The 144,179-nt window shown below is 37.7% G+C and overlaps 3 protein-coding genes and 1 long non-coding RNA gene across 8 annotated transcripts in view; 2 read left to right on the top strand and 2 right to left on the bottom strand.

The window, feature by feature from the left end:
• Window positions 1-23,508: 23,508 nt before the first annotated feature.
• On the top strand, window positions 23,509-45,882 carry spartb (spartin b). Of its 3 annotated transcripts, none has more exons than XM_083547970.1 (8): window positions 23,509-23,667; window positions 25,967-26,710; window positions 34,293-34,490; window positions 39,771-39,912; window positions 40,749-40,943; window positions 41,031-41,189; window positions 41,963-42,053; window positions 44,487-45,882. In XM_083547970.1, the coding sequence occupies exons 2-8, from the start codon at window positions 25,970-25,972 to the stop codon at window positions 44,701-44,703; spliced, it is 1,743 nt and encodes a 580-aa protein (XP_083404096.1). In that variant the 5' UTR covers window positions 23,509-23,667; window positions 25,967-25,969; the 3' UTR covers window positions 44,704-45,882. The 3 variants fall into 3 exon arrangements, with proteins under 3 accessions (XP_083404096.1, XP_083404098.1, XP_083404097.1); XM_083547972.1 differs by lacking the exon at window positions 44,487-45,882 and adding an exon at window positions 42,259-42,399; XM_083547971.1 differs by lacking the exon at window positions 23,509-23,667 and adding an exon at window positions 25,708-25,836.
• Window positions 45,883-52,385: 6,503 nt separating this feature from the next.
• dclk1b (doublecortin-like kinase 1b) lies at window positions 52,386-115,550 on the top strand. Of its 3 annotated transcripts, XM_083547905.1 has the most exons (17): window positions 52,386-52,654; window positions 54,715-55,076; window positions 58,959-59,305; window positions 81,581-81,680; window positions 82,347-82,463; window positions 96,450-96,544; window positions 98,876-98,963; window positions 101,790-101,959; window positions 102,585-102,704; window positions 103,006-103,152; window positions 105,064-105,197; window positions 105,321-105,398; window positions 106,130-106,226; window positions 108,473-108,553; window positions 108,649-108,762; window positions 112,251-112,324; window positions 114,352-115,550. In XM_083547905.1, exons 2-17 carry the CDS (start codon window positions 54,731-54,733, stop codon window positions 114,407-114,409), a joined length of 2,166 nt encoding a protein of 721 aa, XP_083404031.1. In that variant the 5' UTR covers window positions 52,386-52,654; window positions 54,715-54,730; the 3' UTR covers window positions 114,410-115,550. The 3 variants fall into 3 exon arrangements, with proteins under 3 accessions (XP_083404031.1, XP_083404030.1, XP_083404032.1); XM_083547904.1 differs by lacking the exon at window positions 112,251-112,324 and having other exon boundaries at window positions 52,387-52,654; XM_083547906.1 differs by lacking the exons at window positions 52,386-52,654; window positions 54,715-55,076; window positions 58,959-59,305; ... (1 more) ...; window positions 82,347-82,463; window positions 112,251-112,324 and adding an exon at window positions 94,621-94,687.
• On the bottom strand, window positions 111,101-115,694 carry LOC310729765. Its single transcript, XR_014534666.1, has 2 exons — window positions 113,565-115,694; window positions 111,101-113,463 (listed from the first exon to the last, which is right to left on the bottom strand). It is a non-coding gene; the product is annotated as an uncharacterized lncRNA (long non-coding RNA).
• A 9,648-nt stretch (window positions 115,695-125,342) lies between these two features.
• Window positions 125,343-144,179, bottom strand: part of nbeab (neurobeachin b) — a 444,946-nt gene continuing 426,109 nt past the window's right edge. Inside the window, exons 50-57 of the mRNA XM_083547720.1 lie at window positions 143,748-143,940; window positions 140,881-140,952; window positions 140,157-140,312; window positions 138,022-138,192; window positions 131,920-132,021; window positions 127,835-128,031; window positions 127,456-127,607; window positions 125,343-126,591 (exon numbers count right to left, since the gene is read on the bottom strand). Coding sequence (XP_083403846.1) covers window positions 126,501-126,591; window positions 127,456-127,607; window positions 127,835-128,031; window positions 131,920-132,021; window positions 138,022-138,192; window positions 140,157-140,312; window positions 140,881-140,952; window positions 143,748-143,940 — 1,134 coding nt within the window. The 3' untranslated portion in view covers window positions 125,343-126,500. The remainder of the gene's footprint in view (window positions 126,592-127,455; window positions 127,608-127,834; window positions 128,032-131,919; window positions 132,022-138,021; window positions 138,193-140,156; window positions 140,313-140,880; window positions 140,953-143,747; window positions 143,941-144,179) is intronic.

Raw genomic sequence — 144,179 nt, 5'->3', positions numbered from 1 at the left:
GATGGATGGATTGACAGATATACAGATGATAATGATGGATGGAAAGATGAACGGATACCAGCCAGCCAGCCAGCCAGCCAGCCAGCCAGACAGCCAGATAGACAGACAGATAGATAGATAGATAGATAGATAGATAGATAGATAGATAGATAGATAGATAGATAGATAGATAGATAGATAGATAGATAGATAGACAGACAGACAGACAGACAGACAGACAGACAGACAGACAGACAGACAGATAGATAGATAGATAGATAGATAGATAGATAGATAGATAGATAGATAGATTTTAATTACCTGTGTGCATCATTTATAACTTAGACTTGTTAAAGTCTTGTGTCTTTGTTCCTATGAGATTAGTTTCTGTTTCTGTTTCTAGCGAAATAAGTGGGTTTTCTTTTTTTCTCATAAATGTGTATGTGCAAAATGCCTGGACACGAGGTCTCAGTTGCCTACAAGGAACAAAGAACAACGGTTGTGAGCATGATAAGAGGTTGAAAAACTTGGTTCGGGTTTAGGGTGAGATGAGACTGGGAGTGAGTGTGTGTAGGAGTGAGTGTGTATGTATGTATATATATATATATATGTGTGTGTGTGTGTGTGTGTGTGTGTGTGTGTGTGTGACAAGCTCTGTATATTATCAGCTGGAGAGAAGAAAAGCACCTCCTTGTAATAGACTCTATCTGTGTGTGTAACTGAGATGATTTCTGCAGAGTACAGAATAAACTTTACTCATTCACGAATCCTCTCTGTTCATTCATTTTATAAGTAGAGACTTAAATTTCCATGACAGACAGACAGACAGACAGACAGACAGACAGACAGACAGACAGACAGACAGACAGACAGACAGACAGACAGACAGACAGATAGATAGATAGATAGATAGATAGATAGATAGATAGATAGATAGATAGATAGATAGATAGATAGATAGATAGATAGAAATTGTTGTATGAAAGGAAGGACAGATGGTTGGATAAATTTTAGACATACAGACAGTCATACAAACAGACACAGATATATAGGTATATGACGTAATAGATAACTTTTTTTATCTACAGCGGATCATCCGTATTCATTATCCGCATGTTTGATTTGGCACATGTTTTTACGCTGGATGCCCTTCCAACGCAACCCTTCCCATTTATCCGCGCTTGGGACCAGCACTAAGAGTGCACTGGCTTGTGCAACCCTAATGGCTGGGGTTGGTTCCCTGACCGGGGATTAAACCCGGGCCGCAGCTGTGAGAGCGCTGAATCCTAACCACTAGACCTTATTTGATGTAATAGATAAGATGAATAAATATGGATGGATAAATGGATGGATGAATGGATGGATGAATGGATGGATGGATGGATGGATGGATGGATGGATGGATGGATGCAAGGATGGCAGAGAAACAGACAGACAGATAGAAGCCTAGATATGCACCAGGGTTTTAATTCTCATGCCACACTGCATACTCTGCATCACTGCTGTAAGCGATTGAGACATTTACGTGCCAATGAACAGAAGGCTCCGTGTTCAAATTCCACAACTGCACAAACCCCTCCACCTTCATCTTGATGTTCTTTTACCTCATTTGTAAATCATGTCCACACCCATGACTCAATAAAAAAAAAAAAAAAAAGAATTCAGGGTGTTTATCTGAATTAGTACCAATGGCTTTTTTGCTTCTGAAAGGCCAGAGATGTTTTCCAGCTGTGATGGTGATGAGTTTTATTATCTGTGAATCATCAAAAGCATATGAGTTTTTTTAATCTGGTGTTTATCAGTAGCTCTGAAAATACGAACTGGTCATGATGTACGTTCTGATGTTCTAGATGCGGAGGAGGGAAGCTTTAGGATGTGTTACAGGCTTGAATTAATATATACATAACACAGTCAACATCTGCATGTCATAATCAACTTTCACTGTTATTCTACATGTCGTGTTTTCTAAAATTGGCAGGAATAAAGCACAATTATTGTAGAATTAATGCATTCAGTATGATATCTATAATTATTGACACACAATTTGACATCAAATGCATTACATGTTTTTATTAGTTTTTTTAGCTACCATCTTGCCATTCAGAGAACAAGATCAGGATGCCAGGTCTGTCATTATGTTCCATGAATTCTTGTTCAGAGAATCCCCCAACCTCAATTTGATTTTACTTGTGCATGATATTTTTTTTTTAAAGAATTTAACTTAGTCTATTTCCTAAAGTTTAAACAAACAATGACTGATATGCTATTTATTAAAAATTATAATTATATTATTAAAGATTAAATATTAACAAAAATAGTTACAGAATAAACAGTTACCTTGTGCAGAATAAACGCCAACAAATCTTCACTGTAGGATTGTTGGATTGACCACAGTTAATACCAGTTCCCCCAGTGGGCAAAGAAAATCTCCAGTACTTCATGGGGAAAAAAGTACTTTAAACACATTTTAAAACCTAAGTTAAAATATATTGTTTATTTATTGGTAATAGTTCAATGAAGGGTGATGATATTAAAGATGAAGCGTGAAAATATTTTTGGAGATTGCTGCACCAAAAAACCCAACCCCTTCTAGCTTATTAACTGTGCAGAACGGGTCAGAACAAAGCCCAGGCAAGATTCGAAATGTGCGAATGCTTTGTTAGATATGTGGAATTTATGATCTCTGCATCCAATTAGGATGTTTATAACAGAACATTTGAAATAATAACATATTTCACAGAGAATATGGTATGAGAGGCTTCTTATTGAAATTGTACAGCCACGATTTTCAGGATTAGTTCAAGATTCTTTACTTTGTTTTGCCTCAAAACTAAAAGCTGATAAAAATCATAAGGATGATGATACCAGAGGATCTGTTACTTATTTAAATTATTATAAATGTTTTTTCCATGACTAAATGTATCTGAAATGGAATAGAAAAATTATTCAGCTCCGTATGTTTCATTTGTTCGATTGAACAGCAACGCAACTGCTCTTTAATATGTGTGTGTGAGAGTGAGAGAAAGATTGTGAAGCACATCTGGATGGAATTATTTAGGTCTTGGCAGCTGTTTCTATGCCATGTGGCATCCTGATGTCTACTGTACACATTGGTGAGAGAACAACGGATGTGGTCAGACAAAGCACCTAACAGCTAGCAAGAGTTTGAGTTCTTAACATCAGGAGAATGATTAAAGTAATAGTTTGGACAAAAACACTGAATTTAACTGTTTATTGTGTTAAAATTTACAATTGTAAAAATTTTTGAGTTTTCAACATTTCAAATGTTTATGTGATTCCATATTCCAGTGTTTTTTAATGAAATAGACATAAAGATATTGAAGCACTACATTCAGTTGGTGCTCCATATCCTCAGGATATACAGTGTCTGTCAAAAAACAGAAAAAATAGTCTTTTATTGTTTTTGAGACACTTTTTTTTTATATGCAACCAACTAAGTAAAAGGCAAAAGTATCCAGGAGGAAAGTTCTAGGAAGAAATAATTCCAATTTGGTCAATTTAACAGAAGAACTTATGTAAGATGGAGAACATGGGAGAAGATGTTAGCAGACTGCCTCACCCCCACAGTCAAACATGGAGATAGAAGCCTAATGGTTTGGGGTTGTTTTGGAGCAGAGGAAAGTGAAAGGAAAACTGAACCATCATGGCTTCTATTCTATAATTCAACACCATGCAATTCCATCTGGACTGAATCCAATTTGAACCGACTTCATCATACAACAATACAATAAACCAAAATGTCTGTCCAAGGTCTGTAAGCATTATTTAGAGATTTGTCTGGAGTGATATCTATCATGGAATGGCCTGCCGAGTCACAGTACCTGAATACTATTGAACTGCTCTGGGATGAACTCTATCACATTTCACCCAAATGAGGCTGGGTTCCCCCTTTAAATCTGGTTCCTTTCCAGGTTTTTTTCTCATGACATCTAATGGAGTTTTTCCTTGCCACAGTCTCCACGGCTGCTCATCAGGGATAAATGCACATCATTCACTTTAACTGTTAATTTCTGTAAAGCTGCTTTGAGACAATGTCTGTTGTGAAAAGCGCTATAGAAATAAACTTGACTTGACATGACTTGACAAGGCCAGAAAGGAATCTCCAACTAGTGAATAACAACTTTGGCAGGTTTTACAAGAGGCATGGTAAAGAATTTCATCGAACTTTTGGAGAAATGAACTGTCCAGGTGCCAAGATTGTGTAAAGCTGTTATTTATGCTAAGGGAGGATTTTTTAATGGGAAAATATAAATGAAAGGAACAAGAATGTTTCTCTCAAAATGATAAAAAGTAGACACAATCAGGTGGCACACCAATCACATGGAGAAGGGATCATAAAAGCAAGTCATATGGAAATGCAAACAAATACATGTTGTGTTTGTAAAAAAGACTCTGTTCTCAGGTCATATGACTTCATTTGAGGGGAATCTGTGATGATTTTGATAGGTGACATAGCAACTAAATTGGTAGTTATAAGTAATCTATTTTATGCAATATTTATTTCCTGTGTAATCCTTCTAAAGGTAGTTCATCATTATTGCTTTTTTTTTCCTTTCAGTGTCCTGCACAAATCCGTTGTTGAATCAGTCAGGTGTGAGTTGAGCCAAAGGAAAGGGCTGTAGATGTAATGCTGTAAAAATGCCATGTGTTCCGAGACAGTTGAAGAAAAAATACACACTGAATGTCATACACAAAAAGTTTTAGACTATTTTATATAATTATCGTTTCATTTATTCATCGTTGGCTATGTGATCTGTGTGGTGATTTTTTGTTATTTTTACACACATGGGAAAACTTTGCTAACATTTTTTCTCTTTGGTGTATCTCTAAAAAAAATGAATGAAATAGCAAGTGTGTTTGATTGTTTTGCTCTCATTATCACTCTTCAAACAATGTAATAGGTTCTGACAGTGCCCTCAGGCATGCGGTTTGCACCATGCTAAACTAGCAATCCCTTATTTGGTAGAAACAACAGCGACTTGGTTCCTGTACTACATTTAAAATCCATCAGACACCCAACTTATCTTAAATAATGGGTCTTATTCTGACTGTCATTTAGGCTGTGAAGTTTTTTGGCTGAACTATTCGTTTAAGACACAATATCATTCACTTAGAGCAGGGTTCTCTAATAAATCCTATGGGTAATAATCTAACTGAAAGAACGGTGTGTTTGTGTGGATTCATGGGCGAAGTTAATTGAAATGAACATGGAGTTGGAGTTTACAGCTTAAATGAAAAAATGACCCAAGAACACATTAAGCAGATCTCCTCAAAGTTAAATGAACCACAGCTCAGATCATGCTCCATTTTAGACTCGGTGTGTTTAAAAGAAAGCGACATTAGCTGGATTACAGCATTTGGAAGAGAAACAGAAACAGGCAGAGCTAAGAGACTCGACTCTGGGTAAAGTTTGGACAGCGTTATGCTGGAACCTCAAGCTTGGAAACAGAAACAGGCAGTGAGTTTTAGGAACAACGAGTCAATGATGATTGGTAGCAGCTGTGTTGAAAAGAGTAACGCAGGCAAAAACATCTTCACACGTTCATAATTAGTGGTTACGAGTCTCTGTAATTGTTTCAAGGGGTCAAAATGCTTTTTTTAATTTATGTTTTAAATCATTATTTCAGTGAAATATCCCAATGTAATATAACCCAATGCTGAACAGATATACCAAGATGAAATAAAAAAAAGATCATTTCAGACCAAATACTAGAAAGGTGTTTTAATACTTGCCATATTTACTTTACAGCACAGTGAAATTCTTTCTTCACATACCCCAGCGATGTTTGGAAGCTGGGGTCAGAGCACAGCCATGATACAGTGCCCCTGGAGCACAGTGAGTTAAGAGCCTTGCTCAAGGGCCCCAAGAGTGGCAGCTTGGAGATTCCAGGGCTTAAACCCCCAACCTTCTAATCAGTAACCCACTCTTCTACATTTTGAGCTATAAGTGTACAGAAAACAACATTTGCAGATTTTGTATGTCCATTACATTATATGTGCTTCATTGTTTTCTTTTGGAAAGAAAGGATTTCTTTTAAAGACATTTAGAAGGAATCAGTGAGTAAAAACTCATAACCGAGTCGTCTAAAAGAAAGTGGGAAAGATGACTCACACGCCGACTGTGTCAATATAACGTGTCATGATCTCACATCGCTACTTAAATATGTCCAAACATGAATTGCTGACTTAAAGGACCTCGTTCTGTAACCAAAGGAAAACTTTATATTTTTCTTGGACATAGCATTTTCCACACTGAACCCTCATACTGCAGAATGGAGCTGCTGTAGATCCAGGAGATGTGCAACCACTCCTAAAATCTTACAAAACTTACACTGATCATGAGCTCGACTCAATATTAGACTTTACTTAGGTTACATTTGGGTTTTATGCTAAATTGATGCTACGGTCAGGTGGTTGATATGATATTTCAGCTGGTTGCTGGGGTGCTGATGGTTGTTATATCATGCCACGTGGTTGCTAGGTGGTTGCTGTGGTATCCCAGGTAGTGGCTATTATATTTCCAAGGGGTTGGTATGATATTCCAAGTGGTTGCCTGGTAGTTGCAATGGAATCGCATCTCTCTGATAGCAAGTTGATTGGTTACCATCATGTTCCAGGTGGTTGCTAGGGTGCTAGTGTGTGGAGCAGTGCAGTTACCATTCAGAAGCCTTTTGTCTTTATGTCTGATTAAACACATTCTCTAATTGATTGAAGTCCATATTTTGGAATGACAAAATTAAAATTTTGATCTTTCCACATCCACCAGCTTACCGTTCTTAAATGTAATGGTTCTTTGTAAAAATTGTAGAATTTAGTTTTAATAGAATAAAATTAAAAAGAAGAACATGAATGTTGTCTCAGTTGAAGCAACTCAAAAAAGAAAAACTCTGACACCACCCATATTTATGGCCATGATCATAAAGCAAGGAGAGAATTCTCTCACACCCAGGAGCAATTTAGCACCGCAAATCCATCTCCCTGAGGAAACTCTTATGGAGACTTTAGAACTTCACACAGATAACAACCCAAGCTTTTTCCTGTATCCACATATATTTATACTGTACTGTACTGTACTAATCCGAATAAATGTAAAAATGCCGTTTTCGTCTAACGCTCCACAAACGCAACTTCGTTTTCAATCGTTTTCCAAAAGTGGCCCATCCACACTCAAACGTCTAAACGTCCCTGTACTGCGCGTGAGCTAAATGTAAGATGCTTCGACCTGTGTATTTTCCACCTGGCGTTTTTTTTCTTCACGTTTCGGCTCTTCGAAATGTTGCGGCAATGACAAGAAATGCTTAAAAAAATATATATTTTTGTAAAAATGTCGTGTTAAAACTCATCCATTTTGGAGAGCGTTTTTTAAAAGCTTTGTTTTTGTTGGCAAAACAGAAGTGGACAGAAGCCAAAACGGAGAAAAATATAGGTGTTTTCAAACAAAAACTTATTAGTGTGAAATTAGTTGTATATGCACTGTTTTTTTCCCAATAATAGTCTACGTGTGTTAATATTTTTTATATTTGATATTTTCCTAAAGTGCAAATAAATCACTTTAGAAGCACCTTATATAGCCTATAAAAGGTAACTTTTGAGTTATCCAACATGGAGTGATTACTTTTATCAGTGCAAACCACTATCCGATTTTCTTCCTCCATGAAGGAAAAAAATTTAGATTATAAAGTGAATTTTAAGTCAAGTAAAGAAACGTATACTTTAGATATTATTCACAATAAAGTACAGTATTAAAGTTTGAAATGAGCTTTTCTTGTCTGGAGAACAATAGAGTATCGGCATGACAGAATTGTGTAACCTCTCAAGGGAGCCGTATCAACAGTTATACAGTAGGAGCATTCATTCTTAATAAATTTCTGAAATATTTGATACATGTCTTATAATAGATTAGGAAAAACCAAGAATGGCAACCTGTATAAATAAAAGAAGTAAAAAACAAAGTCGCCATGGTTTTAATACTAAAATGAAAATATGTTATTTTTGCTTTGCTATCAGTATCCAACACTGAATTAAGCAAACAGAAATATTGCAGAATCCACTCTGACTGTCCTTCACAGCCTTGTACAGAATGCAGTTTTTGGATAATTGTTTTTAAGAATTACACTTTTAATAGCTAAAATTCAGTGTTTTCTTCTATTTATCTTGCATGTTTACTGAGACGTAAACCAAAACTCTGTGCTCAGTTTTTTTCTGAAGTTAAAAACCCAATCCAACTGTATAAAATGAAGTAAACATCCAATGAATGGTCTCTTTTTTGGATCTCAGCATGTCTGATTGACATATCATCATGGACGACCCACTAATCGTCCATTCAGTCACTGCTTACAACCATGGACGACCAACTGTCCTTTTTCTCACATGTTCAAAATGTGACACGTTCTTGTCTGTTCTTTTTCTACAACATCAGAAGGATTCAACTATTTTTTATCCACACAGGCTGCCCAGGTGATTGTTCAGTCTCTTGTCTTTTTGAGACTTGACTAATGCAACTCTCTGCTGGCAGGTCTACTTTTGAATGCAATTTGTCCTCTGAAAATGATCCAAAAACCAGTGTTGTGACTTGTTTTCAACCTGCCTAAGATCGCCCACATCACCCCAATGCTCCGCTCCCTCCACTGGCTTCCGGTAGCTGCATGCATCAGATTTAAAACACTGATGATTGGATACAAAGCCAAAAATGGACCAGCACCCTCTTACCTCGAAGCTATGATCACACTGCACCACACTCCTTTAGATCTTCTAGCACTCCTTGACTGTTCCCACCATGTCTCAGGGTAAAATGTAAGTATTAATTGAGACTCTTTTCTGTTCTGGCACGGAGGTGGTGGAAAGGAATTCCCCTAGATGTCCGAACAGCTGCCTATCTTCAAACGATGGATGAGACCTACCTCTTCCTGAAACACTGGAACTAGCACTTATTTTCCCTGTTTGTCTTATGTCTTTATGTAAAGAAAAAAAAAGTTGATTGATAAAGACTTAAAGCACTTTTGTGCGTAATGTAGACGTAAATGGCTGTTTAGACTTACGATTTAATTAATTTATTAATTATTTATTTTTAATTTTTTGCTCGTGTGCACAGGTGATTTTTTGTGATTGCTAAACACTTGGTAAAAACTTTTATCAAGCCAATTTTTTTTCTTGCACATTTTCTGACTAAATAATAAAACACTTTTATGCATAATGTCTATGCATAACGCAAAATATACGTTAAGAACATTAAAACCAAGTTAATAGAAAGTATTGCATTTTGCTCCTATTCTTGATCCTGACTTGGCCAACAATGAATTATTGTGACCTGAAGCAACCTCAAGCCCTGTATTTGGACTGGATTCTACTTCACTTCTCAGTCACTACTGTTGAAAAACCTGCCAGAGAACCCTAAATACATGTAAATATTAATGTAGCATTGTGTAAATCTCTGCATTGTAATGTGCGTAATGCTGCCTGTAATAACAGCTTTTCGATTTATACATGTAAGTCAAACATGCCCATTCTCTCAACATCTTTATATATTATTTTCTTCAGAAAAACTAAACACACTTTGTCCTTGCTTTGATAGATGAATATTTGATCTCTGAAACCTGGCAAAACAACACCAGAGGTGTGTTAGTTTAAGCATGTATAAACATGCAGCCTCGAACTGAACAGGGTCTTGCTCTCAGAATTATTTTTCCATTTGCTTTTAACTATGTAGTACTTTCAATAATAGATATTGTTCAAAAGCACCATTACAGGCATGTACATGTGGAACAAGTCCCCAATGAACAAGCCAAAGGCAAAAGAAAATAGTCTTTAGGTTTATAACAGCATTGTACAGCAAAGTGCATGTATGAGTCTATTTGGGTAATATAAGTATCCAGCAGGGAATATCTCGATGCTGCTTATTTCTGCAGTTGTTGTGTTTGTTTAAATGGGCCAGGGAAGTTTCTGTATGAATCTAGTTGGTGTTGTTTCTTAAAATATTATTAAATGATTTATTTAAACCACTGATCCGATAACCAGAATAAAGCCTTTACTAAAGATAAAGCTAGTGCATCTTCATCAGCAGGCCTTTTATTTATTTATTTATTTATTTATTTATTTATTTATTTATTTATTTATTTACTGACTCATGAGCTCAATATCTGTTCGAAACCTTTCTCAATATTTTACTTGCATTCTGCTGATTGTTTATCCCAATCATCACAATCACAATTTATAGTATGACTGCATATTTTGTACTTTAATATTTTGAAATAGGCCATGTTTTAATTTCACTTCACTGCTAGTTGCATATTTACTCTCTCTCATATATATATATATATATATATATATATATATATATATATATATATATATATATATATATATATATATATAAAGACAAATGTTAATAACATGAACATGTGAGAACCAGAATAGTTTTTTTCACACAGTGCCTGAAATGTAAAAGAAAATGTAACACTGAAAACCCTTAACACTTTCCAATCGTTTTTTTTTTCCAATCATTTCTTAAATTTTCATTTTTGTTAACACGCTATAATATAAACTATTAAATGAATTTGCTGTTTGTGTATAATTATCAAATTGAACTGTCTTGCAGTGCAGTCCATTGAGGACCTGATAACAAGCTCATAAAATGGAGCCTGGATTAATAGAGCAAGTAGAGATTTTATTTAAACTGTGTTTATGTGACCGATGAATTGTGGGTAAAACCATTATCCATGATCGTAGACACTGAATTGTAGATTCCCCTACCAACCGATGTTTAAAAGATACTATACTTTATTATTCCTGCGATTTGCACTACCATGTTAACTTATACTTCATTGTTTACATTGCATTATACATGAACTGGGTGAACTGGGATGTTTGAATGCTGTCATCCCCCCACACTCATGTGTTCACTCTGGTTTAATGACAGAGATGTGACAAGCCATCCTTTATCCCAGAGCTCCCTCATGTTTGTGCGACCTTTTGGCTCTCCATTTTAGTTATGCTTCCATAGCTAATCTTACTAGAGCCCCTGCTTACTTACAATGTCAAAAATTTATCAAACATGGGAAAACATCATCTCTTTATCTCTTTGTCAAATTAAAAATGTTTGACCACTGTTCCTGTCCCCTCTTTTCTCTTCAGATTTGCCAAATTTATCTCGACACGCTACCTCTGGATGGAGTTCTCTTTAATTTGAAGACACAGTGTGCAGCTGGGGATGGTTTTACATCAACAGCCTAAAGATCCATTAGGTTACTGGGCAGCTTAAGAACTTTAAGAATGGATTTAAACTGTAATTAATATCTACAGTCTGCAACAATGACTCAGGACCACAGTTTGCATGAGCAGTTCTGCATTTAAGTGCTCTTCACTGAACACCTCCACAATGATGGAACCCTTATGAATGAACATAAAGTGTTGAGGATGATGATGGGTTCCCGTTTGACTCTGGTTCCTCTCAATGTTTCTTCCTCATGCCAACTCAGAAAGTTTTTCCATGCCACAGTCACCACTGGTTTGCATTAGGGATACACTAATAAATTTGATAAACTTTTAGCCACGTAAACATTTTATGAAACATTATAACTGATTGATCTCTTTAAAGCTGCTCTGAGAGAAATTTCATTGTTAAAAGTGCTACATAAATAAACATTTAAATTGAATTGAAGTTAATGGTCACCAGGTCATTTGCATTGGTCTTATCTTTAACCAGTACTTCATACCTGAACATTTTCTAGCATATACATGAGTATGTATTTATTACATATATTGAATCTAATATTCACTGATCTCATTAAAGTCAATATTTTGTCATTTTGGGCATTTTTTTTCTTTTTGCCCAAGAGTGCATGTTTTCTTATAGTGAATTGTTATGACTATTCTGAAAGCTGGAAACTTTCTTTTATTCCTTTAAGCATTAACTGTACTTTAAATGATTAATGGCTTTTCAGGTCACCCAGGTTGAATCATCTGTATTACTTTTTTGGACGTCAACTCCCAAATATATTAATAGTTGTGACTAGCCCCGAGGATGTGAACATTAATCAGGAGTCTTGAGTCAAAGTCTTTCCTCTCTCTCTTACAATTTCACACGTTCAATCTTTATTTAAATGATTGATGGATTTTCCAGATCAGCGAGATTTAATTAACCGAATCGATGCTTCCATGTCAACTGCGTCGATGTCAAAATGTATGAATGTTTGACCAGCCTTGAGGAGGTGAGGGCCATGGTAATATTTTGATCTACTGTCTCACAGATGGTCTGTTCATACATTTATTCTTCTCAAAATAGCCTAATAAGGATCTTGATAAGGCTAGGGATCTGCTCTATGCACTTGGTGTGACTATCCAAACAAAGCCCAGAATACACTGTCAAAGAATCAGGTATGCTGTATGGACAAAATCATTGGGACAACTGTCTTTTCTAGCTATATGATGGTTTCACCCCAAACCTATGTTACCACAAAATTAAAAGCAATTGAATAAGATGTCCTGGGATGCCGTAGCATTAAATTTACTTACAAAACAAAGTTACAAAACTTTCTTTTGAACTACGAGACCCAAACCTTTTCCAGCTATAATCCTGTACACAACGCCAGCTTCGTGAAGATATGCTTTGCCTGGTTTGGATTAGAAGATCTTGAGTGGTCTGCTATAGAGCATATATATACATATATACATCACTATTTCTAATGCTAAATGAGATCAAATTTACACAAGCACACTCCAAAATCTGGTGAAACATCTTCCCAGAAGAGTGGTGGTTATTATAACAGCAAATGAGGACTAAATGATGGGATTTAAAAAAGCACATACTGATCCTATAGCCAGGTGTCCTCACAATTTTTGTCCATATAGTGCCCATCTGCCCCGACTTTATTTACAATGTCTTTATTTCCTCAGCTTGTTGACTGGTGCCTCCAAGCGGCAGTCAAAATCAGTTTCTCTGAGCTACACGTTCGAGCTTGTCATAAAAGTCTTCACCTGCACGTCCTGGCCTGGAAGAAGCTCAGTAATGCGTTCGAATTGAATGTCTACATTATCAACACTAAGCCAAGCATGCCTTAGAAAGAGCTTTTAAAGTCAAACCGCAGTCTGTGATTCATGAACCCAAGCATTTGACTGGTAGCCATGATTTCCCTTCAACAATGCTTAGCTGTAGGGGTTCATCTCAGGTGCTTTCTTTCTTTATTTTAATACTATGGATGCGGAAAGAGTTTTGAATTCAGTGCGACCTTGATTCACCCTGATGCTAATTGTTCAGGGTGTTGTAATTTTCATGGATTCAGAACACACAGAATCGCTCCAGCACGCATGGATCTTATCTTTGCAAGACAGTGCAAACGTTTACTCTCGACCAGCATTTCAACAGCAGCATGCATACGCTCTAACGGCTTGCAAAAAAACAAAAATGGCCGTTTAGCACTAATCAGCAATTATTCTGTGGTAAATAGTAAAAAGTATGGTTGAGGTCAGAGCTCTTCAGTAGGCCACTCGAGATCTTCCACTCCAAACAACGTGAACTATATCTTCATTTTTGTGCACATGGTCATTGTCATGCTGGAACGGTTTTGCATCTCTTAGTTCAAGTAAAAGTCAATTTAATGCTACTGAATCCAAAGACTTCCAATACATTTGTGCCTCCATATTTGAGGTAATTGTTTGGGAAAGAACCACATAAAACTGGAAAAGTCAGGTGTCCCAATACATTTTGTCCGACTTTTTGTGTATATGTAAGTACACATGTTAAAATGTACATTTTTATCAACCTTGTGTTCGAGTGCTAACAGTGACAACTGTGAAGTTTGCAAAATAATTAATGAACAAATAAAAAAAAAGATCAATTAAAGAAATCTTGTGTGTGTACTGTGATTTTATCTGTATCTTGATTATCTGAAATAAAAGGCACTAAAAATGAAAATAATTATATAATAACCTGTGTAAAACACAGAAAAAATATTTAAATCATTTCTTTTTTAGCTTGCACTTTTTATGTATACATTGTTTGTTTAACAATAATACTCATTATAGCAATACTTATAATCATTTTTATTATTGTCATTCTTGTTTCAAAAATCTATTATTCATTCATTCATTCATTCATTTTCTCCCGCTTATCCGTAATCCGGGTCGCGGGGGCAGCAGTCTAAGCAGGCCCCCGCCTTCGACTGCTGCCCAATCCTCACAGCACCGTCCCTTACGGTCCCTCCTGCAGGTGGTGAGCCCACGGGAAGCAAAAATCTATTAGTATGATCAAAACTTTGAAAAGGGAAGACTCGTCTTGCATGTCTTGCATTTGCTGTGTGAAGTTTATTTGGCTGACCACTGTGTCTACTGCCCTCAACCTTTTTTTTCTTGCTTCTCTAAAATAGCTTGAACAGCACATCACAGCTCTCTTTTCTTATTATGGGAGATACGGTGCCGATGCAGTATAGATACCTTGTGTCTTATTGCTGAGCTCAGTCTTGCCATGTACTTGTGACATTAAACAACAACCTTCTTCAACAACCAACACAGCTTTTATTTCTAATGACTGGGTTTCAACCCAGTCATTGATATAAAATTTATAGTCATGCACACCTGCAGAGAGAGAGAGAGAGGTGTGTGTGTGTGTGTGTGTGTGTGTGTGTGTGTGTGTGTGTGTGTGCGGTTTGTTGTACAATTAATTACCCTTTAGTGGAAAATCATGTTCAATCAACATCACAAGCAGGAGGAATAACATCAAAGAAAATTTAAATTTCATTACACAGTATTGATAATATAACACAGATAAAAAAAAAACAATACATAAGTAGATTTGTATACAACTTGTACATGTGAAATAATGTTTGTATTTTAAATAACTTTCTGTAATTATATCTGTGCAATGATTTAACTACTGAGAGTGTGGACATCTTCAAACATGTGGCTGGATAAATCGTTGTCTGAATGTAATCCTCAGCTATGTCAGCTCGGCATAGAGAAGATGTGAAGGGCTGTTTTTAGTCGTTTAGTCAAACATTGCCCCCCACATTGTCAATTTCTATCCCTTCCTCATTGATCTGTGCAACACGCCACGACACAAAGACTTTTGACTTTTAAATATATCCCCAGTTATTTGTAATGATATTTTATTGACATAATTCTAGCAATAGTTAATTTTAAAAAGGAGACAGAGAATAGGTTGTTTTCTGTTGTTACACCACACCCTGACTGCAGGAACCGACAAGCGTTCAGGGGTTTGGACCGTTGCTTAATGGCCTGATAATCCTGATAGTTGTACAAGTTAGAACCTTTTCACAAGCTTATCAGCTTATCTTTTATTTATTACTGGATTCAAAGCATCAGCATTCCAAGTCCCTGGTCACACCTTTTTAAATGGTTCATACCTTTTTAAACCAAATAACCTTATTATAATTTCCCTGTCAGAAAGTAGTTCCAAGGAGAATTTTTTTAAGAAGCTGAGACTCAATTGTTATAAAAAAATAATTTAATAAATAAAAAAACGTTGAATAGTGATACTTCCCGTGGGCTCACCACCTGCAGGAGGGACCGTAAGGGACAGTGCTGTGAGGATTGGGCAGCAGTCGAAGGCGGGGGCCTGCTTAGACTGCTGCCCCCATGACCCAAATTACGGATAAGCGGGGGAAAATGAATGAATGAATGAATAGTGATATAGGGCAGCGGTGGACGAAATACACAAACCATGTACTGGAGGAAAAGTTGAGATAGACCAAAATATTACTCCAGTAACATTACACTTTTACTTGAGTAAAAGTAGATAACATTTTGCCTTTGAATGTGTTTGATTATCCAAAGTACTATGATTTATTATAGCTATAATTTTCTTGTCATTTTTGTTGATAATGTGAAAAGACTCTATTAATGAGTCAAACACTGATTGATCAGGAGTCTGGAGTTTCTTCCAACATTTTTTCCTCTCTAAATGTTCTGCTGTTGTACTGATGCTGAACTGTATGTCAGTGATAAGTAGATAAACCAAGCGGCAATCAAAACAAGTTCAAAACACAGCGTGCGTTCTGCCCTGATTCTAAAATTGCTGCGTGCTTGTCCAGTTAAGTTTTTATCGACTCATAAATAAAAAAGCTGATTTTGCAAAATGTAGTTTGTAATGTAGATGTAGAAGCTTAAGTAAAGTCTCCCCAACTACAAATACTTCAGCAAAGTATGCGTAAAAAGCATTTTTAATACATTAACAGATTATGTTTACTTTGCTACTGTTCATCACTGGTATAAGGGTATACAGTCATAAGTGAAATTTTAATGTAAGTAATAAAATTATGATTAATAATTCAGGCAAACACACAACTTTTTGGCAATGTTTTGCGGTGCAGTCTTTGGCCTAGAAAAGAACTTCAGCAGAGTATCTGTGGTGATGAGCTGTTTTTCCCCCAAAGACTCTGGGAACCTTGTTCAGATACATGGCAATACGGATATAAAATCCCATCTGCTTTTTTCCAAGAAGCTGGACAGGGTTAAATCTTCTAGCCAAGACAACATATAAAACATATGTCCATGTGAGCACAAAGAAATGTATAAATGAGCACAGAATCAATCTTCTGATGTGGCCATCCAAGTCGTCTGACTTACCGAAAACCTCAGTAAAAACCTGTGGTGTGAACTGAAAAGAAGAGTGGATGAGGAACTAAAGTCCCTGAGGATCTGGAGAAAGTCTGTACTGAGGACTGTCTCAAAAGTCTCCCTCTGTATTCAACAACCATGTCAAGCTTTACAGGAGAGGACTCTGTCTGTCTCAGTGCTGTCATGTTGGAAAAGGAAGTTTGCACACAAATATTAAATGAAAAGTTGGCAATAATTGTGTATTGTTTAATTTAGTTCATTTAAATGCTTAAAAAAAAAAAAAAAAGAAACGAACCTAAGACACATTTTAGCATAGCCTTTTTATTTATCTTTAAGTGCGCCAATAATGATGGTACTTACTTTATTTATTTATTTATTTATTTATTTATTTATTTATTTATTTATTTATTTATTTATTTATATTTTTTTAATGATGGAGCTTTCAATGGCAGTGTCTGTCTCTCTGTCTATTATTATTTTTCTTTAAAAATGTAACATTATTCATAATATATACATATATTATGTTGTATTATGTATGCACACACACACACACACACACACACACACACACACACACACACACACACACACACACACATCCATTTAGGATTTCCTACTTAGTCAACTATTTTATCCACCCACGCTGTGGTTAATCATAGTTCATTCATGATTTAGCAAAGGAGGGCAATTACCTTTTCACATAGTGCCAGACAGGTTTGAACATCTTTTAAATGAAATCATAATTTAAGGACTAAATTGTGTATTTACTTGTGTTATCTTTGTGTAATTAAAAAAATTTGCTTGATGATCTGAATTATTTAAATGTGACAAATATGAAAAAAAACCCAGCACTGTATCCTCCATCGTCTCTATTCTCTCTAATCTCGATCTTTTATCATCTTTATTCATTTTTATTTACTCATTTCTCTACTAAGCCTACTATTATATCCACCCATCCCCCTGTTGTATTTTTTATTTCCCTCCATTTTTTTCTCCATCCATCTATTTATCCAGTGTATCTATATACTGCATGCATCCATTTTTTTTCATTAGCATCAATCCATCCATCCATTGCTTCAAATTTGTTACCCAATGCTCTACTGTCTTCTGGATTTGATTAGAATTCCTACAAATTATTTCTCACATTTCACCCTGTGCATTAAACTAAAGCCTCAGGATATGATGTCATTTCACTGTAGTGAACCATATGCTGAATTTATGATGGTGTATAAGAGCTTCATGTTTGAACCATGACCCCTTCAGGGCATGTCGAAACATCAACTTCTTCCATATGTTGTCCCATAGTAAATGTAATGCATGTGCTAAAGGACTTGAGATATTTTGTTTGGCGTATGACTGGCAGCTTGCGTAACTAATGGCGAACACAAGTCCCTTCACATGGGTGAACTTTTACACACAGCAGATGCAGACGTGGAGAGCGGCGTCACGTAATTTGTTTTGGGGCACTTCCGAAGTCTTACCTATTGAACGGATTCCACTGCAGTCTCAGGTTTCTCTAGCGGATTTACAAAAAAACTTGACCCAAATATTATAAGATTGTTTATGGGCAAAGAGCCGTGTTCATAAACAGGGCATCTGAGTTTTGAAATTTGAGCCAGTTATACTCTGCAGTGAGCCTTATAAATTAAGTTCACCGCCAAACTCAGGGTACTGCTTGATTTAATACAGCACTGTGTGACTGCTTCTCATTAAGCAATGCCTTTAATCTCAATAAATAGCTTATAAATGATATAAACTCAGAAGAGGGAAAAATATATTTTATTGTGTATTGAAACCACATTATGACCATATGAGTTTTATGTATCTGAATGTAACAGCATTTTACTTAAGAAAGTCTAAGTACAGTGAAAATCCCAATATAGTAACTGAAAAAGATAAATAGATGGATGGATGAATAATAGATAGACAATGGCTGGACAGACAGACAGACAGACAGACAGACAGACAGACAGACAGACAGACAGACAGACAGACAGACAGACAGACAGACAGACAGACAGACAGACAGACAGACAGATAGACAGATAGATAGATAGATAGATAGATAGATAGATAGATAGATAGATAGATAGATAGATAGATAGATAGATAGATAGATAGATAGATAGATAGATAGATAGATAGATAGACTGGAATAAAATGTAATTAGGGCCATGTTACAACACGTATGAACAAAACTATATAAAAATGTAAAACAAGTATAGAGTCCGAGTTCATTGTAGGTTACAATAACTTTGCTTTATTACATCAACCTTCTTCATCTTCTTCTTCCGGCTGCTCTTATTAGGGGTCACCACAGCGGATCATCTGTATCCATACCTCCCCTGTCCTCTACATCTGCCCCTTTCACACCAACTACCTGCATGTCTTTTCCTTTACCACATCCATAAACCTCCTCCTTGGTCTTCCTCTTTTCCTCCTTCCTGGTGGCTCCATCCTCAGCATTCTCCTACTGATATACCCCATGTCCCTCCTCTGCACATGTCCAAACCATCTCAATCTCGCCTTCCTCACCTTGTCTCCAAAACATCCTACATGTGCTGTCCCTCTACCCTTAGCCAATAACAGCATTCCCAGCATTTCATTTGTTTTATTTCTTGAATAAAATGTGGACGTTTGGAGATTTATTTGAAAAATTACACTAAAGATTGGTGACGTTAGTGAAGAATTGGTGAAACATTGTGTTTAGATAGTGTATGTACACTATGCATAGTCTATAATATAATCCTCTAGTATATTATTTAGCATATGACAATATTCTGCATGTATCAAAAGGTGGTATCAAAAGGTTTAGAGACTAGCTCTTTTTAAATGAAAGTACTTAATTTATTTACGTTTACACACTATCACCCGTAAAATATTCCCCTTGTACAGCAGTACAGTGCTCTCAGTGTTCCTGCCACTTCTGGAATGTGTCCTAGTCTTCTTTTCGAAGCATGTCAAGCACCTTCTGCGATTCGGGCTGGATCTCCGCAATGGTGTGAGAATGGTGACCTTTGAGCTGGATCTTAATCTTTGGAAAGAGGGCAAAGTCTGCAGGAGCAAATCTGGTGAGTAGGGTGGGTGCAGAGGGGAGATCATGTGGAATGTTTTCTGACGATCATCATGCACAAGTTACTGAAAGACATTTTCTGAGGTTGAGTTATTTAAAGTCTTTTTGATCTCTTTTCATCTTCCAGTGATGCTCTTGAGGGCGTGTGCCACTCTAATCACAGACTCATTACAGCATCGCCGTTCGTCAAACGTATCTGTGGCAGATTTGCTCACTTTCGTGCAGATTTTTATGTTTGTTCTTTGTTCTAACTTTGCTGTGGCAGACATGGTAATGCACATGGTCATAACAGCACCAGTTAGCACCGTTAGTTTTAAACCTTGTTGATACCACCTCGTGTAATATACCTAATGGACAACATTAGCAAGAACCCTCGATGAACACTTTACCAAACATCAGCGCTCCTTTAGAAAAAGACTAATTCAGCTATGGAAGTTGCTTGTTCCAATAGTGAGCACATTTCAAAACACTGCTTTGATCCTATTTTAGGATTAAGCTCATTGAGTCATATCTGTACTCGACCCAACATCCGCTATTCATAACCATATGCACTGCCAATCAGAGGCACATAAAAGGGGTATGCACAATATGTAGGGGGGAACATGGGGGAAAACATTGAATGTAAAGAAGTATTTTTTTTTTGTATTTACCCCCTCCTTGTGTATGTGTGTGTGTGTGTGTGTGTGTGTGTGTGTGTGTGATTTGGGGGGGGGGGGGGGGGGGGGGGCTTGGCTGGGGTCAGTTTCACCCCTGCAGCCACTTTAATGCCAATGTACAGTACACATGTATAGAGTCTTGGTTATGCAAAACCCTTTCAGGCATTCAAGCATTTTGCTGTAGAATCAATGTGTTACAAAAGGAAAAAAAAATCTATCTATCTATCTATCTATCTATCTATCTATCTATCTATCTATCTATCTATCTATCTATCTATCTATCTATCTATCTATCTATCTATCTATCTATCACAATATACATACATATACTACTTGTCTATCTATCTATCTATCTATCTATCTATCTATCTATCTATCTATCTATCTATCTATCTATCTATCTATCTATCTATCTATCTATCTATCTATCTATCTATCTATCTATCTAAATCTGCACAGTGACCCTGCTCTAATACTGGCTAAGACTTCATATGAAAAGATTGCAGGGGCTTTTCTCATTTTTCCACATTTCTGTAGAAAACATGCGATATTGTACAAAAACAACACCACCAGTTCAACATCATCTATATTGAGGGTTTCTCAGTGAAGCCTCAGACTTTGAGACACTGGGGTTGAATTTAAATCGTTCAAGGCTACAGCGCCATCTGTTGGCTGATTTGCAAAACACACGCATGCACAGAAACTGATCGTCCATAAAATTAAATAATAAAATCCTGACTTTTTATTTGTGTAGCTAATAATCTGACATAATTGTTCTATGTTCACAGTTTCTCACAAGTCATTACCCACAATGCCTTTCCTGATGACAGTGTTGCAGAAGGATTTACGGTGCATTTAAACTAATGCTTGTGACTCATAAATCACATAACTAGAAACTTAATAATGGACAAGCGACCTCAACTTATTCCTCGTTTAAAAGCCAGGAGGATTCAGCAGGTTTTGGAGCAGCACTTTGCTAGATAAGCTTCTACAACTAACTAGCTGATGAAACTAATATTTATACCTGTGAGTCCAAAACACTAATCGGATTTCTCAGTACAATGAAACACTAACAGCAAAGTCTGATTATATTTTTTGTTTCTTAATTCATTTTTAACTATTAAAAACAATTGTGAACCTGCAATAATGAAAACAATGGCAAATAGTATTGCTAGCCCTCTGACAACTAACTGTAAAGGATTTGCTAACAAATATTCCAGTTTTAGCTTTTCATTACAAATAAATCTAATACAGTAAGGAGTTTCAGGCGTGACACCACCAGACTGCAAAAACGATCATGTTTCCTTCATCACAGCAGCAGAAATGACTCAGACGACTGAGAATAAGAAACAACTTCATTTCACTAATTTTTTAGCGCCATATGTTTTTGCGCATTAAAGTGTCACTGTATGATTTAAGGTTTCGTTAGTCCAATCAAGTGTTGGAGTTTTTGTTGTTCTCAGTTCTAGATATGGACTTCCATCTTCTCTGCTTCTCTTGACTTGGATAATCTGCTTTTTATGACTCGGATGGGTTTAAAAAGCAGAAACCAGACTGCGTGCAGTGGTTTTATTATGCACAGTGTCTGGTTAACATATGCAGGTGTAGTTTACAAAATGAACACGTCAAGTCAAGTTCATTTGTATTGCGATTTTTACAACGGGGCATTGTCTCAAAGCAGCTTTACAGAATTTAGGAGTTAAGGTTAACGAAGTGTATTTATCCCTAATGAGCAGCCATTGGTATTTCACGATCATCACTGGCTAAATGTTAAGTTTTGAATCGCCCACAAACTACTGCTACACAATAATAAGAAACTAATAAAGAGTAATATTTTGTATATACAATTCTCCCATACTGACCACTGGATGTTCAACATGGCATCTCATTGCAAAGACTCTTTAAGGATTTGAAAATTAGAATGATTGCTTTCCACAAAGATGGCAATGCTATGAGAACATCAGTAACACCCTGAAACTAAGTTACAGTACAGTGGCCAGGGCCTTAGAGAGGTTTTCCAAGACAGTTCCACTCGGAACAGGCCTCCAAGGCTCGATCAAAGAAGTTGAGTCCTTGTGATGTGCGTCAGGTGCAGAAGCTGCTTTATAAAACAGATGCATGAGTGCTGCAGCATTGCTTTAGAGGTTGCAGAAGGTCCACTTGTCAGGCCGTACGCCGCACACTGCAACAAGTCGCTTTGCAGGCCGTCATCCAAGAAGGAGCCTCTTTTGAAACTGGCACACAAGAAAACCCACAAATGGTTTGCTGGAGAGAACCTGTACAATCCTACATTGTCCCTTAAGAACATATAATAAAATGTTTGCTGAAATGTGAGGGGTGCACTCACTTTTGTAATGTATATAATAAATAGCCACAGGGCTCATAGGACTCAAAACAATAGGAAACTAATAAGGGCCACAGGGACACGATGGTGACATCTAGTGGACAAGACATAGTAACGCAAGAAAACAAAACAGGATCCATCGAAAACCAGACAACTTAATGTTTAGAGTTTTTAGTACAAACTCTAAACATTAAGTTTAAAAAAACTAAACATTATTTTTTTCTGTTGATCAAAATATACTGCATATTTCACAGGTATAATCTTGCACTTGAATACACCAGTAGTGGGCCTTGCCTTTCACACCTAAATAATAGATTATTTGGATTAATTTAATGCATATTCATTGAAATAAATTATTAAAATTTTAGTGATTTGAATAGTGCTTAGGCCTGCAGAGAAAGCCATGCTAGCCCTGATGGCCAGCCACTGGTTTACTGAACCGGTTTCATTGAACATGGGTTGGTTACAATGTGAGGTTTGTGTAAACTGCCTGGGGGAAAGCTATTCTTGTGTGTTGTCTTTTGCATCATAGGTTGCAAATATTCTTATTTTGTTGAGCTTAATTATTATAATTACTATTATTATTATTATAATTCGTACTATTAATTATTATTATTGTTATTATCATTGTCATTAATATTTAAATAACAATTATTAATAATGCATTCTCCTTTTTCTCTTCTCCTGTTTATTATCATCACTATAACTACATCATTATTGCTATTATTACAATTGCAACGAATCTGTGCCGTCAGTTCAATTCCTGCTCTCTGATTGGCTACAGCTAATCGGAACACAATTAATGCGGAAGTGACTTTACGTTTCGATCTACAACCCATAAAAAGTCCATAAGTCTCTCAGTGGATGGTTTGTAGATTTGTGATTGTGTGGAGCACGGTGACGTAAAAGGCAGCAACGGTGAAGTTTGGACTCAGAAGCTGTCAAACCCACAGAAGAGCGGAAACGACGTGACTTTTATTAAGCTGCGGAGCTTCTTTTTGTACAACAGGTTGTTTATTTTGGGGGTAAGTTCTTGATTAAAGATATTTGCTCATAAAGGATATATGTCGAATCAATTAGGTGTAATATACTAGGAGGCTAACCAAAATAGGGTTGGTTGCATTGTTTACTGCGCAAGCTGCTAAACTTGATTTCACATTCACGTTAAATTTCTCAACATAAACGAGTCTTCGACCAGTTCCAGGATTTAAAAACGTCCCAAAATAATCAGCATGTAGGTCTTTAGGTCCTGGATATTAAAATTACTTTACATTGCTCACTTTTGGCGTTATTTACACGAATTTACCACTCTTATCCGGGAATTAATGTGTACTCCTATCTTGTTTTGTTAACTAGCCAGCTTTTGCAGTCTTTCTGAGCCACAATATGTCGCAAAAACTGCTCTGAACAAATTGTTTTTTTTACCTAACCGTTTTCCGTCAACTTCCGCGATAGTAGTTGCGGTCTTTTCGAGAATAGCCAATCACAGCGAAGGTAGTGGATCGGTTTAGCCAATCAGCGCGCTGGGGGTGGGATTTTTGTCTGAATACGGGTACAAAAGCGCCTTATCATAACATTCCACTGGAATAACCGTGGCTTAAATTATGTAGTCTTCAACATTTATGACAATAAGCATGAAATTTAATAATTAAAAAATGTGTACAAGTGTCTGCTGTTTCCTACATTATCAGTTGTTTATGTTCCTGTTGATCAAAATATTTTACTGGTTTCACCTGAATAGTTTTTACCCCAAAACATCTCAGCATCAGTTCATTGTATACGTCACTGAATGTAAAATTGTTAAACCAGTTGTCATCATCTGTCATCTAACATTTCTATTTAACTTTTATTTTTTGTAAATGTGTTGAATTGTGCAGATGAATCTTGAATGTCACTAATGAAGGCGAGTGAACGGCATCAGATCAACCAATAATCAACCAGTTCTCTAAAACAGGTCAAAGGTGAATCTCGTGAACCTTCAATTAGAGTGTGAATACACACGGAGCAAAATACAGAATTATACATTCTAAAAATGGATGAACAAATAAGAAACGAACGAACACTTGTACAGTAGAAGTGTGAATCCTGTTTGGTGTTTTGCGATCAACTTAAATCTAATATCCAATCAAATAAATGAATTTGTGCTGCTGAAATTCATTAACACCAAACAGAAGGAAGTAAAATTTTGTGCATTTTTAATCACTGTAATCCAAACCGTAGTTTATATCAAGAAATCCTGAAACTGTGCATCATACTGAGAACGCGACTAAACATTTTGATGATCGTGTTTATAAACAATGACGAAGGGACTTTTCATTCTGATGGGAATGTGATGTATATTGACACAAATATTTAATTTTGAGAGATGAACTAAGGATTTTGAGAAAAGTTCAGGCTTTTGCAAGAAATCCAATGTGCTGTTTGTATAAATTGTTTTGAGATATACGCTTTACTGGTCTGCAAATATTAAGGATGATTTCAAAAAAATGCTCAGAAGCAACTGAGAAAAACTGTAATCTCTTAAAAGTAAGTGTTTGTGTCAACATCTAATCAGAGTTCCTTTGTCATTGTTCACAAACATGATCGTCAAAATCTTACAATGATTGAAAATGCACAAAGTTAAATTTCTTCTGTTTGGCATCTATGAATTTGAAACAAGTACAAATGTATTTATTCGATTGGATATTTGATTTATATTGATTGCAAAAGACCGGATAGGATTCATACTTTTACTGTGCTGTATTAGTGTCCATTCGTTTCTTCGGTTGTTCATCCGTTTTCAGAAGTTGTTCTGTTTTGCTTTGATGCCAAATTCAGGTTCACAAGATTCACCTTTGACCTGATTTAGAGAACCAGGTGATCATTGGTTGGAGTGAAACAGCAGACACTTGTACACAATCGATTAAATTAATGTATTAAAGCAGCGAGAAATGTTTTTATGATGTGCACAAATGACCAAATGATGTGGAGGTTAAACAAATTGTTTGAGAATTTCATTTCTGATCAAAAATTTCTTCAGAAAAACTGAAGGATTTCCTATTTCTTTTAGGAAAAAAAAAAAGATTAGCCAAACGCATACACGGGTCAAATTCAGCAAGGCCCGAGACACTTGTATGACCGAGACCATGAACCTGTGTCTATGAGAGATTTGTGATTTTAAACCTCCAGTGTGAAGAAGATTCTCAGTGGTTAAGGCAATATCATTTATTAATTTTTTTTTTTTTATTTAGCTCAGGCTCTGTGGAAATTTCAACCCATGAAATGTATGCTGAACCATTCTGTAGTCTGGTTTTATGTATTTACATTAAACGTTTTAAATCCCAGGGCATGGAGAAAGAGAAGCAGGATCGCTTTGACCGAGCCAGACTGCAGGTGATTAAGGACGGCTACGAGCGGGCGTTCGAGTGCATTAACAAGGCTCTCTCTGAGGACGAGGCGGGACACAAGGCCCAGGCGTTGGAGCTTTATCGCCAGGGACGCCAGCACCTTCTCAGAGCGCTTAGCGTGCCGACGCAAGGAGACGAGTGCGTGGGCGCTCAATGGGATTCGGCACGACAAATGCAGCAGAAGATGCAGGAGACTCTGAACAACATCGCGTCTCGGTTAGCGATCCTGGAGAACAGCCTGGTTCCTTCAGCTACGCCTTCTCTTCCGAGCAGACCAGGGAATGAGGCGTCTTCTCAGAACCTGTACCCTACACTACCTACCAGACCACCACCACCCAAAGTGCTGCTCTCCAACAGCCAGGCTGCAGGGAGCGAACAACCTCCCGCGTACTCGCCGCAAGCTGCGGATGGACACGTCAGTATCTCATATGGGACGGCTTCAGGAGAGCTTTCTTTAGTCGGGGATGAGTACTACAGCCAAACACCCAGCTCCAGCACCTCACCACAGATCACATGGGAAGACGGAGAGGAGATGTTTTTCCTGCCGAACGGCGTCCAAATCTTCTTCGTCACTCCCGATGGAAATGTGAGCGCACCCTCATACCCAGGATACCTGCGTATCGTGAAATTCACCAGCGACTGTCCGGAGGAGATGCCCACCAGACCACCTGCCTTTCTGCAGGTAGAGTGATCATAGTATAGTACTAATAAAAACATTAGCTGTCATACAGCTCATCTGGAGCACAAAGGGAATACAGGGGGCAATTGAGGGGTTTGAACCGATAAATGTATAATGGGAATGCTAATATTTATAACAATAATACAGTATAAGGTGTAAATGTGAAGATAAACCTAAAGGTAAAATTTAGATTTTTACAATTTATCCAGTTTTCTTTCACATACACATTCATACAGCGTACGACATGTAGTAAAATGCTTGTTACGACTGTGAAGCTTGTAAATAGAAATAGGATATAAAAAATACAATGATTAAAAAATGAAAAGTATAATAAAAGTGTAAAATTTTAAAATTAGGGATAAAGAAATAACTCTCTCTATCTCTCTCTACTTAACACCTTTAGTATAAATTGGAATGCTGACTGCACCCCAGGCCTTCTCACCTACATCAGTACCTGACTTTTGTAGCATCCTTGTGATCAACACAAATATCCGTAACACACTCCAAAATCTAGTGGAACATCTTCCCAGAAGAGTGGAGGGAATTATAAGAGCAAATGGGGACTAAATGTGGAACGCAATGCTCAAAAAACACATACCGCACTTATGACAAGGTGACCCAATACGTTTGGCAATATTGTGTGTTCTATATAAATATCTAAAACAATAAGGAATAGGGTGTTTATATGACATAGATATTGACCGTAGTCCAGATATAAAGTGTCAGTGCGATTGTCACTAAAGGCAACATGAGAGTGTAGTAATTTGTGCAGCAGTAGGCAGAAAGAGGTATCATGGGAAACACTGTGTACAGTATGGAGAAATTAATCTACTATAATATGTTAAGTTGACTGAGTTAGATGTATAGATAATCATTTATAACCTCTGTTACGCACTGCGAATATAACACTATAAAAATAGAATTAGTTTTGAGAGTCAAGAAGCTTTTGTCATTTTAACCATATATAGCTGACGCAGTACACAGCGAAATGAGACCATATTCCTCCAGATCCCTGGTGCTACTTTTTAACATTAAGCTACATAACAGAAAACACAGAGCTATGGACTAGTAAGTGTCCTCGCCACATAAAGTGCATCGTGTGCAACCTGGTGCAAAAACAGTGCAAGACAGACTGAGAGCTTGAGGGAAGAAAATGTTGCAGAGTCTGGATGCGGCGGCCTGAATGCTTCGGAACCGCTTTCCTGATGGCAGGAGGGTGAAGTGTGGTGCAAATGCCTGTGATGGAGGGGAGAGAGACTCTGAAGTCAACAACCATCTCTTGAGTTTTGTCAACGTTTAGAGCAGACCTGGGCAAACTACGGCCCGCGGGCCACATCCGGCCCTTTGTACGTCCCTGTCTGGCCCGCATGAGGCCAATCATAAATTACAGGGATGCACCGAAAAATTTTGAAATACCTAAATACGAAATACCTAAATCACCAAAACAACACGGCAGAAACACAATTGTAATGACGCAATAAAAAAGCGCAGCAGCACACGGTTATCTGGATAAGAGCCAACATGTCTGCGGTGTGCGGATAGTGATTTGCAGAACATGCAATGCTGTAACGCGTTTCTCCAAGTCGGGTTTAATTTATCACCTGAAATCCAAACATCCCGATTGCCTTCTAAATATGAGAAGAACGCGGCGCAGAAAAGTAAAGTCAATCCGAGCATGCGCACTCCGTCTGTAGAGGATGTTTTTGAAAAGGCAAGAAAGTTTCCAGTGATGATGCCAAGGCAAAAGGCATAACAAAAAATTATGGATTTCATTGCCTTTTGAATTTAATTTTCATTTCGGTGCATCCCTAAAATATTATCGTTGGTGTGGCCCTCTGACACAATTCTGGTTTCTCATATGGCCCCTTGTAAAAATTAATTGCCCACCCCTGGTTTAGAGACAGGTGGTCGGCTCTACACCAGGCTGTTAACTGGTGCACCTCCACTTTGTATGCTGACTCATCGTCCTTGCTGATGAGACCCACCACGGTCGTGTCATCAGCGAACTTGATGATGTTATTCGAACTGTGCTTTGCTACGCAGTAGTAAGTCAGCAGAGTGAACAGCAGTGGACTGAGCACACAGCCCTGAGGGACTCCGGTGCTCAGTGTGGTGGTGCTGGAGATGCTGTCTCCCAGTCAGGAAGTCCAGGATCCAGTTACAGAGGGAGGTGTTCAGACCCAGTAGGCTCAGCTTCTCAATCAGTTGCTGATAGATGATTGTGTTAAATTCTGAGCTGAAGTCTATGAACAGGTGTCTCAATGCAAACAAATGCCAAAAAGGAGTATGCATTAGAGGGCAGGATTTTTTATTTTATTTTTTTTTTTTTTATCTACAAAAAATGTAAACGTCTGGATCCTGATTCATGCAACAAAATGTAATTTAAAAACGAACAGATTGACCCTTTTGGCAAAAGCAAAGGCCATGAACATTGTTAGACAATGTTTGTGCAACATTGAATCACTTGCTAAAGTAGTTATTTATCTGTAGCACCATTACAACAGCTCTTTGATTTGAGAGGACAGTTTTTCTTCATTTCCCCTTCTGAAAACGCGTTCCTAGGGCGAAAATAAAATCGCACCTAGCAAATCATGAAATAAGCCCAGGACCTCATATACATTTATTCAGATTTAAACACTTTTTCAACTGCTCAAAAATATTGGAATGTGTGATTAAATGGTTTTATATTTTTTTGCCCAGGTGTGGCTTGTTTGTTTAATAGTCCAAACATTTAATAGTTGAAAAGGGAAAACCAACATAAAGACCAGAGAGATGCATATGGGAGAAAAGTAAGTCAATTTGCAGGTCAAAAAACGAGAGAGGAAGCGAGTTATTGCGCAAGAATGGGGAAATTAAGGAGAAGAACCCATGAAGGAAAAATAAATCTTAAAATCTTTGTGACGTCACCAAAAGCCTCCAAAGGGACAGGGGTGAAGATTTCACAATTAACTTATTCAATCAAAACTTTGAGACCAGGAATATAGAGGCCATAAAAGCTGCCAATCAAAAGTTCACAAAAGTTCTGGATGAACAGGCCAAAGTGTGGAGAAAGAAAGGATCTGGTCATGATCCAAAAGTTACGAGCTCATCAGTCAAGCAAAGTGGACGTGGCTGCTTTTGGAATGAATTTATGTTCGATAATTGAACACAGGAGCAGTAGAACGTCCTCCGTCTTCTATATTATGAAGAATGCATCCAATTTGATTGGGAGGAAATGAATCATACAGTGTTTTCCCAAAACACAAGGCAAACATAAGAAGGGAGGGGGAGAGTGGAAGGTTCTAGACTGTCCAAGTCAATCACCAGATTTTAACCATATTTAGCATTTAGTTTAGCTCCTGCTGAGAAGAATGGAGAAAAGAAAAAGATTATGGACTTTGAGTATAGTGTAGTTTGGATGTTTATGGTAGACACTAAAGCGTGTCCTGGAGCCGTTATCTCCTCGAACGATAACAGAAGGCCTCATGTGCTAATGCACTTTCTTGGATTGCAGACATCCAGACCGACCAGTTCCGCCTACACCACCCTTTCCCTCGCTTTCACAAACACCGCTTACATAATCAGTCCTGCCACTGTCCATTTGCCCCTGAACGATCACATGAGCATGCGTTCACTGTTCATTATCTTTCAGCATGTCCTGGAATGACCTCTGGGTTAGGAAAAGTCATTCTGGAAGAGATAAAGACGAGCGCGTGCCTTTCGGATGAGTGTACGAGCGGTTTAGATATGAATCCATTGCCACATGGACGAAAAACGAAATCAGTTTTGTTGTTTTCATTAGTGGAGACGAATCGCACAAGAGACGCGGCTGAAACAATTCAAATACTTTCCAGATGAAATTTGTAACAGACTGGGGAGAAAAAAAATTATTTCATAATCGGTTGTTATTCGTCTTCAGTATCTCTGAGTGCTTTAGAAACACTCTACATTTTTGGGTTTTACTTTTATTTAATTTTTTTATTTTTTATACAGTTTGATTGTTTGCACCAAATCACAATCTCCCGATTTGTATTCTAGAAATAAGCTTGTTTTAACATTTCTTTAGTTATACGTTATATGTCTAGTGGTTAAGATGCAGCGCTCCCACCGCTGCGACCCGGGTTCGATTCCCGGTCAGGGAACCATCCCCAGCCTCTCTTAGTGCCGGTCCCAAGCCCGGATAAATTGGGGAGGGTTGCGTTAGGAAGGGCATCCAGCGTAAAACATGTGCCAAATCAAACGTGCGGAGGATCCGCTGTGGCGACCCCTAACGGGAGAAACCGAAAAGAAATCCATATGTTGGGTCAAAAGTATTGGGACACATCCTTTTTTAATTCGTTTGAGATAGTAATCCTAAACAGTGCCCTTACATTATAAACAGGCTTGGTGTTGCTCAACGATCTGTGTCTCATTTCCTAAAGTGTGTGAGTGCTGAGTGCCATCAAGATCAAATGTATGCTTAGAAGAACTTTCTCCTGAACAGGACGTGTGAAAGCAGTATTGGGTTTTAGGTCATCTCATTTAAAGTGCAGTCTCTAATGCAACATCCTGTATTTTTTATTTATTATAGTCATGTGATGGTGTGATATGGACACTCTCTCTGTTGCTGCACAGAGGGGAGGATTTTGTTTGTGCCTCATGCTTGAGCTCGGGGGAGAACCACATAGAGATATTTTTGTTTGTGTTTTTGTCTCAAGTTTATTTCAATTACTCTTTAATGTAGTCAAAAAGGCATTTTTGGAAACGCATGCCAATGCAACTGCTCACAAAGCCATCTCTGTGAAGATCTGGTTTACATGGGTTGAAGTTTAAGAGCTCCTTCTACAGAGCTCTGACCTCCTCAGTCATATTAAACACCTTTGGAACTGCACCCTCAGGCTTCCGCACCTCACCTACATCAGTACCTGACCTCATTAACACCCTCATGGCAGAATAAATCTCACACAAATCTCCACAAGCACACTCCAAAATCTGTGGAAGGTGGAAGGTATTATAAAAGATACAGACTAATTGCGGAACGGGATCAAAAAACACATACCAATCAAAGTCAATTCAGATTTTATTTGTCACATACACATTAATACAGAGTACGACATGTAAAATGCTTTATTATTTATTTATTGATTTTTTTACGACTCTGTCCAACATGTAAAAAATGCAAATAGAATGTAAATATAAAAGTAAAATAAATACAATTATATTAGAAGTATAACTAAAAAGTATGAAAATTATTTATTTATATATATATATATATATATATATACACACACACACACACACCCAGGGGGAAAAAATAAATAAATAATAGTTATAGTATACAGTGAGAAAAATAAGTATTTGAACACCCTGCTATTTTGCAAGTTCTCCCACTTAGAAATCATGGAGGGGTCTGAAATTGTCATCGTAGGTCCATGTCCACTGTGAGAGACATAATCTAAAAAAAAAAAAAATCCAGAAATCACAATATATAATTTTTAAACTATTTATTTGTATGATACAGCTGCAAATAAGTATTTGAACACCTGTCTATCAGCTAGAATTCTGACCCTCAAAGACCTGTTAGTCCGCCTTTAAAATGTCCACCTCCACTACATTTATTATCCTAAATTAGATGCACCTGTTTGTGGTCGTTAGCTGCATAAAGACACCTGTCCACCCCATACAATCAGTAAGAATCCAACCACTAACATGGCCAAGACCAAAGAGCTGTCCAAAGACACTAGAGACAAAATTGTACACATCCAAAAGGCTGGAAAGGGCTACAGGGAAATTGCCAAGCAGCTTGGTGAAAAAAGGTCCACTGTTGGAGCATTCATTAGAAAATGGAAGAAGCTAAACATGACTGTCAATCTCCCTCGGACTGGGGCTTCATGCAAGATCTCACCTCGTGGGGTCTCAATGATCCTAAGGAAGGTGAGAAATCAGCCCAGAACTACACGGGAGGAGCTGGTCAATGACCTGAAAAGAGCTGGGACCACCGTTTCCAAGGTTACTGTTGGTAATACACTAAGACGTCATAGTTTGAAATCATGCATGGCACGGAAGGTTCCCCTGCTTAAACCAGCACATGTCCAGGCACGTCTTAAGTTTGCCAATGACCATTTGGATGATCCAGAGGAGTCATGGGAGAAAGTCATGTGGTCAGATGAGACCAAAATAGAACTTTTGGGTCATAATTCCACTAAACGTGTTTGGAGGAAGAAGAAGGATGAGTAGCTTCCCAAGAACACCATTACTACTGTGAAGCATGGGGGTGGTAGCATCATGCTTTGGGGGTGTTTTTCTGCACATGGGACAGGGCGACTGCACTGTATTAAGGAGAGGATGACCGGGGCCATGTATTGCGAGATTATGGGGAACAACCTCCTTCCCTCAGTTAGAGCATTGAAGATGGGTCGAGGCTGGGTCTTCCAACATGACAACGACCCGAAGCACACAGCCAGGATAACCAAGGAGTGGCTCTGTAAGAAGCATATCAAGGTTCTGGCATGGCCTAGCCAGTCTCCAGACCTAAACCCAATAGAGAATCTTTGGAGGGAGCTCAAACTCCGTGTTTCTCAGCGACAGGCCAGAAACCTGACTGATCTGGAGAAGATCTGTGTGGAGGAGTGGGCCAAAATCCCTCCTGCAGTGTGTGCAAACCTGGTGAAAACCTACAGGAAACGTTTGACCTCTGTAATTGCAAACAAAGGCTCCTGTACCAAATATTAACATTGACTTTCTCAGGTGTTCAAATACTTATTTGCAGCTGTATCATACAAATAAATAGTTAAAAAATCATACATTGTGATTTCTGGATTTATTTTTTTAGATTATGTCTCTCACAGTGGACATGCACCTACGATGACAATTTCAGACCCCTCCATGATTTCTAAGTGGGAGAACTTGCAAAATAGCAGAGTGTTCAAATACTTATTTTCCTCACTGTATATTAGTAATGTGTGTATGAGAGATAGACAGACATCTATATATATATATATATATATATATATATATATACACAAAAAGGGATGGATATGTGTGCGACAGATTTTGACAGAAGTACAGATTAGAGTAATCCAGTGAGATCGACATTAAAGTGTCCATGTGCTGGTATAAAAGTGACACAGTGCTGTGCCAGTTAAACTGACATTCAATAGTGTAAAACAAATCTGCAGCGAAGGAAAAGTGAAACGGAGAGAGAAGTCCAGGTACAAGGTGCTAGGTGTTTCCTGGTTTAGACTCCTAATGGCCTTCGGGTCGTTTCCCTGATCGTGCATGGGTGATATCCCAATATAATATGAATATTGTGATCAATTTTGTCACAATACACTTTTCTGAGATATTCTTGCTATCGCAAAATCCTTTTAGAAGTTTATTTTTAGTTGTTTGGCTAAAAACTTGATTTATTTATTTTGTATTTTTTTTGGGGGGGACATCTTTCTTTTTACTGTTTATTTTCTATGCTTTAAAATTATCACTAAATTCAGTTTTAAATCGGACACACCTGCTTTGCTGGCAGTGTAGTGAATCAAAGTATTTAGTATTTACACTGCACATATAGTAAATCTGTAGTAAGTCCTTGTATACGAGTAGATGACTGACAGGTGTTTTGCGCTGATTTCAGGTGTGTGACTGGCTTTACCCTCTCATGACCACTGACTCTCCAGTCCTGCTGTGTAACACAGGAGTTTACATGTTCCCTGATTTGATGGCTCCTTCTCCAGGCTACTACGTGGGCGTGGTGCTATCATCTGAGCTGCCCCAGGCAGAACGCAACCTGTTCCAGGAACTCCTGTCCCAACTGACCGACTTGAGAGTCCAGGTGAGATTTTACCAGTTCATGGTTTGCTGAAACGTGCACCCATAATCTGCACAGGTTTCTATTAACGTAAATCTACTAATCGAACAAAACGCACATACCTTTTTTTTTTTTTTTTTTCTTTTTCTTCTGAATCTGAAAGTTTTTTTTAAGCATTTCTATGCCTGTTTGTCGTATAAAGCTGCCAACATTGATGAATTTTCAGCTCGCTCTCACGTGAAAAAGCTTTTCCGCCTTCTTAGCTAAATAAGTGGTCCAAGAATAACACGTATGGATATGTGTATGCGTGTGTGGGTTTTTTTTTATTTAATTTTTTTTTTATACTGTTTGTGTGATTGGTAAAGCTGAAGGAAAATTTTCACTCTGTGGACAATAAAGTTAAACTAACTTTCATTTTGTGTCGCCTTTTGCTGCATCCCAGTTCACCTGCATTTGCCATGTACGTAATTTTAGCATTTGGCAGATGTCTTCATCCAGGGCGACTTCTACAACTGAGCACTTGATGTTTAAGAGCCTTGCTCAAGGGCCCAGCAGTGACATCTTAAACATCCGAATTTCAACCAGTGAGCCACTGCTTAAAAATGTCAGAACTGTGATTTATCACGACACTTCTAACGAACAAGATCGCTGTCTCAGCAAATGAACTGATTCACAACACGGAATTTGATTTCAAGCTGTTGAATGTCATACACTGTAACACATAACGCATTAATTGTATTTTGTAACAGTAAACTGTTGTAAAGACAGCTCCCACTTAATTCTCTTTTCACAATACGACTTGCTAAAGTTACGGTATTTACGAGACAGCAAAGTTTATGAACGATTTATATATGGTATCCTAGATGTATTACATCAACATGCTATCCATAATGTTCCTTGTTCAGACTTCATACCAACATGATCCTAATGCATCCGTGGGCCTGATTAACGCATCGCTTCTCCTCTCCACAGATTTCAGGCGTATTTGAGAGATTAAGAGATTTATTTAAACAGGTACCAGGATAAAGTTTGGAATATTGTGAATTGCAAGTGCCTTTGTATTTTCTGCCAAACCGAATTATGAAAATATTTCTTACAAATTCTTACAAATACGTTTCCAGTCGTCTTCCAGTGATGTTGTTCTGCTCTTGAAGTGTACGTGACCCCTCGAACGACTCATTGTAGCATGCCAAAAACATTTTGCCCATGTTGTTTTGGATTTTGTTTTCCCCTAATAAGTTTTTCGCACCACTATAGGTCTTAAATCTTCTTCTTCTTCTTCTTCTTTCGGCTGCTCCCATTAGGGGTCGCCACAGCGGATCATCCGTCTCCATACCACCCTGTCCTCTATATCTGCCTCTTTTACACCAACTACCTGCATGTCTTCCCTCACCACATCCATGAACCTCCTCCTTGGCCTTCCTCTTTTCCTTCTACCTGGTGGCTCCATCTTCAGCATTTTTCTACCAATTTAATTCATGTCCCTTCTCTGCACATGTCCAAACCATCTCAATCTCGCCTCCCTCACCTTGTCACCAAAACATCCTACATGTGCTGTCCCTCTAATAAACTCATTTCTAATCTTGTCCATCCTCGTCACTCCCAACGAAAACCTCAACATCTTCAGCTCTGCTACCTCCAGCTCCACCTCCTGTCTTTTACTCAATGCCACTGTCTCTAATCCATACAACATCGCAGGTCTCACCACAGTCCTTTAAACTTTCCCTTTCATTCTTGCAGATACTCTTCTATCACAAATTACTCCTGTCACTCTTCTCCACCCACTCCACCCTGCCTGCACTCTTTTCTTTACTTCCCTAACACACTCTCCATTACTTTGCACTGTTGACCCCAGGTACCTGAACTCCTCCACCTTCTCCACCTCTTCTCCCTGCAACCGCATCACTCCACTGCCCTCCCTCTCATTCACACACACATGTACTCTGTCTTACTCCTACTGACTTTCATTCCCCTTCTCTCCAACGCATATCTCCACCTCTCCAGGCTCTTCTCAACCTGCTCTCTACTCTCACCACAAATCACAATATCATCTGCAAACATCATAGTCCAGGAAGACTCCTGTCTGACCTCGTCCGTCAACCTGTCAATCACCACTGCAAACAGGAAAGGGCTCAGGGCCGATCCTTGATGCAGTCCAACCTTCACCCTGAACCAGTCTGTCGTACCTACTGCACACTTTACTGCCGTCACACTGTCCTCATACATGTCCTGCACCACCCTCACATACTTCTCTGACACACCTGACTTCCTCATACAATACCACAACTCCTCTCTCGGTACCCTGTCGTACGCTTTCTCTAAATCCACAAATACACAATGCAGCTCCTTCTGTCCTTCTCTATACTTCTCCATCAACATCCTCAAAGCAAATAAGGCATCTGTGGTGCTCTTCCTCGGCATGAAACCATACTGTTGCTCACAGATGGTCACCTCTTCTCTCAGCCTGGCTTCCACTACTCTTTCCCATAACTTCATGGTGTGACTGATCAACTTAATTCCCCTGTAGTTACTGCAGGTCTGCACATCTCCCTTATGCTTAAAGATCGGTACCAGCACACTCCTTCTCCATTCCTCAGGCATCCTCTCCCCTTCCAGAATCCTGTTAAACAATCTGGTTAAAAACTCCACTGCCATCTCTCCTAAACATCTCCACGCTTCTACCGGTATGTCATCTGGTCCAACCGACTTTCCATTCTTCATCCTCTTAATCGCTGCTCTCACTTCCTCCTTACTAATCCTATCTACATCCTGCTTCACCAACTCCACATCCTCCAACCTTCTCTCTCTCTGATTTTCCTCATTCATCAGCTGCTCAAAATACTCCCTCCATCTTCTCAACACACTCTCCTCACTAGTCAACACATTTTCCTCTCCATCCTTTATTGCTCTAACTTGCAGTACATCCTTCCCAGCTCGGTCCCTCTGCTTGGCCAATCGGTATAAATCCTTTTCTCCTTCCCTAGTGTCCAACCTCTTATACAGTTCCTCATATGCCTTTTCCTTGGCTTTCGCCACATCCCTTTTAACCTGCTGCCGCATCTCCTTGTACTCCTGCCTACTTTTCTCATCACTCTGTCGATCCCACTTCTGTTTTGCCAACCTCTTTCCCCTAATGCTCTCCTGCACTTCCTCATTCCACCACCACGTCTCCTTGTCTTTCTTTCTATTTCCAGATGTCACACCAAGTACTTTTCTAGCTGCCTCCCTCATCACTCCTGCAGTAGTTGCCCAATCATCCGGCACCTCTTTACCACCACCAAGCCCCTGTCTGACCTCTTCCCTGAACCTCACACTACACTCTTCCTCCTTCAGTTTCCACCATCTTATTCTTCTTTCAAACCTTACTTTCCTCCTCTTCTTCTTCGCCTCCAAAACCATCCTACAGACCACCATCCGATGCTGTTTAGCTACACTGTCCCCCGCCAACACCTTAGTCTCCAATCTCCTTCAGGTTGCATCTCCTACACAGAAGATAATCCACCTGTGTGCACCTTCCTCCACTCTTATACGTCACCCTATGATCCTCCTTCTTCTTAAAATACGTGTTCACCACTGCCATTTCCATCCTTTTAGCAAAATCTACCACCATCTGCCCTTCCACATTCCTCTCCTTAAAACCATACCTACCCATCACCTCTGTTCCCTTCACCTACATGCCCATTAAAGTCTGCCCCAATCACCAATCGTTCTTTCCTAGGTACACCATCTACCACTTCATCTAATTCACTCCAGAATCTTTCTTTCTCCTCCATCTCACAGCCAACTTGTGGAGCATAGGCACTGATGACATTTATCATCCCTTCAACTTCCACCTTCACGATCATCACCCTATCAGAAACTCTCTTCACCTCCACTACACTCTTACTGTACGCTTCCTTCAGAATCACCCCTACACCATTTCTCTTCCCATCCACACCATGATAAAACAGTTTAAACCCACCTCCAATGTTCCTGGCCTTACTCCCTTTTCACTTGGTCTCCTGAACACACAACACATCTACCTTTCTCCTCTCCATCATATCAGCTATCTCTCTCCCTTTACCCGTCATAGTACCAACATTTAAAGTACCAACCCGAACCTCTACTCTCCTACACTGCTCCTTTTCCTGCCGTCTCTGTAGATGCCTTCCTCCTCCCCTTCTCCTCCTTCAGCCAACAGTAGCCCAATTTCCACCGGTACCCTGTCGGCTAACGATACCTGTGGCGGTCGTTGTTAACCCGGGCCTCGACCGATCCGGTATGAAATTCTCATTTGTGATCCGCATATTTGATTTGGCACATGTTTTACGCTGGATGCCCTTCCTAACGCAACCCTCCCCATTTACCCGGGCTTGGGACCGGCACTAAGAGTACACTGGCTTGTGCCCCCCTAATGGCTGGGTTCACTATAGGTCTTAAATAAACCCTATTAAATAAATAGGGTTTATTTCTTACGTAGTACATGTTCACCTGCATTTTTGTGACAATTTTTTTTTGCCACATCACACCATGGCGTCTCTATTTACAAGCTAAGAAATTCCATTTTGATTGTATCACAAGGTTTGGGTTAAAAACTGTAAGGCACTTGACACTTCATTAAATTCCAATTGCAATACGTTTTTGCTTTCTGTAGCTTGTGTTAGTGAAGGGTAGAGCTGGTGCTGCTTTAGTCTTCCTGCTAGACATTATGACAACAAACAAAGGCGGAAAGTTAAAATAATCCGGCTGCCATTAATACTTTAATACCTTGGCATGAACGCCAGTTTCTTTTTTTGTTTTTCTACTCACGTCATCAGTCCGGCCTAAAAATAGAGCCAAAGTTCAACAGTGACTCAATGCTACGATTCATCAGTTTTGTCACCGAGCATAAACAAACTTTCCAAACTCATTGTCTCCAACCTGCCGCCTCATAAATTTTTGAGAACAAATGTTTTGGAAAAACCACGTACCGGATTCATCGTGCGGCAGAGTTCGGTGCAGAGCATCACTGCCGGTTTTGAAAGTGGGTGCCGGTACAATCCCTCGCTTTGTTTGAAAATAACAGTGCGTTGTGTGAAGTCGTGCATCTGCTGACTGACTGCACAAAGCACCGCGATCAGAGGAGCACAAAGCGCCCAAACAGTCGTTTGATGAAAATACATAACGTGGAAAATTAGCATTGCAGAGTTGTACTCAGTGCACAGATTCACTTTTTTCCCCAAGCAGTTTTTTGTTACCTTTCGCTTTTAGTGACCGCACTGGAGTGGTGCTGCGATGTGCATAATGTCATGTTGTAACCGTTTCCTACCTTCATGTGTGTCCAAGCCGTCTGAGGAAGCAGCAGATATTATTGACCTGCCTCAGAAGGTGCCCATAGAGCCAGCAAGGCCTGAAGAGGTGCCCTCTACTGACGAGGAGAAGTTACTTCCAGAGTGGAGCGAGAAAGTGGCTCATGGGATTCTTACAGGTAGGATCTGAGGACATGCATTTAGGTCTGTATCGATATTTTTGTCACACTATATTATGAGGTGGGATCAGAAAATTTCTAGACGAGCTCTGTTCACAAGAAAGTACTTCATTTATCTACGCTACCCACCATCACCATCAAAATAGTCCCCTTGAACAGTGATACAGAGCTAACAGTGTTCCTGCCACTTCTGAAATGTGTCCTGGAAGTCTTCCTTTCAAAACGTGTCCGACACCTTCTGCAATTCGCAACTGATCTCCGCAATGGTGTCAAAACGGGGACCTTTTGAGGCGGAAACTTCATCTTCGGGATGAGGGTGAATTCCACAGGAGCCAAATCCTCCGAAGATTATTTTTGCGCAAGTTGGCGAACGGTTTTATTTTCAGCATCGCCGTATGTCAAACGCATGCCATGTCAAACATCTCTGTGGCAGATTTGTCCAGTTTCATGCAGATATTTGCTCTTTAGCATAGCATAATTTAAAAACCAAGATTTACAGTCTCACTCTTTTCGACTTACGACTGATCGACTTTCAAACACTTTTACGGTCCTTATCTATTTCATTATTTATTTTGGGGGGCTACCTGTATATACATATGTGGCAGCGGGTGAGTGGACAAGCACCGGTTCACGAGTGGAGGGCGGAGCATGCTACGTTTTCCTGTCACGTGAAACTTTTAAACATTTTATAGTAAGATCGTAAAATCGTAAGTTGGGCCATCGTAACTCGGGAAATATTTGTAATACAAACAAACTCTAGTTGGACCATTTTGAATGAGACTATATATTGTAGTGTATAATCTGCTATAGTTGTGATTGTTGTAATACTCTCGCAGGAGCTTCCTGGCTGAGCTGGGGATTAACCAAGGGAGCAGAATACACAGGGAAGGCCATCCAAAAAGGAGCATCCAAGCTGAGGGAACACATCACGCCTGATGACCAGCCCACCCAAGTCAGCCCTACGGTCACCAAAAGCCTCCACGTAGCCAAGCAAGCCACAGGAGGAGCTGTGAAAGTCAGCCAGTTTCTGGGTAAAGCATCTACCAACACTGATCATCCAAGATGTCTTATTAGTAGTAGTTTTATTTTTTACACCTTCTGAACACTTCCTGTTGTAGTGGATGGGCTGTGCACCATTGCTGGTCATGTGGGCAGAGAGCTAGCCCCTCATGTAAAAAAACACGGAGGTAAACTCATCCCAGAATCCATGAAGAAAGACAAGGACGGGCGATCCAATATTGATGGGGCCATGGTGATAGCTGCAAGTGGAGTTCAAGGTAATATTGAATAAAAATTTTGCATGTGGTCGACTTTATTTTCCAAAACTTGATCATATTTTAATATTGTAATCTGTTATATTTTTGTTTTTTTTGTAAACCTTTTTTACACATATAAAGAGTGCAATACATAGGAAAAGGTCCAATAAAACGTTTGCATATAAAAGTGTGTGTGTGTGTGTGTGTGGTTTGTGAACACCTGGTCATAAGATTGGTATGTGCTTTTTAAAAAATCGCATTCCACATTTAGTCCCCATTAATTCCACTCTTCTGTGAAGATGTTGCACTAGATTTTGGAGGGTCTTTAATGAGATGTGTGTGAAATTCATTCAGACACAAGGGTGACAAAGTCCAGGAACAGATGTCCCAAAAGTGTTAATAAAACAATAATGTGGAGGTCAGAGCTCTATTGCAGGCCACTCAAGATCTTCCACTTCAGCTATATGTAAACTATATCTTCATGAAGCTGGCTTTGTGAACAGGGGCATTGTCATGATGTAACAGGTTTGGGTCACATAGTTAGAGTAAAGAGAAAGCTTTTATGCTACTTGATCCAAAGACATCATATACATTTGTGTGGAAAAAGCACATGAATCTTATGGTCAGGTGTCCACAAACTTAAAACATACACTATAGTGCACTATAATGTGTTGTAATGCAAAGCAGAGTGTGTTCTTTTTTTCTGAAAAGTCAGGGGGTAATCAATTTCTGGACTAAAATGTACAGACTAATTGACAATTAAGGCGCATCTCATTATATTTTTTTCTGTTCAGGATTTGCCACGATGTGGACCGGCCTGGAAACCGCGGCCAAGAACATCGCGAAGAGTGTCGCCACCGAGACCGTCACCACCGTCAAGCACAAGTGAGTAAGAAAGCATTCGGGAAAGTACAGTTTTTTTAATATTATTATTGATTTCCTGAAAATAGAATCATACATTTTAACTGAATACGATCTCCTAATACTAATCTAATACGCACTTTGTTAATCTGTTGTTGTTTTAACGCTGCCTCTACCTACACAGACTCATTCACTTTCCTATACATCTCTTTCCTCTATTTGTTTACAGATTCAGGGGGCTAGAGAAAATATCAGACTCCCAAAACGAGAAAAAGTCGCTCTAACCGTATCCCGCTTGATAATTAATAACAATATAAAGCACTGCTATGGCTAATTGTGGTTGTGAGTGATATCATGTGCTTCTAATAACAGTATTGGTGATGGGATCTGACCCCTTTTCTAGCTGAACACTTCTCTTTAATTCCCATTTATTTGCAGTTACTAATTCAGTAATATTACTTTTTTATTGAATATTATAACTTTCTTTTCGGCTTCTCCCGTTAGGGGTCGCCACAGCGGATCCTCCGCACGTTTGATTTGGCACGTTTTATGCTGGATGCCCTTCCTAATGCAACCCTCCCCAATTTATCCGGGGCTTGGGACCGGCACTAAGAGTGGCTGGGGATGGTTCCCTGACCGGGAATCGAACCCGGGTCGCAGCGGTGGGAGCACTGCATCTTAACCACTAGACCACCAGGGGACCATACTTTTTTATTGAATATTGCTTTCTGAAAATGAACAGTTGCCGATTTCTCAAATTTTCCACCTGTGCTCATCCGTGCCTACTACATGCTGTATAGTGAAAGCTCAGACAGATGCCATTGCAATTTGAGTAAATTTTAGTGAAAAACTTCCAACAAATCCATGACAAACCATAATTTCCAGACTATTAAGCGCAAATATAAGCTGCACCCACTGAATTTGACAAAGATTTTTTATTTTGAACATAAATAAGCCGCACCTGTCTATAAGCCGCAGGTCTACACTGAAACTAATGAACTTTACACAGGCTTTAATGAAAGACAGTGTCTGTTACACGGCTTGTATCTAAACAGTAGCCTACTAAGAAAGTCATTGTTCACCGTCTTTCTCCTTCCTTTCACAACTATTTCTCTCGAGAGTTTTTCTTTTGGCATCGTCGTGCGTTTAAAAATCACCATCGGTGAAGCTTTTCTCCCGATGCCGTGCAGCTCAGAACACAGGTGAAGTGTTTTTTCATGCCCGGTTGTTTTCAGCGTGACAAATGATTCGCATTTCCTGTAGACAGTCCGAGTGAGCGGCAGGTCAAACGTCAGAGGAACATCATCAATATTTATGATGTGGTGCGGCCCGATTCAGTGGGAGCGCATCTGATTTAATATAAAGAGTTTCATTGGTTCATCTGAACCCGTACGGCAATTTCATTAGTCTAATATTTTGGTGCTCAGTTTTTTGGCTTGAAGTTTGTGAAACCGGGAAAAACCCAGGAAAAATCCATAAATTAGCCTCTACGGTTGTTCAAGCCGGGGGTTCAAAGCGTGAAGAAAAAAGTAGCGGCTTATAGTCCGGAAAATACGGTAATCAAAATAGCAAATTCCAAGTCGGGCAAAGAGTCAGAAGCTCAGAAAGCCATATGCACAGGGTAATAAAGGACCAAGAAACCATAAACATCAAACGCAATAAGAAAGCTTAGTAAAGAATATTTGAGTGATTCTTGAATAACAAATGCAATACTAGTGATTGAGTATTTTTTTTTCTGAATAGGGCTTGGCCATGTGACAGTGTTAGATTAATTTCTATATAATTAAGATCATCCAAGTATTAATTTAAAATTGTTTTAAAAAAAATAAATATGTATTACTGTAATTACATATATCATAGAACCACAATACAGTATTTTTGTACATCATGCTCTCCCTTATATAAGCATGTTACAAACTATTTTCAAAGCTTATTTTTATGGCACACAGTATTCTTTAGTATTCTATAGATATACTGATCATTTCAGCTCCATCGAAGAGGAAAAGAACAGAAATTCTCTGTCCCCTAGTAATCCCAGTGGTAATAAACAGTCAGGTATGCAGAAGAGGGCAGATAGCACTTTTCTTCTTTGAAAAAAGCCTTGGTTTAAAAAGTTGTTGTGGCTAAGTATATATAACTATTACAATAATAACAATACTCAAAACAGAGATTTCACGAATTTGATCCGTTTGTCTATGAATACCAACAAACAAATCTTTCTTTTTTTTTTTTGTACTCCACACACTACATAAACAATCATAAGTGTTATTTAATTGCATTTCTATTACGTTTATGCTTCGCTCACTTACGATGCTATTGAGCCACTGCATGTGTATATATAAATATATAAGACTAAATGCTTTACACTATATGCTTTAAACCTGCGCTCCTTTCTATCCTTTCTATTAAAATTCCCCACATTTCCTTCTTTTAACTAATGTGGATTATGTGGTGAAGGTATGGGGCTGAAGCAGGGCAGGCCACCGACCACGCGGTCAACTCCGCCATCAACGTGGGAGTCACGGCGTTCAACATCGACAACCTGGGCGTCAAGGCCATGGTGAAAAAGACAGGGAAAGAAACGGCACACGCCATTCTGAAAGACTACAGAGTGCAAGACGGAGAGGAACAAGAGGAGAAGAAACAAGAGGAAAAGCCCAAAGAGAAGAAATAGTCTTCTGTATTTGAATGGACAAGCCTCACAGTTCATGGTTAATGGTTCAAGGTCTGTTTGACATGGAAAAGGTGTTCGGATGTGTCATTATTGTAAATCAGCCATGGTGGAACTAATGCTGACCTGCTTTGTTTTATTTAAAAAAAAATAACCTTGGTTCTTTAATCTAGGTTAATAATGGTTCTCACCGTTTCATTATTTACCAACATGCTGCCTGTATATTGTAGTTTGGGTCTATTTTTATACTGATAAACTCCTCTTTTTGAGATTTCAACCGATTTAAAGGTCTCCATGGTTGCCTTATTCTCGACAAAGCTGTGAAAGTGTAGAATTCAGAGAATGTTTTTTTTTTTTGTTTTTTTTTTGTTTTTTCTTTAGCCTTTATTTGTCTGGCCTGAAAAATCTGAACACAAAAGCAGTAAGGTTTCATTCTTCATGCTTTTTCCTGGACATAGCTGGAAACCAAAGTTTAACGATAAATCTTTATTTATAAAGCACATTCAATTAAACATTCGTTCAATTTTATGCCCATCTAAACGCTATGTTTATTAGAAGAACTTTCCAGCCCTTTTGCACTAGTACTATCAAGAGAAAGTACTGAAAAGACTGTTTGTAGCTGCTATAATGGGGTGATAACAGGAAATAACTTGCTTCATGGACGTTCTACGCCATTAATCGCCAATGCAAATCGATAAAAATGAAGTCCTTTTTAGAGAAATTTTACAGTGTCGATTGAGTGTGTTAATTTTCTATAAAAACACAACCTATCGTGTTGCTAATTACAAATTTATATTGCAATTATCATAATAGTGACAATAAGGACATTACATGAGCATTGCATTCTTTAAATGCAGATGGAAAAAATGTCGATTTGTGCTTTTTGATCCCCTGCTGGTTTTGTAAATGTGTACCCTCTTTTTTTTTTTTTTTTTTTTTATTGTAGGTTTATTTTTAATTATATAATCAATTATTATATATAAATTAATGTGTATTTGATTAAGTAAAATAAGTATTCGATCCCCTACCAACCAGCAACAGTTCTGACTCCCACACACCCAAATTAGTCCTGTCCCTTTAAGAAAGAACTTCTAATATCAACCTCTTCCATTTAAACCTCTCCACTACCATGGACAAGACCAAAGAGCTGTCAAATGATCAATTCAAATCATAGCATAAAAAGGAATAGTAAAAATGTATATAAAATAAATATATATATAACAACAACAAAAGGTTGTAGATCTGTCAAATACAAATTCATTGAGGGACTGAAATTGATAAATGATTAATTATAATATATATAATAATATATATATAAATTTCTCTGTTAAAATAAACATCATTCTAGAGCAGGGGTCACCAACCCTTTTGAAACTGAGAGCTACTTCTTGGGTACCGATTAATGTGAAGGGCTACCAGTTTGATATACACAGTTTTCAGTTTGATCTTATTATTAGTATTTATCTTATTATATGTTATCAATAATTAATGATATTTATCTATGTGAAGACACTGATCATGTTAATGATTTCTCATAATAAGTACCAACAACGATTTAACAAAGTAGGAAACAGCTATTTTTAGAAAAGGCCCGTGGGCTTCTCATGTGGTCCTTGCGGGCTACCTGGTGCCCAGGCACCATGTTGGTGTCCCCTATTCTAGACTTTTCATTTTATTGAACTTTGTGTTTCATGTCGACATGCTGCACTAGATAATGGATTTCTATATTTAAATGCTCTGAGCAGATCAAATAAAATCTCTCTTTTTAAGCTTTAACTCTGTTTCCAAGCACTTTACACGTTTTTAGGGAGGAATTCTAGCTAGTATTAGTAGGAGAAAGAATATTGTTTTATTTTTTCTTTATATCTTTTAATGCTTCCTTTTGACCTAAAGCTGATATTTGAATGATACATTTCTATGCAGTTAGTCCAGTGTCAGAAAATTGAATGTGCGTTGATCGTGTATCTTTTTGATCTTGTTATTTTTCATTCCAGTCAAACTAATAAGAATGAAATTGAGGGTGATTTGATTAACCTGCAGGTGAACTTGAGCTACTTATGTGTATATTGATATTTAAACACACAATTTTCTTTTAACAAATAAGTTTATAGCTGTACTGTTCAGTGTAAAGGTCTATTTGTAAAATAAATAAATAAATAAATATTTTACGATTAGTGCACATAAACAATGAGTAATTGATCAAAATATATAATGTGGGAGTCTGTTACAGGACAACAGTCCTAATCTAAAGCCCATGACCTCCATCCTTTTTTCTTTTTCAATTCAGTTTAATGCAGTTTCATTTGTTTAGCACTTTTAACAATAGACCTTTTTTTCCCCCCAAATCATATAATGTGAATATGACATTTTAGAATTAGTAGTCTTAAAACAGTCCCTATAATTGTATCTCAAAAACATGGAGCCAGTTGCGACTATGGCAAGGAAAAGGTCCCTGAGATGGTATGAGGCAGAAACCTTGAGAGGAAACAGACGTAGAAGGGAACCCATCCTCATCCTCAACACAGACTGTCCATTCGTTATAGTTCTGTCATTGTTCAGCTGTTCACTGATGGACCCTTAAATGCAAAACTGTTCAATTTGCTACAGTGAATTTTATATACAGTATATATCTATATAAACTTTGCATAGCTGCTAATGGCAATGGAAAATCGTGTGTGTGTGTGTGTGTGTGTGTGTGTGTGTGTGTGTGTGTGTGTGTGTGTGTGTGTGTGTCCTGCTAAGTGCATTCCTACTGTGTATGCATAAGGTTTAACTGCTGATAAATAATGGTTATATTGGATTATCTAACACAATAAACTGCTACTCAAACAAGCTTTGTTGTTGCGCATGTTTATTATTATTATTATTTCTAATATAATTTGCACTGCATTACTGCACAAACTACAATTAATGTCTTTATTTATTACCTATTTATTTCTTTTTCTGATATATGCACACTATGACCGAGCCTTTTGTAACTCAGGGACAAAGGAAAGGCAGAAAACATAAGACGTAAGACCAGAGCAGTTAGTCTGTCTTTCAGTAGCCTATCTCGGATCGTTCCAGTTTTTGTAGCGCCATCTACCGGCAACTATTATGATTACATTTAAAATCTGTATTAATCCACTGCTGAGCACTTTGCTGACTAACTTTAAATGTGTTACATTTTAGGTAAATGTAAAATTGGGGGTGAGAATACATTTTACACTCCTGGCCAAACATAAAATGTGAACATATGGAGCTTTAAATGGTTGTAGCAACGAATCATTTGTAAGGAAATCTAGTGAAAGGAAATCTGGTGGTCTAGTGGTTAAGATGCAGCGCTCCCACCGCTGCAACCCGGGTTCGATTCCCGGTCAGGGAACCATCCCCAGCCACTCTTAGTGCCGGTCCCAAGCCCGGATAAATTGGGGAGGGTTGCGTTAGGAAGGGCATCCAGCGTAAAACATGTGCCAAATCAAACGTGCGGAGGATCCGCTGTGGCGACCCCTAACGGGAGAAGCCGAAAAGAAAGTTTTAAATGACTAGGTAAAGTAAATATATTCTCGGGTATACTGTGCAAATATCCAAAAATGAGTCCCAAATGGATATTGAGTAAAATGAATATTAGGCATTTAATAGCTTCAGCAACAAGTCATTGGTCAGAAGAATGTGCCAGGATGAAACAAAAACGTTTGCATCGGATAATTGGGATGGGATGGGATGGTATGGGATGGTTTTGATAAATGGTATGGAATGGTGTTGTATGGTCTGGTGTATTTACTATGGTATGGAATGGTATAGTTGGTATGGTATGATATGGTACAGTTTGGAATAGTTGCTATGGTATGGGACAGTTGGTATACAATAAGGTATTGTATAGGATAGTTGGTATAGTATGGAATGGTACAATATGGTATGGGGTAGTATGGTAAAAGTGGCATAGTTGGAATGGGATGGTATAGTATGGTACAGTATAGGATAGTTGGTATGGTATGGTATGGTATGGTATGGCATAGTTGGTATATTATGGTACAGTATGGGATAGTATAGTCAAGAGTCAAGAAGCTTTTTATTGTCATTTCAATCATTTATATCTGACACAGTACACAGGGAAATAAGACAACGTTTGTGCAGAACCCTGGTGCTACATAAAACAACATAGAGCTACATAACAGAACACAAAGCTAAGGACTAAAGTAAAGTGTCGTCACCACAGAAAGTACATTGTGTGAAGCTGAGTGCAAACAGTGCAGACAAAAGACAGACAACACAAGACAATGTAGGACAGATACACAAAACACAAATAGCGCAGGCCAATTAACCTGTTATACAGTGCAAAAGAGAACTGAGTGTATTTGTAAACATAAACACAATGTTGTGTAAAGAGCAGCAGTCGAAAGGCATAAAACATCATGTAAACTGTAAAATATGATTAAATATAAATATATGGGTGGTGGAATGAATTGAGATGAAAAATGAGTGTGTGTAGAGTTTAGTTCAGTAACACACAGATTTGTGTGTGTGTGTGTGTGTGTGTGTGTGTGTGTGTGTGTGTGTGTGTGTGTGTGTGTGTGTGTGTTTGTACAGTTCAGTTCTGTGTCTTGAGGAACCTGATGGCTTAAGGGGAAAAACTTTAGCATAGTCTGGATGTGAGGCCTGAATGCTTTAGAGCCTCTTTCCTAATGAAAGAAGAGAGTAAAGAGTGTGTGTGAGGGGTGTGTGGGGGCTACCTACAATGCTGTTGGCTTTGCGGATGCAACCTGTGGCGTGTGGTGTATGGGATAGTTGATATGGGATTGGATGCTAGTATAGTACGGTACATTATACAATAGTTGGTATGGGATGCTATAGTATAGTATGATATGGTATGGTACAGTATGGCATAGTATAGTACAGTACAGCATGGGACAGTTGGTATGTGATGGTATGGTACAGTACAGTATGGGACAGTGTAGTACGGTACAGTATGGCATGGTTTGGATAGGATGGTATGGTACAGTATAGCAAAATATAGTATGGTACAGTATTGGATTGGTTGTATGGGATGGTACAGTATAATATAGTAAAGTATGGTATAGTTGGTATAGGAAAGTATAGTACAGTACAGCATGGCATAAATGGTATGGGATAGTATGGTATGGTACAGTATAAGACAGTATAGTATGGTAGTGTATGGCATGATTGGGATGGGATGGTATATTATGGGATAGTATAGTATGGTACATTATAGGATAGTTGTGGTATGATAGGTATGGTATGGTATGGTATGGTATGGTATGGTATAGAAGAGTATAATACAGGACAGTATTAGATAGTTGTTATGGTATTGTACAGTATGGGGCGTATGGTATGGTATGGTATGGTATGGTATGGTATGGTATGGTATGGGAAAGTTGGTATGAATGTTTTACCCTTTGATTATTTGAATGTTTAAGGCTTGAAGAGAAACTTGTAGTAGCTTTTTACATTTAGCTTAGATGTTGGCACATAACAGTTTTACGTGTTCTTTGTTTCTTTCATTTACATTTTTCTGACTAACATTTTTGTTTGACAGCCGTATTGTGGTTCTTTGTTACCACAAAGTTGAAGGCAAATAGTCATATAGAGTTTCTTTGAATGCACTAATAGTACATTTTTCCTTCAATGAAAACTAAAAGACCCAAACCTGTTTCAGCATGACAGTGCTCCTGTTTACAAAGCCAGCTCCATGAAGATATGCTTTACATGAGTAAGAAGTCATATGCTCAGGTGTCCACAAACTTGTATACTGTAACATTACAGTTGTTTTTCTCTATGAGGAAACTAAGAGAAGTAATATACGAGAACTAATACGGTATAAGCGAACAAATATACTCTTACAATTCAAGATCTATTTCATGCTGGTATAAATACGCCTTTAGAGATTCTTATACCGGGTTGGGCAAAGATGCACCAACATGTATTTTAAAATAAAATAGCAAATATCTTAAGTGTATCAATGTAACTACAAAATACAGCAGCCACACCATGTATCAAAATAATCTACTGCATTTTTATATTTAAAAAAATACAAAACAATACTTTTACAAGGGAGCATGACATTTCTTTGCAAACCTTCTATCAATTGGTCTATTAGATCTGTTCCTTCACCATTATACACAGACTCTGCTGATTAAGTAAACGATGTTTGATAGCAACAAATTGATTCACGCAATAAATCTGGCATATGTAACATTTAACAGAACAAATATTCACATACATAATCCCTGTGATTTCCCAGTTGAAGGTTAGTTTTAAAGTAACTTACAGTTTAATGTTGAACAGTTTGCGAATGACTCATAATTGTATCCTAATTTAGTTACTTGGTGTTTGGTAAAGAAGAGCTGCTTTACATCAGAAACACTGACTCAATGACAAACAAGTCACTCATAAGAAGACGACTAATGCCACCTGTGTTTATAGCAACTAGTTCTAATCAAATAATCATTTGATTGTTAATCATTAATATAATAATATATTGTGTGTCAGGCAGTCGTTTATGCGATGGTGTGCAAAATCATGATCCTACTAAACAGCTACTTCAATTAGGGGACAATATTTGGCAATCAAATATTTATTTATCGATCATTTGACACCTATTAAAAGCTGACAGCTGGCACGCTTCTTACCTTCACCACCTTGTTCCAGATGGATTTCTGTTCTGATCTCATCAAGTCTGGATGAAAATACTGAGTAGGCACCAATCAGAGGATGCATTTTTATGATGTCATCATGTAGATTTCTTACAAAGTATTTTACAGTATTATAAAATGACAAAAATATAAATCAAGTATTTTGATTAAAAATATAAAGCCATTTTCATCATCTTCTACTTTTTTCGTCTGCTCCCATTAGGGGTCGCCACAGCGGATCACCCGTCTCCATCCCCCCCTGTCCTCTACATCTGCCTCTTTCACACCAACTACCTGCATGTCTTCCCTCACCACATCCATGAACCTCCTCCTTGGTCTTCCTGTTTTCCTCCTTCCTGGTGGCTCCATCCTCAGCATTCTCCTACCGATATACCCCATGTCCCTCCTCTGCACATGTCCAAACCATCTCAATCTCGCCTCCCTCACCTTGTCTCCAAAACGTCCTACATGCGCTGTTCCTCTAATAAACTCATTTCTAATCCTGTTCATCGTCGTCACTCCCAACGAAAACCTCTTCATCTCCAGCTCCACCTCTTGTCTTTTATTCAATGCCACTGTCTCTAAAATAAAGCCATTCTCATCAACCCTATCAAATACAAAATCCTATTTTATATTTAGAATATGTATTTGAAATACATGTATCATAAATACTGCTCATCCCTGTTCTTATATTCTGTATATACCTCAAAATTTATATCACATTCACTGATCATATTCAGTGCCGAGTGCAAAGTTACATATATTGTATACTCCATAGATGTTTAAGCTGCTTCACCACTCCAGGTTTCCTGACTTTAATCCTGTGCATGAATTAATGTGTGTATTAATAACGTGTATGAGTGTGTGTGTGTGTGTGTGTGTGTGTGTGTGTGTGTGTGTGTGTGTGTGTGTGTGTGTGTGTGTGTGCGCGTAAGTGAGAGAAAGAAAAAGTCTGGCATCCCACCTCCCGCCTATATTCCTGTATAATGGCCAGATTTCCCCTGGGATAGGGATGGACCCAGAGTTTGATAAATTGCCTAAATCACAGCCAAAACGAAATGAGACACACCCTCTGCAGCCCTTCCTCCTCCATCATGTCTTTCATATCCCCTCCTCCTCTTTCTTCTCTCTCCCACCCTTTCTCCTCTTTCTCGCCATCCTCCTCTCTCTCGCCATCCTCCTCTCTCTCGCTGTCTCTTTCTTCCCCCATCCTCCTCTCTCTTTTTTCTTCTCCTCGTCTGTGTGTGTGAAAAGAGCTAAAGCTTGGGGCACAAAGAGATCTACATACAGACAGGATACACACACGCACAAATAGGTGCAAGGTAAGTAGAGAATGGCATTTCATTGTTGGAAGCTCAGTGCTGTTAGACATGCTGTGTTTTAACGTACATACTGTATATCTTATTTGAATTGGGTTTGATCCAATAACTGCAGGGTGCTGTGTGTGTGTGTGTGTGTGTGTGTGTGTGTGTGTGTGTGTGTGTGTGTGTGTGTGTGTGTGTCTCTCTGAGTCTGAAGCTTCATGCATTGAAAGGATGTGCAGGATCTCTAGCATCTGTGCTGATGATTTCAGGAATGATTTAAAATTCATTCTGGAGTTCATTCAGCAGTAAGGATTAACACCAACCATCACAGCTCAGGGACCTGTGGTTATTAATAAAAGGAACAGAAAAGAATAGCGTGTAAGCGTTCCACATCTTCAGATTAAAATAATGAGAGCATCCAACTATATCTGGTGTGAAATGTAAAAGCACACACACACACACACACCCACACACAAAAATAAAAATTTATAATATATATATATATATATATATATATATATATATATATATATATATATATATATATATATATATATATATATATATATACAGTGAGGAAAATAAGTATTTGAACACCCTGCTATTTTGCAAGTTCTCCCACTTAGAAATCATGGAGGGGTCTGAAATTGTCATCGTAGGTGCATGTCCACTGTGAGAGACATAATCTTAAAAAAAAAAAATCCAGAAATTACAATGTAATGATAAACTACAGGAAACGTTTGACCTCTGTAATTGCAAACAAAGGCTACTGTACCAAATATTAACATTGACTTTCTCAGGTGTTCAAATACTTATTTGCAGCTGTATCATACAAATAAATAGTTAAAAAAATCATACATAGTGTTTTCTGGATTTATTTTTTTTTAGATTATGTCTCTCACAGTGGACATGCACCTACAATGACAATTTCAGACCCCTCCATGATTTCTTGCAAAATAGCAGAGTGTTCAAATACTTATTTGCAGCTGTATCATACAAATAAATAGTTAAAAAAATCATACATTGTGATTTCTGGATTTTTTTTTTTAGATTATGTCTCTCACAGTGGACATGCACCTACGATGACAATTTCAGACCCCTCCATGATTTCTAAGTGGGAGAACTTGCAAAATAGCAGGGTGTTCAAATACTTATTTTCCTCACTGTATATACACATATCTTTCTGTTTTATTCATATATTATATATGAATACTTATTCATATAAATATTTTATTTGTGTGTGTGTGTGTGTGTGTGTGTGTGTGTGTGTGTGTGTGTGTGTGTGTGTGTGTTCTTTTACATTTCACAACAGATATAGTTATTACATGATATAGTATTTTTACATTTAGATTTTCTTCATGTAGTGTGGTTTTTTTTTTTTTTTTTTTTGCTTCTTTTGCTTTTTTCGCCAGGTTGAATTTTTTTCCAGGTGTATTTTGTATGATTTGTTTTTTTGTGTTAGGTTTAAGTGTTAGGTTTTTCCACAGTTTTTCAACTTTTTCATGTTCTTGTTTGACCGTAATGCATGTGTTTTGTTATTATCCTGTGATTATTTATTTATTTGTTTATTTGATTCATTTATTCATTGGTGTAATGTTTATATCAATTATTTATTTCCACATGTATTTTTCTTTTATTGAATTTTTACTATAACTTTTTGCCAGTCAATAAATTTGATAACATTATGAAGATATTTAATACTTGTGCACTTTTAATTTCCACAATTTTTTTTTCATGATTTTATCACGATTACTTTTTACATTACATTTTTTATTAATTCTCAATTGATATAACTTCTTTACACATATTTTAATTCGTTTACTGGTTAACGTTTGCATGTTAGATTTTCTTTCGCCAATTCGTTCATTTTTGCTTTGATCTTTCGTCACATTGACAACAGCGACACATCCAGTGTCATGTCTGTTTACTTGAATTGTGCAGTTTAAAGAAAATAGAGTATACTTTCATTAATCACATATGACTTAGCTGTACACATGTTAGCAAGGACAGCTGTCATAATATAATAATAATATTATGACATGATAATCACTAATGCTGCTCATGGATACAATCTGCAGAACCGTGGCTCCGAACATGGAGCTTGAGCACTTTGACGGGCGTGACAGAGGTCAGAGGTCGAGGCGAGGGCTGCCCCCGAGCCCAGCTCACAGTGCCCACTGCAGCCTGGGCCGCGCTCGCACGCTTCAAGCTCTCAGCTCAGAGAAAAAAGCCAAGAAAGTGCGTTTCTTTCGCAACGGTGACCATCACTTCAAAGGCATCGTTTACGCCATATCCCGGGATCGCTTCAGGTCGTTTGATGCCTTGCTGGCTGACCTCACACGCTCCTTGTGCAACAGCCTCAACCTTCCACATGGTGTTCGATCCTTATACACCATTGATGGCTCGGCTAAGATCACCAGCATGGAGCAGCTGGAGGAAGGTGAGCATGTTGGGGAAAAAGTTCTTGAAATTCTAAATTTGACTTTGTTAGTGATTCGTTCATTTTCTTCTAAATGTGCATGAGCAAAGCACTGCAAAATCTCTGAAGGGTTATATACAAAAAAAAAATAATTGAGTTCTGATTCTCATTAGTCCAAATCATTTGATCTTTTATCATGTGACTTCCATAGACGTTATGCAGTGCATTACACAGTAAACAGAATTGAGCAGTTCATTATAAGTCCTCTGGAGTCGTTCGTTCTTTTATCATGTGACTCCTATATGTTGTTACATATACATATATAAATTATTGGAACTATATATATATATATATATATATATATATATATATATATATATATATATATATATATATATATATATATATATATATATATATAATGTTGGAGGGGTGTTCCTTATTTTATTTCACTAAAATGATCTGATTTGCCCATCACTAGTGCTTTCTGGTGTAGGAGTGTCCAAATCGATGTAGGCATGTCCAGCTGATAAAACTTATACAAATACGGAGACTTGGTGCAGAGATTACCAATAGGAGTGAAGATAGTAAAGCACATGTGATCCAGCTGCTAGTTACTGCACCATGCTAGTTACTTCACCATGTTAGTGACTCCATCATGCTAGTTACTCCACCATGCTAGTGACTCCACCATGCTAGTTACTTTACCATGCTAGTGACTCCACCATGCTAGTGATTTCATCATGCTTGTTACTCCACCATGCTAGTGACTCCATCATGCTAGTTACTCCACCATGCTAGTGACTCCATCATGCTAGTTACTCCACCATGCTAGTTACTCTATTATGGTAGTTACTCCTAGAAGTAACAATACATTATAACTTTCTTTTCGGCTTCTCCCGTTAGGGGTCGCCACAGCGGATCCTCCGCACGTTTGATTTGGCACATGTTTTACGCTGGATGCCCTTCCTAACGCAACCCTCCCCAATTTATCCGGGCTTGGGACCGGCACTAAGAGTGGCTGGGGATGGTTTCCTGACCGGGAATCGAACCCGGGTCGCAGCCGTGGGAGCGCTGCATCTTAACCACTAGACCACCAGGGGACCAGAAGTAACAATACATTATACTGGCCACTTTATAGTCCAGCAACAGATGTCTTGCAGCAAATACAAAAATCTAATCAGAGTTGTATAGCTGAACTGCATACTAAAAAGTTCTGAAAAATGTATTCTAAAAGGTGCAGCAGTGTGCTTTAGTATTTTTGTCTCTTCAGGTCCTTATGTGTACACGTTTAAGCAATTTCACACTGTGGACTGAGTTTCTACCCAGTTTCATGTTTACACATCAGTGATAAGCAAATAAAAGCCAGTCAATTCATTCTGTCAACTTGACATGTCGTGAGTGACAGTGACCAATGGTGACTCCCTCTGGATATGTCCAGATCACTGTCGGCATGTCCAATTGGGAAAAGTTTATGCAAATATCTGGTCCCCTGATATATTGTCTAATCTGTAATGCTAGTTGCTCCACCTGCAGTTAAAAGTTGCCAGTAGTGGTAACGCCTACTAGAGACTTTATAGTATGGCGAGTGGTAACAACATGCAGCTGTGTGTTGTAGAAATGTGTGAATGTAGAAAAACATCAGGGTCTATATTTGCATTGCATTATGGGTCTTTAAGTCCAACATATGAAAAAAACAATGGAATCTTATTTGCTTGAAATTTTGTGAACGCCTATTAATTATGTAATATATTTCTATCAATAGAAATCAAATACATTCAGGGTGGAGTTTCCGGCCAGGTATTTCCTTCACGTATATACAGATCTATATTGTACATTGCAATAATGTATATTGCACTCGTGATTAAACTAATCATGCTTTGTTGTGAGCAAATGCACTTAGTGTTAGTCTAAATGGATGCTATATGCCACTAACCGGATCCACTTATAATGTGCCATCAATATTTGATGGTATTTTACATCCTTCCAGAGCTACTTCCATATGCACAGCTGAAATCCGTGTGCTAAATCCGAATGCCTGTCCCAAAGTGCAAATACTGAATAAGGAATGAGCTGCTTTGCATATCACTGGAGGATTTTGCAGTGAAATATTTAGGCCAGGCATCCATTCATGTCCAGACCCACAGCACTTTTATAGTCAAGGTGAATGTGAAAACGAGAGACATGCCGGCATTTCTCGTCTCACCAGAACAATTATCCTTGACTGAATGATTTAGAGGCATGTAGGTTATTACTTATATTATGAACTGGAACAAAACACCACAGATTGTCGCTTACCTTATGCTCAGTCTTCTTAGTACTATTGCACTGAGTTCTAAATTCTCGCTGCAAATTAATTTTCTATACCAGTTATTCTTGAAAGTAGTTCCAGCTCATATTAATTATATTGGTCACATATACTTGAACATGAAGGACAGATTTTTCACACATAATTGAAAACATTTATTGATGTCTGGTGTTTCTGCATAAGGAGTTGGTAGCTTAGTGGTTAAGGAATTAGACTTTGGCTCCGAAGGTGATAAGTTTAAATCCCACTCATACCAAGCTGCTACTTCTGGGACCCTTAGTAAGGCCCTTAAGCCCTTAAGTTATTGTTAATTTGATATGTTCAGATTGTCATTGTATGGAAGGAGTCTCCAGTGCCAGGATTTTGCCAGAGGTAAAGCTAAAACATGTGCAGCCACTGGAACATCTTCAGGACACATAACAGTGTGGTTTCTTGAAGTTTAGTTTTTTCTTTGTTTGTGTTAACTTCAGTGAAGGTTCCATATCAGTGAATGCAACTATAAATAAATACAAATACAATGCATTGTTATTTTACATTAAAATATCATGGTTTTCCACATAACATCCACTTGCTGTTAATTATTTTCCTTTAAGAGCACATCCCAAATGTTTGGTGAAGCTTCCAGCATTCTTTTCCATTGCCCTCCATTAAAACCAAATAGAGCTAATCACTGTGGATAAATCTGATGAGAGCATCAACCAAGAACCATGCACCATTGAAAACAAAATACATTCAAATGTGTCTAAAAGTGTATTACCTCTGTTTTTTCATTAATTTAGAATTAATTGATCCGTATCCCACACACCTGTTTATTCTAGCATTCTAGAACATTCTTCAGTGTCTGTTTTGAAGAACATATCGAGAGACACAGGCATGTTCTTTGTTTCCATGCAAAAAAAAAAAAAAATGTCAATTTACTTTGAGCAAACACTTATATAATTGAAGAAATGTTCAACCAAATTTTAGTTAGAAAATATTTTCTTATCATGAATAACAGCTTTACAGTCTTCGGCAGTTTGTTTCTCTAAACACTCAGCTGAAATGCCATGCCTCTTGTGAAAGTTGCTAAAGGGGTACTTTGCTAGTTGCAGATTTCTTCCTGAGCTTGCAATCCAGTTCATCCAAGACCAGTTCAAAAGTTAGTTGCAGTCTTTGGGAAAGCCTACAGAGCTTGGATATGTGCCTTTGGACATTTGTTATATGGTGACAGTGGAAATTGCATTGAGTTGAAGTATGAAATGGAGAAGATACATTTGGTATGGTTTGGGGGGGATAGAGAGATCTTTGACAATTTCTATAAAAAAAAAAACCCTACCCAAGAGTGTAGACTAAAAGTAGTAACAGTTCATTTGTTTCTCTAAACTTAGATCATTTTTAGTTCAAAACTTGACATTTTTAATATTAATAAAAACTCAAGCATTAATCCACAAAAAATCTCACAGTTTTTTTGGTCATAAATCATTAATAATTTAATTTGTATAGCGCTTTTAACAATATCCATTGCCACAAAGCAGCTTCACATGTATATTTAGATTAGAGATATTCATTTTAAATTCATAAATAAACCTTTTCATGTTGCTACCTGTGTTTTACAGGTGAAAGCTACGTATGTGTATCAATAGAACCTTTTAAGAAGCTGGACTACACCAAGAATGTCAATCCTAACTGGTCAGTCAATGTTAAGGCGGGCGCATCTTCTCGGATGCCCACCTCACTGGCCAGTGCAAAATCCAGCTCATTGGATGCCAAGGAGAGCAAAGACTTTATCCGGCCCAAGCTGGTGACCATCATCAGAAGTGGTGTGAAGCCTCGCAAAGCTGTTCGCATTCTCCTGAACAAGAAGACTGTACACACCTTCGAGCAGGTTCTCAGCGACGTTACGGACGCCATCAAGCTTGACACAGGAGCCGTCAAGAGGCTTTATACAGTTGATGGCAAAATGGTAGGTAATCCTGTGGCGTTTAATTACATCTGCTGCATTCGGGTTGTTTATACTGTATATCATATTTTAAATGATGACCCACTTCTGCAGTCCAGTAGTATTTTATTAACTTCAGTTTATTTTATTTTAAGTCTGAGAGATTGCATATCTCATCGACAGACTAGCTTGCTATTTAATACGTTTCCAGATCATTTTGTTAATGAATTTCTCTTTATCATCTATGTTGGTCTTCAGTCGACAATTTTCTATTCCTGGTTATTATTATTATTATTATTATTATTATTATTATTATTATTATTATTATTATTATTATTATTAAAAATCCATTTAAAATTGTTGATTCTAAAAAGTACTGATAACTTTTCTTACATAATTATTGAAAATCTTTGGACTTGTCAAATCTAAATGGGCTCATTGTAAAAAACTTTTAAAGTTGTAGCATTAGTACAGAGCTGGCAGACTGTGCATTTCACATCTGGGCTTTCAGTGGCATCATGTCTCAACTAATCCACATCTGAATACCTTTAGAGATAGCAAAAGTACACACATCCTTCACTCAAGCAGGAAGTATAAATACTCATATTTTAAAAGACTCTGGTAAAAGTTGAAGAACTGACAACTTTAACTTGATTGAAAAAGTGTAAAGAAGTTTGGGCTTCACCATAAAGAACACAAGCAGAGAAAGATGATGATGATCAGGAATGTCTCTGTTCTCAGTCATGTTTGCATCACTGACTGCCTCTGTCTTATCCATGTTAACACTATACATCTTGTTGCCATCTTCCTTTGCTGTTGTTAGCTTCGTAAGCTAACCTATGTCTGTGGTGTGAGAGAGGTAGGAAATTATAAACCAGTGGTAGATTAAAAACAAAAAAAGATGCACAATGTAAAGAAATGGGTTGATGGGCTGAAAATGGTGCACAATAAAAAGAAAAAATATTGATTTTATTGACCAAATAGATTAAAACTACAGTAATGAATCTGGTTTGAAAATGTAAGAAGTAAAAAATACAGATATTTTTGTCAAAAATGTAATGAGTGACAGTAAAAAATCAGTATAATGTCAGTAAAATAAATAGTGAAGTAAAATACTGATACCAGAAAAATCAACTTAAATACGTTAACAAAGTATTTTGTACTTTATTACTTCCTATCTCTGAATACCCTCATTATGATTCCACAACTATAGAAAACAACAATATTATAGAGAAACGTAGTAGAACAGAGTGCTGCGTCACAGACAGGAATCTCATACAGTAAGAATGAATTAATGCTATTACTAAGGCTAATACAATGAACACAATCCAATAAGTTCTTCTTTCACTGCAGCCACAGCTGCACCACCTGCATACATCATCTCTAGCAGAAGCATTGATATTAACCTTATAAAATGACCGGACGTTGTGCATTTCTGTGCATTTTATCTGTGAGTTACGGCAAATTGTGTGGCTTTGTGCAAATTTTAAAGGAAAGAAAACTCTAAAGTATAAATCGTTCATAAAAATGCTCAATAACTGTTTTAAACTATTTTGGTTGAACTTTCCTTAGGATGTCCAGCTTTTCTTAAAAAGTTTCTGTGATTCTTTGACCAAATCAATTTCTTCTCCTCTGTCAGCCATTGTGGAATAAAAAAACAGCTAGTTAATCGACACGAGAAAATTTGAGCTTGTGCAGTTTGCTACAGATTCGGGTTGCGATCTCTGACTAGCGTGCTCTCTGACCATGCAATCAAAGTACATGAAAATGCTGATGTTATCATACGCCTTTTACGCCTCGGAGTCAATAAGTTGCAATAGGTCCCTGGTGGTCTAGTGGTTAGGATGCCGCGCTCTCACCGCTGCGGCCCGGGTTCGATCCCTGGTCAGAAAACCAACCCCAGCCACTCTTAGTGCTGGTCCCAAGCCCGGATAAATGGGGAGGGTTGTGCTAGGAAGGGCATCCAGCGTAAAAAACATGTGCCAAATCAAGCATGCGGATGATCCGCTGTGGTGACCACTAATGGGAGAAGCCGAAAGAAAGTTTAAGGTTCCCTGGTGGTCTAGTGGTTAGGATGCGGCGCTCTCACCGCTGGAGCCCGGGTTCGATCCCTGGTCAAGGAACCAACCCCTGCTATTAAGGTTGCACAAGCCTTAGTGCCGGTCCCAAGCCCGGATAAATGGGGAGGGTTGCCTTAGGAAGGGCATCCAGCGTAGAAACATGTGCCAAATCAAATATGCGGATGGTCTGCTGTGGCGACCCCTAATGGGAGAAGTAAAAGAAAGTTTAGTCAATTAATTGCAATCTGATGGGTAAAGCAACAGCTTCAAGCTACATGGATTGTAACCAATTGGATGCCTGCAGTGATCACAGTGATGGTACAAGACAAGATAGATACCTTTGACTCTGGGAACACGTGATGTGGTGGCTGAAATCTGATAGGAAAGAACTCTAACCAAATTTGTGCTCCTAAACACAGTGCCCCTAAGAAAAACACTATGAAATGAAGATTATACTGGAAATAATTTATTGCATATTCATGGACAATAGTATATTAAAATGTAAGTCTGATAGAGTTTAGGCCTTCAAAAAAGGCCTTGCTGGCCCCAATGGCCAACCACTGGAGTACAGGATTATAGCAGCAGTTCCTAGGCAGAAACGGTGAAACTGTCTATGAAATAAAGGGTACAAAGTCATTTGTATGCTTGAAGGACTATGCATATAACAATAGTATTAATAAAAAAAATACTAAATAGAAAACCCCATCATTGGGTATTTTTTTCTAGTATATATGTTAGTAGGCTTGTTTTATAAAAAAAAAAAAAAAAAAAAAAAATATGTATATATATATATATATATATATATATATGTATATATATATATATATATATATATATATATATATATATATATATACATTTTGCTCTATTCAGTGTTTGAATGCACTCCGAAATTATAAAATCGGCAACTACTACTCTGTACACTCTTGTGATTTACTAACACATCAGTGTAGATGTGGGATTTTTTTGTTACTTTATTACATGCATGCATGTAGCAAAAAGAGTAAAAACATATTGTCCATTTCAGCAGTCTAGTCTTGTTTAAAAGAACTCGACAGGACGTCCTCTCACCTTCATCCTCCTGCAGTGCATTTAATTTCGTGACCTGGTTTCTCAGAGGTGAATCTGCTTGTGCGTCATCAGCAGTCCAAACGGGTCACGATGTTCCCCTCAAACATTGCCGTACAGGACTGGGCTGGTGTCCTCACTTCCTCCTGTTCTCCTCAAAGTGTCCTGCTTTTTCGGTCCACATGGGAGATCTTCTACACAGCCCTATTTAGCAGTAGAGGTTTACTTCTTTGTGTGAAATGCATTTTTGAAGAACTTTAGTGCAATATGTTTGGGCAGAAGATTCAACAGAAAAAAATAATTTGTGCATTTAGAGTGACTGTTTTTCAAACAAGTGTTGAGCAATAGAGAGAGAGATGAAGAGAGGCAAAGAGGTCAGCCAGAAGACGGCAGGCAAATTGAAAACTCTGACAGGCAGACTGACCTTTTCTCCACAGGAGCAGTATCTTCTATCACCACAGGCTCTGCAGCTCATCACACACATCCTCTCAGATCCTCGAATCAACACCCTCCACACAGCTCTCACTTCCTCATATTTGTTTAGACTAATAGAGATTTTCTCAGCAGATGTGACTCCAATCGGCTTTTCTATATTTCAGGCTTTGTGATTTGAGAATTACTGGACAGGTTTTGATGAAGTACTTAAGAAATGAAGAAAGAATGAGAGAGTGGTGAGTATGTAGGATTTGACAAATAATGCTTACTAGGACCCTGATTTTTTTTTTTCCAGAAACAATGTTTTAGTCTTTACAGAAATTGAGCAAAAGAATGACACGTTATATGTTTTCAGGTTTTATAGTGATTTCCATGAAATTAATCAGCTCCTGTTATTACATATATCACCTATACACTGATAGTCAGGGTTTTAGCACTTTTGTACGTCGCTCTGGATAAGGGCGTCTGCTAAATGCCGCAAATGTACAGTGAGTAAAATAAGTATTTGAACACCCCGCTATTTTGCAAGTTCTCTTACTTAGAAATCAGGGAGGGGTCTGAAATTGTCATCGTAGGTGCATGTCCACTGTGAGAGACATAATCTAAAAAAAAAATCCAGAAATCACAATATATGATTTTTTAACTATTTATTTGTATGATACAGCTGCAAATAAGTATTTGATCACCTGAGAAAGTCAATGTTAATATTTGGTACAGTAACCTTTTTACAGAGGTCAAACATTTCCTGTAGATTTTCACCAGGTTTGCACACACAGCAGGAGAGATTTTGGCCCACTCCTCCACACAGATCTTCTCTAGATCAGTCAGGTTTCTGGCCTGTCACTGAGAAACACGGAGTTTGAGCTCCCTCCAAAGATTCTCTATTGGGTTTAGGTCTGGAGACTGGCTAGGCCACGCCAGAACCTTGATATGCTTCTTACAGAGCCACTCCTTGGTTATCCTGGCTGTGTGCTTCGGGTCATTGTCATGTTGGAAGACCCAGCCTCGACCCATCTTCAATGCTCTAACTGAGGGAAGGAGGTTGTTCCCCAAAATCTCACAATACATGGCCCCGGTCATCCTCTCCTTAATACAGTGCAGTCGCCCTGTCCCATGTGCAGAAAAACACCCCCAAAGCATGATGCTACCACCCTCATGCTTCACAGTAAACACGTTTAGTGGAATTATGACCCAAAAGTTCTATTTTGGTCTCATTTGACCACATGACTTTCTCCCATGACTCCTCTGGATCATCCAAATGGTCACTGGCAAACTTAAGACGTGCCTGGACATGTGCTGGTTTAAGCAGGGGAACCTTCCGTGCCATGCATGATTTCAAACCATGACGTCTTAGTCTATTACCAACAGTAACTTTGGAAACGGTGGTCCCAGCTCTTTCCAGGTCATTGACCAGCTCCTCCCGTGTAGTTCTGGGCTGATTTCTCACCTTTCTTAGGATCATTGAGACCCCACGAGGTGAGATCTTGCATGGAGCCCCAGTCCGAGGGAGATTGACAGTTATGTTTAGCATCTTCCATTTTCTAATGATTGCTCCAACAGTGGACCTTTTTTCACCAAGCTGCTTGGCAATTTCCCCGTAGCCCTTTCCAGCCTTGTGGAGTTGTACAATTTTGTCTTTAGTGTCTTTGGACAGCTCTTTGGTCTTAGCCATGTTAGTAGTTGGATTCTTACTGATTGTATGGGGTGGACAGGTGTCTTTATGCAGCTAACGACCTCAAACAGGTGCATCTAATTTAGGATAATAAATGTAGTGGAGGTGGACATTTTAAAGGCAGACTAACAGGTCTTTGAGGGTCAGAATTCTAGCTGATAGACAGGTGTTCAAATACTTATTTGCTGCTGTATCATACAAATAAATAGTTTAAAAATCAGATTGTGATTTCTGGATTTTTTTTTAGATTATGTCTCTCACAGTGGACATGCACCTACGATGACAATTTCAGACCACTCCATGATTTCTAAGTGGGAGAACTTGCAAAATAGCAGGGTGTTCAAATACTTATTTTCCTCACTGTAAATGTAAATGTAGTGTAGTGGCTTTTGGGTAGAGTCTCTTGATTACTGATATGTCTGAATGTTAGGGATAAAATTCAATCTCCAGCACCACCAATTAATATTTAATTGATTTGAATTGAAATCGCAGAATCTATAAATCTTTATATACAGTATATACATGCATACACGTGTAACACAAATTTATTTTAACGACACTAATTTTATTATCGTGCAATTAATGCAGCACGCTTTTCTGTTTCACCTTTTTAATTAAAAATATAAATTAATTAATTAATAAATAAATATAAAAGAGATGAAATTAAAACCTTCAATGCAACACATGTATTCACAACGTCCTCTCTTTACTTTAAAATTTTTTGTAATCAATAAATATTTGTTTTACTGATGCGGAAAGTCTCAATTTAAGCTCCAAAATCCGCCATGATGGGCACATCTGGCAATTAAAATCGTCCGTGTGGAAACATAGCAAACCTTTCGTTTAGTGACCTGATGATTTATGTAATTTAAAACACCATAATTACTTAAGTATATTTTGTTTTTATGCTCTATGTTCAGTTTGGTTTCATTAATAATATTCATACATTTGAATAAAGCGTCTATATTTGCCCATGCACATGATTAGACTATTAAAAACTTGTAAAGTATTAATTTAAGGTACATTTAGAACAGATACAAATGTGCAACAAATTAAGCGATTAATTTTGATTAAATATTTTTATTAATTGACAGCCCTAAGATATATATCCTGGTATCCTATCTGAAAAGAAAAGCTTTGCATTGAGCCATCTGCAGTAAAAACCTCAAAATTTTGCTTCTCCTTATCTCCTTCAAGTCCATTTCTGGTCATCTTCTCTTCATTCAGCACTCATTCTCCAGGTGATATATGTTTAGGTTTATATGATCCACATGATTTATGTTACATTTCATATATATATATATATATATATATATATATATATATATATATATATATATATATATATATATATATATATATATATATATATATATAGTGTGAAATATAACATGCTCTTTCACCACCCAAAATACACTATATAGACAAAAATATTAGGACACCTGACTCTTCCAGCCATTTGTTTATGACTGTTCTGTTAATGTCCTCTGCTAGCTAGGATTACAATTATTATCATTCAGGACATACTGGTGATTCAGAGACAGAATTGTAGTCAGGCAACCTAGAAATGATAAGAGAAAAATGATCTTAACATGTAAAACACGCCCCTTTTTAACCTTCATTGGCATACTGTATGAATAGCTTCTATATGGTTCTTTTTTTTTTTTTTTTAAACCTATCTCTCAGTTTCTATGACAATGAGGTTACAGGAGTTGGTTGCTAGGAAACAGGAGGTACTGCAGAGGGGGTGTAGTGAATGATCGTATCACATGACTGCCTCTCAAAGGTGTAAAAAAAAATTATCTGGTTCACGTTGTGTATGATTAGCGCATGCTCAGAGCATTATTTTACTTTTTTTTTAATTCTAAATATTTTAATTCATGTAAATGAGTGGATGCCATAGTCTTAATGTATATATATATATATATATATATATATATATATATATATATATATATATATATATATATATTTAATAACATTGGAGCAGGACACCTTTACATCATTGCATTTGTATAGCCATTTTGTGACACCAAAGCCAACATTTGCAGTCTCAGGATGTTTTCACTGATGTAGGTTAGAGTTTAAATCATCACAATGAAAGTCTTACATGAGGAATTCTGAAACCTGAATTATCTATTCACCAGTGTCTTCAGAAGGAGTTTACATACAGTAGACTTTTAAGGTAAAACAGATGAGAAACAAGAACATTTCTAGCAACCAGACATTTAGTGCGTTTTACAACCTCACAAAAATATTTTTTATTAATTAGGTAAAAAATATGGTCAAATGATATGCAGGATTTAAACCAGGAATGTAAGTAATTATTAATAAATCATAGTATTAGGTTAGGATTGAAAATGTAGGGGGAATAATTATTACATTAAATAAGTAATTAATTAATTAATATTGTAGCTCATTGTGAGAAACAATTATTATTATTATTATAAAATTATTATTAGTAGAAGTAGTAGGAGTAGGAGTAGGAGTAGTAGTATTGTTATAAAAATGTAAATTACAGGTAGTCCTCTACTTACGATTAAGACAAACCCATCATAAGAAAGAAATATCGGAAATTGAAGATAGTGCTATGACTGTGACAGTGACAGCCTGTTTATAATTTTAATTTTCTGCTCTTAATTTATGGCTTTTCTTCTCCTTTTTTCACTACTAGCAAGAAACTTACTGTGCCTGTTGCACAAATTACTCATCGTAAGATCAAAAAATCGTAAGTCAAACCATCGTAAATCGTGGTATTTATCTAATACAAATGCGAATTGAATTAATAATATACAACAGATACTGCTTAATAATCTGTACAGTTTATAACATTAAAAAGGTTAATTTTTCAAAAACTATCACACTGCATGTCTTGTAATGCAAATGCACACAATAGTGGGAGTGAAAGTGTTAGTGGAAGCTGGCAAACAATCCAATCTAATTACCTGTCCATTGGATTACCAATCCACTTCAATGGTCACCTTGAAAACCTGAAACAGGCGATGGTTGTCTGAATATTATTATTCACATTATTTTCCCCATGTGCCTCTGGTTATTCAAACAATTTAGTATTCATTCATATATTAGGATCACTGCATCATCTGTACTTTCTGAAAATGAGCAGTCAAAGAAGAAACAGATTCAAGGCGGAAAATGTCCATTTTATTTATATCCACAAAAACCTATTAAGAAAAAGAAATGTATATGAAACTTAATAAGACCAGGTCATTGCAGATAATTTAATCTCTTACACTATGACAAAATATCTCCAGGAGTGCAACAACAAAACTGTGGCAAAGACGCACATCTTCAAGAATTATCAAAAACAACTTGTCAACTAATTTCCTTTTTTTTATTGTTTCCTTTTCTTTTCAGTTTTTTCCCTCCCTCATTGTTTTTGCAAGCTCATCATTGTGTATCTGTCATTCAACTCTGTTGTTCCTTTAGACATTGATGAAGCCCCAAATGATGTAAGAAGTCCATTAATGATAAATAGCTGTTTCTAGGCATTAGTGTGATGACATGATGAACATGATGACTGTGCATTCTGATCTTAATGGTTAAGAGCTTGTGATGGATAAGTTCACAGTACTTAAATATATTTTCTACATAACTTTGCAAGAATCTAAAAGAGATGTTTGACTTTTTGGCTATGTGGTTTTTATCACCTATTTTGCAAGTGACAAACTATGAATACGAGGTGGTATCAAAGTTTCGAGACTAGGTCTGTTTCCAATAAAGTATTTTATTTATCTACATTTACACACTTTCAAAATAGTCCCCTTGCACAGCAATACATCGCTCCCAGCCTTCCTGACACTTCTGGAATGTGTCCTGTAAGTTGTCTTTTTGTAGCTTGTCAAGCACCTGCTGCGATGTGTGCTGGATCTCCTCAATGGTGTCAAAATGGTGACATTTGAGCTGGATCTTCATCTTTGGAAAAAGGGCGAAGTCTGCAGGAGTCAAATCTGGCGAGTAGGGTGGGTGCGGAAGTTAAATCGTGTTGTTTCTGGCTAGAAACTCACAGGTGAGGAGAGTTCGGTAAAAGAGTGCACAAACGGTCAGAATAGCAGATGTCGTAACACACGTGGTCAGAATAGCACAAGTTGCACAGCTCCTGATGTACACAGGACAATGTCTTTTAGCAAACTGACTTATTAGGGTTGGTGCTTCCTTTGATTGTGTGTGCAGCCTTGTGCTTATATATTGTGTGAAAGAATGTTGTAACCTTCAGTCAGAAAAGGCCCGAAATCTGGGGATGGTAGCTCATTGGTTAAGGCATTGGTCTCTGGATCAGAAGGTCATAATTTCAAATCCCAGCACCATTAAGCACCTATTAAACAAGGCCCTTAACCCCTTAACTGCTCAGTTTTAAGTCACTCTGGATAAGGGCTTCTGCCAAATGTTATAAATGCAAATTTTATGTAGTGTGTGTAAAAACAGAATGTGAGTAACTCTCATACAATTTTCCAGAGATTACTCAAAGCTGCACTGACTAACACAGGGCTTGGATTAAACCAGCAGCCTAAGTATATACAGTAGTAAGAGTGTGTGTGTGTGTGTGTGTGTGTGTGTGTGTGTGTGTGTGTGTGTTTTAGAGCTTGCGAATGAGCTTGGCTCAATGAAAGCTTTGCCTGAGGCACTTAATGCTTACTGCAAGAGTTTCAGAAGAGTAAGTGGACGCTGTCGAATCTGTGTAATGACTCAGTGGCCCGTGAAGGGACCAAATGTTTGTGAAGCCAAGCTCCTGGCTCTGGCTCTTGTACACAGTAGGTTTGTTTACGACCCTGGACATTTTCATGAATGATTCTATCCATTTCCTTTTAACCAGGGACAGATGCTGCAGCTGCTGCATCCAGATTGCACTGTTAATTTAATACAGAGCCAGTATCCATGTCTAAATAAAGTTTTAAACTTCATGTGGTTAGAGCTTACCAGTCAATAAAACAGTTGAGATCCAGTTATTCCAAGATCAAGTATATCTTAAACGCGCGTGAGGCTTGGTCCAGTCTATTATTAGAGGATGATCACACATCATACCAAAAAGATATTGGTAAATACTTGCAATATTTTCATAGATTCTCTTCTTTTTTTTTTTTTTTTTTTAATTATGAAATATCCCAAGCAAAAGCACAGTTACACTGAATATTGATGTAGATTTGAGGCTGCATGGAGAGTCCTGTTATTATAACATCTTGCCAAATGTTTGCATATTATTCACCAGTGCTGGAAATAGATCAGATAACACATTCGTGCCATTTTTTGACATCTTATCCAGAGCAACTTAGTTATTTAATTAATGCAGCTGAGCAATTGAAGGGTACAGGCTTTCCTTAAGGGCCTAGCAGTAGCAGCTTGGAACCCATGACCTTCTGATCAGAAGTTTAACAGCTTATCCACTGAGCTACCAATTTTCCACTACCATGTAATAGTAGATCCCACACCCTCTTTGTAGCATTTTGGCTAGTTGGTTAGTTAGCTTACAATAATTCAAACATTCTTAGTAAAGGTGCTTTTGGTCAAATTGGCACCTTCATCTTCGGTTTCATCTTCATCTGAGTTTTCCAAATCGGAAGATTGTTGTCTGAAAAATAGCACACAATCATGTTGCTAAAACTATTCGATTCGATTTATTTGCAATTTGTTACTTAAAAGATTATCCCTAATTAACGAGTCAGTGGCAGCGGTGGCAAAGAAAAACACCCTGAGAATGGTGATGAGGAAGAAACCTTGAGAGGAACCAGACTCAGAAGGGAACTCATCCTCATCTTAATGCCATCTTTGTTAAGGTTTTCAAGTGTTTCATTATTGACACACGAATGCAAAAATGTTCATGGCCACAGTAGCAAACTGTTTATACAAATTAAAATCCATCTTGAGATGAATCCTCCACAGTGAACTTTAGGCTGTTTGAACATGAATTGCTGTTCATGATGTTACTGCTTTTGCTTTTTATAGTAGTTCATAGTTCCATGTTAAGTCATGTTTCCATTTCCTTCAGCTTCAAAAACTTAAAAGAAAAACTATATAGGTAAATATTGCAATTTGACTACTTCAAAAAACCCTTCCGGTAGGTTGCATAAGTCATGTCTTTTTCATAAGGGGGCACCATCTTTTCAGATTCAATTCATGTTGCTGAAAAAAAAAAATCTCTGCAGATTGATACAAGATGTTATGAAATGTGTGTGTGAGAGAGAGAGATGAATGAGCCATAGCCTTCAGTTGTGGTACCTCATCTGCTCTTTCTCAAAGTCAGTTGAATATATGTCTGAGGGAGGGTGTGCAGCACTGGTTTTGCTAATTTGTATTTCTAGCCTTGCTAAAGGCCATCGTTAACTGTATTATAAGATTTACTAGAGTACAAAACATTGAAACGCTGTTGTGGTTGTATATTTCAGCTTGTGTACTGAGATATTAGGTTTTGCAGAAATACTAAATGTACAGACATCCATGAGTTCTGTAAATGTGTAGATGTATAAATTGCAGTATTTCATTAGTTAAGACATATGGCCCCAAAACATTAAGCTTCCACCCCTATATTTAACTGTGAGGGTGAGGCAGTCGGGTAACGTCTTCTTTATTCTCAGTCTTGCAGTTCTGCTTTTTAGAGCCACAAATGTCAAAATTGGACTCCTGTGTCCACAAAACTTTGAGCTATTCACTGTCTGATTATTGTGTCGTTTTGCCTTTTACCAAGTTTATTGTATAGAAACAAAAGGAACGTGTGTCTCAAAAACCATTGATTTTTTTTTTCAATACTGCCTAATGCAAATTTTGCATGAAAAAGCAGAATAAAGCAAAACAAATAAAATTTGAATTCGATTTTTATTATTTTTTTAATAACGCAAAATAAAATGCTTTTGACTTTATTATTTATTCCATTTTATTTTATATAAAATAGTCTCCTTATTGTCTTGATTACCCTTTCAATTTGTTGCACTTATCTATACTATATATGAACACATCCTGAGTGTTTTATTGAATAGCCAGTCCATATATTTCTGTATATGGGAATCATTTATGAATATTCTACAGTATGAACTTTATTGAAACTGTTACTTAAATCAGGATTAACAACATGAACAAAATGCTCCATGTATATTCAGGTTCGGCTCCATAACCATGATGTGTGTGTGTGGTGTGTAGACGGTGTAGATCGATGCTTCAGGGGACAGCATTGACAAACCGAGTCTGTGTCTCTGATTTGGCAGTGAGCTCAATTCAATAGTCTTATCATCATCTTTGTTTTAATACCAGTATGCCTTATATAGCTAGGCTATAATAATCAAATATGTTATGAACACCTAATTCAAGATTTGCATGTTATAATAACCCCCACTCTTCTGCGAAGATGTTTAACTACATTTTGGAGTGTGTTTGTGGAGGTTTGTGTTCATTCAGACTTAAAGGTTTTAGTAAAGTCAGGTAGTGATGTAGGTGAGGTGAGGAGACCTGGGGTGCAGTCGGTGTTCCAATTAACCCCAAAGGTGTTCAACAGGGGTATAGAGCGCTGTAGCAGGAGATCTTCCACTCCAGCCTTTTAAAGCATATCTTCATTGAGCTGGTTTTGTGCACAGGGGCATTGTCATGCTGGGTTTTCTAGTTCAAGTGAAGGGAACATTTAATTCCAGCACATCCTATACTATCCTATATATATGTGTACCTCCAAATTTGTAGCAACAGTTTGGGGAAGAAGGAGAAGTCACAATACTTTTGCTCATAGACAGTAAAAAGTAAATATAAATACATATTTTCATAGATTTACATCATAGGTTTGGAAAATGTCATATTACAGCGTTATGCTTTTTAATTTATGCTTTTTAACAGTTACTAAACCAGAGATAAGCTGCAATACACACTCCCAGCCCAGGAACACGGCACTTCCTGATCTAGTCATGAAATGTATTCTATTGATTCGTGTTTATAGACACGAATTTCCCTCTTTCTTCGTGTCAATGAGGACGACTTTCTGCGTAATGTATTTGAATAGAAAGTCTTTTTAGTGCCGCCACCAAAATTTTCTTTTTGCCACTGGAAGACGCTGTATTGTTTTTTTCACGAATGTTATTGTTTTTTTAATCTTTAAACACCGTTACTCCACATTTAGGCAGGAGATTTTATCCTTGAATTTATTGCTTTATATTTGTTAAGCTAAAAAAAAAATACAGAGAATTTCCTGAATAACACAAACATTTATTACAGTATAACCCTTACCCTATATTTCCTGCCTTATTCTTTAATTAAAATAAAAAAGAAAGATTACCTTTGCCATTTCTGTCAGCATTACCCATGAGCCTCTGCCTCTGTTGCTAAGGAGATGGAGCCAGACGGAGGAAGTTGTGCTGCCACGAAAAAAGAGGGAAATTCGTGCGAATAGATAAATCATTAGATTAAAGTTCGTGACTTTATCAGGATATGCCGTGAGACTGTGTCCACCCTTTCTCTATAGTTGTAATAACATTAGACTTCAGTACAAAACTGAAGGAACAAACTTCTGGTAAACAAACATCTGATCAGTGGCGTTTCTAAAAACAGGAAAGCATGCTCTATATTTAAAGATGTGCACAAAAATAAAGCAGAACACATTTTCTCAGTGAAAGTGCTTGCTATGAATAATTTTTCATATAAAATAAAGATTTCAAAATGTACCAGGAGTCTAAACACAGGAGAATTAGCGTTTTGGGCCAGCTTGTATCTTTTTTCTTTAGTCAAGTTCTGGCCTAGTTTCTACTGTTTGATTTATTTATTTTATTTTTGTTGTGGGTGTGAAAAGGGACTCAGTCTGGAAGCATTTTGAGTAGATTTATTTGGGCTTGTGATTAGCTTTAATAAAAATGTTCATTTGTTCTTTGGTTTCGAATCCCTTATTTTCAATTTTTTTCAATTCTCTATTTTACTTCCTTTTGGAAAATGTTGAATTTGGTGTACAAATGTCACCCAATCATTTTTAAAGATTCATATTTAGATGTAAAATCTCCTTTTTTATCAGACGTGCCTTGCCAACGAGTTTATTTCTATTCTGACCGCCTACTTTAGGGCATATTTAATCCTACGTTACCTGGAATGCAACAAATACTTCAACAACAATAAGTTACTTCATGGCCAACTAAACTCTGGTAAATAATATTTCCTGGAAGTGTAATTAGATCCAGAAGACTCCCAGGATGGTTTTGTATTCATGCTTCAGTGCTTTTGCATTTGAAATGATTTGAGCTGAAAGACAGAAAGCGACACTGCAGGATCTCCCCGTGATCTCTGCTGCCTTTCTGCTGCTCATCAGTGCAATTAGGAGATGCATTTCAGACGCCCAGAAATCTGTCAGTATTCATCATTACTGAACACTGAGCAACTGGAAAAAAACAGCAATTTTTTTCTATAAGTACACATGCTTAAAGAACTTGAAAAAATAGGCACAATTTGTTTGTAAGTATACAAGCAGTCCATGTTTTAACCCCTTTTTTTATTATCAACTTGGACTTGTTCATTTGTACCTGTGTCTCATGTCTGTCTGTTTTAATTCATTGTTTGTGGTCAGTTTGTGTTTTCAGCTTCATGGTTGGGAAAAATACCCAAATAAATCCAAATCTCTCCAAAGAATCTTGCTTTTTTGCATTCAGGCTCACTCTTAGAGTGTCTTTTTTTTTCTTTTTGCATTAAGACTCAGCTAGTCCTGTTCTGAAATATATCACTGTTAAAACAACATGGTCTAAACTTTACATATTTTAACATCCGAGTATCCCAGGGCCCACCAGAGCATAAGGGGAGCATGAGGGGGCACCAACTCACCATTGTACAATTACTAAAAATTGTTGTTTTGCACATTCAAGTAAATATTGTAGTAAAATAGAGTTTATACTGTACAGTATGTACACTATATATATATATATTTATTTTTATTTTTATTTTTATTTTTTTTTAAATGGTGAAAGTGTGCACTGTATATGAAAAGACAATTAACATTGTGTGAGACTCGTGTCTGCTATTTGCATTAATGCATTATCAAGTAGCCCATGAATCAGAATACTTTATTGACCCTATAGGGAAATCGTTTGGTTGCAGATGCTCACAGTAACATTTAAGTAAAAATTCTTAACCCTAAATTCTTGACAAAGAAACAGGAGGCGAAGCTGAAGATGCTGTGATTTTCATTAAGAGTGACTAAGATGGACAGGATAAGAAATAAGTTTATTACCGGGACAGAGCAGATAGGACGTTTTGGAGACAAGGTGAGGAAGGACATGGGGTATATCAGTAGAAGAATGCTGAGGATGGAGCAGCCAGGAAGAAGGAAAAGAGGAAGACCAAGGTGAAGGTTTATGGATGTGTATGAAGGAAGACTTACAGGTGGTTGGTCAAAAAAGAGGATGATATAGAGGACAGGGTGGTATAGAGACGGATGATCCACTGTGGTGACCCCTAATGGGAGAAACCAAAACAAGACAAACTTATAGAAATTTAAAAGAAAGAGATCCAAAATCTTATATATTTAGAAGCCATTCATATACTGTTCAAGGCAATTTCTATCCTCAGAAGAAGCTCAGCTCTGTTTTTAGATTGCATTTCTATTTTATTCTATCTCACTTGTATATCACCTTTTAGGGACGTGTCAAAAAGATTGTATATAATAAGCTTTTTGGAAGACAATATAGAAAAATAGAGCTTATGTAGGATAATTCTAACATTTATAGTATACTTTTTTAACTTCTCTTTAAGTACATGGTTCGAAATAGAGCTTGAAGATGAATCATTACTGACACCTTGTGGATGAAACTAAAATCAAAATAAGCTCAAAATAAGAGTTTAGTATTTTCTTTTTCAATTAAATTATTGACTCAATTTATTTTAACTAACTCAATCTCTTGGATTTCCAGCTACTGAAGACTGTGGTAAATGTTTAACCACAGCAAATTGCCAACAATGAACAAAAACATGCTTTTTAGCTACTATTTTTTGGGGGTAATTAGACAATAAAAAGTTGTTCATCTGTGACTGAGAGAAAGAATTGGCACTGGAGACTCCTTCCTGTATAAATAGGACGGACAGACAGACAGACAGACAGACAGACAGACAGACAGACAGACAGACAGACAGACAGACAGACAGACAGACAGACAGATAGATAGATAGATAGATAGATAGATAGATAGATAGATAGATAGATAGATAGATAGATAGATAGATAGATAGATAGATAGATAGACACACACACACAAATATGCTATTGATGCAGAAACAAGAATGTAAAAGAATTAGGGTATTTCTATAAACCTGGGATTTTGGGATTCAGTTTAATTCAAAATTATTTTAATACTATAAGGCAATTAAAGACAGTAGTGCAGTATTTATTTATTATAATTATTATTATTATTATTATTATTATTATTATTATTATTATTATTATTATTATTTATTATTTATTTTTTATTTTTTATTTAAATCCCAATAGTTAGTAAAATTCTATTGAATTTGTTGACTTGACTGATTTTTTGGTTCTGATAAAAAATAAAAAAAATAAAAAAAATAAGAGAAAAATACTTTAAACCACAAGATGGCACTACCTTAGTACATTCTTGCCCCATATTCACATCAAGGCAGCTCACAGTTTGTACAGGAACATATGCGAGCTGTGCTCAGTGCAGCAGTACTGATCACTGGTGTTATATTTGCCAGGGATTTCTGACACTTCGCTACTGTATGTGGATTGACATTTTTTTTTAAGAGTGGAAGAGGTTCAAGAGGCTGGTTTGTTACACTGCTTTGTATTTGGGTTTCTGCCACAGTGTGCATCTGCAGTGCACCGTTTTGGGCCATTTGCTCTGATCTACTTTACTGATTGCTGACAGAGATGTGCACAGGACACTTTTTAATTCAGCAGTACTACTTTTGTTTGCATCCTGTGAACTTTAGTTAGTTACACTTTATGGGCAAATGTAATGGGACACCCAATGTTTTCAGCCAAATGTCATTCTTCTCCAAACAAAGTTGGAGCACACAATTGTATAGAATAGGATGTGGCAGCATTACATTTTTCCTTCTTTAAACTAGAAGACCCGAGCCTGTTCCTGCATGACACTGCCGCTGTACACAAAGCCAGCTCCATGAAGACATGCATGGGTTGGAGTGGAAGATCTCCTGTTTTAGAGCTCCGACCTCAAACCTATTGAACTCCTTACCTACATCAATACTTGGCTTTGTGGCTAAATGAACACAAATTTCTACAACCACACTCCAAAATCGAATGAAACATCTTCCCAGAAGAATGGAGGCTATTATAAAAGCAAATGGTGTATAAATGTCGAATAGGATGCCAAATAATACATACATGTTTTGTGGTCAGGTGTCCTCAAACTTTTCTCAAAATGTAATTCAACAATCATGAGTTCTCAGAGTTCTAAAGCGGACATGAACGAATGATGGAAAACAAACACAAAGTGAGCTTCTCATTACTTTAATGATCTTGGTCTTTCTTTTGCCCACACGCTTCACTGCATTTTAAACAATCCTGTGGAAACTTCATCCTGATGCATACACAATGTCTACACTCTGGTTTGGAGTTCATGACAAATTCCACATCAGGGTCGTGATGCACCTTCACACCATCTTTGTCTCGGATAACAATCGTGCTGAGGGAAAATATTATGGGATGTTCACGAGTCTTGCAAGGTTCTTTTTTTAGTTTGAAAGTACAAAATCAAAAGATTAAACATCAAAACCTTTGCAATATTTACATCTTGAAAAGATCTATTAATCATTTCTTTTGTCAGTGCTCCAACTTTTTACTTTAAATGTACAAAAAAATCAAAGAGCTGGTCCAGATTTCACACACACACTGCATTGTCGTTTTATGTTATATCATTACGCAATTCCCATCCTGTGATTTCACACATTATTTCTCAGCGAGACTCAGCCATAATAAGCGTGCTTGAACCGAGCTAACCTTCTGCTGAATCATTCTGAAAAAGGTCAGCGATGACGCCACGGCTGCCTCTCTACAGTACCACAACCTGCCGAAGTGTACAATGTGTGCTATTTACTATTCCAACTCACACATTAAATCTGGTGGTGTTAATGTCACCATTTCTGCTGCAAATAATCTTCTTGCTGGTGTAGTGAGCCATCAACAAACTGTATCTACCGTATTTTCCGGACTATAAGCCGCTATTTTTCCCCCACACTTTAAACTCCGCGGCTTAAACAACGAAGCGGCTAATTATGGATTTTTCCTTTGTTTTTTCCGATTTCACAAACTTCAAAACAAAAAACTGAACCCCATAACATTAGACCAATGAAATTACAGAACGGGTTTAAGGTGAACCAATGAAACGCTTTATATTAAATCAGATGCGCTCCCACTGAATCGGGCCGCACCACATCATAAATATGGATGCGGTTCCTCTGACGTTTGACCTGCCGCTCACTCGGACCGTCTACAGGAAATGTGAATCATTCGTCACGCTGAAAACAACCGGGCATGAAAAAACACACTTCACCTGTGTTCTGAGCTGCACGGCATCGGGAGAAAAGCTTCACCGATGGTGATTTTTAAACGCACGACGATGCCAAAAGATAAACTCCCGAGAGAAATTGTTGTGAAAGGAAGGAGGAAGACGGTGAACAATGACTTTCTTGGTAGGCTACTGTTTAGATACAAGCCGTGTAACAGACACTGTCTTTCATTAGAGCCTGTGTAAAGTTTTAGTTTTACACATTAGTTTCAGCTTATTTATGTTCAAAATAAAAATCTTCAAATTCAGTGGGTGCGGCTTATATTTGGGTGCGCTTAATAGTTTGGAAATTATGGTGTGTGTGTGTATATATATATATATATATATATATATATACATATATACATACAGTGAGGAAAATAAGTATTTGAACACCCTACTATTTTGCAAGTTCTCCCACTGAAATTGTCATCGTAGGTGCATGTCCACTGTGAGAGACATAATCTAAAAAAATAAATCCCGAAATCACAATATATGATTTTTAAACTATTTATTGGTATGATACAGCTGCAAATAAGTATTTGAACACCTGAGAAAGTCAATGTTAATATTTGGTACAGTAGCCTTTTTACAGAGGTCAAACATTTCCTGTAGATTTTCACCAGGTTTGCACACACTGCAGGAGGGATTTTGGCCCACTCCTCCACACAGATCTTCTCTAGATCAGTCAGGTTTCTGGCCTGTCGCTGAGAAACACGGAGTTTGAGCTCCCTCCAAAGATTCTCTATTGGGTTTAGGTCTGGAGACTGGCTAGACCACGCTAGAACCTTGATATGCTTCCCACAGAGCCACTCCTTGGTTATCCTGGCTGTGTGCTTCGGGTCATTGTCATGTTGGAAGACCCAGCCTTCGACCCATCTTCAATGCTCTAACTGAGAGAAGGAGGTTGCACCCCCAAAGCATGATGCTACCACCCCCATGCTTCACAGTAGGGATGGTGTTCTTGGGAAGGTACTCATCATTCTTCTTCCTCCAAACACGTTTAGTGGAATTCTGACCCAAAAGTTCTATTTTGGTCTCATCTGACCACATGACTTTCTCCCATGACTCCTCTGGATCATCCAAATGGTCATTGGCAAACTTAAGACGTGCCTGGACATGTGCTGGTTTAAGCAGGGGAACCTTCCGTGCCATGCATGATTTCAAACCATGACGTCTTAGTGTATTACCAACAGTAACCTTGGAAACGGTGGTCCCAGCTCTTTTCAGGTCATTGACCAGCTCCTCCCGTGTAGTTCTGGGCTGATTTCTCACCTTCCTTAGGACCATTGAGACCCCACGAGGTGAGATCTTGCATGGAGCCCCAGTCCGAGGGAGATTGACAGTTATGTTTAGCTTCTTCCATTTTCTAATGATTGCTCCAACAGTGGACCTTTTTTCACCAAGCTGCTTGGCAATTTCCCCGTAGCCCTTTCCAGCCTTGTGGAGGTGTACAATTTTGTCTCTAGTGTCTTTGGACAGCTCTTTGGTCTTAGCCATGTTAGTAGTTGGATTCTTACTGATTGTATGGGGTGGACAGGTGTCTTTATGCAGCTAACGACCTCAAACAGGTGCATCTAATTTTGGATAATAAATGTAGTGGAGGTGGACATTTTAAAGGCAGACTAACAGGTCTCTGATAGACAGGTGTTCAAATACTTATTTGCAGCTGTATCATACAAATAAGAAGTTTAAAAATCATACATTGTGATTTCTGGATTTTTTTTTAGATTATGTCTCTCACAGTGGACATGCACCTACGATGAAAATTTCAGACCCCTCCATGATTTCTAAGTGGGAGAACTTGCAAAAGAGCAGCGTGTTCAAATACTTATTTTCCTCACTGTGTATATATATATATAATAGAAAGAATACTCAATAAAAAATTATTGTGGAATGAATGTTCTTGAGAATGATGGATAATATCATCGTTTTTTTGCAGGGTCTTAAAAAGTCTAAAATTTTTAAATCTACATTTTTTGCCTTAAAAAGTCAAAATTGCAGTTCATATGCTCAGCACTATAAAATGTTTTGTTCGTTTTCATAGCGGTACAACTGAGACCAGCCAATCAGCTTTCTGTTACTGGTGCGAATGTCTCAGATTGTACCACAAACAAGGCTTGAAAAAAAAAATTCTTTAGTGCTCAGTTAAGGCCAGTTGCTAACACCGTGTTTGTGTGTGTTTTTGATGCTGTAAATTTCATTTATAATTATTTTAAAAAGACCCTGAAACTCTTAAATGTTGTTTTGTATCCAGATTAAGTTGCTTTATTCTGCAGCCCTGTTGAATTCTTAAAGTCAATATTAGATTTTAGATTAGATTAGATTCGATTCAACCTTACTGTCATAACACATGTACAAGTACAAGGCAACGAAATGCAGTTTGGGTCTAACCAGAGTGCAACAGCAGCAAGTGCAGGATATAAACAGTGTTTACATGATTTACATAAATGAAATAAAATGGTATTATAGGACTATAAACAGTAATTTACAGATGTGTATGTACCATGAACATTATATATATATATATATATATATATATATATATATATATATATATATATATATATATATATATATAAATAATGGTAAGTTAGGCAATGGTGAGCAGCAATGCAAAAGAAGAGCAAGTGTGCAAATGAACATAGTTTTGTGTAGACACTCCATTAGCGCAATAACGAAGTGTGAGGTGTGTGTGTGTGTGTGTGTCGGATGGGTGTAGCAGTGTATGTAGGGCAGTAGGATCAGCGAGGGGCAGAGTTCAATAAAGAAACAGCACCAAGGCCTTCAGCGGTGCCCTACCCGTGTCAATCCACCTCTTAATACCATCATTATGACTCCACGGCTAAAGAATCCATCAATATTATGCAGAAATGCAGTGTAACAGAGTGCTGCATCACAGACAGGAATCTCAATCAGTGATTATGAGTGCCATTGCTAAAGCACAATTCAACAAATCTCCATTCACTGGAGCCACAGCTGCACTGCCCACATACATCATCACCAGCAGAAGCATGGATATCAACCTCATAAAATGAGGTACCTTGCGATTTTTCCTGGGGATTTAAAATGAGGGCAAATTGGTTTTCTGCAATTTCTACATGACAGAAAATGTAAAATTATTAATAGTCCATTAAAAAAAGCTTAAGAAGTGTTTTATAACCAAATGTCCAGCAACTTCTTGAAAAAAACTGCTATTAAATCCACACAAATATATTCGATCTTGTGCACTTTGCAGCAGATGTGGTTTTAATAGCTCTGACTAGTGCATGCTCCGACCATCTAATCAAAGAATGTGAAAATGCTGACATGTTTAGATGCCTTCTTGGGGGCCTTGGAATAAGCAGGTTTGTCGTGGTTCCATGTCCAACTATGTCCACATCTGTGTTGAATTGAACATGGAGGAAAAGATATGCGAAGCAACCAGTTAGCTCTCTGAATTAGCTGATTCTGCGGGTTTCTTTAACCAAAAGGACATTTGAAGGTTCCTCAGAGGAAGCACATGATATAAATTATTTATTCCAAATATTTTTAAAAATGTTAGCCATTTTTCATTACTTAATTTTTGTCATCTTTTTAGGTGGCGTGTCTGCAGGACTTCTTCGGCGAAGACGACATATTCATCGCCTGTGGCCCTGAAAAGTTTCGTTACCAGGATGACTTCCTGCTGGATGAAAGTGGTAAGACTCCCGATTTTCCTCTTTTAATACCATCAACAAAGTGATTTTGAGGTTTCATAAGCCAACAAAACAATAGTGTTCTTGCAGGAATTTCATTCATGTGACATGTGGATGGGTGTGGAAGTCAAGACAAGAAATCAAGAAGCTTTAATTGTCATTTCAACCAAACTGTATATAGCTGATGCAGTACACAGTGAAATGAGACATTTCTCCAGAACCCTGGTGCTACATAAACCAGAGCTACCTAACAGAAAAACAGAGCTAAGGACTAAAGTAAGTTGTCCTCTCCACATAAAGTGCATCGTGTGCCACCTGGTGCAAAGACAAGACAAGACAACACGAGACAGTTATACAGTACAGTGTGCAAAAGAGAACTGTATACAGTAGTGTACTTGCAAATAAACACAAAATGTAAACACAAAAGGTTGTGCAAAACAGCAAGTCAAATGGATGTGCGAAAAACAGCATGTAAACAGTTATGTAGTTATAATAAAATAATAAATTATTATGGGTAGTGCTGAAAACATGGATGAGTGAAATAAAATGAGTGTGTGTTTGAGTTCAGATTTGTAGCAGCAACTACTTAGAAAATTTGGATGGGTTTCACAAAGCAATCTCTCTCTCTCTCTCTCTCTCTCTCTCTCTCCCTCCCTCTCTCTCTCTCAGAATGCAGGATGACAAAATCACAGTCTTACGGTCGGCTCTCATCGTTGCAGGGTCGCTGCTCTCCTCACAGTGGAGGTGCCTCATACAGGAGCAAATCTCCTGTCTCCAACAGCTCAGGTAGGAAGCACCAGTTTTTCAGGTTGCCAGAGCTGCGATATGAAATCAGCCTTCTGGGATAACAAACTGCTCAATAGTAAAACTCACTCACAGCTTATCATTGAAATGTTATATCATAATTATTTAGTTATGTAGTTGAGTTCATTAAAACAGTGTAAAGAAAAGAAACAAATTCTAAAAACACAAAACATCAGTGACTGGGAAAAGTTTCAGCTTTTAGCTGTAGTTTTCACGTCACTGGAGAGTCTATATTCTCTAGTTATGGTTAACAAGAAGATTGTGTTTAGTAAGAATTATTGGATAGCATTGTTTTTTGGTTTTTTCAACAATTAAACAAAATGTTTAATATCTTGATTTCACTATATAGACAAAAGTATTTGGACACCGGACTTTTCCAGCCATAGGTGTTTTTCCCCCCAAGCTGTTACCCCGAAGTTAGAGGCACACAATTACCTAGTCTTTTGATGTGGCGACATGAAATTTTGAACATGACAATGTCCCTGTACAATAGCCAGCTTCATGAAGACATGCATTCCATGTGTAAGAGTGGAAGATCTTGAGTGGCCTGCTATAGAGCTCTGACCTCAATCCTATTGAACACTTTTGGCATGAATGTGAAAGCTGACTGCACCCCATGCCTTCTCACCTCACCTACATAATCACAAGACTTTACTAAAGCCATTAGGTCTGAATGAGCACAAATCTCCACAAGCAATTGTGACAATTAGAAATAGGATGTTTAAAAAGCACATATGTAACTCATAGTCAGGTGTTCACAAACTTTGCTCCCTTTTGTAGTATATTCCTCGCTACATTTTAATGTAATCATGTCTGATATTGAGCATGCTATCTTATGTGCAAAGAATCAGATTTTCATCATGTCTAATCTCTTCTGTTGAAGTGCGTCATCAGACAACACTGATTGATTTGCTTTTAAATAGATCATACAGTTTTGAACAAACAACAAACCTGCGGAGTCCATTCTAGCTCAAGTGCACGTTGTCATTAAAATAAAGAAAAGGACACGGCAAATATAAAAAAACGTACATATGTACATACAGTGGGTACGGAAAGTATTCAGACCCCCTTAAATTTTTCACTCTTTTTTATTTTGCAGCCATTTGCTAAAATCATTTAAGTTCATTTCTTTTTCTCATTAATGTACACATAGCACCCTATATTGACAGAAAAACACAGAATTGTTGACACTGTTGCAGATTTATTAAAAAAGAAAAACTAAAATATCACATGGTCCTAAGTATTCAGACCCTTTGCTCAGTATTTAGTAGAAGCCCCCTTTTGATCTAATATAGCCATGAGTCTTTTTGGGAAAGATGCAACAAGTCTTTCACACCTGGATTCAGGGATCCTCTGCCATTCCTCCTTGCAGATCCTCTCCAGTTCTGTCAGGTTGGACGGTAAACGTTGATGGACAGCCATTTTTAGGTCTCTCCAGAGATGCTCAATTGGGTTTAAGTCATTGCTCTGGCTGGGCCATTCAAGAACAGTCACGGAGTTGTTGTGAAGCCACTCCATCGTTATTTTAGCTGTGTGCTTAGGGTCATTGTCTTGTTGGAAGATAAACCTTCAGCCCAGTCTGAGGTCCAAAGCACTCTGGAGAAGGTTTTCGTCCAGGATATCCCTGTGCTTGGCCGCATTCATCTTTCCCTTGATTGCAACCAGTCGTCCTGTCCCTGCAGCTGAAAAACACCCCCACAGCGTGATGCTGCCACCACCATGCTTCACTGTTGAGACTGTACTGGACAGGTGATGAGCAGTGCCTGGTTTTCTCCACACATACCGCTTAGAATTAAGGCGAAAAAGTTCTATCTTGGTCTCATCAGACCAGAGAATCTTATTTCTCACCATCTTGGAGAACTCCATGCGGGTTTTCATGTGTCCTGCACCGAGGAGAGGCTTCCGTCGGGCCACTCTGCTATAAAGCCCCACTGGTGAAAGGCTGCAGTAATGGTTGACTTTCTACAACTTTCTCCCATCTCCCAACTGCATCTCTGGAGCTCAGCCACAGTGATCTTTGGGTTCTTCTTTACCTCTCTCACCAAGGCTCTTCTCCCCCGATAGCTCAGTTTGGCCGGACGGCCAGCTCTAGGAATGGTTCTGGTCGTCCCAAACGTCTTCCATTTGAGGATTATGGAGGCCACTGTGCTCTTAGGAACCTTAAGTGCAGCAAAAAAATTTTTGGAACCTTGGCCAGATCTGTGCCTTGCCACAATTCTGTCTCTGAGCTCTTCAGGCAGTTCCTTTGACCTTAATGATTCTCATTTGCTCTGACATGCATTGTGATCTGGAAGGTCTTATATAAACAGGTGTGTGGCTTTCCTAATCAAGTCCAATCAGTATAATCAAACACAGCTGGACTCAAATAAAGGTGTAGAACCATCTCAAGGATGATCAGAAGAAATGGAGAGCACCTGAGTTAAATATATGAGTGTCACAGCAAAGGGTCTGAATACTTAGGACCATGTGATATTTCAGTTTTTCTTTTTTAATAAATCTGCAAAAAGGTCAACAATTCTGTGTTTTTCTGTCAGTATGGGGTGCTATGTGTACATTCGTGAGGAAAAGAAATGAACTTAAATGATTTTAGCAAATGGCTGCAATATAACAAAAAGTGAAAAATTTAAGGGGGTCTGAATACTTTCCGTACCCACTGTATATTGGTGTACATTCTATTAGAAAATAACACACAAATATAGAATCACATTAGTGCTCTCACACGTTTTGACCCCAATAACCCTGTGTTAATGATGTTGATTGTACATGCTCATAAGGTATTCCAGATTCTCAACAGAGAAACAATACATACAAACAGTTCTCAATGGAAAAACATGAGGTAGATTGTTATTAAACAGCAGATAGTAAATGTGAAAGAGATAAAAGGTTTATACAGTACAGACCAAAAGTTTATATACATTATATACACAGTACAGACCAAAAGTTTGGACACACCTGCTCATTCAAAGAGTTTTCTTTATTTTCATGACTATGAAAATTGTAGATTCATAGGTTCTTCAAAGTAGGCATCAAGAGAATGCCCAGAGTGTGCAAAGCAGTAATCTAAGCAAAAGGTGGCTACTTTAAAAAACCTACAATATGACATTTTCAGTTCACTTTTTTGTTATGTATATAATTCCACGTGTTAATTCATAGTTTTGATGCCTTCAGTGTGACTACAATTTTCATAGTCATGAAAATAAAGAGAACCCTTTGAATGAGAAGGTGTGTCCAAACTTTTGGTCTGTACTGTATATTGTATAAAATATACAATATTTTGCCCTCCTGGCTTGTAGATGGTAATGGTGGTACTAGATGTGTGTCGGTAATTATATGGCCCTAATTCCACAAAAAAAAAAAATAGTGTAAAAAGTCAAAGGTAAATAAAAGAATGGAATGATCATGGGCATGACAATGCCCCTGTGAGGATGTGCTTTCCATGGGTTGAATGTGTGTGGATGATCTTGAGTGGCCTCCTATAAAACTCCTATATCTGAACTCAATCCTATAGAACACCTTTGGGATGAATGTAAACGTTGGCTGCACCCCCAGGCCTCTTAACCTCGCCTACATCATGTAGTGTACCTGCTCCTGATCTTATTTGCTGTAGAACACCTTCTATAGTCCATGACTAACTCTTTTTATCAGCTTATACAGTAGACAGTCTGAGCACATTTACTGCACAGCTGGGGGGATTTTAAAATATATTCAAACTCATGGTTATTATTCCATTGTGTTTTTAAAATATTATGAGTCATCTCATCTGTTATTGCAGTTTCCAGAGAACATCCGGCCATAGTTAATCTCACGTTGTGCTGCACCCCATAGAACACACACACACACACACACACACACAGCCAAACTAATTTCTTTGCCTGGTACTTATAGTTCCAGCAGGACCTCCAGGTTATGAGTCTGTCATTCAGAAAGCCTTACCTTATCACTCACAATGATTCCCTAATGACAAGCACAGAGAACAAACACACTGCAGAAAGCCTTGTTCTCAGAAACCTCCAGTCGAGTTCTGTGAAGAGGTGTCGCGACTGCTGATGAGGCGATGTGGCGAACTGATTTGAACCATTAATGGTGGAGAGCAGTGCATGTATGTGTGTGGCTTCCTGGCTGAGCCAGAAAGTGGACAGAATTGGAAAACACACTGGACAAACTGAAGAAGAAAGGTTCATCAATTGTATGTGATGCTGCATTAATAATAGTGCAGTCAGTTAATCTGACTACTAAAGCACAAGAGTTTAGAAAACCACCAACAAAAACACACTAGAATAGTGAAAAGAGACATGACTGTTTTGACAGTGTTCAAGAAAGAAAGAAAGAAAGAAACAAACTTAATGCTTGTCTCATGTACTTTACAGCACAGTGAAATTCCTTCTTCACATATCCCAGCAATGCTAGAAAGCTGGAGTCAAAGCACAGCGTTAGCCATTATACAGCACCCCTGGAGCACCGAGGGTTAAGGGCCTTGCACAAGGGCCCCAAGAGTGGCAGCTTCGCGATACTAGAGCTTGAACCCCAATCTTCTAAACATTAACTCAGTGCCTTAAGTGAAGGGGTAGCTTGGTGGTTAAGACTTGTATAAACTCATCACCCTACACCAATGCCTGACTTGACTAATAGTCTTGTGGCTATACTTTTATCAGAAACAATAGTACAAAACAAACTCCAAACCAAATCAATAAATAACAAATAAATACATAATTTTTTGTTCATTTTAATCTTGTGTAAGAGGTAAACAACAAGGATCTTAATGTGAAAGATTATTACAGCGTAGCAGTAACAAAATACACAGGGTTTGGGTTAATCAGAGTAAAAAAAATTTAATACAATTAAAAAAATAATAAACCCAGGATAATTTCTTCTTGAACATTTTATACTGTTCTTCCCCTTGTTATGTAAGTGGGATTACGCTTTAACCATTTTTTTTTTCTTTCTTCGGCCAGTTTTATTAATTTTTGATGCTGCATGGATACTACAATAATCTTAATCTATATATATAAAGCTCAAATACCACTGACTGACTCACTCACTCATCACGAAATCTCAAAAACCACTGAACGGATTGCAATGAAATTTGGAACATACTTTCCTCTTGGGTCTTAGGTGCTCACTAAGAAAGGGTTTTGAAAAATTCGCCCTGGATCGCGGCTAACTCACGAAAAACTCGATTTCTCACGCATTGAAATAACATTACAGATCCTAATGAAACTTAGTACATTGTTTCTTATAAGATGTAAGATGCACGATAAATATTTTCAAAGTAGGTTGCCCTGTATCGGTACTACAAAGGGGTAGTACGTTATTTGTTGACGTTATTTCTTTGGAGGAAATTTAATAATTAGCTAAAGGTGCTCTAATTATTTTTATTAGGGCTCCCTCGATGTAAAATAAGTCTTTAAGTGAATAAGTGTTTACTGGATGAAGATTTTCTATTTCAGTTACAGTCAAACAATAAAAATGAGTGTTCAACCATCACGTACTCTCTGTACGACTAATATACAAAGTCAGTGCAGTAACAGTAAGTAAAGACAATGGTTTACAGGTTGAGGCCTGTATTGATTTCCATATCACCTGAGAGCCAATCGGACTCTGACCTCCCCTACCCCACCTCGCACTGTCTGGATAGTGGGTAGACACAACATAGTCGGAGCTCAGTTAAGTTCATGGTCCTGACCAGTACAGACAGACGTTCTGATCTCTGATCATCCAGTCCTGCTCAGTGCTTACTGCTTATTGCCATATTGCTTAGCATTCAGCCTTCCGTAGCGAAGCACAGGTACTTTCCGCTAGTACATAAACTTAATTTGATTACCAAAGTGCAACAATTTAGAAAAATAACAAAAATAACAAAAATCTGAATTTAATAAAAAGTACATGACTAATAAAACCTTGTGGCTAAACTTTTTTTTTTTATCAAAAATTATTATATGAAATAAATTATATAAATAAATAAATTAATAAATAACACAAATACATAATTTTTGTTAACACAGCTTGTGTAAGTAAAAATGATTACAACAACAATTTTAATGAAGAATTTGTGCCATGATGATGAGATCAGTGTTATTTAGGTCACTGGTCATAATGTTACGGTCTAAATGTTATGCCTGATCGGTGTACTGTATATCTTGGAGTGGATTCTGATATGGGTCTATAATCTCTTACACTTGGTTATAAGGGAAAAGCAGATTTGATGTTTTGGAGGTGCTGGTGGCAGTTGAATGATGGATGTTGTTTGTTGGATAATGTCATGGATTGATGGTTGTTGGCTGGTGGTGTTGGTTGTTTAGTAGTTGCACTGATTCAAGATCATGCACAAAATATACAGGATTAATTGCCTAGCTACCTCCTCTCTTTGTTTTTCTCTCTATTTCCCATTTGCTTCTACCTCAGACTCTGTCTTAGAAGTGGAGCATTTGTAGTCTTTGTGTCTGGTGTCGCGTGGGCGTTTTGAGTGGACCCCGTTTGCAGAAGCAGACAATTTGTACAGAGCTCCTTCCTCAGCAGCTTGATGCCTTTTGGAAAGTGGATTGCATTCTGATCAGTCTAATGAACCAGCTTATCTAATTGCAATATATGATGCTGTCATAAGAATAAGATTAACCTTCAAAGCACAAGGCTTAATTTCAAGTCAAGTCAAAAAGCTTTTATTGTCATTTCAACCATATATAGCTGATGCATTACACAGTGAAATGAAATAACGTTCCCCCTGAACCCTGGTGCTACATACAAAAACAATCACAGAAAACACAGGGCTAAGGACTAGTGTCCTCGCCACATAAAGTGCATCGTGTGCACCCTGGTGCAAACTGTGCAAAAAGTGCAAAAGAGCATAATTTTCTCAGTGGTCCCTCTGTAGCACGTGGTCAGGATGGGGGGGAGGGAGATGTTTTTTTCCCAGCCTTCTCAGGAAGTAGAGACGCAGCTGGGCTTTCTTGGTGATGGAGCTGGTGTTGAGTTACCAGGTGAGGTTATACGCCAAATGAACCCCAAGGAATTTGGTGCTCTTGCCAATCTCCACGGAGGATCCATCAAAGATCAGTGGAGATTAACGCTCTGTGCTCTCCTGAATCAACAACCATCTTTTTTGGTTTGTGAGACAGGTTGTTCGCTCCATACCAGGCTGTTAACCGTTGCACCTCCTCTGTATGCTGACTCATCGTTCTTGCTCATGAGACCACCACAGTCATGTCATCGGTGAACTTGATGATGTGATTTGAGCTGTGCATTGCTACACGGTCGTAAGTCAGCAGAGTGAACAGCAGTGGGCTAAGCACACAGCCCTGAGGTGCCCTAGTGCTCAGTGTGGTGGTGCTGGAGATGCTGTTTCTGATCCGGACTGACTGAGGTCTCCCAGTCAGGAAGTCCAGGATTCAGTTACAGAGGAAGGTGTTCAGGCCCAGTAGGCTCAATTTCTCAATTAGGTGATGAGGGATGATTGTGTTTAATGCTGAGCTGATGTCTATAACCAGCATTCATACATACGAGTCCTTGTTGTGGGTGAGGGCCAGATGAAGGGTCGTGAAGATGGCATCGTCCGTGGAACGGTTTAGATGATACGCGAACTGCATGGGGTGCAGTTAGAGGGGGGTGGCCGAGTCTTGATGTGCTTCATGACAAGCCACCCGAAGCACTTCATCACGATGGGTGTGAGTGCGAAGGGACGATAGTCATTGATGCAGGAGAGAGTAGTCTTCTTCGGCACAGGAATGATGGTCGTCGTCTTGAAGCACGTAGGAACAATGGTGCTGCTCAGGGAGATGTTGAAGATGTCAACAGATGAACTGTTGTGCACACACTTTAGCGATCATCCACGGCTTCTGGTAAGAGCGTGTAGTGACGGTCTTAGAGATGGTCACGTCATCAATGCACCTGCCGATGTAGCTGGTCACTGTTGATGTGTACTCCTCCAAGTTAATGGAATCGCCATTGGTTGCAGCTTCTCTGAACATGGCCCAGTCAGGGCTTTTAAAGCAGTCCTGAAGAGCAGACATGGATCCTGCTGGCCAGGTTCTCACCTGCTTTCGAGCTGGTCTTGAACGCCTGCTGAGTGGTCTGTATGCTGGGATCATCATAATAGCGGTGGTGAATTTCCGGGGTTAATAAAAAGGTCTACATCTTACAACCATAAACTCCAACAGCGATGAGCAGTAGGTGGAAACGAGGACAAAGTTCTTACACTATTCTGTGTTGATGTAATCACACAGAACACGGACGTGAGTCCTACCGTACAGAGCTGTATTTTTGTCGGCACGAAACGCAGCTAACCTATCCAGCTGAATGGTGGCGTCCGAAACCGTTTCGGTAAACACAAAGACGCAGCAGTGTCTGTACTCACACCGACTAGGTTGTTGGAGTCTGATGTAGTCCAAATTATTTTTCACGGAGCAGACATTTGCCAGAAGTAGATGGTAGAGCAGGCCGGCTAGGGTTAGCATTCTGGCGCATCTGCTTTCAATTCCCCCTTCTCCGTCCATCTGCCGCAGGCAACGCCGCGGTCTGGAGGCCTGGTTCTCGAAGCACGCCGAGGTGGGTAGCTTCTGCCGCAGATCATCGTTTATTGTGTTGTTGGGGCTGTTTTGGAGTTCCTGGAGTGTTCCGCGGTGGTAAACAGGGACACCGGTTGCTCCGATGTCCATATGTTGTGTACTGCGGGCTACAAAGTGAAAGTAGCACCATTTTGGGTCCGTAGCGGCTGCTGCAAGGTACTGCAGCGCCACCATTTTGGACATTTTGCTTTGGATAGTTTGCTTTAGATTCAAATATGTACCAGTATGTTTCCTCTTACATTTCACATCACTGTTTTATTTTATATATACAAAGCAGCCCATTAAATGTGCAAACACACCAAATAGCACTCTAGACAGTAGTCTAGACAGTACCAGAAAAGGAATACACAGAGAACACAAAAAGGCATGATATTGCATATAGTTGTAGCAACTACGCCACCCATTCGAAACGGATATGAAGGAGAAAAAACCCGTTTAGAGCACGGGCCCAAAAATGAAACCCTTCAGATGGCTAAGGTACAAAAATTTATAGCAAAATAGGACAAAATAATATACATAGCAATCAAACACCTAAACATAAAATAATCGATACCAGTAGCTCATCCAGAATTAGTCCCAGCTCTTAAAGAGGTTAACAGCCAGCATAAATCTCTATGATAACTACTTTTGTTGCATGTGGCAAACCTTCAGGCATAGGGGGATATCCCTCTTACATTAAACACTCAAAAAGCAATAACCACAATTCAAATAATAATACACAACTTAAAACATAACCCTTTATTCATAACTACAAAAGAAAACACAGCAAACTTAAATCCCATACACAAAGGGATGCACACACTCGCACACAAAAGACAAGCACCATGAGTTAAACTGGCAACATGAGGCTGGGAAGGTATCATCAATAAAAATAAAAAAATACAAAAACACAAAGCCCCGGCCAACCGGACTCGTACACAAACAATTCACACAATACACGTGCTGAGGTCCACATGCAGCACACTCCTGAGACTGGCCAACCAGGAGACCAAACAAAAACAACACGGGAGAAACAGCAATTGGCAAATATAAAACAGAAAAACAAAAATTACCAATACATCATATGCCATGGTTACTAACTGCACACTCACTTATTTAATTAAATTTTAAATTATTTACCTTCATTGGCAGATAGCAGATATAACAATCAGTTGATGTTCAAGCATTTATCCAGATCTGAATCAAAACACATTCTCAAAGAGAGATACAAATAAAACCTTTCATGCCATCTTATTTAAACAAATAAGACAAAGCCCATATATTTACCTACACCAGCAGCTGTTAACATACACAGTCAGCATTGCTCAATTTATCTGCATCTTAATAAATAAAAACTATTCTCCCATACAATCAAAATAAATCCCTTTAAATAAACAAATTAAACAAACTAAAGTAACAAACCTGGCCTACCTCCCTGGGGCGACTTCAAACACAACCAAACAAAGCAGCACTGTATCCCATTTCTTTTATAAACAGGGCCCACATTTCGAGGCCTCTTGCCCAGTGCCTGCTTAAAAAGTCTTGGGATAATTAGCCAACCACACCCCTACTGGTAGGTGCTTGCCTGGCTACATTCTATCCCCCCCAAATGAATCGGCGACCCAATGATAACAATAAGTAAAATCCCAAAATAGCACATTCATTCTTTAATCCGAATCTTCACTAACTGCTGCCACAGCCACAGTTCTTAGTAGTCTATAAGGGTTTGAATGCTGGCCTGCTGTATTTCTTTTCAGACGCCCCAAGCTCAACGACTGCTTCCCTAAGACAAGAGAACACTCTGAGCGGTCCTCACTACAAACACTGAAAGGAACTAAATCACAATCATTATGCAATACTACAACCGATACAGAATCACTATCTGAGGTGCTACATAGTAACAAAGGCTTATTGCAATGTTCAGCTATCTGTGATGAATATAAAATGTTTAAGTGATACAATGACTACAAGGTGGTATCAAAACAGTTCTAGACTAATGGTGTAACTGGTGCTGTTCTGACCACGTCTGCAATTTCATATAATCAAGAGCAAACGTGAAATTCTGGTGCAACAAGTCGTTCAAGGTGTTTTGAGAACATCAATGGAAGAAGAGGAGAGATCAGGAAGACCTTCACCGAGCTCAATCCCCGAAAATATCAAAACCATTCGGCAACTTGTGCATGATGATCATAGGCAAACAATCCACATGATCTCACTTCCAGACCCACCCTGGAAGTCGCCAGATTTGGCTCCTTCCCAAAGATGAAGATCCAGCTCAAATGTCACCATTTTGAAACCATTGCTGAGATCTAGCACGAATCGCAGATGGTGCTTGACACGCTTCAATAAGGAGACTTCAGGATACATTCCAGAGGTGGCATGAACACTGTTAGCGCTGTATTGCTGTGCAAGGGGACTATTTTAAAGGTGATAGTGTGTAAACGTAGATAAATAAAGTACTTACTTGTAAACAGAGCTCATCTCAAAATCTTTTTAAAACCACCTTGTAAATAACACATGACTTATCTGGTTAATGCACAAAACTTAGTCTTGCACAAGGTTAGTCGTTACAGTCTTGACAGGTCAGTAGGATTTTTGTATTGTCAGAATGAGTTGAGTAGCCTAAAGGCATGTGGGGGAAAGTGCCCTTGCAAAGTCTGGAAATTTTGCACCACATACAGCAATAGCATTTTCTAGAGAGATCGCCCTTTTTCAGAATGAACGGTTCACACAGATGCATTTTTGTCTACTTTTTTGTTGTTTTTGACCACATGTAGCAAATACTTGGGCATGTATGCATAATGACTAAATTGGTGACACACCAATAAGGTTTTTGGTGCACCTACAACCATCAGTTTTTCACCTACTGTAGGTGTTAAAAAGGTTCTGAAGCCTGGTTATTGACTGACCTCTCATTTTTGGTGTATTCCCACCTCGCCTTTAGCGTTCCCAGGGCAGACTCTGTGACTCTAACCAATATAAAGGGAATTATCCTTGGTTTGGATATGCAGTTTCAAACAGCTTGTTTAGAAGTTAGTATACAGCAACCGCTTGTTCTGTACACACACTTACTACAATCACATTTCATTCTGGACAAATACATTCTTAGCATTTTTTGTCACCTTAAAATAACTCTGCTATACTCAGCCTGTGTGCTTCTTTTTAAAAGATGCTAAAATAGAACAACAAGATGATGATTTATTGTGGGCAAGCACACAATCGTAATTATTTCAGCTCACCTCTGGATTACATACTGTAGGATACAAATTTTATTTGTTTTTCATTCCTAGTCTCAATAGAATTATTATGGTTTTGCAGTAAGACATGAGTCATACAATCTGCTGTGCCTTTAGATGCAAGTTTCTGAAACATTCCTAAATCCAATTCAGGGTCGCGTATCAACTACAATGCAATTACCTTCGAATTACCTTTCCCAATTTTATGCTAGTTAGTGGATGATGAGCTCGTATTTATCATTTGTATCTCTCTGGTAGCTCCTCCTTCTGCTCTGATGCCAGGCACATGCAGAAGGAGGAGGAAGAGGAGGAGGAGTGTATAATCATTCAGCAGCTCGACTCATTCACAGAAATCTAACACACACACACAAAGGCAACATGAGCTCAGCAGCGATAACACTCTGCTCCAACAGTCTGCTACACTGTGGAATGGGTAAGATTATTTTGATCTTCTTACCCAAGGGGGAAAAATGAAGCTGGTGGGTGTATTTTTATTTAATTTATATTAACGTATATTATAGGAAAACTCTATATTGTGCTTATTATAGCTATAGATAGTGTAGTTTTTTTTTACTTTAGATTTTTGAGTCATTTTTAAAAACTGTTATATTTCTGCTATTAATTATAATCTGACAAAATTTCTGTGCTATTTACGAACACATACCTTAATATGGTTTATATTTCTGACCCAAGCGAGAATGCATGTGCAGTGGTATCGCTTCCTACCAGGTTTTGGAATCATTTATATGATGACTTTATCTTTATCATTTTCACTCCCCGAGTTCACATTCAGCTGGATACAAGCATCATTTTTAAGCCTGATGGTTAATTTGGTAACTCTTTACTTAATTTGGTAATTACTTTACTAGACGTAACTAGTTGACGTTTTTTGAAAGGACTAGATCACCAAAATGAAATGAGCAGGGATTTAAACACTATGACAGCAGTGTGCTTTTGGAGGAAGATAAGTGACTTGGTGATGGAATTAATTATTATTTCCAATTATTGTTGTAAAATTATTATTAAATAATTATTATTCTTATAAACAGCTATTTGCTAATATATTAATTAAGGAGCAAATTGGAAAATAATGGCTGAATAGGAAAACTTAGTTCCATCTTACTTTGGACACTTGTGACAAAAACAGTGTCCTCAAGGACAACTTTATTAGCAATTTCTAAGATTTAGTTTGCATGAACAGTTCTGCATTCAAGCATCGAACACTGAACACCTTAACAACGATGAAACTGTATTGAATGGACATTCGATGTTGAACTTGAGGATGGGTTCCCCTTTGAGTCCAGTTCCTCTCAAGGTTTCTTCTCAATGCCATCTCAGGGAGTTTTTCTTTGCCACAGTCAACACTAGCTCACTTATTAGGGATAAACTTATGAGGAACAAACTTATAGGGAATAAACTTATGCATTTTAACTTCATAAATTTTAATCTCGTAAAGCTGTTTTGGGACAATTTCCATTAATTAAAATGCTATACAGAGAAAAAATTTTATTGAATTATAACTTTTTACTACAGTCAAAATGTCGGGTTCACAAAATATATTATTTGTATATATTCATATGGCATTGAGTAAAAGACAGGAGGCAGAGCTGGAGGTAGCAGAACTGAAGATGTTGATATTTTTATTGGGAGTAAAGAGGATGAACAGGATTAGAAATGAGTTTATAAGAGCAACAGCGCATGTAGGACATTTTGGGGACAAGGCTCGATTGAGGTGGTTTGGACATGTGCAGAGGAGGGACATGGGGTACATTGGTTAAAGAATGCTGAGGATGAAGCTGCCAGAAAGGAGGAAAAGAGGAAGGCCAATGAGGAGGTTTATGGATGTGGTAAGGGAAGACATGCAGGTAGTTTATTTGAAATGTAGAGATGTAGAGGACGGGGTGTGGAGACGGATGATCTGCTGTGGCGACCCCTAATGGGAGCAGCCGAAAGAAGAAGAAGAAAAGAAGAATATATATATATATATATATATATATATATATATATATATATATATATATATATATATATATATATATATATATATATATATATATATATATTCATGAGATGTGTATGTATATATCTACACACATCCCTTATGGATCAGAATTGAAAATTCAGCAGCACTGGGCTATAACCGAATTTATATAATGTTATATCCTGATCTTAATTAATGTCTTTTCTCTCCACAGCTAATGGAACGGCAGGCAGTCAGCTGTCCACGCCACGTTCAGGCAAGTCCCCAAGTCCATCTGCTACAAGTCCAGCCAGCCTCCAGAGAAGGCGGGTAAGATCTCCTCATTTACCTTTCATATTTATATCAAATAATAATCAAAATAAAAATAGGGCATAACTAAATAAATGTATCAGGAAAATTAAAGGTTGGTATAATTATTTGTTTGTTTTAATTGATGTTTATGCAGTTGTTCAATTTACTTTTTAAAAACCATTCTAATGCAGTCATAATAAAAAATAAATAAAAAATACAAAATTTAATAGGCAGCATATTGTTAGTCTCTACCTATATTTAGTTTCCATACTGAGCAGATTACAAAAGGTCGAATGTAACCTTCCTTATTCTTTCCTTCACATAACATCCCTTAGAAATTGATTTCAGTCCAACACATTTTTTCTATAAAGCATGATATGGACTATGAATATGTAAATATTCATAAATACTATGCATAATCGAATTTATGCCCTTATTTAGTTATATAGTTGTTTATTGTATCACAGAAGCTCAGTCAGCTGTAATGGAAACTAGAATATATCAAAATCTAACAAAAAAATGTAAATAAATAAATCTACAAAATAAGGCATCCATGATGGAAGGGGTAAATAAATATCCATCCATAAGCATGTTTTAATGTGAGCTCCCTGACCCACACGCATTTACTTACTGTTTAGAGCTATAGCACCCATCACTCTACAATTTCTGGGTTTATCCAATGCCATAACTTTTGTCATGCTTGAATGATTAGCTATTTTTCCAAAATTGTTTAATTATAGCCTATAAAACTTTTTTTTTTTTTTTTTTTTTTTTTTTTTAATGTTATTATGCATGCCTTGTCTGATCATATGATTTCCCAAAATGTAAACTATATATAATATTTAATAAAAAAAAAAAGTAAAAAAGTAAAAATTACAAAAGGACACTTTCGGTAAGCCAAGTTATTTTATACAATTGAATTTTTTCTTACCTGCAAAACAAATTACAATTACAGAACGTTATTGATCACTTCCCATTCTTGCTTTGGATACCGTGCAAATCCGATGGTCATATTTTCTTTTCTTTTTACTAACGGCAATTATGTTTCTAAATTGTTTACATAGTTGGAAAAATATAAATATGCACACTACACGTATTAAATAGCTGTTCAAAATAAAAATTACTGCGTCATCATAAGCAGCATTAGAAAGTGTCCATATGCTGGCATGACTCGAGTGCTGAACCTCATCATACCTGCTTCCCCAGTTGTTATTCTTAGCACGTTTAGGACTGGCGGTTTCTATGGAAACTGCTGTTTTTATTCCTACAACGTACCATCAGGTTGGAGTACTTTATGTTTCAGGTGTTCTGTTTTTACTGTTGCCTCCGTGAGAACTTTTGTCAGACTGCGTGTGGACACACTAAACATTACAAATGATTTTTGTGTATAATTTGTATATAAATCAGGAAACTGAAATCTGTCAAATGAATGAGTGAATAGTGGAAAAATTTGAAATCAATGTTGGTGGCCATGCATTCTGGTAATGTTTAATTGTTATTCGTTGTCAGCTTTACAGAAATTTAATCTAAATATTTAATTGATAAATGTATTCTAATAATTGTTAAGCCATTGTTATTAGTAATGACAAGAAAAACTCCCAAGACCATATGAGGAAGAAATCATGAAAGGAAATGCACTCAACATAAAAACCATCCTCTTTCCCAAAACCAGAAATGTATTCATTATAGTTATATAATTGTTGACATTATCACATCCTGTATTTGCTGATAGACATGAGGTACAAAACTGTTTGTGGTAATTGTAATACTAAACCATTGTTTATATACAGCAAACTGTATTCATTGCAGTCCAAAGCCATCTTGATAGTATTTCGGTGTTAACCATCTACAGTAATCTCACGTATTTTTGAATGGTTCGTGTGGAACTATCTGCGGCAGCACCCAGTGGTTTCCAACTGAGGAGAACTCAATTAAGAATTAGGGCTTTATAAAGGATCAGGCAGAATCTATTATGGAAAAAAAAGAAAGAGTCAGAATTCATAGAAGAAGGTTAAGAAAGAGATAGACAGAGGAAGGGAGAGAGGGAGGGAGAGAGAGAGAGAGAGAGAGAGAGAGAGAGAGAGAGAGAGAGACGCTAAATATTAGACAGTTCTTCCATGTGATGTCCATTCCCAGCTTATTTAATCATGCTGAATAGTCCACGTGCTGTGAATGAGCAACAAATTTGGGTTATCAAGAAAGATTTTTAGTCGGGTCCCAGAACAAGTAAAGACATTCATAGAAATCTACATCTGCATACAGCTGGATAGTTTTTGCCAAAAATGCATTAATGTCTAACCATTCAGCAGTTTTTTTCACCTCTCTATTACATTTCTTACTGTGTTGCAGAGCTCCCAGCACAGTGGCTCATCTCTCTCTCTGGCCTCCACGAAGGTGTGCAGTTCAATGGATGAAGGTGACGGTCCTGTTAGTGAAGGTAAATAAAGAAAAACAGTGTTTTCTGACTGACTCCTGTAACTTCCAAATCTCCAAATTTTATCATGAGAATTAATAGTTTAAATGTTTTTTAGTCTGACAATACTAAATAAGCAGAATATATGAAAGCTTTTAATACCTATGAAGTTTAAAAAAAATAGATATTATATATAAAAAATTTTAATGAAACGAAATATTTTTTTTCCGTTTATTGGCACGGTCGCGTCAATTATTATATCATGTCACGGCCACGTCACATCAGTAAGAAGAGCTGAATCCAAATTGATATTATTTACTTAAATTAAATTATTACTTAAGTAAATTTAAAGACAAATCTATATAATCAGTGGTGGGTGATCAGGGCCTTCTCTGCTGGCCAAAACACTATAAGAAGCACTGACCTACATTTTTACATCTAAAAATCAAATAAAATTTATTTGTCACATATATATTCATACCGGGTACGACATGCAGTGAAATGCATGTTTTAAATTTAAAATTTTAATATTTGTTTCATGAAATTCTAATAATTTATTCCTATCAGTTTATTCTCTTCATGTCGTAGCGTTTCTCTTGGCTGCACTGCTTCCAGTACGTGTATGTGGATGTTAGATTTTTTTGTCCAATCAGATTTCAGCCTCGATGTGCTGCCATGTCAATCTAATCTCTGCCCAGGGCCTTAGTTTATATTGAGGGTCTGTTTCTTTACCCAATCAGATTTCAAATTCGCCTCACAGGGCAGCTAGCTGGTACCAAATGCATGCTCCTCCACTTTTATATATATATATATATTTATATATATATATATATATATATATATATATATATATATATATATATATACATATATATACATATATATATAAAATATTCGACTGCTGCCCAATCCTCACAGCACCATCCCTTACGGTCCCTCCTGCAGGTGGTGAGCCCACGGGAAGGCGGCCCCATGTCACTCCGACGTCACGGACCTTGATATTTCCCTCGTAAGGGACCCCCAGAGCATAGAGGGTTAAGGGCCTTGCTCAAGGGCCCAAGAGTGGCAGCTTGGCGATACCGGGGCTTGAACCCCAGACCTTCCAATCGGCAACCCAGTGCCTTAACCGCTGGAGCCACCACTCCCCCTTACCCTTATATATATATACCCTTACGAGAAAAATAAAACCAAGGACCGTGACGTCGGAGTGACGTGGGGCCGCCTTCCCGTGGGCTCACCACCTGCAGGAGGGACCATAAGGGACCGGTGCTGAGAGGATTGGGCAGCAGTCGAAGGCGGGGGCCTTGACAGCCCGATCCCTGGACACGGAGAAGTGTCTGGGGAATCTGTTTAGACTGCTGCCCCCGTGACCCGAATTACGGATAAGCGGGGGAAGATGAGATGATGAAATGATGAAATATATATATATATATATATATATATATATATATATATATATATACACACACACACAAACACACACACACACACGCACAAAACTGTACACAAAATTCACAGTTCGGTATGTACCACCGTTTATAAGTTCGGTATAGTTAGGAGTAAAAAATGCAAAACATAAAATTGCTTGTCGCTTCTTATTAACACAGTTTTTCACCATTATTGACATTTGTGATCAACAACATTTAAACAGTTTACATTTTTAAAACAATTTGAATAAAAATGGCTGCTTGGTTAAAAAATATATTAAATAACATATATAAAATTATTTCCTGGTTAGCGGCGAACACTAGTGCTATAAATTCTTTTGCGTTTTCATGCATGCGCAAAACAAGTCTTATTTCTTCACTGTGCTAACTCGATTTTTTTTTTATACACCTGGAATTGTTGTGTATGTTTTCAAGTTTAATAATAATAATATACAGAGTGCTTAAGTTTGAGGGAGAGACGAAAACAAACTTGCGGTCCGCCACTTAATACCTTCCTGAGGGAACTCTGATTCTAACTGTGTTCCACAAGTAAAAAGGATTAAATACACCGAAAACCTTGTACCAAAGAACTTCAGTATGAATACGTGTACTGTCATAACAGAGGTCATAATATTATGCCTGATCGGTGTACTTACGTACACAGTATGCGTGAGTGTACTTCGAAAAGTTTATAGGTAACAACAGAGCAAAACAACCTCAGATTATAAGAAAAATAGACAAAAATTCAACACTGTATATGATATTTTAAGAGTTAAAATGCATAAGTAAGAAAGGATTCGGTACTTTATTGATCCTACAGGGAAATTGTTGGGTTGCAGATGCTCACAGTAAAATTTAAAGTAAAAATTTATGTAAAACGTAAAAATAAGAAATTTAAATAAGAATTATACATATTTAATAATATATTAAGTATAGATGCTCTGCAATGAATTTTGAATCATATTGCAATATACTGTACACGATGTGTAGCAGCAGTGAAACAAATAGCAAAAAAAGTTAACTACAATGATAGTAATACAATTTATTTCACATGTAACAATTGTTATTATTGCACTGGAATTATTGTACATAAATTGCAGAAGATATTGAAATTATTCAGGTGTGGCATGAAAATCTATAACTATGACTTCTATATCTATATTGTGAAGCATTGCTTAATAGTCAGAGGGTGGCGTTATCTATATAGTTTGATGGCCATAGACAGAAATGATCTCTGGTGCTTTGTGGTGCATCGTGGTTAAGTATACAGTTGAGTGTGAAAATTAGGACACCCTTAATACAAAATGACAAATGTATCGCTTCAGTTTGTCCTAATGATATGAAAACGTTTGCGATCCAGATTACACTATTGCTTTTACACAAGCATGACAATGATTGACAGCTCTAATATTATGTGTTGTAGCCGAGATGATGGAAGAAGGCCCTCAGGTTCCTGCCTCTATAACGGAGAGGTACAAGGTGGGACGAATGATTGGAGATGGAAACTTCGCGGTGGTGAGAGAATGTGTGGAGAGATCCACAGGCCGAGCGTACGCCCTCAAAATCATCAACAAGGGCAAATGTAGAGGCAAGGTGAGATATGCAGACTGGAATGACTGACTGAACAGGAACATTCTGAAAATCCTATCAGCAAAATTAATTCGTTTTATAAAAGTGCATTACGGTTGAGGATGAACATATTGAGAGCTTTTATATAAGAGATCTAACGCAGGCAAGATGGACTTCACCATACTTTTTAGTCATGATAGAGTTTGATTCAATTCACAATAATGATTAATAATACTTCATTTTATTCTTTTTTTTTTTAGATCCCTAACAATGCAAAACAGTTTGTTTGCATAAAACTAAATATAAATACATCCTTTCCAAAATTAGCTTCTGTCCCATCATTTTTATATTTTTAAGACCATTTTGACTTCTGCGAATGATTCTTTTTCTCCAGCAAACACATGTATTTTATCGCCCGCACCTGCATTCACGCATTAAATCTTGTGCCGCACTCATTTGCGTCGTGTCCCGCATGCAGGTCTCCAACTCGGACAATATTTTAAACCCAATAAAATAATCCAGTTTAGATGCCTAATTAATTAATAAATAACAGTGTTCACACATTTCCACAATGCAGGTCACATTTTTTTTGACATGATGCATGATTACGCCACATTAGGCAGTCTAAAGATAAATGCATGTTGTACAGGAACATATGATCCAGAACGAGGTGTCCATATTGAGAAGGGTGAAACACCCCAACATCGTCCTGCTGATTGAGGAGATGGACACTTACAGTGAACTTTACCTGGTCATGGAGCTGGTCAAGGTAAAAAAAAAAATTCTGCAGTCTCCAGGCACTATTTATAAAAATATAACAGCAATGTCATTAATTGTTCTTGGCAGGAAATGGTTAGTTGATGGTTTGATTGGGAGGTCTGAAGAACAAAGCAGTGGTTCTAGTTTGCATATTGATGAATATTTATTGCATGCTTGAAGTTGTTGAAGGTAAATATTTGTAGGCCATTTAAACACAATATAATATACAATATGTGTGTGTGTGTGTGTGTGTGTGTGTGTGTGTGTGTGTGTGTGTGTGTGTGTGTGTGTGTGTGTGTGTATACCTGCAGGGTGGTGACCTCTTCGATGCAATCACATCCACAAATAAGTACACAGAGCGTGACGCCAGTGGGATGCTATACAACCTGGCCAGCGCCATCAAGTACCTGCACAGCCTGAACGTAGTGCACAGAGACATCAAACCCGAGAACCTGCTGGTACACACATACAATACAATACAGTAAAGTCAAATAATTTTAATTCCATGGAATTCTGATTAACGCAGTTTTTCAGACAGGGCGTATTTGCTACAATCCTAATGTAGGTAAAAAAGTAAGGGGATATCTCATGGCACATGCATCTCCTCTCTCCGGTTGTTTTTCTCATGTGTTCTCACATTCTGCACGTATTTCCAGATACCCTGTGATTAGTTTAAGTACATGTACAAGCCTAGGCTCATTTGTTCAATGTTTGCCACCGTTTCCAAGTCTTTTATTCGATGTTTCGATTTCCCTGTTGCTTTGTTTTCTTGTATATGTTCGTGTTTTGTCCTAGTTCACATCGCGACCGCTTCCTGCTTTTCTGAATCTAATCTGACAAAAAACTTCCTCACAGCTCGGATTTGTCTGCAATACAATAAAAATAAAAAGCCTCGTTATGATCTACTTGCATGCTGCCATACCTACATGACAAGACACCAAAATATTATCCAAAATATTTTCTGAAAAAAATAAAATGTTGCTAAAATGACGGGTAACCTGTCCGTCACCTGCATCCGGTCAAACGTATATTTTTGGTGCTGTAACAGTATAAATAATTAAATAGTAGAAGGTTTTGGTTTGTTACCATCATGTAGTACTGTAAATGGTTGATTATTGATAATTGATATTATACAGAAGTGTAAAGAGTACCTGAAAATCATACACGAGTAAAAGTATAGATATCTTATAGCAAAAGAGAATCTGATTAACAGTACTTGAGTTTTTGACTCATATTGAACGTAGGCTCAAAGATGCACTCGTCCTCAACACCAAGACACGTTGGTGAAAAGCCAAAAACACTTGATTTGCGAGGTTTTATTTCCTAAAATACAAATCAAATTATACACCTAAACACTGCATTAACCACCACAACAGCTTCAACATGCCAGAAAAAAAAGATCAAATACGTCAGTAAAAAAAAAAAGAGAGACAAAGTAGTAAAGCGATCTTTCAAAAAGGAATCTTTTGGAAAAATACAACTGTGGTGGCGCTAGCCCCCCTTTAAAGGATGCCACTGTAGATAAAGTTTGGCATGCAAAAGCTAGCAGTCATTAACAAAATGTCGTCTTCTTCTTCTTCTTCCTCCAGCTTCTCCAATTAGGGGTCGCCATCGCGGATCATCCTTCTCCATACCCCCCTGTCTTCTACATCTGTCTCTTTCACCCCAACCACCTGCATGTTTTCCCTCACCACATCCATAATCCAGTCATTGACAAAATGTAGTGAGGTAAAAACAATATATATTGAATGATAAACTCGAAACTAGAAAGTAGCCAAAAAGTTACTCAAGTATAGTAATGAAGTACATTTACTCAAATTCTTTACACCCCAGTTAGTCAAAGCATGTGAATTCAGATTTGGGTGTTTTGGGTGAGCAAAACATCATGTTAATCAGATTTCTTTTATATCCCAACTATAGCTACTATTGTTACTATTGTTGCAGACGTGATGTTGGTGCTATAGATGCTACAGCTGTTACCATTGCTATGTTGTTGTTGTTGTTACCGGTACCATTCTGGTTAGTGTTGTTTTTAGTATTTAAAGCGCTTCATGATATTTATGCATTGAGAAACTCTGAGATACACAGAGAGACAATGAACGCGAGAGATTGTATCATCAGGGATTTTGTTAAATCGAACTTTCTGAGTTAGCTCATCCATTCACCCACTCAACTGATAGTGTGCTTGTGTGTGTGTGTGTGTGTGTGTGTGTGTGTGTGCATGCATTGGTCTACAGCTATAATCATATATCTGTTTTTGTGGACATTTGTCTTGGGCCTTCATAGTTTAGATGTTTGTTTATTTCAAAGAAAAAAAAAAAAAGGTCAACGAAAACACTGATCTTGGCATTTGTGTGTGTACCCCTCAGGTGTATGAGCACCAGGATGGCAGTAAGTCTCTGAAGCTGGGGGATTTTGGCTTGGCCACAGTGGTAGATGGACCCCTGTACACAGTGTGTGGCACTCCAACCTACGTAGCTCCAGAAATCATTGCAGAGACAGGGTGAGTCACCGCCGCACCTCGCCCTGCCCTTCATCATCAGCCTTACATAACACAGTAGCACAGTGTTACATTAACATCAGTACTGTGCATTAACCTAACAGAGTGATGTTTGCTCTCTGACAGTTATGGCCTGAAGGTGGACATCTGGGCTGCTGGTGTTATTACTTACATCCTGCTCTGTGGCTTTCCTCCTTTCCGTGGGTATGTAAAGCACAATCTCAGTGGTAAAGAAATCCATTAAGGTGGACGGTGTTATTAAACTATAGACATGTTTAACAGTCTTCAAGGTCAATTCCTAATTCCCGATCACTGAAAATGTACATGTGTATTTACAGAACAGGAATAAAAATGTAATGTAAAATGGGAAGGGCTATGAAGGGGAAACATGATTTCATTGCAGTTTTGTCTCCCCCTAGCGGCGAATTGCACAATGGCTACTCACGCTCATGACTACTGTAATTTCTCGTAGGAAGAGTAACGATTAGTGCGCGCGCACACACACACACACACAAACACACACACACGCGCACATACACCAAAATGACATAGCAAGTTTAAATATATTGCATATTGACATTTATTTTGTATTTTTTAAGATTATAGCAAACAGTATATGGTCTATTTTTAGCTCTTTTGCTACTTTGCTTGTAGAAAAAAACAAGTATATATACTATTTTTGTAGTATGTACTATTTTTATAAGCTTGCAATCAAAGACTCATTTCCAAGTAAAACAGCTGAACATATACTATATGGACAAAAGGTTGTGGACACACGGGAACAATGTGTGCATACAATTATTTTTGACAGTTTATTTTTGGTCTTCATTTGCTGACGTAACTTCTAATAAGTGTGTGTGTGTGTGTGTGTGTGTGTGTGTGTGTGTGTGTGTGTGTGTGTGTGTGTGTGTGTGTGTGTGTGTGTGTGTGTGTAGGACCACTGAAGATCAGGAAGCTCTGTTTGATCAGATTCTCACAGGACAGTTAGAGTTTCCTCTGCCATACTGGGACAATGTGTCAGAGTCTGCAAAGGTACAGAAAGATCAAGTGTGTACGTGTGTCCATCCATCCATCCATCCATCCATCCATCCATCCATCCATCCATCCATCCATTCATCTGTCTATACATTCATCTCTGTGTCTATCTATCCATATGGCTCTTTTTGTCTACCCATCCATAAAAAAAAAAATTCCCCAAGTGTGTACTTGTGTGCAATTATCCATTTCTTCATCCATCCATCCATCCATCCATCCATCCATCCATCCATCCATCCATCCATCTGTCTATACATCAGTATATACATCAGTTTATATGTTTATCGATCATCATCATCATCATCATCATCAGTCTATCCATCTGTCCATAAAAAATCCCCAAGTGTGTATGTGTGTCCATCCATCCATCCATCCATCCATCCATCCATCCATCTGTCTATACATCAGTTTATACATCAGTTTATATGTTTATCCATCATCATCATCATCATCATCATCATCATCATCATCATCATCAGTCTATCCATCTGTCCATAAAAAATCCCCAAGTGTGTACGTGCGTCCACCCATCCATCCATCCATCCATCCATCCATCCATCCATCCATCCATCCATCCATCTGTCTATACATCAGTTTATACATCAGTTTATATGTTTATCGATCATCATCATCATCATCATCAGTCTATCCATCTGTCCATAAAAAATCCCCAAGTGTGTGTGTCCATCCATCCATCCATCCATCCATCCATCCATCCATCCATCTGTCTATACATCAGTATATACATCAGTTTATATGTTTATCGATCATCATCATCATCATCATCATCAGTCTATCCATCTGTCCATAAAAAATCCCCAAGTGTGTATGTGTGTCCATCCATTCATCCATCCATCCATCCATCCATCCATCCATCCATCCATCTGTCTATACATCAGTTTATACATCAGTTTATATGTTTATCCATCATCATCATCATCATCATCATCATCAGTCTATCCATCTGTCCATAAAAAATACCCAAGTGTGTACGTGTGTCCATCCATCCATCCATCCATCCATCCATCCATCCATCCATCCATCTGTCTATACATCAGTTTATACATCAGTTTATATGTTTATCGATCATCATCATCATCATCATCAGTCTATCCATCTGTCCATAAAAAATCCCCAAGTGTGTGTGTCCATCCATCCATCCATCCATCCATCCATCCATCCATCCATCTGTCTATACATCAGTTTATACATCAGTTTATATGTTTATCGATCATCATCATCATCATCATCAGTCTATCCATCTGTCCATAAAAAATCCCCAAGTGTGTGTGTCCATCCATCCATCCATCCATCCATCCATCCATCCATCTGTCTATACATCAGTATATACATCAGTTTATATGTTTATCGATCATCATCATCATCATCATCATCAGTCTATCCATCTGTCCATAAAAAATCCCCAAGTGTGTATGTGTGTCCATCCATCCATCCATCCATCCATCCATCCATCCATCCATCCATCCATCTGTCTATACATCAGTTTATACATCAGTTTATATGTTTATCCATCATCATCATCATCATCATCATCAGTCTATCCATCTGTCCATAAAAAATACCCAAGTGTGTACGTGCGTCCATCCATCCATCCATCCATCCATCCATCCATCCATCCATCTGTCTATACATCAGTTTATACATCAGTTTATATGTTTATCCATCATCATCATCATCATCATCATCATCATTATCATCAGTCTATCCATCTGTCCATAAAAAATCCCCAAGTGTGTGTGTCCATCCATCCATCCATCCATCCATCCATCCATCCATCCATCCATCCATCCATCCATCTGTCTATACATCAGTTTATACATCAGTTTATATGTTTATCCATCATCATCATCATCATCATCAGTCTATCCATCTGTCCATAAAAAATACCCGTGTGTACGTGTGTCCATCCATCCATCCATCCATCCATCCATCCATCCATCCATCCATCCATCCATCCATCTGTCTATACATCAGTTTATACATCAGTTTATATGTTTATCCATCATCATCATCATCATCATCAGTCTATCCATCTGTCCATAAAAAATACACGTGTGTACGTGTGTCCATCCATCCATCCATCCATCCATCCATCCATCCATCCATCCATCCATCCATCCAAAACCTAATCACTGAGTAAACCTTCGGCATGTTGAAGCAGAAATGTACTATTGCACTCTTCCCTCTCTCTATAAATGACTCCACACTCCGTCACTTTGCAGGAGCTCATCACATGTATGCTGCAGGTGGAGGTCGAGCAGAGATACACGGCTCTGCAGGTTTTAGACCATCCGTGGGTCAACGTAAGCCATAACTTATTCTCACAATTTTTTTTCTTAACATTGTTTTTGTGTTGCATTTGTTCAATTCTAAAGTGAGCTGCTGTTTGTTATTCCAGGACGACGGTTTGTCTGAAAACAAGCATCAGTTATTAGTAGCTGGAAAAATAAAGAAGCACTTTATCACGGGGTCCAAGTCCAGCAGCACGTCACCGGGGGTCTCCGTTATAACAGTAAGCGACATTTTTACTTCCAAATGTGGAATCCATCTCATGCTGGTGCTCTTTCCTTTTTAGATATTAACCTACTGAAAGCTTTAACACCAATGCAAACAGATGCAATCATGCATAATGAGATGCTATGTTACAGTGGGGGAAATAGTTATTTGATCCCCTGCTGATTTTGTTGGTTTTCCCCCTTACAAAGAAATTAACAGTCTAAAAGAGGGACAGATATCAAAAGGTTTTAAACTAATTTGTATTTTATCAAGTGAAAGGTATTTGATCCCGTACCAAATTAGCAAGAATTCTGACTTTCGCAGACTCAAAATGTTTAACTTGTTATTTGTGTAAAAAGACACCAGTCACAGAATCAACCTCTTCCATTCAAACCTCTCCGCCACCATGGGCGAGACCACAGAGCTGTCAAAGGACATCTGGGACAGGATTGTAGAGCTGCACAAGGCTAGAATGGGCTACAAGACCATCAGATTGTTGCCTTGGCCTTATGTTTTTGGTCATTGTCATGCTGAAAAATCCAATCACGACCCATCTTCAGTGTTCTGGCTGAGGCCAGGAGGTTCTCATCCAAGATTCTACAGTGCATGGCTCCATTCATGTAGTGACGTCTTCCTGTACCCTTAGCAGAGAAACAGCCCGTAAGCAGAATGTTTACTCCTCCATGTTTGACAGTGTTCTTGGGGTTCATTTCCTGCAGACACGGTGAGTCGAGTTGATGCCAAAGAGCTCAATTTGGTCTTATCTGACCACATTATATTCTTCCAAGCCTTCTCTGAATCATTCAGGTATTCATTGGCAAATTTTAGACGGGTATGTTCATGTGCATTCTTGAGAAGAGGGACCTCGGTGTGTTACCGATGGTTTTCTTGGTGACTGTGGTTCCAGCTCCCTTGAGATCATGAATAAGCTCCTCCTGTGTTGTCTATGCTGATCCATTACCTTTCTCAGGATCATCCTTAAACTTCCTGAGGTGAGTTATCGCGCCAACAGTGGTCTGTTTCTCAACAAGCTTCTTGCTGATGATCTCGTCCAGCCTCGTCTACAGTCTTGTCCCTGAGAGGTTTGAATGGAAGAGTTTGATTCTGTGACTGGTGTCTTTTATACACATAATGAGATGATATTCAGAGTTTTTTCTTAAAGGAACAGGACTAATTGGGGTGTGTGTGAGTCAGAATTCTTGCTGGTTGTTATGGGTTTGAATACTTATTTCACTCCATTAAATACAAAATAAATAAAAATGTCCATATAATAATAACTTTTTTATTCTGGATTTTTTTTCACAAAATATTCCCTCCTTTTAAAACCTCCCATAAAAAATTCTAGACTGGTAATTTCTTTGTAATCAAATATTGATTTCCCCCACTGTAATGTTACACATGGTATCGGTGATATTAATGGTCATGATCACATCCGCTGATCAGCTTGCCTTCACTGTACCCGATATATGTTTCTCAATCGAGTGCACTTTGGTCTTCCTGGATTTCCTGCACACTAGAATTTTAGGAAATCTTGCGCTTCAGTGTCCCTGCTTTTAGTTGGATTTGTGTGGCACAAACACAATGTTGATTTCTGATCTAACTATTTCCCATGTCAAAGAAAAATCATTAAAGTACTTTCAGGCCACTCATTTAATACACTACTGTAATTAACCGAGGCATTTAATTCACTTTTGTGATTTTTTTTTTGTTTCCAACTCAAAGTATTGGCACCCTTCAGGATGAAAATAAGAGCACCCCTATCATATGCCACAACAAGAAGCGGAAACATTAACATTAAATATCAGTGAACCATGTGCTAATTATTATGAAATTAAAAAGGAAATATAATATCATACATATATACATATATCGATGTCATGAAGGCTGCCAATAATTCTGTGAGGCCACCTTAAACGCTGATAGGATCAGAAATTGCGTGAAAGTGTGGCTCTTGACTTCATCATGTGCTCTTTGATCCACCGCTTCATCCTACTGCTTCGTCCTTTCTTTCATTCACTCGCACAGTCACTGCTGCAGACCTCATTTCCTGTTTGCTGCTGATTCTCCTTGCTGTGCTTCTGCTCTCACCGGTGTCGACTGTCAGCACTGTTGTCAGGGAAAATCTGCTAGACTGCTTTCCTTTTAACCTTTTTGTTCTCATTTTATACTCATGTGTTTATTTATTATTTATAAATACATGGCTCTATACTGTAGCATGCATACTATAGTATGTATGAAGTATTGGCACAGTAACATGTAAATACATATGTTCAAACCCATGTACATATAAAGCAGTGCACAGTTTTATATTTATTGTGCTTTCACTAGAAATTTATTAAAAAAAAAAATTTCTTTTCCCATGAGGTAATTTTGCAAATAATTATACTTTGTTTACATATTGGTTCCATGGTGTACAGAATTGATTTTGGCTAATAAATAAAGAATAATTCACGACTAGACATATCATATTGTGAATGTAATTATTTTTGTATTTTCTGATGTCATAAAGTGTTTATTTTGTAGACCACAGCAATGTGTCTTTAGAACATTTATTTATTTAAAAAAAAGCTTTTATCCATTTATGTTTATTAAAATCAGGATCCGCAAGAAATAATTTAAATAACACAACATTTAATAATTTTATCCTAGAAAAAGAATGCAGTTAGTTATTTACACAATATGGACAAAAAGTATTGGGACACTTGTGTGGTTCTTCCACTAAACTGTTACCACTGAAATGGAGGAAACTGATGTCTAGAAATGCGGTAGCATTATATTTTCCATTCACGTTTCTCAACTAGAAGCTCATAAACTGTTCCAGGAGGACAATACCCCTGTGCACAAAGCTAGATATGGGTTACATGGGTTGGCATGGAGGATCTTCAGTGGCCTGCTATAGAGCTTTACCCATATTGAACATCTTTAGAATGAACTGTAATGTTGACTGCACCCCAGGCCTCCTCACTTCATTTACACCAGTACCAGAATTTAGCAACACCCTTGTGACTGAATGAATATAAGTGTCTAGTGGAACATCTTCTCAAGTGGACCTTATTATAAGAGTGAATGGAAACTAAATGTGGAATGGGATGAAAAACACTTTCAGACGTCTTTATTCTTTTGTCCATGTAGTGTATGTTTTTGTAGATCTGTATGGAAGTTGTGTAATAATGTTAATGTAGTAGAATAAGGAAATTAATATCTAAATTGCAGCTAGAACTTTAATTTTTTTATCAGAAAAATTAAAAATCAACACCTCCTGATTTGGGAATTGAGCAGTGCTGTGGTCCATAAAGTCCATAATAAGTATGTAAGCATTGAGTCATCCTAAAGTTGTGGGAAACTGTTTGCTTCAATACATCATTTTTATATTCTCTTTTATTTTGATGATTTACTGAAATATGTTAAGCTAAGCAGTAGCTCGGTAGCTCAGATTCACAACCCGGAACAGGGTGTACAAGTGCTAAAAAGTGACGAGTGTTGCAACCATTTCTCTCTGCTCAGCCGGACGACGGGTTTTCCATCAAGCGCTCAGGGTCTTTGGACTACTCCTCCCACCCGGGGATGTACTGGATAAGGTACGCCAACCTGCAGTGCCAATCTCCAGTGTGTCCATGGCAACGTGCTGGCAGTCTCCATCACACGCTTTCCTGTCTCATCGCTTTTCTGCTTTTCGTTTTGCTCACTGCATCAGTTTAGTTGCTGCTGAACGTCTTTTTACTGCATCGGCTATGATTGAAAGCTCGGAGTTTGATTTGCTGTAAGCTGATGGAATGTAATTCAAGTGTTTTGTGTTACATTTGATTAGATTCTAGCTGGCTTGTCCAACACTCCTTGTGCTTCTACCTGTCAGAGTGTGAGGTCATGTGGTGCAACAGAAGAACTAGGGTCAGGCTGATATTCTTGCTTTCAAATCCAAGGAATCCATTTGGAAGCCAAAAGCAACACTAACCAATGACCTAAGGGTGAGCTTGGTGTTTAAGGTATTGGGCTTTAAATTCAAAATGTCGTAAGTACAAATACCAGCCACACCAAGCTGCTACTCTTGGGCCCCAGTGCAAGGCCCTTAACCCTATAGCTACTCAGTTGTACTAATAAGAAATGTAAATCACTCTGGATAAGGTACCATACTCTACCAAGTATTTAGGCAGTTGCATCACATTTCTCTCCTAATTGGATAGTCTTGAGTTTAATTCCCAGCACGATCAAGCTGTCACTGTTGGGCTCTTAACCCTCAACTGTTTAGACCATTGTAGAATAATGGTGTCTTCCAAATGCTGTTGAAAAAGTAAGCATGCAAATTGAGCTTCCTACATTTCTTTGGTCAGAGTGGTAGCTTTGCAGTTAAGGCATTGGACTTTGGATCAGATGTTTGTGAGTTCAAGTCCTAGCCACAACAAACTGCCACTCCTGGGTCTCTAAACAAGGCCCCTAACCCAATAGGGGGTCAGTTGTACGAATGAGATAATTGTTGCTCTGGATCTGGGTGTCTGCCAATTACCATAAATGTAAATTATCTAGTATGCTGAACATCTTGAAACTTGCCAGCTCTCAGACTCTCTGGTTAGTTGTGATTTTGGCAAATGACCAAATTGGAGATGAAATAAAAGAATAAAAAGCTCATTAAGTAACAGGAAACAATGTCTCCTAAGTATATGCAGGCTGACAAGGCACTATATGGCTAAAAACTATGTGGACACCTGACCATCACGAAAATCTTTGCAGTAAATTTCAGCTTTAAAGACTTTCTTTCTAATGCTGTAACTTCCCTGCAATTTCACTTTGTTGCTTAGAGGTCCAAACCTGATCTAGAATCACAATGCACCTGTGCACACCAAGTTGAACACATGGTGTGTTAAGACCTCTATGGAAGATCTTGAGTATCCTGAAACAGAGTTCTGACCTCAACCCTGTTGAATTCTTTTGAACAGGATGAACAGGATCACCGACTGCACCCCAAACCTCTTCATTTGACATCACTTCATGATATTACTTTTGCCCTTGTATCCGGATGAACATAAATCCTCATAGCCACATTTTAAAATCTAGAGGAAAGACTCCCCAGAAGACTGGAGCTTTTTACAACCGTGTTAATGCACACGGCATTGGAATGTTCACACATGGTTGGCGGATGGTGGAGATCGTGTCCACATATTTTTCGGCCGTGTAGTATACATCTATTTCACAATGCAAAGTGAAATTAAGTGTAACAATGAATTCTCACTCATTTCGAAATGGACGTCACAAGTAGCTTAACTTGTATCTTCGATATTTATGTTTTTCATAGATCTGATTGTGGCCACAGAATAAAAAATAAATAAAAATACTGCTGCAAACAAACTTCACAGATTGAGATTGTGTTCTTATATAATGGTAAATCTTGCGAATCTTCTATGTAGCGTGTAAATAGAGTCTTAAATCAATCAAGTTTGAGTCAAATTTGAGTTTTTATTAAAATTATTTTTGTTTGTTGTAGTAAATATGAATGAATGAACTGGTGACGGTTAAGCACCGATACTACTACACCGACAGGAAGTGACTGTGATGACAAATATTTCAACCCTATGATCCTGAGAGCTTCATTCTTTGCTTTTTCCCCCTCCAGACCACCGCTCTTGATAAGGAGAGGCAGGTTTTCAGACGAAGACGCCACCAGGATGTGAAGTACACCACCACCACCGCCCGCGCACCACAAAGTAGCTTCCCGTTGAAGCCTCTAGCCGGCCCCAGCCCGTCCCCTGCAGAGTTCACCTCGGAGTCTGAGGACTTCTCGCCCAGCTCTGCCGAGACCGTGCGCTCCCCAACCTCACCGTTCTAACAGTGTTTCCTCGCCACATATATACACACACAAATCCGAGCGTCACTCTAATGAGAACTTGGATCAAGAAAGAAAATGTGGTTTGCTGTTTAAGCCTCTCATTTGCATGATTTGATCTGGCAACTTTCCTGCATTTAGGAATCCTGTATTCATAATGCATTTAAGAAAGAAAAACGATTTATAATGATCTTTTTTCTGTTTGTAGCATACATTATACCTAAATCCTACAATGCTCAAAGGCAGCATTACGTCAAACAGCGAAGGTTACACACACCAGACCTGTTCTAACCTTTTATTCGTTTACATCCGTGGCATTTAGCAGACGCTGTTATCCACAGTGACTTTCATTCATCTCATTTATATGACTGATGCAAGTCTTGCTTAAGGCCACAATAGTGGTGGGATTTAAACCTTGCAATCTTCTGATCCCAAAGTCAAACATCTTAACTACCACATCCCATGTATAGATACGTTTCATAGATGTCAAGTTAAGACAAGAACATGCAGCTTGACAAATTACATAGAAACCCACTTTAAACATCATATTAATAATCTTTGATGCTGTGAATCAAATTTCGGAAATCATTTCTGATCGATCAGAATCGAGAATTTTCGCCACTCTCTGATCCAACACGTATAAATACTGTGAATCGTGAACAGGTTATAAAGCCTTATAACATGTACATGTGATCAAAATTGACTTTACAACGTTCTTATGAATACATCCTGTATTGCATATTACTAAATGGAAAGTAAGTAACCTTACATTATAATTTTTTGGCTTATTCATGAGCAGGAAGTATATAAAAAGGTATGATGCATGAAACATGAGCATTATTAACACAGGATGCAAATAAATTAAAGAAAAAAAAATCCTTTGTAAAGGAGAGAATTGATACAAGAGACCAGGATCAGATGACTCTGTAGAAGATTTGAGTATTTTAAAGAAAGCACACTGTTTTTTTCAGCCTACATTAGAAAGAAAATATATGTATACATTAAATATCTGTATTTAAAGATTTCCTGTTTGACAGAAAAGGCACTACGCTGATGGAGAGCTATACGCATGGTGCTAGAATAAGCACATTTTCAAAAGCAGCACAAAGTCAAAAAAAAAAAAAGAAAATAAATCTGTGCCCCAGATACACTACATGGACAAAAGTTTGTGGACCCCTGACCATAAGTTCTATGTGCTTTTTAAACATCTCATTCCACATTTAGTCCCAATTTCCTATAATAACATTCACTTTTATGGAAGGATGTTTCACTAGATTTTAGAGTGTGCTTGAGTTAGCGTTCACATTCACCCAGATCATATTCAATAGAGTTGAATTCGGAGCTCTATAGCAGGAGATCTTCTACTTCAACCTTCAACAATATCTTCATGGAGGTCACTTTGTGCACAGAAGTATCTTCATGCTGGAACAGGCTTGAGTCTTCTAGTGCATGAATGGAAAATCTGAAATTGTTGGTGCACATCCATTACAATTCTGTGCCTTCATCTTTGTGCTAACATTTTGGGGAAGAACCACATATCTCTGGAAAAAGTGTCTTAATACTTTTGTCCATGTAGTGTAGTCCTCGTCTCAGTTTCTTGTTGGAAAATATGTTTATGTGCCCCCTAGTGGCTGTGTTTAAAAAAGGTAGGATTTTCACTCTAATACTGAAACCACATAGACCTTAAAAATCAGAAATCTTCCATAAACATTTTTAAATAATTTCTCTTCATATATCAGTCAATCCAAAAACAAACCCATGTTAAATTGTTTTATGACAGGTTTTGCAAAGGGCACAGGTCAACACTGAGCTCTTAATCTTTTTACCAAAATGTAATACCAAACCTACCAGATTACATTATATAATCACACCACACATAAAAGAAATGCTTTAGAAATACTTTCACATAGACTAATTTAATTTGTTTTTTTATTGAAGGGTGCTATTGGAAATAGACTGAAACATGTTTACAAAACAGTTGATACTCAATCATCTCAAATGATACGTATGTAGAACAAGCTAGAAATTAGAATTACACTGAAAAGCAAGCAGCCATTGACTCACGTCTCATCGTATATATATCTGACCTTCACTGCAGTCAAAACAGCCATTATAAATGGAATATAGCACTATATGTAACAGTACAGACAAGAAAAAAATTGCATGCACAGATATTTTAATATTTATCAATATCTAAAAGAAATCCATAAATGATATAAAAAAGAATGAGCGATCGAATACAATACTACAAATAATAGACCTAAAAAGCTATATCAGAGGATCTAAAGTGAGGTTAGAGGCATCTCCCATTCAAAAAAATTCTAACCAATTTTCTGAATAGATATTGTTATAGTGTGCTTATGTTTGAATGCAATTCTTCATGTCGGTGTTTATAACGTTCGTGTTATTTACTGAATTCTTTGTTCATTGTGAACTCAATTGTCAAAAATGTGAAAAAGAAAAGGAAAAAAAACAACAACAACAAAAAAAAAACACTCTTTATCCATTTATTCTTGCGAATAATGTTGTGGAATTTTAAGAAATCAAAGTATTTACTGCAACTTACTTATATTATTCAAGCAATTTGATTAATGTGCCTATTTATTTATTTATTTATTTATTTATTTATTTATTTATTTATTTATTTATTTATTTATTTTTCCCTTTGTCAAAGAGGCTGTTCTGGAAAATGACGGAAATGTAAATCACCACCTTTTAAACAATTATGAAATTGAGTTCAGCATTAGAATATGATAGTATTTATGTTCCCTGTTTTTTTTTTTTTCTTCTTCTTATGTTCCATATTAATTTATATTTCATATCAGTGTAAACAAATTACGTTGGCTAAAATAAGAAATAAAAAAATTTGGAGGTAAGATTTTTTAAGAAATTTGGTAAGTTTGATTGCCTTAGATGTAAAAAGACACAACAAATGTAACATTTTTGAATGTGCTTAAAAAAAAAAAATCAAGCTGCATAATAGTTCCATAATGTGTATTGAAGAATGGCTTTTCATTTTTAGATTGTTTGCCATTTCATTTTTGTCTGGAGACCAGAAATGCATGCTCAGTACAAAGATGTTTCACAATTTTATGCGCTCCAAAAATTTAAGATTTTGCTGAATTCTGATCTGCAAATTTGTATCAAGTGAAGCCGTGACTGAGGACTGAGGAGACTCATATAGTTGTGTGTTGCAGCATCCTGGTTTACGCAGCACAACTTTATAAGAATATACATAATATGGACAAACATTTGTGGACACCTGACTATGCTTCTTAAACATTCCATTCCACATTTATTCCCCATTTGCTGTTATAACATCCAGCTTTCTGGTAAGATGTTAGACTAGATTTTAAGGTGTGCCTGTGAAGATTAATTCAGATACGACGGGTGTTCGTAAAGTCAGGAACTGATGTAGGTGACGTGAGGAGTCCTTGGGTCCAATTCATCCCAAAGGAGTTCAATAGGGTTGAGGTCACAGCTCTATAGCAGGCCACTCAAGATCTTCCACTCTATTCCATGTAAACCTTCATGGAGTTGGCTTTGTGGACAGGTATTGTCATGCTGGAACAGGTTTAGTCTCCTAGTTCAAGTGAAGGGAAAATGTAGGCTACCACTTCTAAAGACTTTCTATACGATTGTGAACTTCTAACTTTGTGGAAGAAGCACATGTGGCATATGTTAGATGTCCCAATACCTTTGTCCATATAAATGGTATATTTTAACACACGATCTGGTTGTGCGACTTCAGCCTGACCCCATTAATCTACCTACATCTACAGTATATCATCACTGACTCGTTTTTATACTGCTGTTTTCTTTTTTAATTATTGTAGTTGAATTTCAGTAGGACAAGCACAAAAAGGTGGACAGCATGGAAATAAGGCCTTTCCTTTTTAAAAGCTGATATATGATTATCTAACAAATCTTCAATAATCAATGTGAACAGTTTGTAGCTAGAACACTGGTGATCCATATCAAATTCTTTGACTTACTACTTCTTACTACTGTTTCAAAGTTTTCTTATGCAAGTCCAGTGAACAGAAAGTGAACCTGTATGCGTTTTTAATAACTGTATAATCGGTGCATTGTTGTGGGTTCTTTTTTTTCTTCTTTTTTAAATATGTGATGAAAACTCAGCTTTTCTTCTGACCATGAGCAGGAAGTGGCTTTGCTTCCAAGTAGCATTTATTTAACAGCGGTGCCCTCGGCAACAATCCAAACATTAATAAATGATTTTCCCTTAAAGAAATCGTTAGATTTTTTATTATTGTTATTTTTATTAGTTTTTTTTAATATGCTAGGTAAATGAGGACACATTTTAAACTGCAAGTTGACGTGTCGTGCTATAGATTTTATATCCTACGTTTACATTTTAATTTCTACCAATCTTATTTCCAGTTTAAATTTACCTATCTATCTATCTATCTATCTATCTATCTATCTATCTATCTATCTATCTATCTATCTATCTATCTATCTATCTATCTATCTATCTATCTATCTATCTATCTATCTATCTATCTATCTATCTATCTATCTATCTATCTATATACAGTGGGTACGGAAAGTATTCAGACCCCCTTAAATGTTTCACTCTTTTTTATTTTGCAGCCATTTGCTAAAATCATTTAAGTTCATTTCTTTTCCTCATGAATGTACACATAGCACCCTATACTGACAGAAAAACACAGAATTGTTGACACTGTTGCAGATTTATTAAAAAAGAAAAACTAAAATATCACATGGTCCTAAGTATTCAGACCCTTTGCTCAGTATTTAGTAGAAGCCCCCTTTTGATCTAATACAGCCATGAGTCTTTTTGGGAAGGCTGCAACAAGTTTTTCACACCTGGATTCAGGGATCCTCTGCCATTCCTCCTTGCAGATCCTCTCCAGTTCTGTCAAGTTGGACGGTAAACGTTGGTGGACAGCTATTTTTAGGTCTCTCCAGAGATGCTCAATTGGGTTTAAGTCATTGCTCTGGCTGGGCCATTCAAGAACAGTCACGGAGTTGTTGTGAAGCCACTCCATCGTTATTTTAGCTGTGTGCTTAGGGTCATTGTCTTGTTGGAAGGTAAACCTTCAGCCCAGTCTGAGGTCCAAAGCACTCTGGAGAAGGTTTTCGTCCAGGATATCCCTGTGCTTGGCCGCATTCATCTTTCCCTTGATTGCAACCAGTCGTCCTGTCCCTGCAGCTGAAAAACACCCCCACAGCATGATGCTGCCACCACCATGCTTCATTGTTGAGACTGTACTGGACAGGTGATGAGCTGTGCCTGGTTTTCTCCACACATACCACTTAAAATTAAGGCCAAAAAGTTCTATCTTGGTCTCATCAGACCAGAGAATCTTATTTCTCACCATCTTGGAGAACTCCATGCGGGTTTTCATGTGTCCTGCACTGAGGAGAGGCTTCCGTCGGGCCACTCTGCTATAAAGCCCCACTGGTGAAGGGCTGCAGTGATGGTTGACTTTCTACAACTTTCTCCCATCTCCCGACTGCATCTCTGGAGCTCAGCCACAGTGATCTTTGGGTTCTTCTTTACCTCTCTCACCAAGGCTCTTCTCCCCCGATAGCTCAGTTTGGCCGGTCGGCCAGCTCTAGGAATGGTTCTGGTCGTCCCAAACGTCTTCCATTTGAGGATTATGGAGGCCACTGTGCTCTTAGGAACCTTAAGTGCAGCAAAAAAAATTTTTGAACCTTGGCCAGATCTGTGCCTTGCCACAATTCTGTCTCTGAGCTCTTCAGGCAGTTCCTTTGACCTTAATGATTCTCATTTGCTCTGACATGCATTGTGATCTGGAAGGTCTTATATAAACAGGTGTGTGGCTTTCCTAATCAAGTCCAATCAGTATAATTAAAAATTTCTGGACTCAAATGAAGGTGTAGAACCATCTCAAGGATGATCAGAAGAAATGGAGAGCACCTGAGTTAAATATATGAGTGTCACAGCAAAGGGTCTGAATACTTAGGACCATGTGATATTTCAGTTTTTCTTTTTTAATAAATCTGCAAAAAGATCAACAATTCTGTGTTTTTCTGTCAGTATGGGGTGCTATGTGTACATTCATGAGGAAGAAGAATGAACTTAAATGATTTTAGCAAATGGCTGCAATATAAAAAAGAGTGAAAAATTAAACGGGGTCTGAATACTTTCCATACCCACTGTATATATATATATATATATATATATATATATATATATATATATATATATATATATATATATATATATATATATATATATACACACACACACACACACACACACACACACACACACACACACACACACACACACACTTGTTCTTTACCAAATAAGGAAATCTGGGATGAATAAATGATTAGTAAATCTTTTGAATGTGTTCAGATGATCGACATGGAGTTTCTTATTTGGTCTGAATACCATTTCAATGTTAAATGTGTTTACACAATGATAATCAATTCAATGAGTAATTAAAAAAAATCTTGCCATTCGAATGAATAAAATATGTATAGACACGCCCTATGATTACTATCATTTTTAAGCCATACAATTATAGTCAATCATCCAACTTTGTTGCGATGATTGACATTTAATCTAATAAGGTATGATTGAATGGCCAAAGAATGCGTAATGCCACTGGGAATCTGCATTCTCAACCTAATCTCTCTCTCTCTCTCTCTCTCTCTCTCTCTCTCTCTCTCTCTCTCTCTCTCTCTTTCTCTCTCTCTCTCTCTCTCTTTCAAGTGCATTTTATTGCATTTACACCACATACACTTAGTACTGCACACAGTGAAAAGAAAACAAAAAGTTCCTTCAGCTGCAAGGTGCCACAAAAAAAAAAATTGACACTAGACAACAAAAATAGCTCGGACTTAGCAGACCAACCAGTGGTGGACCGTCAGGGCCAGCAAATCCTTCGCTGCTGGACTAAACACTATTAGCAGCACTGACCTACATTTACAACCTAAATTCTAATATTTGTTCCATGAAATTGTATTAATTTATTCCTAACAGTTTATTCTCTTCATTTCGTAGCGTTTCTCTTGGCTGCACTGCTTCCAGTACGTGTATGTGGATGTTAGATTTTTTGCCCAATCAGATTTTATCCTCTATGTGCTGCCATGTCAATCTAATCTGCCCAGGGCCTTCAAAGTCAGTACTGCTGGCCTTTTTACCTCAGTCTCTATTAGGATTGAGTCTGTTTCTTTAACCAATCAGATTTCATATTCGACTCACAGGGCAGCTAGCTGGTCCAGAATAGCATCAGCATTTTTCCGTCTTCTGATTGGTTGGTCAGAGGGAAACTGTAACAGCCACGTTCAACTGCACACATGAATACATCAGAGTTAGACTTTTTATGCCTACGGAGGAAGAGAAATTTATTTGGTCTCAGACATACTTAAAAAAACATTATGAATAAAGCTAAACATCGTGAGGAGGTCGGCCAACCCTGAAGCTAGCTAACTTGTTTCAGCCCGGAAAAGGGTTTATTCACCACTTCCAGACCAGTGAATACGAGCAGTACCACTGGATCACAGCCTCTGAGGAGTGGTGCACATTATGAGTCTGTATCTCTGGTGAGTAGTTTGTATTTTATTTACATTTTTATGTTTTTGTCATGTTGGTGACACAGTTTCAGTTGTAGTGTAGAGGTTTGGAGTCTTAACTGGGTTTCTTGCTTTAGTAAAATGGTATTCCCTCTTAATACGCAAAATTCCTCTCTCGCTGTAATGCCACGTGTTGTTATATTACGTTTTTGTATTGAGTTGATGGTTTCTATAGTTGCGACGTGATAGTGGTGGTATTAAGAGGTGGATTAATTCGGGTAAGTCCCCACTGAAGGCCCAGGTACCAAATGCACGGCCCGCCACCAAGACCAACACACTAAACACAGTTGTGGCTGAATGAATACAAATATTCAAGGTGATATTAAATAGTTTCAAGACTAGACTCTGTTTACAAGAAAGTACTTTATTAATCTATAGAACATTTACACACTTTTAATCACTTTCAAAATAGTCCCATTGCACAGCAGTACCGTATTTTTCGGACTATAAGCCGCTACTTTTTTTTCCACGTTTTGAACTCCGCGGCTAAAACAACGAAGCGGCTAATTTATGGATTTTTCCTGGGTTTTTCCGATTTCACAAACTTCAAGCCAAAAAACTGAACCCCATAACATTAGACCAATGAAATTTCCAAATGGAAACGAAAAAACGCACCTCACCTGTGTTCTGAGCTGCACGGCTTCTGGAGAAAAAACTTCCACCGGTGGTGATTTTTAAACGCACGACGATGCCAAAAGAAAATAGTTGTGAAAGGAAGGAGGAAGACAGTGAACAATGACTTTCTTGGTAGGCTACTGTTTAGATACAAGCCGTTGTAACGTGTTGAGTCTGGGTGAAGGGAGAGCTCGCTAACTCCAGTTACAACAGAAATCATATAAGCACAGACAGGTTTCCAAAAAACTCGTGCTTTTTTATTTTTCTTGGCAACAGCGTTACGGGTTAGTCAAAGAAACTTAGAAATGAGCATCAGAAAATAATTAGAACATAATCCTCATCCTAAAGCCTGTGTAAAGTTCATTAGTTTTAGTGTAGACCTGCGGCTTATACACAAGGTGCGGCTTATTTATGTTTAAAATAAAAATCTTTTCAGTGGGCGCTTTATAGTCCGGAAATTACATTGATTCCAATGTTCCTCACACTTCTGGAATATGTCCTGGAATTCTTCTTACAAAGCGTGTCAGGCACCTTCTGCTTTTCACGCTGGATTTCCGCAGTGGCAACCTTTGAACTGGATCTTCATCTCCAGGAAGAGGGAGAAATCCACAGGAGTCAAAGGAGTAGAGTGGGTGCGAGTGCGAGACCATGGATTGTGGATTGTTCTCCGACGCACAAGTTGCCAAATGGTTTGGACATTTTCTGGGATTGAAGTCTTCCTAATCTCTCGTCATGCGGCTCTTTGGCTGGTTTCATCTTACGTTCCTTTCAAAGTGTGTGTGTGTTTGATTTTTAATGTGCGTGTTCGCTATGCTTAAGTTCAATACGGTATTTTTAAACGAGCTCGCCCCTACTGGGAAACTTTGCGGTTTATCAGACCTTGGCATGAGGCCAATCATAAATTACAGGAATGCACCGAGAATTTTGGGAAATACCTAAATCACCGAAACAACACTGCAGAAACACAATTGCAATGACGCAATAAAAAAGCGCAACAGCACACGGTTATCTGGATAAGAGCAACATGTCTGTGGTGTGCGGAGAGCGATGTGCAAAACATGCAATGCTGAAATTTCAAAAGGGGGTGTATCTGCAAAGAGTTTCTCCAAGTCGGGTTTAATTTATCACCTGAAATCCAAACATCCCGATTGCCATTCTAAATATGAGAAAAACGCTTCGCAGAAAAGTAAAGTCAATCCGAGCATGCGCACTCTGTCTGTAGAGGACGTTTTTGAAAAGGCAGGAAAGTTTCCAGTGATGATGCCAAGGCAAAAGGCATAACACAAAAAATTATGGATTTCATTGCCTTTTGAATTGAATTTTCATTTCGGTGCATCCCTAAAATATTATCGTTGGTGTGGCCCTCTGACACAGTTCAGGTTTCTCATGTGGCCCCTTGTAATAATTAATTGCCCACCCCTGCGGTATATTCATCTCACGCACATGCGCGTTTGACGAAAATACCGTATTAAACTTAAGCGAAGTGAACACGCACATAAAAAAAAACCACAAACAAAGTCTGTGTTTTCACGTGAAATCAAAGCATCGATCTGTTCTGACTGACACACACGTGAAAGAATTGCTTCGAGTGGCAACAACGGAACACGAGGCAGATTTGAAGGGGATTGTTCAAGGCAAGGAATGCCAAAAGTCCCACTAAGTAACATGCATAGTAAAAGAAAAACGCTATTGTAAATTATTATATTTTTGTTTGTGGACTTGGTTAAACTGAGAGTTTGTGTGTGTGAGAGACAGTGCACACAATGTTCATTGTTGAAAATGACTGTCCTGTGGTCTTAAAACTGTAGGAGTCAATTTCTGTCATTATGTTGGTGTGTGACATTTACAATAAATCTGGCTGAGCAGATGTGTGTGTGTGTGTGTGTGTGTGTGTGTGTGTGTGTGTGTGTGTGTGTGTGTGTGTGTGTGTAAGAAAAAGGGATGGGTGATGTTCATGTTTGCCCATGTGTATGATGTGGCTCTTTCCGGTAACACAGTCAAAAATGTGGCTCTCGGTCTCTGACTGGTTGGCCACCCCTGGTATAGGCAATATCTCTGTGGCAGATTTGCCCAGTTTAATGCAGAATTTTACGTCTTTGTTCTAACTTATAATCCGTGATGAAATTGCAGCTGAGGTAATGCACGAGGTCAGAATAGCACCATTAGTCTTGAAACTTTTTAAAAACTTCTCATTTTCTCTTTTCATTTTTACTACTGAGTGGTTGAGGGTTATGGGGCTTGTTAAAGGTAATATAATAGAAATAGATGGACTGCATCTGGAAAAGGATTTTTGCTTTTTACACAACAGGCCAATTGTGTTCGTGGAAAATCTACAGGAAAGAAAAGACAAGAGTAGACATGGTTCATGAAAAAGCTTAGCAATGGTTTTAAACTGTTTAGGACAGAGTTTAGAGACGTTTAGTTTCGTTGCAGAGAAGATGCCTTGCTGGCCCTAATGGCCTGCCACTGGTGTAAGTGATTGTCAGGTATTTAAATAATTTTGGCTATATAATATATTATTACTGCAGTAAATAAAGCGGAATAAAAAAAAAAAAATCAAAGCAACAAAGTCTCTATTTATTGCATTTTTTTAGAAACACTTTAATCTTCCAGTGATCAATACCGATAGAGGTTAATAGAATAGTTTTAACAAAATTCTGAAAAAAAATGGCAGATCAAAATAAAATCAATACAATTACAAAACATAAAAAAAAAAATAATAATAATAATTCGCAGGACATTTTATTTACTACAAAAAAGTACTTTAGGACATGTTCACATACAATAAATAAATGAAATTGACCACACAGTTTTATATTTAACATTTGTTGTCCATCAGTGCAGTTTATATGGAATACAGTTTATTTTCTATAAATGCATTACAAATGTTAAATGACCAGTCATTCATTTCTTGTAGAGGGAATAATCTAAAGCAGGATTTTGAAGGTGAAAAATAAAAATAGTAAAAAAAATAATAATAAAAGAAAAGTAAGTAAGTTACTGTGCACTGTGAGCTATTTAATATAATATATTTTTTTGTTATACTTGTTATATTTACCCAATTAATTCCTTAGTGTGAAAAACAGTGAGGCAAACATGGAGGGAAGGAAAGATGAATTTGAACAAGAAATTTCACAGAAAACACAGAGCTTATTTAGTCACAACACACAAACAATACGATGTGGAAATCATTAAAAACACTAAATTGATCTAGTTGTGTGAGAAAAGACCCAGCTGGACATTTTAAGGAGTTGAAATACATTGTAGAGTTTGACTGCATGATGATGTGTTGACAATATCCATATTTACATCATGAACCACTATTTACCCTGAAAATAAGCCTCTTTAAGGTGAATATACACGGAAGTATACACGGTAGAAATGTTCGGAGGGATTTTCACAGTTTAAATGATATCTGATGGCTGATAGACATCAGATCAAATGTGAGCTCAACATTTCTGGGCCTTTTTTTTATATATATTTATACTTTGCAGAGTTATTTTTTATTAGAATGGCATTAAAATAGTGTTTGTACAGTACTTGAGAAGCGGTACACGACTGAGATGTGCTGATAAGAACAGAGCACACACTACGAAAGATTTATAAAGTCCTTCGTTCACCAGTTTCCACACTCTGTTTTGATAGTGCTGCTGGTCGCTCATTGGCTCCTTTCTGGAAGCATGAGAGAGAAAGAGAAGAAACAGAAAGCCCCCGTCCTCTGAGCACGCTCAGTAGCGATTCTGGTGCTCATAATGCCAGCGGTTGAAATCAATGTTGAATGCTACAATGCTGCCAGATGCCATACCAGTGATCAGAGTCCTGCAAAACAAAGATAGGATTTCTCAGGGGTTTTGAACAGGTCCATTGTAATTCTGAGAGAAATTATATTTCCAAAATTGTATTTTTTATTATTATGGTCTAATTTCTTTGCTAAAAAACGTGTCTAATTTAATAAATGCAAACAGGACTTATATTTACATTCATCACCGTCACAGCGACTTACATTTCTCATTCATACAACTGAACAGATGAAGGTCAAGGACCTTGCTCAGGGGCACAGGAGTAGCAGCTTGGTGTGGCTGAGATTTGAACTCATGACCTTCAGATCAAACATCCAATGCCTTAACCAGTAAGCTAACACATCCTTAGGACTAATTTATTCTAAGCATAGCCAAGTAAGAATTGTGACCAATTTACAAAAATCATTATTACTGATCCCACCCAATCAGGTTTTGACATGTAATAGTTGGGGACATGTGATTGCAAAATATTTGCATTGTGTTACATTCCAGACAAAGCAAAAAAACTTATACACAAAGCTAAACAAAATTAATAAAGACTGGAATATTCATCAATGGACCAGATCAGACCGGAATATTGCTATACTCTATGCTTTACAATGCTTCGTATAATCTGGCAAACCTGTAATCGTAAATGCATATTATCTTCTCAAGGCTTTCTGGGCTTCTGAGATACATCACCATGGACGATACTTGATTCACAATGGGTGCCATTAGATTTGTAAAAATCCAAATTTTTCTGTTAGTGGTTTCACATTTTATGGCAGCTGAAACAATTTTTAAGGTGATTTCTTTCAAGGCTGTGCAATATTATACAGAAAAGCTTTCACTCATAGGAGGAATGGGACTTTTCTGATAAAGTGGCAGAAAGTTGATCCCAAACCTTTGATCATGTGACAGGTCCATGGATCGGATTCCAGCGTCACAGCCTGGGTAGATATAAAGCTGCTTGAAGTCACAAGCCTGCCACACCTCCACTACTCCGCTATCTCCTCCCGTCACCAACGTCTGTCCATCACTGCTCAGGAGCATCGCCTAAAGAGTTGGAGCCCAGTGGCAGAAATGAGAAATAAACCTTTGTAATTGGTAAATTTCCATTTGGGATAACTATTCTGATTGGCTCAAAATTATACTCATACTGGCACAATTTGATTTTCTGGTTAGTTTCAATTCCAAAAGTCTTCAAAGAAGATCATAAAGTATGATCTGGGCATGTACTGTTTATTCTATTGTTATCAATTGACTTCATCATGAGATCTTACACGTGTGGTGTCGTTAATCTCCATCTGAGCGAGCAGCTTGCCGTTGATGCTAAAGTTACAGAACTGTCCTCTCTCATAGCAGATGATACAATGGCCTTCACTCGACACCGATATGAGGCGAGGGAGACAGCAGTTATCAGGACCCTCTAGAGCCCGGAGCAGGTCCCCAGTGATAGTGTGCACCAGACATGGACCCTCTGTCAAAATACAGATCACATAAACACCTACAAGTATAAAAACTGTCCTCAGTTTTCTTTAGTCTGGTAAAACTGAACATTAACATACAGTATGTTGTGTTATGTCTTTTTTTGCACTGTAATGATTTATAGTTTCCAACATTTCCTTTTACAACATTACCCAAAGCAACAATTCATGTTTATACAACTGAGCAGTTGGAGCCTTGCTCAAGGTCCCAAGATAGGTAACTTGGTGGTGCTGGAATATGAACTCACAACCTTCACCACTTCTCTACACATCCAGCAACACCCAGAATAGTACAATAATGTAGATTATCCTATATTAAAAGAGATACTTAAATAGAGCATTAGAAACATCAGTTTGAACTTAAGAATAAGTTCATGAAGATTGTGGACTTTGAAGAAGTAGATGCCAAACTCGCAAACATCCCGAACCATCTAGGGACGTACCAGTGCCAATTGGATCCCACTGCATGTGTGGAGTTTGACATTGGACCTCCTGAAGTGTTTAAAGGCTCTGGCATGGAGTAGCTGATGCTGGATCTGTGATGATCACAAATGTTGAGCTCTGTAGCTCCTACCTTCATACCAAAAACCGTTGAAAGAACATTTACTTATAATCTTATACTCCAGTACTCATGTTAGTTCTCACTCTCCAGTGTTCTGAATTGTTGAAAGATTTATGATCAAACTCTTGATGTCACCCAAATGAGGATGGGTTCCCCTTTTGAGTCTGGTTCCTCTCAAGGTTTCTTCCTCATAACATCTAAGGGAGTTTTTCCTTGTCACAGTCGCCATGGCTGCTCATCAGGGATAAATACACATCGTTTACCTTAACTGTTGATTTCTGTAAAGCTGCATTGTGACAATGTCTGTTGTGAAAAGCACTATAGAAATAAACTTGACTTGACTTGACTTGAGAATAATACTGCAGTTCAATTCAACCAAGGAAGAAATCTTTACTTCTGATTGCCCAAAAATGTTTGCTATTATAATAAATTGTACATTCTATTAATAAAATTCCATAAGCTTAAAGCAAAGGTGAATGATCTGCATGACGTTCTGCTTGCGGGGGTATTGGCTTTAAAAGTCCATTTACATTTAATATCTCTTTCTTTAAACGTATTAAAACAATTTGTAATGTTCAGAGCTTTTTGTTGCTTCATGGTAAATTTTCCGGACTTGATTTGACCTTTCTAAACATTAAATGTTCTTCCAAATGTTACACTGCTCTTTCACTGTTTTACACAGATATACTGGAAGACATGTTTGCTGCTGGTAATTCTGAATATATATCTCTGTACAAGTCCTTTCCAATGAACAGGAGTGTGTTGTTATTATTAAGCAAAGTTTAGAAAAATAATTAATTAAAAGGTAGCTAGATGTCTCTGTTCGTAGAGATGCATGAAGAATCAGCCCAGATTTATTTCCAGATATTAAAACTACAAATGTCAAAAAATTAAGGCTTATTGCAAGAGCTATGTGGTCACCTGACCACCGCAATCTTGTATACTAAAAGGCTTAGTTTGCTAAATTACAATTAACCATTACTGGAGCTTCCAGTTAAAGAAAGCAATGTTTGTCAAAAAAAAAAGTGTAAGAACGGTGTCCTGCACTGAGCCCCGACCTCAAGCCTATTGCACACCTTTGGGATGAACTGGCACACCAACTGCACCCCAGACCTTCTTAATCGAAATCACTGCAAGATTTCATTTGTTTTTATCTTAGCTGAATAAGCAAAAATCATCCAAAATCTAGCGTAAAAGCCTTCCAAACAGTAAATAAAAGACCGATCACTGTACTTTCATATAAAAGAAAGGGATGGACTTTTAGCCATATAGCATTAATTGCACAAATGCTTTCAAAGTATGCAGATATTATTAAAAATTACCAGTGCTGTTCTTCAAGTCTGTATCACTTCAATCACATCTTGTCTAACTAATTAAAGTTTCATTTTTTTAAGTCTTTTATTAAATAAAGTTTCATTGTCTAAAATTACATAATACACACAAGTCTCTTTCAAGCTGTTGCTTCTTTAAGATACATTTACATTTTCAGGACAGAAAAGATATTTGACCATATTGTGTCTAAAATGTAAATTTAATATCTTATTTATAAAACAGGACTGAGGCCTTCCTCCAGCCATGCTGATATTCAGTACACATCTCATTGCTCATGTGATATTGATCATTAATCAGGATTTATAAGCAAAATTTTGATATATAACCCCAAGTCTGATTACAGTCAATATATCTGGGGTTTTCAAAATAAACAAGGATCTTATGAAAATTGTAGCATTGCCCTGGGATTATGCAGAAAATACCAGATGTGACATTCAATTAATTGTTGACTTTCTGTTTGACTTTTTTTGAGGTTTATTTCGATCATATAAACCAACATATCGAGTACAACTAAATCACAACTGACATTAAGCCAAAGGAATCCTAAGGACATTAAGCCAAGTAAAGTTTTTGCTTATTTACTTATTCAAAGAAAAAGCGTTCAAATGAGTAAATTGCCATTTGAGCCCACCATTTTTTTTTTTTTTTTATTAGCTTGAAATAAAATAATTTAAGAAAGAGTCCTGCTAAAAGCTAAAGTAGTATTTTTTTTGTTAAATCACTTTTTTCTTGGGACTTGACAAACATTATTTAGTTCAAACTTTATTCTAACTAGATTCCTTTAAGCTCTTTTACATCAAGCAATAAGGAATTTCTCCTGCCCTTAAATGATCACTTTATGTTTTAGATATAGCTGAGAAAGTGTCTTATACTAGATAAGACTCTACTTTGCTAATGTCCATTTAAACTTCAGCCATGAGGGGAAAATGATTTGAAAAAATAATTAAAAGAACTTATTATAAATAAAACAAAGCTTTACAATTTATTTATTTATTTAATTATTTTTAAAAAGTCATTGCAGTTTGTGTGCCTGAGCCTCATAGCACTCAAAGCTCACTGCAGTTTAATGTGTTTAAGCCACCTGAGCAGCAACCTTGTCCTGATTTATAAAATACTGAAATTAGCTTTAGGTGAGCTCAAACATAATCAGCTCAATTACACACTTTTACACAAACTACAGCCTCAGACTTGGCAGCTTTCCTTAACCGCCTCGCATGGGTGATGCAACAATTTGACTTGCACAATTACGAAGAAAATAATAAATTAATAAATACATAATAAATAAAGTGGCATTGTAATGTCTATAATTGATTATTAATAATATTATTATTATTTAGCTTAAAACTAAAACCAAGATTATTAACCAAAAAATATCTAAAAATATTACCATTTATTTAAATTTACCATTTATTCATGAGCTCACATTCATAAATATTTTTTATTTCTAGAAAGCCTTATGATTATGAAGCCCAAAGGCATTCATTTTTATTTTTGTATTTATTACATCATATTTTATGATTATTTACTACATAATATCTATTTGTTTTTTAAGTTTTTATTTATATATGTATGTATTTATTTCCTAAATTAATATTTCGATGTTTTTGGATGCAGTATAACACAAACACAGCCGTGACTCTACACTTGAGTATCTTTGGTCTGCTGTAATTTTGCATATTGTTCACATGTTCACATCCATTCTACTACGTAATGTTTTTCCCAGTTCAATATGATCACTGTGGATTATCGAAGGCATGTACATTTAAATGTAAAGTCATATAAACTAAGTGCTTCTTTAAAATGTTAAATGCAAGCAGTATTAGACATATAAAAATGGAACCCTGACTTCTATAGATCTAGCCCTGGCTTGTGTGGTCATGTTTAGTTTTGCTTCTTATTAAATAATGATGTACTGTCTGACTATATCATTTCCTCATACTTCAGAGGAATCATTTTGAGATTCAACTAAACCAGTGACCTCACTGACCTTTGGCTCCGCTGATGACCAGGCCAAGCTCAGCACACACCGACACACACACCACCTCGTAATCGTGACCAGTCAGAACCGCTCGAGGTGCTGGATAATCGCCTGCAATCCAAAACAGACAGATGTATATTTCAATAAATGAAGTACACATTAAAACTGAAAGAACAATATCCATCAATGTATGAATTAAAAGGCCAATCTTGAGAAAGCATGTGCACAGGAGGTCGCTCTGTCTTCATTTACTCTGTTGTAATGTCTGAGAAAAGATTTTCTTCTCACATGAATAGTCAGTTGATTGATGAGGGTGAATGGAGAGGTGAAATGGGGTGTGTACACATGCACACACACACACACACACACACACACACACACACACATACACACACACACACACACACACACACACACACACACACACACACACACACCTGCAGCAGCTGAACACCACAACAGATCGATAAAGCGGCAGCATGACCAGAAAAGAACACAGCTAAGCTGCTATGTTAAAACCCTGGTGCTACCATATAGAGAGACTAGTTTTGTGGACATCTGACCAAGTTTTTCGAACATTTCATTCCAAAATAATTTTTCATATACTGTTATAATAATAATAATAATAATCTCCACTCTCCTTTTGAGATGTTCCATTAATTATTGGGTTGTCCATATGGAGATCCGTGTGAGATTCTAAACTTAACCCTAGCCATAGACATAAGGTAGTTAGTAAAGTCAGGTACTGATTTTGGTTGACATGAGGAGTGCAGGGGTGCAGTCAGCATTCACATTCACCCCAAAGATGTTCAGTAGAGTTGAGGTCAGAGCTCTATTGCAGGTCAAAGAAGATCTTTCACTCCAACAGAATGTAAAGCATATCTAGAAATAAACTTGACTTGACTTTTCATGGAGCTGACATTGTGCACAGGGAATTTGTCATGCTGGAATAGTTTTGGGTCTCCTAGTTCAGGTGAAGTGAATATTTATTGCTACAGCAACCAAAGGCATCGTATACAACTGTGTGCCTCAGACGTTGTGGTTAAAGTTTGGGGTAGAATCATATTTGGCAGGAAAATTCATGTAATGTTTACAAGCTTCTTCAAGAACTGAATAAAGAGCGATGAGCTCAATAAACTTTCGTTCGGCTTCTCCCATTAGGGGTGGGATTGCTCCCACTGAATCGGGCCACACCACATAATAAATATGGATGTGGTTCCTCTGACGTTTGACCTGCCGCTCACTCGGACTGTCAACAGGAAATGCGAATCATTCGTCACGCTGAAAACAACCGGGCATGAAAAAACACACTTCACCTGTGTTCTGAGCTGCACGGCATCGGGAGAAAAGCTTCACCGATGGTGATTTTTAAACGCACGACGATGCCAAAAGATAAACTCCCGAGAGAAATAGTTGTGAAAGGAAGGAGGAAGACAGTGAACAATGACTTTCTTGGTAGGCTACTGTTTAGATACAAGCCGTGTAACAGACACTGTCTTTCGTTAAAACCTGTGTAAAGTTCATTAGTTTCAGTGTAGACCTGCGGCTTATAGACAGGTGCAGCGTATTTATGTTCAAAATAAAAATCTTTGTCAAATTCAGTCGGTGCGGCTTATATTTGGGTGCGCTTAATAGTCCGGAAATTACGGTAAATGTCTGTGACCTCACATAGTCGAGTAAAGTGACAAACGCTTGGAAACCTGACTGGATTTGTTTACGAGCTTATTCAAGAATCCAGTGTGATTAGCACAATTAGCGTAATGAAGAAGAATGAAGTTGCTCGCCGGCGATTGATTCGGACGTCTAACGGAGCACCGTATAAGCGAGGGATGGTAGTAGCAGATATTCTAAATAGTAACAGATGTAATGTTGCTTTAATTAACACAGGAGTCATTAGTGTGAACGCGCACTCAACTTTTAATGGACAACAAAATCAATGCTGCACCAGATGATCAATACGGTGAAAAGATCCACTGATCCTGTGTAGTGTGTAGTGTATGGGTGGATGTGTCTATGTGTGTGTGTATGAGAGACAGCATTCAGTCCTCTAGAGACATCCACAGCTCGAGATCAGCTCGCTCGTCTTCCTTACAAAAGATTCAATCAGTATGTGTGCAAGCCCCCTGACACCCTGGAGGTCCCCGGGAGCACGGCAACACAATTAGAAGGCAGAAATTGGAGCCCAGGCTGGCAGGAGCAAACCACGCAGGGGCTCAATGCAGAAGCCGGATGTGATTTTAATCACCAATGCGTTTAGGATGCTGTGTTACGACTACCAAATCAATTCCTCCATCTTCTTGTGTCAGGGGCCTGGATGTAGACATGCTTCTGAATATTCATGGCCTCTGCGAATGCCGTGACCTATGCACCGAGACGCGTGGAACTAAAGCATGCTGGGAAAGGACAGACATCTGTCTCCACACAGCAATACGCTATGATACATGCAGGGAGTGTTTCTGTCGTAACTTAAAGATAAGGAACAATCGATATCTTTATCACTGGTTTCTGAAGTCTGATATGAAATTAAGAAAAGGAAAGAAATGAATTTTGTGAATTTTGTGAAATGAAGAATAAAACATGGGACATGAGAAAAAAAATAATAATAATAGAAAGCATAGAAAGTAGGAAACAAGAAATAAATTGATTAAGAAAATATGGAGTAAAATAAATAGGTGGAAAAGCAATCAAACAACAACAAAAAAAAAAATTAACAGAAGAATCAATAAGTGAGAAAGAAGAAAAGGAAGAAAGAGAGGAAAATTATGAGAAAGAAACTGACAGATCATGAGAGATCAAGCTTAATCCAGTTTAAGATTATTTTTTATCTTAATTTAGATTTTTTTATTATTATTATTATTATTATTATTATTATTATTATTATTATTATTATTATTATTATTATTATTATGATTTTGTTGCATTATCTTTAAAAAAAGAAATGACATTCTCAATAATATATTCTTAAGTTTCTTACATTCGCCACTAAAAGGCGCTGTTTCTTTTTAAATCTCACACATGGCATTCGCAGCAATTTATTACACACACATTTATTACAGAGGCTTGGAAGGGAAGTTTGTAACGCACAATGTGTGAATCTTTCTCTAAAATCCTCCACTAAATATAAAATGCAGCCCCTACTGACACAAAACTTAAATACCTAGCTAGCAAAGTTAGGTACTTAGAAAAACCTGCAGAAATAAATAAAACAAGTAGTCTCTGCTGACACCAAACATTGTTTACAAAGTAGATAAGGATGTTCGCTATACAGAAATGTGCCTAATATTAGGGAAAAAATCAATAAAAAAGATGATCAAATCATTCTAATTCTAACTAGCTAAGTTATCTACCTGGAAAAGCTAATGAAATGAAAACAGTTGCTGACAGTCAGAATCCGAATACATTATTGATCCAACAGGGAATATGTTGAACACATCTGGAAGAAAATATGTGATACTGTAGTAGGTGGAAAAGCTAAAATGTAAGTTGAAATAAAAAAATAGGCAGTTAGCTACTTAGACAAGCTTCAAAAACAAAAACAAAACAAAAATTGGTGACAAAAACTAGCTAACACGGTAAATAACAATGTTTGCTAATAAAATAAAGAAAAAATTAGCCCCTTATGACACAATATTTATATTATAACTGCTAACATGAATCAAGCATTAATCTATCCCCATGCTAGTAAAAAACTTTCTAATAACTAGCTAGCAAACAAAATATGTAGGAAAGATGCTAATAAAGAATGTAGGCCCAGAAGATACCTATACAATAACTATATAAAGTACTGAAAACACTTGGAAAAAGTACTGAAATTAAAAAAAGAAATAGTAGTCCTTGTTGTCATAAAACAGTTTTATAGCTAGCTAGCAATGCTAGTTAGTGAAAAATAAATAAATAAATGGGAGCCTTTGCTGATATTGGAAAAAAATGTGTTTGCTAGAAAAGGTTAGAAAAGCTACTGAAAGTAAAAGTCATAAATCTAAGAATAAAATAGATAAAATAAAATAAGAGTAATAAACGAAAAAAAAATTCAATGCATCAACTTCAGCAAAACCCCGAACAAGAACCCGCTGAATGTGTAAAATATCAGCGATTGTGAGACACACAACAGGATTTACACTCTACACGATCACTCGCTGTAATAACAATAACACCACAACAGTCATAAGGATAACGAGTTCTCTTTTAAATCGCACAGAATAAGTGTGTGCGGATATCGTAAGGCGAGAAACCGTGGTTTCCTCTCCTCGGGAGGGCAGAGCCACGTCTCGCTAATTGGAGGCAGCCAAGCTGAAATACTTCATTAACAGTGTGAGACTCGGTGCAGTTAATTAGAGAAACCTCACACTTAAAGCAGGGAATCTGACACTCGTGAAGAGCAGATCATCTGAACAACACCACCACCATGTTACAACAACAGAAACTGGCGGTGTCTCAGGATGATTAGATGAAACAAAGACAAAACAATATATTTTTTAAGAAGGTTCCACTAGCTGCACGCTCTGATGCCCTGCTACGATTTCTGTAATTAACCATTTTGGTCGTGCAGCATTTTTTGTTATTGTGTTTCTTTTGACAGATAAGGAATAATAACTCATGCCGAATATTACGTGATGTAGCCACCCAAATGGTTTGTTTTCCATGTTCTGAAGGTTTTTATACCTCTTACTGTATGCAATTTTACATTTAATGTTAACATTACGATTTAAACTAAACTTCGTTTTATCACTATGGACAGTTCCCTCACCAGCCTCTTTTTTTGTAGTTCAGTGACAACTATATTAAAACTCATAGACGATGTAGTAAATGTTTGTTTGCTGTTAAATGTAGTTGATAGCAAGATGGAGATCATAGCTAGATGGTAAAAATTAATATGGAAGGTAGGAATGGACAGAAAATTGGGCCCAGGTCAAGGTGGCTGTAACCTTAACTCTACAGCATTACAATACATGATGAGGTTCTTATACCACAACCATCTATCTATCTATCTATCTATCTATCTATCTATCTATCTATCTATCTATCTATCTATCTATCTATCTATCTATCTATCTATCTATCTATCTATCTATCTATCTATCTATCTATCTATCTATCTATCTATCTATCTATCTATCTCTTATTAAAGGACATGCTCTTTTCAAGGGTGTTTAAGTCCATTTTAGGAGCTTTCATAGCTATAAACAGTTCCTTCACCAGTCTTTTGTTTTCTTTCTTTTTCAAATAAGAAAGAAAGAAAGAAAGAAAGAAAGAAAGAAAGAAAGAAAGAAAGAAAGAAAGAAAGAAAGAAAGAAAGAAAGAAAGAAAGAAAGAAAGTGAACAAAACAAAATAGAATGCAGAAACTCCTCCATCTTGAATATGCTCCCATAACAGAACACTTGTTACCCAGACTGACGCAAAATCCTGACACTGGAGACTCCTTTCATTAAATGCTGCATGCTGTGGATGCAATTCCTTGTTAAATGTGGTAAAAAAAAAAAAATCATTAATAATTAGGTTCAGATTAGCATCGGCCATTCAGTCCCTGTGAACAAGAACTGTTGCATTGCATTGTGTGTTAAAGCTACCGTCATGGAAAATCAATCAAGAACCTCTGAGAAATCAGAATTGAAAATTACACACAAGTTGTAATGTAATTATATATATGTAAAATATATATATATATATATATATATATATATATATATATATATATATATATATATATATATATATATATATATGAATATTGTGCATTTCTAGTACAATGAAATTCTTTTTTTCTAATATTTGGGTTAACAAGCTGGGGTCAGAGCACAGGGTCAGCAATGCTAGCACAAAGAGGATTAAAAGCCTTGCATAAGGGGCCCTACAGGGCAGCATGTTAGTGCCAGGGCTTAAACTTACAGCTTCCTGATCAGAGAGCCGTCACCCCTGAGTTATCTCTGCCTTTGTGTTGTGTAATGTTTTTTTTAATCTTTTTTATTATATCCTTCTGAAGGGTGCCATTAATTTCAAACCTTCATACTAGCTATGTCCATGATGCTAATATGTGTAATATGTTTTGATTTACATGTGCGCAGTAGTGTTACGATGTGGATAGTTTGTGTACGTATTTGTCTTACACTTACTGTTATTTGGATTGTCTCCTATAATGTGGTGTCGGCCGCTCCAGTACCACAGCAGCAGAGTAGCGTCTCTGGATCCCGACACGACATAACAATCCCCGCCGATGTATGACTCTGAACGTGCCAAACATGTAACCACATCCCAGTGGCCAAACACTATCTGTGTCAGCTTACCTGAACAAACAAATGTACACAAATACATATTTTTAAATAACTAGCCACTATGTCATGTAGAACAGTGATGCTAGGTCAAAAATGGGAGATAATTACAAAAAGTACACAGATATTAATTATAATGTGTTCTGGTGAGTCTTAAAGCAGATTTCTATTACTTTTGCTTATTTTTTTTTTTTTTATATATATACTATTAATTATCATTGCTTGGATTTATCTGGAGAAAATGTGTCTTAAATTGATTAAGAAAACTCAGCAATAAAGGGTCCAAAGCAGAATCAAGGATGTATGCAAATCTTATGTTTTCCAAACTCTACCAGTCCTGTATTTCCACAGTCCCTATTTACAATTTAAAAATTGGGGTTAGGTTTAGGATTAGAGCATTTGGGGTTTAGGAGGGCTAGGGTTAGAGTGTATGAGGGTTGGGGAGAGTGAGAATTAGGGTTAAGATTTAGTAGAGCGTTAGGGTAGTATGCATGCACCAATTCACAGAATAACATTAAATAGAAGATATCTTCTAGCCATAATAGTACACCAACATGTCTGTGCATGTTAAGGCTAGGACTTTTGAGGGTTAGATTTGGGGTTAGAAACATTAGGGTTAAAAAGTTAATGGTTAGAATTAGAAGGGTTGATGATTAGGGTTGGGGTTAGGAGGGTTGGGGTTAGGAAAAGAAGGGTTGGGGTCAGAGTTAGGAGGGTTCAGAAATTTTTTATTAGGTTCGGCATGGTTGAGGGTTTGGGGGAGGGTTATGATTATGGTCAGGAAGATTGTGGTTAAGGTTGGAGGTAAGGGTTTTTGGTAGTAAGGGTTAGTGTTGGGGTAGGGTTAGGAGGGTTAGGGTTAGAGTGGTTGAGGGTTTGGGGAGGGTTAGGATTGTGATTAGGGTTGGGGTAGGATTAGTAGGGTTAGGGTTAGAGTGGTTGAGGGTTGGGGAGGGATAGAATTGTGATTATAAAGATTGTGGTTAGGGATAGAGGTAATACTTTATGGTAGTAAGGGTTAGTGTTGGGGTTAGGAGGGACAGGGGTGGGTTAGGAGGGTTGGGGTTGGAGTGGTTGAGGGTTGGGGGAAGGTTTAGGATTGTGGTTAGGGTTGGGGTAGGATTAGAAGGATTAGGGTTAGAGTGGTTGAGGATTAGGGTTGGTTTTAGGGTAAGAGAGGTTGAAAGTTAGAAAGAATGGTAAGGGGTTAGAATTAGGGTTAGAAGGATTGGGGTAAGGTTTTGGAGGATTAGGCGATTAGGGTTAGATGGGTTGAGGGTTAGGGTTGTGGCTAGGAGGATTGTGGATAAGGTAAGAGTTAGTGTGTTGGTTAGGTGGGTTAGGGGTAGGGTTAGAAGGTTTAGGGTTAAAGTGTTTGAGGGCTGGGGAAGAGTTAGGATTATAGTTAGGATTAGGAGGATCGGGGGTGGGGTTCAGAGGATTAGGTGGTTAGGGGTTGAGGTTTGATTAGATTAGATTAGAGGAGTTGCGATTAGGGTGGGTTTTGGGGTAAAAGTTAGGAGAAGAATTATTTAGAATTATTAGGTGGATTGGGGTTAGGGTTAGAAGGATTAGGTGGTTAGGGTTAGAGAGGTTAAGGGTCAGGGTTAGGGTTACAGTTTGTTGGGGTAGGGTTAGGAGGTTAGGGTTAGAGGGGTTTAGGATTAAAAAGAAAAGGGGTTTTGGTGGTAAGGGTTAGGATGGTTGAGAGCAGGGTTTAGAGGATTGGGGTTAGTGAGAGGAGGGTTAGGATTAGGTTAATGAGGGCTGGGGTTATGGTTAAGTGTGTGAGGGATAGGTTTGGGGAGGTTGGGATATGGTTACTTATGCAGTTTTAAGATGCATTAGTTACAGCAAAAAAAAAACAATGAAAACCAAACAGGAAACACAAAAAATATTGCAAATTATAGAATGGCTTTATTCACTGAAATTAAAATAGAGAACACTGTACACTTTCATGTGCACATTTGTGTATCTACCAGTTTCTGAGGAGTAAACACGGAAACTCTTGTCCCAGAAACCGCACACCAGAACATAACGATTGTCCGCTGTTACTACGAAACACTGCGAGTTGATCTGGATGCTCTGGTCCACCAAATCTGTGATCTGTCTCTTGTTTATCCCTGTGTTGTTGGCTAGAATGTAATAAAGAAATAACAGCAGAATGATAGGGATGGTCAATAATTCAGATTTCTGCCTCTGAGAAAAAAAAAAGAATTATCAAAAATAATGGATTCCTGAAGAAAACAAATACAGGATTAAATTATTGGATGAATGAATACATGAAAGTAAATCTTCAGGGTTTCAAATATATTTTTGATAACAGATCATTAATAAAAAAATACTACAGGATTGAGAACGCTATATGTTTTTTCCTACAGTAATGATAACAAAAAGCTCTTGCATAGTTGCAAGATGCCTCACAATTATATCCCAAGGGGGTCAGAAAAGAATCAAAAGATAAAACATTGGGTGCCAATATTTTTTTACAATTGGATTTGGAGAAAAAAAAAAATATATATATATATTTTTTATCTTTTTTACATATTCAAATTAATAATAATAATTATTATTATTGAGATTAATTGTTTGTGCACTCATATCAGGAATATAAACAGTGTATAAAAGAAATCTTTCAATCTGACTCTACTGAACCCAATTAAATGTATTAAAAAATTTGCATTTATATTATTTTATACTCACCAATCACAGAGTCCATTTCGATAGGGAGGTGATGGGCCTGCTCTAATGAGTATCCTGGAGCACCCCGTAGACCTGTGACACACACACACACACACACACACACACACACACACACACACACACACACACACACACACACACACACACAGTCACTATAGTCACACCCCACATATACCGATCCCATGCTGCTCTGTGACCCCTATGTCCCTACCGAGGGGGCTTTGAAGGGGGCGTTATTGATTTCTTTCTGTTAAGCATGAGGCAGGCCCGAGACTGTTCAACCCCTGAGGCAGGCCTGAGGCCAGAGGCGGCCATTTTGCACCAGCAAAAACATACACAGAAGGTCTGGTGGCCTTGTTCCGGTGGTTATGCTGTGCAGCTGTGGCCATTAGCAGCACCAAGCCAGTGCCTCTACTTCTGACATCACAGTACTGACAGCAGGAAGGCCAGGATTGGCTAATTTGGCAAGGCATATGACCTCTGACTTGCAGGTGAGGCAAGTTCCTGTCAATGGTCTAGGTGGTAATGCTGGGCACACATGGCCAAAAGGGAAACCGGGTGGTGGAGGTGACAAGGGATGTGTTTTGTTGTGTTTTAATTCAGGAACAAGTATCAGGGGCCATTTATATATGCATTTATCTAATTATGAATAAAGAGTAGTGCTCATAAAATAACGTTATTTATTTATTTAGGGCCTTTTCACAACAAAAAGCTTCACAAACCTTCTAATTTGCTGTGTTCACAGAATGTTCCCAGACCCCGAATTTCCCTTATTTAATTCTTGGAGGATGAATATTTCAGGGTCCCTAAAAAAACAATATTCACAGGGTCCTGTGCTTCAAGAGTCCAATTTATCCAGAGTTAAATGTTTTAGGGTCCAGTATTCCCAGAACCATGTGTTCCCAGAGGCCTATGATTACTATGCTCTTTGTTTTCAGGATGTTATGTCCCTAGGTTCCCCTACTCCCAAAATACCTTATATTCACAATGTTTTATATATATATATATATATATATATATATATATATATAATTTCAAATGCCTCTAACTTTACTTTAGATCCTTTGATATAGTTTTTTACGTTATTTACTTTGTAGTATTGTATTCGATCCCTCATTCTTTTTTTTATATCATTTATGGATTTCTTTTAGATATAGATAAATATTAAAATATCTGTCCATGCATTTTTTTGACTTGTCTGTATTGTTACATATAGTGCTATATTCCATTTATAATGGCCGTTTATTACTGCAGTGAAAGTTCAAGATCTATACGATGAGATGCGAGTCAACGGCTACTTGCTTTTCAGTGTAATTCAAATTTCTAGCTTGTTCTACCTATGTATCATTTTAAATTATTGAGAATCAGCTATTTTGTAAACATTTAGTCTATTGTTTTTAGCAGCCTAATTTCCACAGTGATATATTTAATTTCCACAAAATTTTTTAAGTTCACATGCTCATGGGGAGGTAATAGTGGTTAAGGCATTGGACTTTGGATCCGAAGGTCGTTTAGTTCAAATCCCATCCACACCAAACTGCCACGACCTTAGCTGTGAATTAAACCCATAGCTGCTCAGTTGTATTAATGTGATAAATGTAAGTCGATACTGAAAAGGGCATATGGCATCATTTTAAATGTTCCCAAATTCCCAAGTCGCTTGATTTTGGAGAACTCTTTGTTCCTAAGGACCTATGCCTCCTCCATTAGAGCCCTGCATTCTGTGTTAATAGTCTCAGGGCCCCTTTTCCCAGTGTCCTATACTGTATATTCCTTGCTTCTAGAACTTCAGAACCATATGCTCTATGTCCACCAGAATCATATACTTCCAGAATGCTATGTCCTCCAGAACCCTAGGAGCAGATGTTCTTTAGAATCACTTCAAAAGTTTTATATTTTAAGATTCCTATATTTTTATCGTCCTTATGCTCCCAAAACAACTCTTTTATGAACAAATTCACAGGTTCACATTACATAGTAACAGTGGTGGAAGAAGTACACCAGTGAGTTAAAGTAGAGATACAGAAGGTAAAATATGACTCCAGTAAAAGTAAAAGTGTCCCTTTAAACTTTCACTTGAGTGAAAGTTCAAAAGTATTTGACTTCAAATGTACTTAAGTATCCAAAGTTCTATGATTTATTATGGCTAAATGGTCATTTTTTGTTACAAAACTTTTCCTTAATCAACTTATTCTATGTGAAAAGACTTTGTTACTCTCACACCAATGTATTAATAGAATGCTATAAATGAGTCAAAAACTAATTGATATCTATTAAAATGATCATGAGCCCAAAACCCTTTTTTTCAACTACTTCAAAAAATCGCGCAAAAAGGCCACGGGTGTTGTTGCAAGTTTGAGTCGGGAGATTTTTTTCAACACTTATAAGTCTCAAAATGTTATAACTGTATGTTGGTTATAAGTAGATACCACCAAGTTGCAATCAAAACATGTTTAAAACAGAGTGCATGCTCTGCCCTGATTGGTGTTTGCGTGTTTGACCAGTTATGTTTTTATCCACTCATCAATTTAACAAATTGTAGTTGAGTAAAAAAATTACGATATTTGTAGTGAATGTGGTGAAGTTAAAGTAAACATCTCCCCAAAAGGAAATACTTCAGTAAAGTACAGATACGTGATAAAGTACAGTAATGAATTACACTTACTTAGTTACACTTACTTAGTCACCACAGCATATATAATAACTTGATATGAATTATATAAATAACTTCAAGACACAGAAGCTACCTGTACAAGTAGCTTCCACTGATCACAAATGCCAAAACTCAGAACTTAATAGGAATCACCAAACCACAGTAAGTCATAAGCAGCAACGTCTGTCACACTCAAGCCATTTGCTTCACTCACCCACTGTGTTGTGCCAGCGATTGACAGCGAACAGGCGGCTGCAGGTCACCGTGACGACGGCAGGCATTGCCAGGTGCGGCAGCGTGTTGGCAGCCACGTGGGTGACCGGCGAGTTGGAGGGAAACTTTAGCACCATGATGACATCTTGCTGCATCTGCTCCTTAAACATGAGTGGACTCTGTGGAAGGAAACACTGATGAAGAGACAGAGCGTGAAGGAGAGGAAAGAGGGAGCATGGGGAGGAAAACAGAGGGATGGAGAGAGGAAATTAGTAGGAGGGTATTGGTTAACCTACGAGGGTAGAGTGGAAAAAAGGAAAAGTTGCCCAGGCAAAAGACAAAGTTCTTTGCCCTGAAAACTTTACAGCTGACTGTACTGACACTGGAGACTCCTTTTGAAAATGCAGAATAAACATGAACCCCTGCTATTGCT

This window comes from Silurus aristotelis (assembly GCF_946808225.1).
Source record: "Silurus aristotelis genome assembly, chromosome: 8".
Taxonomy (NCBI): Eukaryota; Metazoa; Chordata; class Actinopteri; order Siluriformes; family Siluridae; genus Silurus; species Silurus aristotelis.
This window is presented reverse-complemented; position numbering and strand designations above follow the sequence as displayed.

What these genes read in the sequence shown, in the direction of transcription:
- spartb (XM_083547970.1), top strand. Translation starts at nt 25,970, where the DNA reads ATGGAGAAAGAGAAGCAGGATCGCTTTGACCGAGCCAGACTGCAGGTG. An exon ending in AGCTGCAAGTGGAGTTCAAG is followed by an intron (nt 41,190 to 41,962) that starts GTAATATTGAAT and finishes TTTTCTGTTCAG; the next exon opens with GATTTGCCACGATGTGGACC. An exon ending in GTCACCACCGTCAAGCACAA is followed by an intron (nt 42,054 to 44,486) that starts GTGAGTAAGAAA and finishes TATGTGGTGAAG; the next exon opens with GTATGGGGCTGAAGCAGGGC.
- dclk1b (XM_083547904.1), top strand. Translation starts at nt 54,731, where the DNA reads ATGGAGCTTGAGCACTTTGACGGGCGTGACAGAGGTCAGAGGTCGAGG. An exon ending in TGACGGTCCTGTTAGTGAAG is followed by an intron (nt 98,964 to 101,789) that starts GTAAATAAAGAA and finishes TATGTGTTGTAG; the next exon opens with CCGAGATGATGGAAGAAGGC. An exon ending in TAGACCATCCGTGGGTCAAC is followed by an intron (nt 108,554 to 108,648) that starts GTAAGCCATAAC and finishes TTGTTATTCCAG; the next exon opens with GACGACGGTTTGTCTGAAAA.